Source organism: Eublepharis macularius, chromosome 14 (genome assembly GCF_028583425.1).
Source record: "Eublepharis macularius isolate TG4126 chromosome 14, MPM_Emac_v1.0, whole genome shotgun sequence".
Lineage (NCBI taxonomy): Eukaryota > Metazoa > Chordata > Lepidosauria > Squamata > Eublepharidae > Eublepharis > Eublepharis macularius.
The window spans coordinates 9,310,751-9,454,929 of record NC_072803.1 but is presented as its reverse complement, the minus strand read 5'-3'; the positions used below and the strand labels follow the sequence as shown (position 1 = coordinate 9,454,929).

General features: G+C 42.5%; 2 protein-coding genes and 2 non-coding genes across 5 annotated transcripts; all 4 read left to right on the top strand.

Moving 5' to 3' along the window:
• The first annotated feature begins 52,689 nt into the window (after positions 1-52,689).
• Positions 52,690-124,058, top strand: CLMP (CXADR like membrane protein). Of its 2 annotated transcripts, none has more exons than XM_054998178.1 (7): positions 52,690-53,028; positions 110,163-110,320; positions 113,038-113,242; positions 113,353-113,520; positions 114,297-114,419; positions 115,262-115,403; positions 122,487-124,058. In XM_054998178.1, the coding sequence occupies exons 1-7, from the start codon at positions 53,001-53,003 to the stop codon at positions 122,779-122,781; spliced, it is 1,119 nt and encodes a 372-aa protein (XP_054854153.1). In that variant the 5' UTR covers positions 52,690-53,000; the 3' UTR covers positions 122,782-124,058. The 2 variants fall into 2 exon arrangements, with proteins under 2 accessions (XP_054854153.1, XP_054854154.1); XM_054998179.1 differs by lacking the exon at positions 52,690-53,028 and adding an exon at positions 105,413-105,466.
• Positions 124,059-129,256: 5,198 nt separating this feature from the next.
• HSPA8 (heat shock protein family A (Hsp70) member 8) lies at positions 129,257-135,565 on the top strand. The gene is made up of 9 exons (XM_054998177.1): positions 129,257-129,321; positions 131,113-131,322; positions 131,674-131,879; positions 131,987-132,139; positions 132,239-132,794; positions 133,065-133,267; positions 133,664-133,862; positions 134,237-134,469; positions 135,196-135,565. The coding sequence occupies exons 2-9, from the start codon at positions 131,118-131,120 to the stop codon at positions 135,379-135,381; spliced, it is 1,941 nt and encodes a 646-aa protein (XP_054854152.1). The 5' UTR covers positions 129,257-129,321; positions 131,113-131,117; the 3' UTR covers positions 135,382-135,565.
• LOC129342744 (small nucleolar RNA SNORD14) lies at positions 133,448-133,545 on the top strand. Its single transcript, XR_008598238.1, has one exon. It is a non-coding gene; the product is annotated as a small nucleolar RNA SNORD14 (small nucleolar RNA).
• LOC129342743 (small nucleolar RNA SNORD14) lies at positions 134,674-134,771 on the top strand. The gene has a single exon (XR_008598237.1). It is a non-coding gene; the product is annotated as a small nucleolar RNA SNORD14 (small nucleolar RNA).
• Positions 135,566-144,179: the final 8,614 nt, after the last annotated feature.

Sequence of the window (144,179 nt, the reverse complement as noted above, 5' to 3'; positions counted from 1 at the left end):
CCCCACCCCTCACCCCCATAATCCTCTGTGAGTGTCATTCAGATCCAGCCCAGGAAGCAATATCTCAAGGCAGTCAGCATCTCAGCCTTGCCCCTGTGAACACAGAACGAGGGCTGAACAAAATGCCTTGGCTCCCTCACTTTTTCCAGTTTAATAAAACGCATTGAAAAACAACAGACCTCTGTGTTTGCATGCCTGACTGACATTGCCACTAGCCCCTCTCTCAACTCACTGTCACACATGTCCACTCACACATCCCCACAAATGTATCAAGGGGCACCCCTTCCAGCCTCCCTGTCCCCTTCCTCTCCTCAATGTAACTTCAGGCAGTGGGGTGGGAATTGAAGTGAGGCCCATGAATGTCTGTGGGGGGCGGGAGGCACTGAGGACTTCCATTCTCTGATAGTCTGAGCTGCTGGAATCTGATAAGCCAGGAAGATGGTCACTGTATGTAGAAAACTGTTGCCAGGGGTGGGGGATATGTTTGCGGAAGCAGGGACGGACTTGGCCAATCTGGCATGGGGAGGGCCTGTCAGTCCATGCTAGGGGGGCATCTCCCCAGTACTAGGACATGGCTGTCAAGGTCCAGCCCTTGTTCCCGCATTGTAGTGATGCACTGATGTGTTCAAGTGGTGCTGCAGCAAGTTTGTGTGCGCTTTTCATTTCCCTTGCTTCCAAATGGCCTCCCGGCCTCCCACGTGGTTCCCAATGGGTGTTCCTGTCACTCATTGAACACCCCACTTCCCCCCCCCCCACTTCTCTGGAACCTGGGGACTACTTAGGGTTGCCAGTCTCCAGGAGGTAGCTGGAGATCTCCCAGAATTACAACTGATCTCCAGGCAACAGAGATCAGCTCCCTAATATCTGGCCCTACTCTTCAGGGAGGGGGAACCTATTTCTTGTGGTGGTGGTGGTGGCGGGTATTTGCAGGCGCACCAAGCTGAAGCCACCAGCCTGGCCCTCATTGGAAATGGAGGCTGGATGGGCAAGAGGGTGGGTGTTCGATCTGATGGGGGGGTGCCTATTGGTGGCAGTGGGGATCTCAGCCTCCCCATTGGCTGCGCCACTGCTTGCTCCTTGCCTGGATGTCAGGGGAGGGGTGTGGCCATTGGCTGGTGTGAGCGGGGTTGTCAGGGGAACGGTGGGCAGGCACTCCTGGCAGCGGCTGCACCTCACTTTCTCATGTTTGGGCGCTGGTGGGACTCTCCTGCAAAAGTCCATAGGGAGCCGTGTAGCAGCGCCCCATTTACACTGAGGCACGAGCGACAACGCTGCTTTGGCGGTTAAGATTGGGCTGCCCAAGTCTTCTATATTTGTTCAAAAAGGTTTAATTTCCAAAATCTACAACATTCTATTGGATACCTAAAACCTAAACCTAAAACCTAAACCTAAAACTTTTAGTTATAAAAAAAGGGGCAACGAGATTGTGATACTGAACTAAGTATTGCTCTAAGATTTGGTCATCGTCTCTATTCAATTCTCCAATCAAATCAATTAAAATACAATCTTTCAAGGTAACGAACAGATGGTATCTCACCTCTAAAATACTATCAGTGTTTTCACCATCAATGTCCCCTCTCTGCTGGAAAGATTGTGGTGAAACTGGTATGTTTGCGCATTGCTGGTGGAAATGCAAATTTATTGAAGTATTTTGGTGTGAGGTACTTAGACAAATAAAGGATATAACAGGTTATACAGTTCCTTTGATACCAGAAACTTTATTTTTTGACCAATGGTTGAATATTTCAATCCCCTAATTAGACATGATCTTATAAATATCTTATTAGTGGCAGCTAAAAGTGTAATTGTGTCAAACTGGAAATAAAAAAAATACCAAACACAAACTATTGGTTTCCAAAACTCTGGGATTACTTTATTTTAGATAAAATAAATAACAGAGTATTCCAATCCGAACACTACCCAAATACAACAAATCTTTTCGAAAAATGGTTCCCCTTTATAGAATTTATTACAAATCTCAATATTCAACCTCTTTTGACTTCTTATCAAACAATTTTAAATATGTAAATTTTAATATTCTGTAATACTCCTTCAGTATTTAACACATAGAACACTGATTGGATTTAAAACAAATAGCTAACCCAGTGGTAAGTTGTTTAAAACACTCTGGACTAAAGTAGGAAAACGTAAATCCTTTGAAATTTGTATTGGTTATCAAGCTTTATAAATAAAAAATTAATAAAAAAAAGAAATAAAGTGATCCAGATGAAGGAAAAGGAAGATAAAGTAGAACCAGAGTACAGATACATAATTTAGCAAGTTAGTAATAGGGTTGGAAACAGCTCCTGTTCATTTAGTTAATGTCATATACCAGCACTGCAATGCAAGACCACTTGGTGGCAATATTACTAAAAGTACCAAGTTTAGGGAATGTTGATATGGCATTACTTTACTCTCTCTCTCTCTCTCTCTCTCTCACACACACACACACACACACACACACACACACACAATTTGGACTTCTCACACTACGCTGGATGAAATGTCAAAACACATCCCCTGGTCTAATGCATCCTGGAAGTTCCCACGTGTGCCTGAGCCCAATTTGGATTGGGACTGTGGTGCACAGACTGCAGGTGCTTCAGAACCCTCACCATTTGCCAGGGCCTAAATGGCCATAGGAAAGTTATTTCATTTGTCCCACTACACTAGTTTGGCCTTTGAGGGAGACAAGATCATGGTCTGCTGTTATGTGGAAGTGTGAACGAACTGGGTCTCTGCTGCTCCTGAAAGTAAGGTTTGAATTAGGTTACAAGAGGGTTGGTTTTGGTTGAGCATTAGAGTAGTCTCCTAACAGTGAGAACAGGTTGGCAACTGAAACAATTACCGTGCGGGGCTCTCTATCAATGGGAATCTTCAAGAAGAATCTGGAGAGCCATCAGACAGAAATGCTCTAGCTTATATTTCCTGCATTGAGAAAGGAGTTCTCCGTGACATGTTTTGCATGTACAAAAACACTTGGACAATTGCTCAAGATTTTTTCACTCTCTTAACACTCCCCCAAAACCGTTGCTTTGGTTCTCCTCATTCCTGACAGGAGCGTGAAAAGAACAGCTCTCGTCAATGCTCTTGTTTTCCTTCGTTTGACAGATGTATTGTTAGTTAATGCTTTCACCAACCACCTTCTTTTCAAGCCTCTCAAAAACATTCTGGGTTGCATTTTCATCACAAGGCACAAATTTGTTATTAGTTTAAAGGAATTTACAGTGCAATCTTATACAGTGGTACTACAGTCAAAGCCCACGGAAATGAATGGGTTTAAACTGGAGTATCTCCGCCCAGGATTGCAATGTCAGATAATTAAATAATTTACAGTGCAATCCTAAACAGACTAGAGTAGCTCTGTTTAGGATTACAGTGTGATTTACCCAGGGCTCATTTTGAGGGGAAACGTGCAGGAACGCAGTTCCGGTAGTTCTCCCAAAAGGTCACATGTCAGGTGGCCCCGCCCACCAGAGTTTTGGGCATTTTGGGTCTGTTTCGGCCTGGATTGGGGACAAAACAGCCCAATTTTGGCCCAAAATGGCCAGGATCAGGCAAAAAAACAGTCAGGGTTGGTCCCAAAATGGCCAGAATTGGGCCTCTGATGTGTGGTGGATCACTCTCCTGTTCAGCAGCGGCCCAATCCTGACCATTTTGGGCCCCTTTTTGGCCATTTTCAGCCTCTCTTTGCCAGTCTGGGCCCAATTTCGGCCCTGAATGGCCAGGATTGGGTCCAAAACAGCCAGGATAGGAGATGTCAAGGGGTGTGGCATATGCAAATCAGTTATGTGAATGACACACTTCCGGTGATGGCAAGGGGTGTGGCATATGCAAATGAGTTGTGCTAATAAGTTATGCTAGTAAATTCCTGCAGCTCTTTTTCTACGAAATGGCCCCTGGATTTACCAGATTATAATTATAAGCAAAGACATTCACTTTCTGTTTCTGTGTGTAAAATGAATTTTGCCTGAAAAATGGCACTCTGTATAAGAATCTGATATCAAACAAGGCTTCTCGGGAATCTCAACTTTCTGCTTTCAAGCAAGTTTCTGTCCCTCATGGCTAGGGTTGTTCAATTAAAGGTTAAAGGACCAGAATGCCTAGATTCTAGTAATCCCACAAAATGTTACAAAATAAATATAAAAATGCTTTTTTGTACTGGAGATCTGGATGGTATTGCCACACAGCTATAGTTTTTGCACCAATACAGTAAAATGGGGAGGAGACTGCAATAAAACAATCTGTTTTTGGAAATATCCCAAAGCCTATGAGTGAGCGTCTTCCAGAAGTTCTTGTGAGCTTGAGCTGTCATTTAGTTGTTAAACTGGTATGGGAGGGAGAAGATGCAGAGCACAGATTCTACTTGAATTAGTCTTTGCAGGTTGAACAGCCCCTGTCCTAAGACCCCAATGCCAGTGGCATACTGATGTCCACATGGCACTGGCATTGCTAGTCAGTATCTGATGGCTGTCCTGCAGAGTGGAAATGAATGACACAAACAGCCCTCTGTAATAATAATCACACCAGGGTGCATAGCAACCCTGACAACACCTACCAATCATGGAGCAGCATCCTGCTGATGTCCATGAGCAGCACATATCGATGTGGCCAATTGCCAACTACCAATGTAATCATAGGCCCCTGACATCATGCAGCCGCCAACTGCTGAGCATCAGTAGGCAAGAGAGAAGAGTAGCCAAGAGACTGGTTTGCAAAGCAGCAGGAGCCAGGAGTTAACATACCCCAGCAAGCTCCACAAACATGGGATTAAGACCCATCTGTAACTGAGTTCTCTTTTGTCAGGTGGACATACAAGGGAAGAGACATGGCCAATCCTGGTCCCACGGCTCACTCAGCACAGGCAACCACAATGGACCACTGAAGACTTCTTCCATTAAGGGTTTGGATCCCAGCTAGTGTGAAAGGTGGGAGCACCAGCCCTTTGCCACACACTGGCAATGCAGATACTGGGGCAGCCACAGGGGAACACACAAGAGCACTCTCAATAAAGGCCATCTCAACTCCACCCCTGTTGCTCACTGGGAAGAAGCACCAATATGGAAACTGAAAGGCATGAGACTGATTCCCTGTAAGAGGGCCAGATGGCAAAGCTCACCTTTTGGTCATCAGAAGCCCAAGCAGCAGTGACACAGCCTCGACTAGGAACCATACCTCCCACACTCCAGAGCAGTTCTCTAACCACTCACCTAACTGGATGCCCAGGAATCAGAGACACTCTAGGGCATTATCAAAAAGAGTCCAGTAGCACCTTTAAGACTAACCAACTTTATTGTAGCATAAGCTTTCGAGAATCACAGTTCTCTTCGTCAGATGCATGGAAGGCAAGAAGAAACTGATCAGATATATAGGTGGAGAGGGGAGAGAGGAGTAGATGCAAACAGTAGCTTCTGATATGGAGATCAGTTTGCTTCTGTTAAGGAAGATAATGAGATACTTCTGATAATGAGATAACCATTCATAGTCTCTATTCAATCCCCAATCCCAGGTGCCAGAGATACACCATTTTTCCCTTGGAAAAATATTGTGAACTGTTTATATGATTAAATGATTTATTTTACATTATTGTGGATGTGAACTCTATTGTATAGTAAGTTGTAAAGGGTTATTTATATTGTTAGGTAATATGTAACCAGTTTGGTGTAGTGGTTAAGAGCACGGGGCTCTAATCTAATCTGGAGAGCCGGGTTTGATTCCTCACTCCTCCACTTGAAGCCAGCTGGGTGACCTTGGGCTAGTCACAGCTCTCTGGAGCTCTCTCAGCCCCACCCACCTCACAGGGTGATTATTCTTGTAGGGATAATAATGACATACTTTGTAAACCGCTCTGAGTGGGCATTAAGTTGTCCTGAAGGGCGGTATACTAATCAAATGTTGTTATTATTGTTGTTGTTGTATTTATTAATTAGATAGCACCTTGCACTTTGTGGATTAATGAATGAATATCAATGGTTAATAATTAATTGGTCCGGTGCACTTTAATTACAATTCATTTTCTTCTCTCCACGGAAGGTCTGTTGATCTTTCCTAGTTCTCTCACTGGAGGACTAGCCGCCCTGCTCCATAGTGTGGTGAAAAAAACCAGGTTTAGTCCTACATTGGTTCACATACTACAACATTTTTGTCATAGTTTTAATGAAATTATGAAAAACTGTGAAAAGTTTAGGATTAGGTTTTATGTCAGCAATAACTAGAAATTTTGGTCATTAAAATACAAACACTGAAAAATGAGTTTGGTGCTTACATTTTTGGATTGGCTTCTAGAGCCAAAGAAAATTTATCAAGGCCTGTATTTACTGTTGAACTATCGTCCCCGCATGAGAAGTGACTGAAGAAGGTTTTTGCTTGATCATTTACCAATTAGTCATTAGATGTACTCTGATTAGGAGAGATTCTGAACCACTAACTGACCCCAAATTGGCATTTTCCATGTCTTCAATCTTTGGATCCAGAGTTTCTCCTTATCATCATTTAGAATTAACATCCATGCTGTTTTAATTTTTCTCGGGAGCACAAAAGGGATTTTCTGCTGCCGAAGAGCATCCCGTCTTCCTTCAAGAAGCTTAGAAATTGAAAAGAAGAGCCATTTTCCACTTCATTGTGCAAACCAAAATGCAGAAGGAAGATTCTCCAAATTTTCACTAACATGAAGGACGATTTTTATGTTTCAAAACCCTTTAAATAAACCCAGTAAATAAAATGCTGAGTTTAAATATGGGAGATCATTGCTAACTATATTAGTTAGAGATATTCAGATATTTTTCTGGTGTAGGGTTGGCAACCTGAAAAACAATGTTGGTTTTTCTCAGCCTAAAGTTTATATGTCCAAGAAATAAATACAGTACAGGACATAACAGCAACATCATCATCATCATTATTATTACTAAACTAACTAAACATCTAGGTGATATCGGCATAGACAGGATTACAACTGAGCAGTTGGAACTTGCCACATACTAAGGTAATACTTCAATGTCTCCTAGATTCTTGGATAAAATCCGCATCAGTGAATGACCAAAAATTCCAGCCCAAACATCTGCTAGACTGTGGTAACATCACACAACAGCAACATTAATAACAATAATAATACTTGTGCATTTGTTAAAACTTTGTTTGACTTGGCACCATGAGGTTTTTTTAAAGTATTTTTTTACACCTAGTATGAATTTTCTAACGAATCATAAAGAGGTCCAAGAATTTTCCATTCACATGAATAAGTTAATATCTTAAGTCTTACTCTTAAAAGCCTCCAGGGGGCACTGTGTCCCACACTTTACTACATTTCTTTGAAAGAATCCAGTTAGATCTCTTGTGTGTTTAAACAGCTTTGTGACCTATTGATCCAGAAAAACTGCTCCAGTGTGCACAGCTCACCAATTTGAAAATACAGAGGAGGAGAAGAATCATATCCAGTGAAGTTACTGCACAACATGTACAAAAAGAGTAAGCGTTTTGTTAAGTTTCACTTTGAAAAAAACAAACAAAAGTCACTTTTAAATACAATTGTGAAAATTCCAGACATTTTGAAACCATAGGGAGAAATGGTTTGCATTTAGCCCTTTTAAGCTCTGGGCTGTTTTGCTGTTATTTGTCTAAAAATCACTGTGCTCTACAGATATTCCTAAACAGTGAATGAATATGATATTTTCTTATCAAGTCTAAATTTGTTTTTACTACAACTTATGTAGTAAAAAAAAGAAAGTGAATTGTCAGGATGGGAACAGTCTCACGGAACAGCAGGATAATTAGCAAGGCAGCATGTTAATTGTATAACAGTGAACATGCATAACTCTTCGATACAGTATTATCATACACATTAAAACATACTAATTGTGGAGAAAAATAATCACATTTAAATACTAAACAAAGACCTATGCCCACCCCACTAGGGGTGTATAATAAAATCTCCGTGCCCCCCACCCAACTACAATTCCCAGAATTCTTTGAGAAAAGCTATAACATTTAACTTTCGGCTGATTTATATGCTACAAAAATGGGTTATAGATTTGCTATTTGCCCTGTTGGGGAAACAATGTAGCCATTAGAACATTTATGTTTCCCCAACATCAGTGCAGTGTAGAGAAAAGAGGCTTAACTATCCTCTCCTCACCCACCCCAGTACGGATCTGAATTGGGCCCATTCATCAGAGAATTCCAGAACCAGTCTTTGTAACATGTGAACCAGACCACAAACAGTATGGTAGAAAAAAGCCCTTAAAGTTCCATAAGGCAAAACCGTTTCACCTGCCACCTTTGCCTGACTGACAATTGCACAACTAATAAGGGGAACTCGGTCAGTGCTCACAACATTTCAGCAGTCTTGTTCTGAATCCTTCTCGCTTCTTTAGTTTACATCTGAATTTACATTTGGAAGCAAGAGACATACACTCTGCCACTTAATTTCTCATTAAGTCCTTCTGTTCATAATGTGTGAGTCACATATTCACACTGATACTAACACAAGCACACATAGGCACTCAAAAATGTACAGAAATTAAAAAGTTCTGACACATACACAGACCGAACTTAGAGGCGCTGGAGGCAGAGCAGGAGGTGTAAATTATTCATGCAATAGCATTTTCTTTTCTTTTGTGGCTGTCTCTGAAAACCACGATAATATGCTGCAAGCATCTGCATCATTATCTGTTAAAAACCCTAACTTTAAAGTTGTTCTGCAAAGCTTTTTACTTGTCTTCTAAAGGCTTCTAAAGATATCCCAACAGGATGTGCCTGGCTAGAAGGTTTAGGCAGCTGTGATGTTAATTGACAGGTCTCCAAAGCTCTGCAGAGCAACTTTTGCCTCTGTAAGCACTCCATAAAGCCCACATAATAATAGCCTGGTCAAAAGTTATGAGTTTCAACAGGCCTCTAAAAGGACGTCTGTCACTGAACAGAATGAAAGACAAACCCCTGTTCATATCAGACAAGTATTTGTATCATAAAACAACTGGCTTTGGTTCTTGTAAAGAGAGAAAAGTTTTGATTTTCCTTTTTTAAAAAAATTAAACAATTAAAAAAATTTCTTGTTTGTGTGACAATGGAGAGATGCTTGAAAGAGTATGGAAAAACAAAACAGAATATTGATCTCTTGCAGGTTCTCTTGACCTTTAATTCAGGGCAGCAAAGAATAAAAAAAGGTCCCAAACTTTTGCATATACAAGAAGTGCTTCACTGAACTTGATTGTCTGCCTACCTTGTAATTGGCTAGTAGTAGCAGGTATCTTCAGTCTGAAATTCTAGCATGGCTTACTTCTAAAATTCCCTATCCAATGATACTGTGAGCCTTTTTATCACAGATGCTAATTGTCCTCTTTAGATTCAATATGGAACTACTTTACACAGAGTCAACCCATTGCTTTATCTAGCTTAGTAAGGTCCTACAATGTCAACAAAAGTGCATTGTACCTCTCTTGCATGGGAACTGAACTCATTACTTCCTGCTCCCAAAGTGAAAGCCATGTAGCTGTCCAATGACCCTGATATTGAATTACAGTGTTATGATGGACCCTCTTTCATTTCCCCCACTGGGAGGCAGATTTTTCCGCCAAAATTAAAGTTTGCTCGCTGTGGCTGAGCAGCCTCAAGAAGCATGTCTCTGTTTATAGTTGGAAGTTCTTTTTGTCCCACCCTGATAAGGGGTTATATTTTAAACTTTTTAGCCCAGCCCAGGACTTGATAGGGGGAAAAGCAGGACCCCTCTTCTCCTTGTATATGAAATGGCAATAGAGGCTGAGTAACTCTGAAAAGAAATGGAAACTTTACTGAACAGGCAGGGATGGAATATAGGCAGTCAGGGAATGAAAGGGCTGAGGTAAAACTTGCTGGTGGAAAAGAATTCTTAAAAGTAAAAGGCAAAATAGTACTTGCAACTTAGTTTCAATGTTCTTAGCTCTTATTAGTGAAAGGTACTTTGTTTATTCCTTGGGTTACAGTAACAAAGTTTCTCCACAGAGTTCCCCTTTTAAACTTATGTTGCCAGGTGTTAGTTCAACAGTTTTCCTCTTACACCAGTCCTGAGGTCCTCCACAGAGCCAAATCCCTTTTTCTAGACTGGGCAGGAGTTATTCTTCCTTTCCCAAGAAGAAATAACCCTTTCCTTTGGCTGGAATGGGAGTCTCCACATGCTACCCAATTCCCTCTCAGCCAAAACACACACCCAGTTTTACTGTGGCTGTGTAAATAGGTTTTATGCTGGGATTCTTCTCCCTCAAACAAGGTTGTAACAGTAGGGCAACTGATATCCTTTCCCTCACTTCAGAGGGGTAACTGTCTAACCTCCTTTGTCAGACACTTCCACACACTGTTTTCAAATGCCAACTGCCAAATCCTGTCAGGAACCCTCGCATTCTGAAGGTGGGCTTCTGATCTGCCAATCAGAGGGAAGGGGGAAGCCAGCCAATTCAGTTCTTATTTCAGGATTCTGTCAGCCCCTCCCCTCCAGCCTTCTGAGTGCTGCATGGTGGAATCTTCTCTTTAAATCACAAAGGTCAACTTCAAAACAAAAATAGCAACTAAAACCTATTGAACATCCTTGCCGACCAAGGCAACATTAGAAAGATGCCGGACTAAAGAAGACACGTGTACATGTGCCATCAAGTCACAACTGACTTATGGCAACCCCAGATAGGGGCTTTCAAGCCAAATGACAAGCAGAGGTGGTTTGCCAGTGCCTTCTTCTACAGAGTCTTCCTCGGTTGGTCGTCCGTTCAAGTACCAACCCTGCTTCGCTTCTGAGAACTTATGAAATTGGGCTATGCCATGCCACCTTACATCCAAAGACTATTTTAGCAGACAGTAAAAAACTGAATGCTTAGCATTTGTGTAAAGCACTTTATGGAATTCAAAGCTGCAGACAGATTAAATCCATAAATCAATCCATAATCCATAAAGCAATCTTGCAAGGAGACTAATATCATCCCCATAATTTAGGAATTAAAATAATTAGGGCCCACCTTTCCTCTTGATTCAAGGGAGCTTACAAGTAATAAATAAGACATTATTAATTAAAGCCAATTAAAACAATCTCCCAAATACCTCCTTCCCTCCCTCCCCAAAAGATGCTTACTGTTCAAACCCTGTCAAAAGCCCTGGTAAACCAACAAGCCTGGCAGCGCCTCCTGAAAATCTCCAAGGAAGGATGCAAATTCAGGGATGCTGAGAGTTTATCAGTGCAAAGTTGTGTGTGTTATGTGCCACCAAGTTGCTTCCAACTTATTGGCAACCCTATGAATGAATGCCCTCCACAACATCCTATTATTGACAGCCTTGCTTAGATCTTGCAAACTGAAGGCAGTGGCTTCTTTTACAGAATTCAAGCTATCTCTTTTTGCGTCTTCTTCTTTTCCTACCACCTTCAGCTTTTACTAGCATTATTGTCTTCTCCTGTGAGTCGTCTCTTCTCATGATGTGACCAAAGTAAGATAGCTTCAGTTTTGTCAATTTAGTTTCTAGGGAGAATTCAGGCTCGATTTGATATAGAACCCACTTATTTGTCTTTTTGGCCTTCCATAGTACCTGTAAAAATCTCTTCCAACATCAAATTTCAAATGAATCAATTTTCTTCCTGTCAGTTTTCTTCACTGTCCAATTTTCACATCCATACATAATAATGGAAAATACCATAGTTTGGAGTATCTTGATCATGGTCCCCAGAGAGACATTCTTATCCTCAAGGATCTTTTCTAGTTCCTTCACGGATACCCTTCCAAGTTTCAAACCTTCTGATTTCTTGGTTGCAGTCTCCCTTTTGGTTGATGATTGAGCCAAGGAATAGAAAATCTTTAACAAGTTCAATTTCTTCATTGACAACCTTAAAACTGAGTAATTCCTCAGTAGTTGTTATTTTGTCTTCTTGATGTTTAGCTGTAATCTTGCTTTGGCACTTTCTCCTTTAACCTTCATCAGTAGTGTTTCAGTCTTCGCAATTTTCTGCCAGTAATATGGTGTCAACTACATATCTCAGACTGATTATATTGCCTCCACCAGTTTTCACTCCACTTTCATCTAAATCTAATCCAGCTTTCCTTATGAAATATTCTGCTTACAGTTTGAACAGATATGGATACATCCTTGTCTGATATCTTTGCCAACTGAAAACCATTCAGTTTCTCCATATTTGGTTTCCCCATATTCCATTCTAACAGTAGCCTCTTGTCCAGAGTACAGGTTGATCATCAAAACAATCTAGGGTCCCCAGTCCCCCACTGGGGGCAGGGGATCCCCTGCTCCCACCCCTGCTTACGTGGCCGGCAAGGGAGAAGGACGGAGAATGAGTCTCCTGGATTGTGTTCCCAGGAGGCACGGTTCACTCCCACGCATGGTGGTGGATCAATTAGTGGACCAAATCAGGCCCATTTGGGACCTAAATTGGCCCACTTTAAACCACAGGAGCTTGCCAGGGCCCTCCCAGCAGCTGCAGACTGAATCAGGCCCATTTGGGGCCAAAATCAGCCCACTATGAAGCGCAGGAGCACTCCAGGGCCCATTGCGCTGCCCAGGCAGTGCTCCCGCACTCCTCAGTGGGCCCATTTCAGACCCAAACGGGCCTGATTCAGCCCCATATGGGCCAAAATCAGCCTGCTGTGAAGCGTGAGAGCGCTCCCAGGGGCATCATAAAGCCTGCGCAATGATATCCCTTCCCAGAAGTGACATCATTGCGCAGCCCAGGAGTGCATGCACACAAAGGCATAGCCAGGTCTCCTGCCTCCCATACGAAGGGGACCAGGCAACTCTAAAACAATCAGATGTTTCTTTTAAAACCATCCATAGCTTTTCATGATCCATGCAGTCAAACACTTTGCTGTAATCTATATAAAACAAACTGATTTTCTTCTGCTATTCTCTGGTATGTTCCAGTAACTACCGTAAATTTGCAATATCATCTCTAGTGACTCTTCTATTTCTGAATTCAGCTTACACATCTGGTATTTCTTGTCCCATATATAAAAGTCCTTTTGAGCACAACTTTGGTTGTGTGGGAAATTAATGTGATGGTCCAATAGTTGCTACAGTCTTTGACATCTCTTTTTTTAGGAACTGGAATGTAGATTGAGCATTTCTAGTCTGTGGGCCATTGTTTCGTTTTCCGTATTTGTTGGCATATTATTAAAATGTTGATGGACTCAATTTCTGTAGTTTGAAATAGCTCTATTGGTATCCATCTACACCTGGTGATTTGTTTCTCCCACTTGCTTGGAGTGCAGCTTTCACTTCATTTTTAAAAATTACAGGTTCCTTCATCAAAAATTCATCTTTGAAGAAATCTGCCGTTCTTTCATCTCTTTTGTATAGTTCTTCAGTGTACTGTTTCCATCTTTTCTTTATTTTGTCCTGATCAGATAATATATTTATGCATTAATCTTTCAGCATCCCTAGCCATGGTCTGAATTTTCCTTTAATTTCCTGAATCTTGTGGAACAGATCTCTCAGGGTCAGAACACACGAGACAAACTTCAAGTGAAAAACACTTGATTGGTCCTGCAATCTCTGTTGGGAATGGTAGTCTAACACCCCCTACCCCCACCCCCACCTGGAGCAAAGTAGAATTTCTTGCAAAGATCAGCCGCTCAACTGAAAAGATTGTCTTTCAAAGAGATTCTCTCAAAGACAGATTGATTCTCTTTCAAAAATCCAATCAGCTGGTTTTGCATCAGCTCAGAGTTGGAGATGGGGGGCGGGATCCGAGCTGCGATTCCCTGATTGGGGGGGGGGGATGAAATTCTCTCTTGCTCGCAAAACACCTTTGCTTTTTTTCTGTCTCTTGTTATGTCATTCCCCCATCTCAAGTTCTCAGAGAATTTTTGAGAGACAGAGAGAGAAACTCCCCCGTCCCTTCCCAGCTGAGAATCATGTTGAGCTGATAGTTTTTAAAACTACAATTCCCAGGGATCATTGCAGGATCCAACACTTGCCCGTGAGTATTGTGTGTTTTGACCTTCATTCTGCCTTTTTGGTTGTTCTCTTCTATTTTTTTTGCACTGGTTATTATAAAAGTTCTCTGTCTCCGCAAGCAACTTGCTGAAAAGCTGCATTCAGATTTCTGACTCTATTTCTGTCACCTTTTAAACAGTTACATTTTTCTAAATTCATTGAAATCAGGATTGCATGGCTTGCCTAAAGCCACCTAGTCTGTTTATGCCTTAGGAAAGATAAAAACTGAGAAGATCCTTAGCTTTTATTCTTCACCACTCATCTTTCACTGGGCCCTGGATCACACTCAAACCAAGAGAAAGCCCATCATTTTCTCTTTTTTAATAATTTTTTTAAATGACAGAGGAAGGAGAAGGAAAAAGAAGAAAAGTTACCTTGGAGCTGATTTTGCCACCGAAAGATTGCAGGATAATCAAAGTAATATTGAGGAAAAACTCTTTTTTAATATGGAGATGTATAAGATTAGTAAAGATTGTTTGCTATCAAAGGTTCAGTGTGACAGTAAAGTGGTTAAGTTTTTAGGGATTTATATCCCTAAAGTTAATGGCAACAGGATTAAAATGACTTTTTAATCCAGTGACAGCAGATATTAAAAATAAATTATCTGTTTGGTCAGTTCTGAAACTATCTTTGTCAGGCAGAATAAATGGCATGAAAATGATGGTACAGAAACTACATTATTTATTTCAAAATGTTCTCTTCAGCATACCACATAAGATCTTAAAAGACTGGCAAAAGCTTTAGAATAAATTTATCTGGGAAAGAAAAAGACCAAGATTTGACTAGAAAACTACTCAAGACTAATGGAGAAATGGGGCTTATGTATACCTAGGGTTGCCAGGTTCCTTTAGTCCCCTGGCGGGGGACTTGGAACCTGGCACTCACCCTCCGTGGTGATCAGTGTTCCTTCTCTCTCACACGCTATGCGCGGGTGCACTCCCAGCATACATGATGGCGTCACTTCCAGGAAGTAACATCATCACACGGGTCAAAGGATGGCCTGGCGTGCACTCCTGTGCTTGCCAAAAGGGTTGAATCGCCCCCGCAGGCCTGATTTGGTCCAAAATGGGCCCATTGTGGGGCACGGAGGTATGCCGTGGTGGGGCACAGGGGCACACTGTGCCACCTGGGGGTGTGCCATGCTGCCAGGGGGCGCCGCACCCCACCCTGCTGGGCAGATAAGTGGGTTTGGGGGAGGAGGTGGGAACAGGGAATCCCCCACCACAGGCAGGGGATTGGCAGCCCTATGTATACCAAATGTCAGGTTAGACTATGAGACGGCTTGATTTTTTTTAATGGTTAGAACAAGATGAATAGCTAACCCTAGTTGAGCGACTTTTTTGTTAAAATGTCATAAAATGTGGTTATGGGTAAAAATATCTGAAAGGATAAACTGCTATGCTGATGATAATTTTATTATTGAGAATTAATTAGAAATTTGGGACACAGGAAGTAGTAGGCTATGCCTCCCTCAATACTTCTCCACTGGACCCAGCAGTAAAGGAATCTGTTTCCATAATGGGTTCTCATTCACTTAACGATAGGAAATGAAAAAAACTGTAGATTGGAAAGTTATAACAAAATGGCATCTGGTAATATGGACAGTGATCCTATTTGAAGAGTAGCATCAAGAGGTAATGGTAGTACAGTGTAAGCCTGTAATAGTTCTGTATATGTTAACAGCAATAAGACTACATTTGCAAAAGATCTCAAGATGTTTAATCTATCATGAATTTTATGTGACAAATTGTATGACACAGAGATACTGTGGAGTCATAAAGATATGCTCTGACTTATTGTGATTATATTGAATCTTTATCAGTTGTATCTTACTGTAACATTCTTCTCCTTCATACTTTGATTTAAAAAAGAAATATTTCATCACAGACAATTTAGAACATTCTTATCATACTGACTAACAATTGCAGAAATCCTGTGTTCCATAGGTTTGGGTTCACTGGCAAATTGGGTTCATACCTATCTTGAATTAAAAGAAAAGACAGAGTATATATATTTTTATAAATAAATAAAATGGCTATGTGGACAGTCATGAAATGTGTAATTCACAAATGAAAAAAGTACAAACACATATAAACATTTAAAATACAGTAACAGATTCATAATAAGGGGTCTCATATTGCAGGCTGGGTCTAAAAACATTGAAGACTAATGTCCTATACAACCTTACTCATAAAACTTAGGTCTAAGCCAACCAGATCAGGCCAGTTCAAAAAACCAAGCAACAAAAGTACAATTTTTCTTCTCCTTTAACTATGTCAAGAGCCTCAGTTCCCCGCATCTCAAACCTATAACAGCCCCCTCTCCTGTTTTTTATTAATGGCCTATGTTGCACGGCACAGGGCAATAAAAAGTGAAATGTTGCTGTCTCTCTGCAACAACATAAAAGATTTCCTGTAGCCCGACAGCAAGACCACCCAGTGCTTCTCCGCTGTGCAGAGACTGTGGCAAACGCTTAGGGTTTGTAATGATTTGGAGGGCTTTAGCTCATGTTATCTTCCAGCCATGTTATTTTACTTCTAATCCCAAATGCAAAGATGCTGTGTGCCAGTGAAACATTTTTGCATCTTTTCAAACAAGCCTGGTTAACTTGCAGTTTTTCATCCCCCCCCCCTTTAAAGGTCAGCAGTGAATAATTCAAAAGTCGTAGCAATATGATTCAGTGAAGGAGAAAGATGGCTAGTCACAAACAAAGCAACCATCTACACAATCTACACATGCAAACATACACATACAAGATTTGGCCTGTACACAGACAATCACACTAACTATAATTCTCAGCAAGAAAGGAGGGCTATAAATAAAGTAAATAAATAAATTCAATACATCTAATTCTCAACATGGCCCCATCTGCATATCCGGGTCATGTAGAGACAAGACCGATCTTTCTACAAATCTGAGGAGACACCCAGGTTTGCAGAAAAATCCTAAAAGTTAGAAAAAATGGAGGGAGGGGATAAACTACGCAACCACATAGACCATTCACCTAGAAGCTCCAAGACAAGTTGTAAATGCATTGCCAACAGCTGTCCCCTTTGGCCATGGCTTAAGGAGTGTGTAATTAAAAGCCTTTTTATGTTGAGCTGTTGTAGAATAACAGGCAACACTCAAATGACTATCACTTTACAGTCTGTTTATGGAGATTCTTGTTAATTCTCATGCTAACACATTGTGACAACCTGTTTAAAGATCACTAAAACATTTATAACCAAAAGGAGAGAAAAAAGAGCCGCATCCAACTTCTATCAACAAAAGAGGGCTTGAGTTCTCAGAAATTACCAGCTTTCTTTGTCTGGGGTAGGCAAGCTCCATAGAGAAGGTGGGGGAGATAAGAGAGTTGTCTGCGGAGTGTAGGGTTGGAAGGGGAAGAAAATGGACACTATCCAACCTCTCCATATGTGAAAAGACAGTTTCCCCCACATTCCTCTGCATTGCTTCAACTTTTTCTGACCCCTGGAAAAATCAGTCCTAGAGTTACTGGGCCTGCATGGAAGATGAGCTGCATGAGTAGGGGGGGGGGGAAGGGCTGGCGAGAGGAAGGACAACAGCTGAAATTGCTCCCTCCTTTCTCTTATACAAGCGCAGCTCCACTGAAGGAAAGGGGCAATTTCATCCCCTTGTCCCACCTCACCCTAGTCTGCCAACCAGCGGGGCTGTTCTGAAGCCTCAGCCACAGGAGTTCAAAAGAGCTGCAGCAATGCAGATGGACGTAAGAAAATGCCATATGATTCCCAGGCACGGATGGTAGAACACTGCCTGTTATTTTCACATAATCAGGAAAGCCAAAGAGTGAAGAGATTAATAATAAATATTTTAAAATCAGATTACATGTCCCGCTCTACTAAACCAAAGGATTGGTACGTTGCCAGTACTATACAATACTAGTACGTTGCCAGTTACAGCCTGCTAGATGTAGATGTAGCAGGCTGTAACTATATGTTGCAACTGCCTCTAATTATTGTAACACAATCTTACTTTTTCAAATCCACATACCTTGTTGAGAGAGGTCCACACATGCATGCTGTAATTGTCTGCTTCAGGGCCTTCCTAAATTACCTCTGAACTATATCAGGTGTTCATGAAAACACAGCTAAGGAAATTATGCATTAATGGGATGTGTGGGCTCCAGAAACAGAGACAGCTTACTGTGGACAAGATACATCATTTCCTGCTTTGAATGTCACTCTGAAAGCAACAAAAAAAGAGAGAGAAAATCAACAGTTTCCCTTCTTCCAAAGCAATATCCCAAGTGCCAGTTTGGTGTAGTGGTTAAGAGCGGCAGGACTCTAATCTGGGACACCAGGTTTGATTCCCCACTCCTCCGCTTGAAGCCAGCTGGATGACCTTGGGCCAATCGCAGCTCTCTCAGAGCTCTCTCAGTCCCACCCACCTCACAGGGTGATTGTCATGAGGATAATAATAACACACTTTGTAAACCGCTCTGAGTGGACGTTAAGTTGTCCTGAAGGGTGGTATATACAACAACCACAACAAAGCCTTTATTGGCATATCTCAAAGGGTGGTATATAAATTGAATGTTATTATAATTAAGTGGGAATTATACATCTCCCTCACCGAAAATTATCTAGGCCCCACGAATCTCTATGGGGATGAACTGCTATGTCTTTCACTGCATGTTACATTTGAAGTGCACAAACTAGATATGCAAATCACTCATGCCTCTGCTCTAATTTCTTCAGTGCAGTAGCTGAAGACCTCCTCACTCACAAAATCCTTCCTAACTGCCTGATTTTTAAACTACATACTATAAAGCGTATTCAAGCATGTGTGAAAAAGCACCAAATAGTAATATTTATTATATTATTATTATTTATTAAAAAATCAAAATACAAAATTGATACAGAATATTTCCTTTCAAGGTTTTTACTGGTAATGGGGCAGGAAGTTTTAATCCACTTGGGGAAAAACCCCAAGTCCTTCCAGTTCCTGGCCAGGTGCATTCAAGGACTGAGTAGAATAACAACCATGATATTGTACAGAGCTCAACACCACTGGCCTCAGTGAATCTGTTCTGTTATTTATTGCACTTAACTGCATTCCACAAAGAACTTGACATAAACCACCTGGCATTCTAATGAATATCTCTTCTTTTGCAATGACGGAGCAGTGCAAGGCTCATTCTGCAACTAAAAAACTCCAAATCTACAATTTGACTATACTGTGAAAATGAAACCAATAAATCCATTTAAACATATGGCATTGCCTTATACCAAATCATGTATTTAGTTCATTTAGGCCAGTGTTCTCAGGGATTCTGGGAAGGAAAGGTTTTTTCCCGGCTTTTGCTGCCTGAAACCCTTTAGTTCATTTAACTAACCCTTTAGTTAAATGAACCAAACCTAGGACCTTCTGCAAGCAATGCACATGTTCTGCCTCTGAGTCATGACTCCTGCCCCTCTTACCCAAGTTTCAAGCTAATTTGAAGGCTGCTTACACACGTTATTCCCAAAAACATGTACACCATCATGTGTAGAAATTACATGGCAGCCAGTTTTGCTATGACTACACTTGTCTATAATCCACAACACACTTTGATGTTAGATGCAGAGAAGTTAGCCGTGTTAGTCTGTGGTAGCAAAATCAAAAAGAGTCCAGTAGCACCTTTAAGACTAACCAATTTTATTTTAGCATAAGCTTTCGAGAATCAAGTTCTCTTCGTCAGATGCCTGATACCAGGCATCTGACGAAGAGAACTTGATTCTCGAAAGCTTATGCTAAAATAAAATTGGTTAGTCTTAAAGGTGCTACTGGACTCTTTTTGATTTTACACTTTGATGTTATATCTCAGTTGAAATCAAGTTGTGATTTCCACAGTTTCCAATGTGACCTGTACTGGAGAGGTTCCATTAGACTTTTCCTTGATGTTCCTCAAGGTATTTTCCAATTCTAGGGGTTCTCATTTGCAGGAGACAGAAGCAAATGCAGTATCTCCATCCTCATTTTGCAAAAGAATTGCATAGCAACCATGCTAAACAGCTAAAGCTGCCTTATTCAGAGTCTGGCCCTTGGTATGTCAAAGTTAGGGTTGCCAGCTCCAAGTTGGGAAATTCCTGGAGATCTAGGGGGTGAAACCTGGAGAAACCTGGAGAAAGTGGGGTTTGGGGAGGAACAGGACCTTGGCATGGCATCATTCCATAGAGTCCACCCCACAAAGTAGCCATTTTCTCCAGGTGAGCTCTGTGGCCTGGAGACCAGTTGTAATTCCGGGAGATCTCCAGCCACCACCTGGAGGCTGGCAACCCTAGTCAAGGTTAGGGTTATCTTTACTTTGGTTGGAAGCATGGTCAAGCCACTGTGAAGACAGCAAACCTGGAGAAGGAGTTGGTGGGCTTCTGCTCTGAACACTTATCTCCCTTCCTAGAAAAGCCAAGCTCCTTGGACAAGAATAAAGCTCCTTCTTTGCTTTGCACAAGAAGCTTATAGCAATAGTTGGGCAAACCTAAGGGAAGAACGGAAACACACACTGACTAAGGAAAGCCTGCTGCATATCAGTCTTCCAGATCTGATCCTCCAGTGGTTGCAGCTGCTATGTCAGTCATAGAAAACCCTTTCATTTGAACAAAGACAGCCAATAATAAGCCCTGCCTTGCAATGGCCCCACCCACCTTCTGAAAAGCTCAGCAGGTGCCAGGGAAAGTACTAGCAGGTGCCATGATGCCCGGGGTGCCACGTTGGGAAACCCTGGGTTAGAATTACCATTCACCCCAAGTGTGGGCTCAGGATAAAACCACGCCTGATATTCCACAAATAAGTCTTTCCATTAGCAAGATATCTCTCCCTGTTCCCCTCAAACCTTTTGTGTGGCAAAGCGGTGAAATTTTACTGAACATAATGTAAGCAGTATATACCAGAGATACTCTGCCTTCTCTTAGCTTTCTAAATCAAAACTAAAACTTCTTGGTATTAGAGTCATTTGTATTTCCTGGTCAGTTGTGGTAGTTTAAAATGGCTGATTTCCAGGTTGGAGCCTTCATGTCCCTGCCAACAGATGCCTGTAGATTACATTTAGAAATTTGCAAAAATCTGACACCTGCCACTTTCCATTGAGCTTTGGGTGGAAAATGTCCCTGGACTCTTCCATTTTTAATGTCAAAGTCAGTCTGGCGGAAGAGATCACCTCCAGGTAAAGTCATTCAGAACAGGAGCTCACGACAGCATAGGCCCTCCCTCTTCTCTGCGAATCTGCTCTGCCAGAACAAAAGACCACAGCTTCCACTGTGACTCACTTCAGATGCTCAGCTAAGACCCACTTTTAAAGCAATCTGATGCCATGGGAGATAAGAGGCCACAATGCCTGCTCGCACTTGACCCGTTTATGCCAAATGCCCCCTTGCTCCCATACTCTGACTGTACTTGTTCAGCCAAGGCAGCAGATACAGTAAGTTGCACCCTGACAACAAATTCTGGAATGTAATTTATTTCTCCCTAAAACAGCAAGTAACCTAGCTAGCCAGCACAGTATCTTCCTCTTTCTCATTTTATACTTTAGTATTAGATCTAAGAACCACTGGTGTAAAAAGAGTGCCAGACTTGTATCAGGAAACCCAAGTTTAAATCCACAATCAAAGATGAAGTTTTCTGGGGGAAACTGGGCCACCTGCTCTCAGCCTAGTATATTTTATAGGGTTGTTGGAAGGAAAAAATGGGATTTATGTGTTGGCCTGAAGTCCTTAAATAAAGGGTGGGGCACAAATATGATTTTAAAAGAAAAACTTGTCTGCCATAAAAAAATCTGGTTTCCACTTCTGCTTATGCCTCCCACACATTTCTGGGGCAACTCACAATAGAGACCCATGGGGGTCAATGCAGGAGATTCAGACCTATAACTGACAAGAGAGAGGGAAGCAAAATGCGACCACTTGATGAACAATAGATGCCTGTTGTGGACATGCACATAAACCACACGCTTCCTGTTTATTATAATATGGATCCCTGTAACCTAAGTGTGCCCTTGAGGAAAGATATATGGATTGCATACAATAAATTTCATTATATGAAAACTGATAACACAGAAAGGCTCTAAGAAAACCCCTATAACACAGAGAGTGTTCAGGCAGCTTCACATGCATCTGCCGCTGCTGAGTTGAATGAATTCCTTTAGTGCTGTACAGAGTGTTTGAGCTTCTTCCCCCTCATTTTTTACCCTTTAAATAAGATTTTCAGAAACTTGCTGGGAATGTCCGAGCTGAATATGATAATCAAGATGTTTTAAATGAGAAGGAAATAAAAGCAAAGTGATGTCAGTCTCTTCTCACTAATGTCTTCAAGATACTGATGCTCTTTATTTATTGATGGGAGCTTCCACAGCTTCATGAATATTTTCGGGCGGGTGAGGGGATCCATCCACTAACATCCTCTTACCACTGGGATCCAGGAAGACAGTTCCTATAAAGATACCAAGCCATCTAACATCAGCTGAAAACAATTGCCTGAAAAATGTCTGAAAATGGCATGTACAGAATTGTCTAACCCACAGGCTCTATCTTTTCTAAGGAAAGAGGCTGGCTGTGTTTAAGCCTATCAACAGGGGAGAATAAAAAGACTTGTGTTACCTGTGATGACCGAAAGATTGGGCTTTAGCTCCCATAGCACTGATCTCTGCATGGCTTTGCCAAGAGATTTACAGCTAGCAATTCCAGCCTATAGTCGATTGCCATCTTCCTACCAATTCGCCTAAGTAGGATTTGTGGCATAATCTTTATTCTCCATCTACTACATCAGATTTCAGCAGAAACAATCGTAGACTTTGCCCTAGGAAACCCCCGTTCGAATCCCAATTCAGACAGAGAGTGACAATACTGAGTTGTTAATTCAGTCTCAGAACCACTTAAATAAATTGTGAATAGGAACCTTATTAACAAAATTGGTACAATTGGGAAAAAAGCACTTTGCTTAAAGTGCTTTCATATTTAATTTTGGAAAAAAACCAGTAATTCTTACTGTTATTCTCCCTGCTCCCTCATCTCAAAGCCTGATCTGATACTAAATGAGACATGGAGATTGGGGACATGAAAAGAGTGTCTTCCTATTTTTTATCCCCCAAAATGCTAAACCTTGTTGTGGCCAGAGCAAACAGGGAGAGCCAGTTTGGTGTAGTGGTTAAGAGCAGAGGACTCTAATCTGGAGACCCAAGTTCGATTCCCCACTCCTCCACTTGAAGCCAGCTGGGTGACCTTGGGCTAGTCACAGCTCTTTGGAGCTCTCTCAGCCCCACCCACCTCACAGGGTGTTTTGTTGTGGGGATAATAATGACATACTTTGTAAACCGCTCTGAGTGGGCGTTAAGTTGTCCTGAAGGGTGGTATATAAATTGAATGTTGTTGTTGTTGTTGTTGTTGTTGTTAAATGGTGTTTAAAACTCTAGAAGGAGAAGCTTATTACTTTCCTGGTGTGGACACAGACTAAAATATTTCAAACAAATGTTTCCTCCAGTCTCTTCCTCCTCCTATCAATGCTCTGCAGGTTACAGCATGATACAGTTCAAGCATCTCGTTAAAGAAGATCTTTTGCCTTCAGCTGCCATCATGAAGGCACTGCTTTAAAGTAATCTGCTTTCCACATACCAGCACTTATCTTTTTATGTCGAAGAAGGGATATTTATGTCATTGCCTAGAGCCAAAACTAGGCAGTAAGGCTCTACTTAGCTTTCTACAAAATATTCTCATCTCTCTACTCCTTCCATCAAGTTCTCCATCATGTCATCTAAACAGTTATTCAGTCCTGTTATGCTCAACTCTGTTATGAGGTTACATCACTAGTCCTCCCTTGGTTTGTCCTGTTTATACTAGCAGGGCAATAATATATACCTTGCCCAACCCCCATAATTACTTGTAGCGCAAGGACAGTTTCCCAGTCATCATAACTGGCTCATTCATTTTTGACTTTCTTAAATATTCAGAGGAAGCTTCTGAGCATTTTGCTTTGGTTCATATCTGCACATGTGGACTGATCGTGTCTCATGCATGTACACAAGCACAGAAACTTCTGGGAATCTTCCTTTTAAAACTTTTTAAGAACAACATGATGACAAGTTTTGTTCCATTTGCAATACTCCCCGCACAAGGCATCTGCCATCTTGGAAAGCCAGTGAAGGGTATCTGGAAGGGGCCAGTGGCTCAGTGGTAGAGCATCTGCTTGGCATGCAGGAGGTCTCAGGTTTAATTCCCAGCATCTCTAGTTAAAAGGATCAGGCAGCACGTGATGCGAAGAACCACAACCTGAGACCCTGGAGAGTTGCTGCTAGTCTGAATAGATAATACTGGTCTTGATGGACCAATGTTCTGATCCAGTGTCATGTATTCATGTGAGTAGGACTGGGGAGGCACAGGCTCAAATCTCAACTCAGACATGAAAGTCACTGCATCAACTTGGGATAGTCATTTTCTTTCTACCTATTCTACTTGACAATGTTGTTGTCAGAATAAAAGGAAGGATGAGATAAAAATGTGATAGATACGTTACTGAGATCTGGTTGGGTGAAGAAAAGGATGAAGGTTATTGCACCTCTGTTCACCAAGGTTCTCAACCTAGCAGCAGGCCAGGAGTTTTGTATGTGGAGTTGACTTAATTTATCAGGATCTAATCTCCCTTACCAGGCACTCTGTTCAATGGTCCCCAAATTCTAAGAGTTTGTATCTGGTGCTGAAATATTGAGACAAGGATTCTGTTGGTGTACTATTAGCTCTTCTGCCTAAAGGTATTCAGTAAACATATTTTTTTTTCTTTTAAGGGTAAATGGTGGCAGTGAAAAACAAGGTAATAGATAAGAATACAGAAGGCCCCGGTCTCTTCTTAGCAGCCGTGTGGCCAAGAGGGACTGGATAAGTAAAATGAATAAAAATCAAATCCTGCACAGTCACCAGAGGCCTATTACATTCTAGTCCCAGGCAACAGATGAACCCAGTACGGTTAACCGTGGCCAGTTTGCTAAGTATAGAGTATAAAATTTCTCATATTTGATCTGACAAGACTCCACATTATTTTTAATGTGTTGGAATGAATGTTCCTGAGGTATCCACTTTTCCGGCTCATACTTTTCAATGGATTTAACCTGAGGATGTGGACAGGATACTTGAAGATGTGAAACTATAATAATATAATATTCAATTTATATACTGCCCTTCAAGACAACTTAATGCCCACTCAGAGCAGTTTACAAAGTATGTTATTATTATCCCCACAACAAAACACCCTGTGAGGTGGGTGGGGCTGAGAAAGCTAGAAGCTGTGACTGACCCAAGGTCACCTAGCTGGCTTCAAGTGGAGGACTGAGGAATCAAACCCGGTTCTCCAGATTAGAGTCCCGCGCTCTAGTCTTAACCACTACACCAAACTGGCTCTAGACCTGCCAACTCCTAGTTAAGAAATTCCTGGAGATTAGTGGGATGGAGCCTGGGGAGGGTGAGAAGGGAGGGTCCTCAACAGGATATAATGCTATAAAGTCCACTTTCCAAAGCAGTCATTTTCTCCAGGGGATCTGCTCCCTGTCGTCTGCAAATCATTTGTAATTCCAGGAGATCTCCATGCCCCATTTGGAGGTTGGCAACCCCTCTGTGAAACTTACCACTTACCCATTGGATCTGTGCCCCTCACAGCTTGTGAGATCTTCCAGAGAGAGGGGAGAAATGGTGATAAACAGTTCTGATTTGTTTCACTACAAGAAGCTGTAATACAGCTAGTACTTAAAGATGCCATAGACTCCTTTCAAACAGGATGTTGGCCTGGCTTTGGCATGGAAACCACTTTGGTGGCCCGGTTGGATGGCTGATGCCAGTTGACTAACAGGAAGAGTAAGTCCCTGATAGTCCTCCTGGACCTCTCATCAGCCTTCCATAGTACTGAGTTTGCTATTTTTCTGGGTCACGTGACTCCACACAGGCTTGGCTGCATAGCTGAACAATAGTCCCCATGCCCCACCTTCTAGTATTTACCTTTCAGGAAGCAATGGAACAAATAAAACTCAGAGAGATTTCTTCCTGGAAGGTAAAATACTAGAAGGTGGGGCTTGGGGACTATTGTTCAGCCATGTGGCCCTTAACTACCATGGACCACAGCAGTCTAACTTGTCCCTGATGCTCTCTAACATCTGCATGAAGCTTCTTGGAGAGATCATCGGGACATTTGGAGTAAATCACCATCAGAGTGCTGATGATATACAATGCTGTATCTCCTTTCCATCAATATCTGGGGAGGTGGTAGAAGGGCTAAACTTCTGAAGAACTGGGCTTTCAGACAGGTTTTAATGCCTACTTACTCTAGCAGGATTTAGACTGAGGGGTTGTTATATTGGTCTATGTTAGAAGCCACTGCTGCTTGGAGGGGCGGCTTCTCCTATTTGCTTTAAAGCTTTCTTGTTTTATGCTATTTTGTTTTAAATATCATTGCAAACATCCAGAAATATACTTCTCTTTCGTGCATGATGAGGCAAAAGAGGAAGCGAGAAGAAAGGCAAGGATGTCAAAAGTTCATGAGGTATGAGCCTATTTTCACATTCTTCCCTGCTCCCAGTATAAACATACTTCATTTTTGAGGTTTTTTCCCTTCCTTTTTTAAAGCAGTTTGGCAATTTTCCTCTGTGGTTTTCATTCATTTTCCTTGAATTTGGTGAGGTCAAGTCAGTTTGTTAGGCATTTCTCCCAACAACCCCCCACAGTAAAGTGTTCTTTATTGTTCCCCTGTTTATATTTTGTTCTGGATGCTCCTTTGGGATTATTTTTTTCCCCTGAGGTGTGTCTCATTCTCCCCCACACAGAATTTATGTTTTTTTCTTAAGGATGGCAAACTACCATTCCAGTAATGACCTACCCACCGTTAACATCCTCCACCCCTTAAGTGGAAGAAAATAGGTGCTCAAATTAGCTTCCAGATGTCTAATTCCACCCCCTTTCCTGTTCTTCAGCCACTGGCCTAACTAAAAGCTCTGCTGAATCCAGCTATCATCAAGCATAGGAATCTAAAGCAAGTATATCTACAACTGCTATGGCTAGTTTAAGATTTGTTTTTGTTAAGGCATCACTAGTCCTTGTTTCTTTCCACCTTGCAAAGAATCCCCCTAAGGTAGTCATATCAGACAGCAGTAGGAGATGGAGGGGGCACTGAAGTTGCTTCCACACAGACACCCCATTTTGGCAGAGGAAAGTGTGCAGGAAAATCTCTTGTGAAAGTTCCACTTCTGCATTTGCAGGGGTGATGCAGGCAAAGCACAGAATTCGAAGTCTGTATGAATGAAGCCTGAGAATCAATCCCAGTGTACAGGAATTGGGCCACTAGGAAAGAGGAGGGTCTTAGGACCAGGAGACAAAGGAAAAGATTTTCAGAATTTAAGGGACTTTTCTGGTTCATCGTTTTAATTTTTTTGCCATGAACACACAGTTGTTACTTATCTGAAAGATCCAGATGTCTTTCCTCACAAAAGAGCACGTTGTATTGCGCAGATTTCTCGTTTTCTCAGAAAACCAAAAACCTGACCTGTAACAAATAATGGATTGGACCCAGTCTGCCTTCTCACTGGTGAAAAAAGGAAGACGGGGTCCCCCTTGACTGCCAACATGGCAATACTAGGATTCACAGGACCTACATGGACAAAAGACATGTGAGACAGTGGCCGTAGCAGGCAAGAGAACTGGGTGAGACTGGCTGGGTCCAGCCTAATCCTATATAAGCTACTTGCTTTAGATTCCTATGCTTGATGATAGCTGGATTCAGCACGCAGACTGTTTTTAGAAAGTGGGTGGGGCCAGGGGGGCTTTTGCCAAGCATGGCTTCTAATTGCCACTGGAGATTTGATTGGCTGCGCAGATTCTCAAATACATTGCTTTGGCGTTTCCACAGCACAAGGATCTTCACTGTGTGACTAAAGGTAAGCTGTAGCAGCCATTTTGTGGCTGGCTCCGCCTCCTGCAGCAGCCATTTTGTGGCAGCCATTTTGTGACTGCGCCAATCACACTGTGTCAGAATTTCAAATGTGCTTGTAGGCTCAAAAATGTTGGGGACCCCTGAGCTAAATAGTCTGTAAAAGCAGCTCAACCTCTTTCCTTTCTCCTCCCCTGCATCCATTGCTCCTGTGAGAAGGGGGAGGAGATCAGCAGCCTTTTCCAACGTTCTTCTCTTACAGTTAAAGTAATTCTATCTCTACTTTATATGTGAATGAGGCAGACATGTACCCTTTGTTTAAACATAACATAGTGGAAGAATGTTAGTTCATTCCCTAATACAGGATACTGCTTTTTGTTATACATTATATTAGGTAGTTGTGGGCAACACTGGTTTTTCACTGCTGGTATTTATTTATTATCTAGCAGCAGCAGCAGCAGCAAAAAAATAAAAGAAATAAACACCATACAAGATTATTCAGCATAATGTGATTTGCCCTTAAGGGGAAATCATCTAGTACATTGCCACTGGCTTAGCACTGTGCATTAAATGCCTGGAAAAGTAGTGATATTTTGGCAGCTGCTAATGAAGCTCACGAAGGAATCAAGAAATAGTACTGTTCCACTTTTAATTCTCCCATAAGGAGGATTGCTAGATAAGGCCCCAGGCCAGGGATTGCAGATACCCTCATAAGCACTGTGGCTTGGCATACAAGAGTGCTTGCCACTGGCCCCAAAGGCAGTCTCAAAAATTATTCCGATGATATTTTAAAGTTGGTCTAAATATGGAAATATATTGTTAAGCTGTACAAAAACGCTCCTCTAAAATTAGATGTCATTATGTGCAAGTCCTGCTATTTATTCAAGAGGACCAATCACTCTGCCCCATCCACACAAACCCCAAGCTGCTATTGTTGTTTGTGTTTTGCCTTGGACTACCCTCACCAAAATTGGTTTTATTTCTCAAAAGTGCTTTGTGGCTATTTCATTCTGCTGTTTTATTGATTGTATTTTCATAATTGTTTTAGTGGTTTTACATGTTTTATTGATCCTTTGTTGCAAGCCTTTCCAAGCATATTATTATAGAAAATGCAACAAATGTTGTAAGTGAAATAAAATAATAAAGAGAGGAAGAATCATCTGTAAGATTTGGGATTTAATACTATCTAAACCTGTCCTGGGACTACTGCAGGTTTCTCTCCACAACTCTTTCCCATATCAATGAAGAGCTAGAACAAAAAAGCCAGAACCGGTCTGATCTTAGATAGCTAGTAAACAACATCAGCCAACAACCATATTTATTTATCTAAACATTTATACCATAACTTTCTCTCAGGATTAAAAGCAGTTTACAGAGCAGCACCAAGCTACCAACAATAATAAAATGAATCCTATACTTCGACAAGTATGGGATGGGGGTGTAGCTCAGTGGTAGAATACCTACATATAGAAGATCCCAGGTTTAGTCTCTGGCATTTTAATAATAAAAACAACTGTACTTATATACTGTTCTTTTAGACAGATTAGTCCTTCCTCCCTCAGAGCGGTGAACAAAGTTAGTGTTTTTATTATCCCCATAGTCAGGGCTTTTTTCTGGGAAAAGAGGTGGTGGAACTCAGTGGGTTGCCCTCGGAGAAAATGGTCACATGGCCGGTGGCCCCGCCCCCTGATCTCCAGACAGAGGGGAGTTGAGATTGCCCTCTGTGGCGCGGAGGGCAATCTCAACTCCCCTCTGTTGGGAGATCAGGGGGCGGGGCCACTGGCCATGTGACCATTTTCAAGAGGTTCCGGAACTCCGTTCCACCGCATTCCCACTGAAAAAAAGCCCTGCCCATAGTACAGCTGAGGAGCTGGGGCTGAGAGGAGTGACTTCCACAGGGTCACCGGCTGAGCTCATGGCAGTGGTGGGAGTCAAACCAGTAGAGTGCTAATTTGCAGCCTAACTACTTAACCACTATGCTACAGCAGTTCAACTGAATGGATCAGGGGACAGGCATCAAAATGGCTTGGGAAAAAAAGGTTTAACAAGGCGGCAGAAGTGTCTGTTTATTATTGCATCAAACATATGCCTCTCTGTCAGTGAAATCCTAAGCAGAGTTACTCCAGTCTAAGCTCACTGCCTGGAACAACTCTGCTTAGGATTTCACTGTGTATGTATAAATGCATCTCCTGGTGTGTGCAGAGCAATGTGTAAAAGAACCAGCCTGCATCCCTCCTCCCCAACTGTCACCATGTAAATTAATCCTTGTCACAATAAGTAGTGATGGTGCTTTATCCCCTAAACAACTTAGAATGTCCCAGAACTGTCTGTCTTTCCTTCATGCCGATACAAGTTGTGAAACTTTTGCATTTTTAGACTCTAAAAATGTCAGGCTGTCATTTGGTTATTGCAATGGATAGTTCTTCTGAGAACCAACAGCAGCCATTTCTCTTCTTCTTGAGCAATCTGGGAAATACAATGCCAGACACATTCTCCATTCCAGAGAGATTTGTAAACAACTGGAAAGATGGGGGAACACAAAGCCTCCTTCCCCCAAACAAAGCCAAGACAACCAGCTAATCTTTCTGACAGACATGCTGTAGTACATCTCTCAAAAGCATAACACTTTAACTTCCACAGCCAATCACAGGGGTCTGAATACAGGGCCTACTTTGGAAGTGCATCATGAGCCAGAGAGGCAGAGCCGATAGACATCTTATGTACACATAATTCACATGAATACGTTGGATGTCTGGTCAGAGCAGGCACTCAAGTTGTGATGGTATCTAAGTCTCAGATGGCATTCTATTTTCCACTTTCTGAAAACACTTTAAGGCTTTGTGTCTCCTGTCTTGGCTTAATCCTGAAATGCTGTATGCAGCTGAATATTGCACATGGAATCTCGCAGCAGGGAAAATAGTCACCTCCCCCAGGCTATTTCGACTATGGGAAATGACATGGGAGGGAACCATTTTGGCCTGCAAAGAACTCTAAATAAGCAATTGCATCAATCAGATTATGAGCTCTTTGGGACCTGAAAGGTTGCAGAACAAAAAACGAAAAGTTAATTTGATTTTTAAAAATGTATCTAGGTTATATATCTGTTCCCACAGGGTCAGTGCAGTAACAGTTTGGTATGCCAATGTAATAACACTCCAGTTATTTCATAAAACAAACAGTGCTGAAGTGCAGAGCTCAACCACACAAAAATTTCTTTATAGATTCTTTCCTCCGGCAATCATCTCTTTTTAATTGACCAACTTCATTCAGCCTCCTTAAAATGTTCATTTTGCAGTTTCTCTTCCTGCCACTTTAAATTTTAGGGATTTTGTAAAGGTACCAATAAAGGCAACTCAAGGCCAGACTCTTTAACAATGACTAGACCCTTTTATCTGCTTTTTAAATATATGTACCCTTTATTATTTGCTGGACCTGCTAGAAGAACCTGACAAGAAATTAGAGTCTTCTCCCCAAACTTCTTATATTGAATTCTCACAGGCTGTGACTAAGAATGTGCTGCTATGGCTGAGGAACTTACCACAAAGGAAAGTTAGAATGGAGAATGCTAGGAAGAATAATAATCGACACATTTCTTAAATGCCTCATGTTGTACCTTGCTCAAAAATTCATCCAAGTTTCTCCCACTTTTCATTCCTTTGAAAGCTTAAATGCGGGGTGGGAGAGGGTAGAAACTCTTGAAAGTTTCTGTTGCACACTTGCTGGAGAAAAAGAAAATGAACAGATATGGAGGAACCTGTAAAGCTGGCTAAAATCCATGCCCACATCTTTCCATAGCACAACTTGCCACTCTAACACTTCCTGTCCTGCTTCATTTGTCCCTGGGAAGCACTTTGTACAGTTGTTATTCCTAAACAATTAGTTGGGGAACTGATGCAACATCAAGTTATACACGCAAAGCATGTAAATACACAAGTGAGAAGAATAATCACTGATCCCGTGTCAAAATAATTGGGTAAACATGTGCTCGAGTCAAGTGGTAGAAATGAAATTCTTAGACATCGTAAATGACTGTGCACTGGAGCAACCAAGAACGTGGACTTGGTTCTGAGCAGGGGTTGACACCTGGTGAGAGATGTAGATGTTGTTGCACCAGTTGTGAGCAGTGACCACAATGCTATTAAGTTCAACATTCTTGTCAATGGAATGTTACCCCTGAAGTCCAAAATACTAACATTTGATTTCAAAAGATCAAACTTTACAAAAATGGGGGATTAGTTAAAAGGATGCTGAAAGGGAAATACATGAGAGTCCGATCCCTAGAGGATGCTTGGAAGCTATTTAAAACCACATTAGTTGAAACCCAGATAGAATGCATTCCCTGCATTAAGAAAAGTACTGGCAAGTCTAAAAGGATGCCTGCATGGTTAAAAACCCGAGTCAAGGAAGTCATAAAAAGCAAGGTCTGCTCCAATGAAGTAACAAGAAGGGAGGAACCACAGGGACTGGCAAACAAAATGTGTATGCTAATGGCCTCTGAACTTGCTGAGACTGAGAGGAAAAGAGACCATAGGGGTCACAGCAGATAGGTCAATGAAAGTGTCAACCCAGGGCGCCATAGCAATGAAAAAGGCAAATACTATGCTGGGAATTATTAGGAAAGGGATTGAAAATAAAACAGCCAATATTATAATACCCACTTACAGATGTATGGTGTGGCCTAGTTTAGAATGCTGTTTCTCAAAAAGGACATTGCAGAGCTTGGCAAAGTACAGAAGATGGCAGGGCAACCAAGATAATTAAAGGCCTGGAGCACCTTTCCTATGAAGAAAGGCTGAAGCGTCTGGGACATTACAGTTCAGAAAAGAGACAACTAAGGGGGGTGGGGAGGTAGACGTTTATACAGCTATGTATGGGGTAAAAAGAGTGGTCCGGGAGAACTTTTTCTCCCTCTCCCAATTATGAGAACTCAAGGGCATCCAATGAAATTGATGGGCAGTAGATTCAATGCCTTTCAATCTTAGGCAATTCACACTATCAGATGGAGGTTGTGGAATGAGGAGCCATCAAAGGAGATGAAGGCACAAATGAATCAGCCTCCCAAAGTTTGACTTGCATTATCAGATACACATAGTAAATGTAATTCTCTTCCACTATTCTGCTGCTACCAAGCCTACATAAGTGATTCCCAAGGTGGCACCCATGGGCACCATGGCACAAGCTGATGAGATTTCTGGTACCCATTTACTTCTTCACCAAAGCAAACCAGTTCCTGCTTTCTTCCGCTTCACTGGAGCAAGACATGCTTCATAAGAGCCAGGGGGCAATGTCTTTCTTTCTTTCTTTCTTTCTTTGCAGAAAGCACCTACTGAAAAATATCTGCTTCCATTGTAGACAGTTTCATGTAAGTAGCCACTAGAACAGCCGGATGAGTCCAGTGGAACCTTAGATACCAACACAATTTTCAGGCTATGAGCTTTTGAGAGTTAAAACTCAGATTCAGTATAGGAAGATTCTTATCTGACAACTTCCCAATATTTTATGATTGGCCCTGGCTTCCACAGCAGCCATTTTGTGGTGATGCCACACCCCAGCTTCAAAGCCCTTCATGGCCTAGTACCCATATATCTCCTCCAGTACCAGCTCTTCCGATATGTTCACTTCCACAGTTTCACTCTGACGGCACCAGCCTGCAAATGAATGAAATCAATAGCAGCCTGTACCTGAGCAGTCGTTGTAGAATGGCCCATCTGACAAGGTCAGAAAAGTTTCCACACTTCTATCATTTTGCAGAATGAAATTGTCAGCAGGGCACTTTTATAAAGGAATAGGGTTGTAGTTAATATCTGTGAATTGCTAGACAGTTTTCAGTGCTTTGTTCATGGGAAATTTTCTACTGTTTTTACTGCATTGGTTCTCTAATTTTGTAATCCATTGTTCTTGCATGGTATGTATTGTACTGTTTTATTATACACGTATTGTTCTTGGTGCATTGTTCTCTAATTTTGTAATCCAGTTTTACTGCACTGATGATTATAAATGAAGTCAGTAAATAAAACAGGGTTGTGCATACCTGTAACTATTGTTCATCGAGTGCCTGCACAGAAGAACTCAGTTAACAAGTTACAGGTATGTACAACCCTGGCCATTTCCACACGACTTACCGGCCTCTGGAAAGCTGTGCAAAACACGCAGAAGATAGTGTCTTCTTGCGCGAAATCGTGCCAGGAAGATGCTATCATCTGGGAGTTTTGCACGACATCATGTCTTCCTGGTGCGATTTCGCACAAGAAGACGCTATCTTCTGCATGTTTTGCACAACATTCCAGGGGCCGGTAAGTCATGTGGAAATAACAGGGTTAACATACTTGTAACTTATGTTCATCGAGTTCTTCTGTGCTGACACACATGGGGACTGCGCAGGCGCAGGCCAGCCGCCGGAGAATTTTCTAGAGCTTCCATGGCTCCGAAGGGGCCATTTGTCGCGCGCCTCAGCGACCGTCTTCCCGCCCAAACGGTCACGTGATCCTCCAGTGACCAACGGCCCCTTCCCTCAGTTCTCCTTTGCCGCCGCTTGACCAACACACTTAGCCGTAACACCTTAAAACACATCAGATTCAGTTACAGCCACCACATCTTTGTGCATTGGAGTTCACAGCGGGGTAGGAGGGAGGGTTGTGTGTCAGCACAGAAGAACTCGATGAACATAAGTTACAGGTATGTTAACCCTGTTTTCATCTTTGTTCTTCTGTGCCTCCACACATGGGAGTGTACCAAGCTTCACACAATAAGGAAGGTGGGGTGAAGTCCAACACAATTTTATTGAACAAACAAGACCAACAACAAATAGAGATGCATATATACATATATGTAAACTGTGCAGTGATACATCAGTACTCAATATTTACACATATATACACCCAAATACACATATACACACTCTTTTCACTCAAGGGTACCCGGCAGGTACGCCAAGAAAGTTTTCCCAAGACTCCCTCAGGAAAAAAGGGAGTGTAGGACAGCCCTGGCCACAGATACATCCTGCTCCGCATTGACATCAATGGCGTAATGCCTGACAAAGGTGTCTGCAGAGGACCATGTGGCTGCTTTACAAATGTTAACCAGGGGCACCCCCCTGAGGAGTGCCGAAGAGGATGCTTGGGACCGCGTGGAGTGGGCTCTAATATGAAGCGGGCAAGCTACCCCTGCAAGGGAATAGGCCTTGCTAATGGCCGTCACAATCCACCTAGACAGGGTCTGTGAGGAAGCCCTGTTACCCTTGTCCTTGGCCCCAAAACATACAAACAGGTGAGGACTGGAGCGGAATCCCTTCGTCCTATCCAGGTAATAGGCTAGGGCCCTCTTCAAGTCTAGGGAATGGAGGGCCTTTTTCCCCTTAGAGGAAGGTTGAGGAAAGAATGCAGGCAGTGAGATATCCTGCGAGAGGTGGAAGGCGGACACCACCTTGGGCAGAAACCCGAGGCAGGGACGCAGGACCACCTTGTTGGGATGAAACACAAGAAAGGGAGGGTCAGACCGCAGTGCAGACAGCTCACTGACCCTTCTGGCCGATGTCACGGCCACCAAGAATGCTACCTTGTAGGATAGCATATCCAAGGGGCAGGTAGCCATAGGTTCAAATGGAGGCAACATGAGACGTGAGAGTACCAAGGACAATGACCACTGAGGCACCGGTGCCGACACAGGTGAGTAAAGATTATACATGCCCTTAAGGAACTGGCGGGATTGCGGGTGAGAAAACAGTGTAGCACCCTCAACTCGGGTGTGAGCAGCTGATATCGCTGCCAGGTGGACCTTGAGGGAGGAAACCTTCAAGCCCAGGCCACGCAAGTGGCACAAATACTCGAATACAACCCCTAAGGGGCTGCTGTCAGGCACCACTCCTTTAGCAAGTGCCCAAAGTTCAAACCTGCGCCACTTGGCCGCATAAGCGCACCTAGTGGATGGCCAACGAGCGTTCAGGAGGACCCGCTGTACCTCGTCAGTAAAGCCTACAGGGGAGGAACGATCCGCCAAGCCGTTAGGTGCAGCTTCCTGGGATCGTGGTGGACTAGGCTCCCGTTCAGGAGAAGGTCTTGCCGAGGGGGCAGACTGACATATGTCCGTTGGGACAGCCGCAGGAGCTTCGGGAACCAAACCTGCCGTGGCCAGAAGGGGGCCACCAGGATGCAGTCCGTCCCGTCCTCCTCTATCTTGCACAGAACCCTGGGAATCAAGGGGAATGGAGGAAACATGTAGTGCAAGCCCTGCGTCCACGTAAACTGGAAGGCATCCCCAATAGAGAGGGGGTCGCTCCCTGCCCTGGAACAGAACGTGTGGGCCTTGGTGGTCGCCGCAGTGGCGAACACGTCTATCACTGGATGACCCCACATCTGGAAGATCGGCCCAACGCACTCTACGTTCAGTTCCCACTCGTGGTCCAGCAAAGGGACCCTGCTGAGGGCATCTGCCCGGGCATTGTCTGACCCAGCCACGTGTATAGCACGGAGCGACACGCCGTTCCTGATAGCCCACTGCCAAGTGAGCGTGGCTTCCCGGCACAGGGCCATGTGCCCCCCTGCTGATTCACGTAGTACATGGCAGTCGTGTTGTCCGTCTGCACCAAGACCTGACGATTTCTCAGCAGTGCTGTAAGAGACACAAGTGCGAAACGAATGGCCCTTAGTTCAAGCACATTGATATGGAGGGTCTTTTCCCTCTCAGACCAGACATCTTGCACAGACACATCACCACAGTAAGCCCCCCATCCCAACAGAGAGGCATCAGTGGTAACCGTGACGTCATGGTGCTGATACCCAAAGGATACCCTTTAAACAAGTTGTCATCAGACAGCCACCAGTCCAAGGAGGAGAGGATGACCCTCGGGATAGAGAATTTGAGGGATGGAGGGTGCAGCAGAGCATTGTACCTCCGCACAAACCAGTTCTGGAGCGGGCGCATACGCAGCCTAGCAAAGGGCACCACAGAGGTGGCCGCTGCCATATGCCCTAGTAAGCACTGGATAGTGCGCACAGACTGGAACCGGTTCCTTTTAAACATGGACACCAGACCCCTTAGGGACCGAGCCCTCTCCAAGGGGAGCAGAGCCTTACCCTCCACAGAGTCTAATAGTGCACCAATGTAGGACACCTTACAGTTGGGAACCAGTTTGGATTTCTCAAAGTTCACCAGGAGCCCCAGGCGTTGGCAAGTGCTAAGTACCAAGCCAATGTCCCGCACCAGCCTAGACTCCGATTCAGCCACGATGAGCCAGTCATCGAGGTACGGAAAGATGGTACAGCCTTCTTCCCGCAGGAAGGAAACCACATGGGCCACATATTTCGTGAACACTCGTGGGGCAGTGGATAGGCCAAAGGGGAGCACCTTATACCGGAAAACCCTTTGCCGGTAAACGAAGCTCAGGTATTTCCTGTGCTCCTCCCGTATCCCCACGTGAAAATATGCGTCCTTTAAGTCAAGGACCGCAAACCAATCCCCCTGTTTCAGCAAGGCGATCACAGCCGCCAATGTAACCATTTTGAATTTGGTCACCTTGAGGAAGGCATTAAGGCCCCTCAGATCTAAAATGGGACGTAAGCCCCCATCCTTCTTAGGGACCAGGAAGAACCTAGAGAAGAAACCCTTTACAGAGTCCTCATAGGGCAATTCTTCCACAGCACCCTTGGCCAAGAGCGACACGATCTCTGCATCCAGCTCGGCCATAGTGTTATTGACAGCTGTCAGGGGTGAACTGCATCTAGGCAGCTCAACGAACTCCAGCCCGTATCCCAGTTCAACAATAGTTAAGACCCATGAGTCAGATGTTATTGACTCCCACTCAGAGAGGAGTGGACTCAGTCTGTCCGAAAAGTTCGGGGATACGGCTGGCGTGACCCGTCAGTACTGCCTCCCGGCGCCCTGCTGATCTCTCTGCTGGGCCGGTTGTTGTGCCGGACGAGGCTTGAAGGGCCGACGCCTCCTTTGCTGTTGTGCGGGAGGGTAAGGCCGCTGCTGGTAGGCAGGATACTGTTGGTAGCCCGGCCGCTGCTGTTGGTATCTGCCCTGGTAGTGGTAAGGGCCGGACCGGGGAGCGTACCGTGGCCTGGAGGAGGGCTTGTCCGCAGGAGCCAGACCCAAGGACCGCGCCATTTGCCTGTCCTCCTTCTTCTTTTTCAGGGTCTCGTCGGTGGACTTGGAGAACAGCGAGTCCCCTTCAAAGGGCATGCTCTCCACCCTGGAACGCACCTCCTGAGACAGGGCGGTCGACCGCAACCAGGAATGGCGCCTGAGGACCACCGCCGAAGCCATCCCTCTAGCAGCAGTGTCAGCAGCGTGGCTCCCAGCATTCATTTGCTGTTTAGACAGCCGGACAGCCTCTGTTTGCAGCAGGGACACCACAGCCTTCTGCTCAGGTGGGAGGTCCCGGGTATAGGACGCCAACTTCTCCCAGAGGTACAGCTGGTACCCTGCCATGATGGTCTGGTAGTTGGCAATCCTCAGACCCAGCGAAGCGACGATGTACTGGCGCCTGCCCATGGCATCAAGCTTTCTGCCCTCTTTATCGGCAGGCATCGAGGAGTGACCCGACCGTCGGGGGTTGAATTCCTCCGTGACCAAGGAGGAAGGTGGAGGGTGCTTCACCAATGCCGGCCAGGTGCCCTGCTTGATCTTATAAAGCTGCTCGATCCTCTTAGATGTTGGAGGCTGGTCACAGGGCACCTTCCACACCTTCTCCACGATCTCCTCAATACCCTCGAGCATGGGGAAGCCAATGGACGCCGGGTTGTCACCGTATATCCGCTTGAGCAGCTTGTCTTTGGTCTGTGGGGTCGCCGAGGAGATGTCCATCTCGAGGGCCTGGGCCATCCTCGCCATCTGGTCGGCGTAGATGCGGAGGTCCTCGTACGGGGAGCCCGTAGATGGCACCAGATCATCAGCCGGCGATGGTTCAGACCAGGATTCCGACTGGTACTCGGCCAGGCTCTCCACTTCTCCTTCCTCGGAACCGTGCTGGGAGTCCTCACCCTGGACTGGAGGGGGAAACCACGATCGTCTCGACGTCGATGGACCCGGTTCCGACTCGGAGAAACCAGCAGGTGCCCCTTCCCACTGGCAATGGTATGGTGAGGGAAGGTAGGAGGCTTGACGATGCCGGGACGCAGTGGATCGGGCGGATCGAGTGCTGTCCCCGGACCGACGTCGCTCACGACCGACAGCAGGCGGAGATGGACGGGCAGGAGATGGACGGCTCCGACGAGGAGACGGGCTCGGTTCCAACCTCGGCGACCGAAGGGTAGGCGATGGTCGACTCCGACGGCGCGGGCTCGGCTCCGGCCCAGAAGAGAACTCCGCATGCACAGTCTCAAAGGCCATCGGATCCGGCACCGGCACGGAGAGTTCCTCTGGTTCGGGGGAACCCAGATGAGGGGAAGGCGTGTGAGGAAGCACGATGACTTCTTCCTGGGGAAGAAGTCTTCTTCTTCTTTGCCGGTTCCGAAGAAGACCTCGGAACCGACGCGCTCCTCGCCTTCGAAGGGGACCTCGGTTTCGACCTCTTGGATTTTATAGGGATCGAACCGGTCGTCGGTTCCGACCGGGGACTCGGCACCAGGATCCTCGGTTCCGATGTCGGTCTCGGATCCGACCTGGTGGATGATGCGCTGCGGGGCGGCCGCGCCAGACCCTGCGCTGGGGAGGCCGCTCTCGACGCCGAGGCACTCGGGGGACGCGGTTTCGACCCCGACCTCGCGGAGGCCACAGAGCCAGCTCTTGAGCGCCTTTCGGCAGAGGGGCTAGGGCCGGCCTTAGGTAACGGGGTCCCCTTGGACATGACCGACTGCCACAGTGACGAATTCAGTCGGGCCCTCCGATCCTGCCGGGCCTTGTTGGTGAAGCCCTGGCAGATCTTGCAGGCCGACACGTTGTGGGTCTCCCCCAAACAAAAGAGGCACAGCTCATGGCCATCGGTTTTGGCCATCTTGGTGTGGCATTGGAGACAATGCTTGAAGAGAGCCGTTGAGGCCATCTTCAGGGGCACGCAAAAGAAGGGTCACAAACAGTCCGAGTCAAATTACCGAGTATTTCGTCAAAGTCCAGAGGGAGATCCGATAGAATAGTCGAGGTCCGAAGTCCGAAGTCCAAAAGCCAAGATTAATCAGTCAGAAAAGCACAAAGCACAAGCACAGAGCGTGAAGCTCAAACGTTCTCTCCAAGCGGCGGCAAGAAGAGAACTGAGGGAAGGGGCCGTTGGTCGCTGGAGGATCACGTGACCGTTTGGGCGGGAAGACGGTCGCTGAGGCGTGCGACAAACGGCCCCTTCGGAGCCATGGAAGCTCTAGAAAATTCTCCGGCGGCTGGCCTGCGCCTGCGCAGTCCCCATGTGTGGAGGCACAGAAGAACAAAGATGAAGGCCCCTATTTTATAAATGAAGTCAGTAAATAAATGTTCCCACAGGGTAAAGAAGAGCCAGATGCTTTAAGAGGTTTTGATGGCTCCTATTCTGTGGACTCACAGAGCACTTCTTTCCCAGCACTACCTTCTGAGATACACTGTGCGTCAAACTAGACAATACCAGACTAGATGGACCTATTTTCTGGCTCTCTACAGGGCAGCTTCACATCATCTCCTTAGCATCCTGTCTAATTTTTTCTCTCTTTCACACTATTAGCACAAGGCATATCCACATCTATTGGAAGACAGATTACTGTTACATGAGGGGAAAGCATTTTCTTTCATTCATTTTAAATCTCTTGCCTATTAATTTCAACAAGTGCCTACTAGTTCTAAAGAAAGATCTGTTTTACCCCAGCCAAATATCTTTCCATCTCTCTTTCACACACACTCTGTTCAAAATGCTGAAGACTTTTCACGAGCTGCTCTGGTTCATTTGCTGCCAAGAAGCTAATATACGTTTCATCTTCACCCCCAAAGGACTTAATGGGTGTAGATATTTAAAGGAATTCCCTAGCACTCCTCCCCCACCCCTCATTCTCTGGGGCCTATAATGCTTTTCATAGCTACAATTAGCTGAAGGCCAAGTGCAACCTTTTAAAACACCAGAGCGCTTCATTTCATCAATCATCCTGCAAAGAGAGGGAATTAGGCTGCTAATGTTAATTTCATCAGACAGGGAGTTGATTTCCCCTGGGGTTACAGTATGACTTACTGTGTCAGTACAGGCTAACCCTAAATTGCCCAGATCCGAGTCTTGTGCAATGAGAGTCTAGGGAGATGAAGGTTGCTGGTGGACAGCTAGATTGCTAAGCCACATCTATCTGGGCCATGTTATGTTAATGCACAAGGGCTGAAATTTTTAGTCATGTCTGTTCTCTTCACATGAAAACACACAAGAAGTGTCAGATATGGGATAAGGGATTAATAATGCTGCTGGGCATCAAGAGATGAACTAAAATGTTTTTTTTATTTCTACCTTCTAAAACATGTTCTTAACATTTTTCCAAGTTGAGAAAGGCGATCTCTTTCAGCTACCGCCTTTCCAACTTCTGACACCAACATCACCACACTTCCATAGTGAATCAGATTAGTCTCTAAACTGCTTTATACTTTACAAGGAAAAGGGAATACAGAAGGTGAAAATAACATGTCTCCCAACATGGGTGCAAATTTGACTCCATCCTACTTTCTCCAAACATGCAGACTTATCTATGTGTACCAAGTCAACCAGGAATGATCTCTCTAAAGAGATTAGATTGTAACCACAATCCTTAGAAAGATGTGGCAGCTTTAAAAACGGGGGCTCAGACACTGCTGGACAAACTCTAATACTCCTGTGCTGGTCCTGTTGGCATGATTTAGAATCCCAATCTTTTGTCTTTACTGTGTTCTTGCACAGCTGGTACAAAAATAAGCAGAAGAATAAATTTCTTAATGTGAGAGTGTAAATGGAACCTTAAGTCTCTTCTATTGATATTTCATTCCCCTACATTTATTAATTTATTACATATTTATACCACCTTTCCCTCGAACGAGGCCCGAAGCAATTCCATCCATTTGCCACAGTCTTCCAGGGCCCTTGGATTTGAGCAATTAAGTTTGAGCAATTGGGACTGTTAGGAAAGGTTTCGGCTCTGAAAAGCAACTCATGCAAAATTTCTCTGGGCCTTGAAGACCAAACCACCATAACATCAACAGCCAGGCTGACATTTAAATAAGAGGAGAAAGGACAGATCTTGTAATTGCACATCTTGCCGCACCTTTAAGGCATAACTTTGGATGGAATGATTTGAAACGTGTCGCACAGGACAGGACATAATCCTCAAGTTGGCTGCATCTAACGAAAAAGAGTCAATGTGTACAGACTATGCTCACTGGCAAGCTATGAGAGCTCCAGACTGGGTTTCTAACAAGCAGAGAAATGAACTATAAAATAAATTAAAAGGTCAAACCGAAAATATTTTTCTGAACTTGCTTAATTCTTGCCACTATAATGCCAGCTCTCACATTATTTCCAGAAGATGATCAGGTTCTGGAAATCCTCAAAGAAACAAAGAATATTCTGAAAGTATTTCCGTGCTTATTAACCAAAATATATCAGGGCCACACACAGAGATGTAAGTTTACCTAAAATAAATAGGCTTAAGTGCACCTAACTGTTGGATTTTTGCCATGGTGTATTTTAGTTGATGACCCTCAAGACATTTTTGCAATGTTCTTTTTTCCTGTATTCTTTCTGTGCACATACCACCAAAAATGCAGTGCTGATGAGAGGACTAGTGTTGTCAGCTCTGAACTTCAGGGTTTTTTTTTGCAGCGACAGAATCCAGGCACTCTGCTTCTCAAACAGGTGGCTGAAGCTGTTCAGTAGGGGGACTCTTGCTCACCACAGTTAAGAGGCGTCAGAGCTCCTGTTTCTCAAACTCTTTCTGCCCAGCATCCATTTCCATGCTATTGTAAAGAGTTCATAAACACACACACACCACAAGAGATTTTATGCTCAGTGTAACAGTGGAAAACAAGAAATTTGCCAAATGACTTCGTATGTGCTTTCCTTCTGCTACACTGGACACCTAATGAAATGATCTGGGAAGCACCAGAGTGTGCAAATTCAACTACTGGAGAAGGGAGGAGTACGTGCAACAGTGGAGAGTTACAAGTATTTAGTTTGGTCAATGCATACACCAAGAATTGCCTTGTGTAGTAGTGACACATTAGTATGGAATATCAGTCTTGTTGCCAAAAAAATGACTCTTTCCCAGCCTTTTCCTTGTCTGAGCTATTTTTGAGAGGTTCTAACCAACTCATCCCATGCAAAGAACCTATATTTGATCAGCAGTTTCTAGGCCAATTTCTGTGCCCAGATTTCTGCTACTCTTCCTTTTGAGCAAGATTATGTCTGTGAGTCTCAGTTTTCCACAGTATATAAGGACATCTTATACCAAATGAGGCCTTTGGTCCATCCAGCACAGTGCTTCACACTTGCATCTTCCCAATTTGCTTAAGATCCTTTCAGTAGAGATGCTGGCAACTGCACCTGGCTGTGCTCTACTCTGGGATCCAGGGACCACTGGGGGGGTGGGATCTGATAGCGTATTCCCAGGAAGTCTGCACGTCTCATGTATGGACTGGAGGTGAGCTCCCACACACCCTGGCCCATGTAAAAATGGAATCTCCTCAGGGCAGAGGATGGAGTCAGTTTCCTCCTCTTTTGAAGAGCAGGAGTGCATTGAGCTGCTGCAGTCCACGGTAACTCAGTTTCCAGAATACCCCAGAGCACTAAGCCCAAAATTGTGCTCAGTTGCTGGGAAGCAGTAGCTTATAGCCCTATGAATTCTCATAGGCTGAGTAGGCCTACTGCATTACAGTAGTCAAGCTTCAGAGTTACTGGAGCATGAATCAGCATGGCCAAGTCAACTGGGTCAATACAGGCACTATTTTCCATGCCTAATCCAGACAAAAAATGTACTATGGCTACCGCATTCAGTTGTTCTTTAAACAACTCTTAAACAAGTCTTCTAATGACAAGTTCACTCCATCTATGCCCTGTTTGTTAGCCTTCTGAGGCAACTGGATGGCCATTGTGTGAAAGAAGATGCTGTCCCAGATAGACCGCTTCCTGATCCACCAGGGCACCTTCGATATTCTTATGTCCTCAGCTTTACTAATCAGCATAGCCTCAGTCTTATCTGGATTTAGTTTTAGCTTTTATTTCCTCATGAATATGTCTCTCTCTGCCAGGCACTGGATCAGTGCATAACTATATAGCTTACCTTCCAAGGCCACCTCTGATAACTCTTTGGATTTATTGCCTGTTTTACTCCTGGGACATGCTCTGTGCAAGAACTGAGCCTGGAAGTACATCATGTATTTCCACTACTACAGGGAGCTGTGTGTTACTGGCCACAACAAATGCCAAATGAAGCTAATCCAAATGAGGACAAGACTGGGGGTCTTTCTGGTTTATCAAGCAATAAACATACATTTGTTTACCCTAAAGACCCAGTTCCAAAAGGCCAATGAATCCCAGACTTTACTGAATATGCAGTTTCAGGGTCAGGATTCAGGACCCTCTGAATTTTGCAATGGGTTTCAGATAAGAAAACTTTCCAGGAAAATCCTGGCCTCCTATCTGAAGCATATTCTCTGATGGCCATCAAGGAGTCACACAGTACACCAATACCTTGTTTTCTCTACCCCAAAAACACTTGCTGAAAAATAAAAAAGCTATAATTAACAAATTTCCCTGAACACCAACTTTTAGAATTAACGAGTTAATCATTAATTGGCAATGTTTTAATCTCAAATTGAGCAGCACAAACCGTCTTGTTGTCTCTTTCAGCTATCAGCTCAGTATTAAAGTTTCTCCTCTTCCTTTTAAGGGGTCACATGAGACACCATACTTCTGATGAGCGAAAGCATGAAACGCCCACGACTGCTAACAAACTGGTGGCACCATTAGAGAGTAGTAGATGAGCTGCAGGGAAGTGGAAGTAATGCAGCCTGACTGTTTCCACATAAAAAATGGCTTTTCTCCCCAACCGCACTTGAATAAATGAAAAGTATGAGAAAGTCCATACACTAGCTTGGGATTCAGAGCCATCTATCCCTAGATGGCTATTTCTGAACAACTTCAATGCCACTGCCAGAGGTATTTCCAGTTCACTGCAAAGCATCTATGAATAAGATGTTTTTTTCTTACTTTCTGCGGAAAAGAGGGAGGGGGATCTAAATTATTTCATTTTGACTCAGGGCTAGGGGACAAAAATCCTTGTACGCTTAAAACAAAAACCGTGCTTGCTAACCAAAGCATTTGCACTCCATCAGACATGCTAAGCTATCTGCATGGAGTTGTGGATCTCTAGTTGTTTGTAAGTGTTGAATTCTGCATGTACCTTTGCTAGCCGGAAATGTTTCTGAATATTGCTGCAATCTATGAGTTCAGTATTGAAAAGACATTTAGAAGTCTAGGACTTCTGAATTCAAAGGACAAGAAACTGATAAAGGTATCTACCGCTGAGATCTATTTGTAGTTTAGAACGCCTTTCAGCACATGGGGCTTTAAAAAAAAAAACAGGTAACAAGAGATGGGATCTTAGATTTATCAGCAGACAGGCCAGGCATGGCAATCATGCCATCTGATTTGTCTCAAGGTCTTGCTGCCAACACCATGGGATGAGCAAAAAATAGAAAGTAACCTGTTCAAAACCATCTATGAACCTAAACAAACTGATTCCAACCTTGATATTATTTGATGAAGATGTGGCAATGCAAAGGTGTGCTAACTTGTTCTCTCAAGCTTCTCATTAACTGAATCTCTCCGAATGGGATCGATTTTCCCCTGCACGTTGTGGGAGATACTGCATGTAAAAGTATAGGAGCCCTGCAGAAGGTGGAAGCTGGCAATTCTAGACACCCTAACCTCAGTTTTATTTTCCATTGTTCTCTACTTTATGTCACGAGCCTTCCAAAATACACCTTTATAGCTATGGGAGATAAAGTGGGTCAGCGTACTTTCAGATATCACACAGTACTGCCTAACACTGACCCAGCATGGGAATAGCCAGCTCGTTTGACAAAAGCTGGTCCAGAATAAAGTGAACATATGCATAATAAGATATGCAAATGTTTGATTTCCACAGACATAGAGACACCCAATATAGCACGAGTTTTGCTAAAGTCACCCTGGAAAAAACCCACCATCCGAACACCTGCTTCTGAGAAATACGAATTTCAGTCTGGTATTTCTCTTTTGACTTTGGCCATCCATTTCAGTCCTTCATCTAGTAATGGCTAAAAATTCAGCTGAAGAAGCTCTCAGAAGGAAAGTGGTATTTTGGCACTGCATCCACAGCCATCAGCCCTGGTACCTTCCATCCTTTTCTTATTCCTTTGCACATTGCTAATTTCTATCTAGTATTTGCCTTAGGCGGCATATAATACAGTGCAATGGAGATCTGCAGAAAAATACAGAACCAACAATGAGAAATGCACGTGCAGTAAATTTTCCTTCCCTCTTACGTTTTTCTAAGGTCAGTAGTTTTCAGTGGACACTTGGGCATAAGTGCAGGGGAATGACACTTCTCTGTCTTCTTTCTTGCTGCACTGATTCTATTAAAATGATGAAGCATTTTAGGTAGCATTTATGTCACAGCCTGGGACATCGTCTGTCAGAGTGATAATGTGGAGTGACAAGCTCAGTGCTTCTTGAATCTGGGAGAGAGGGGGAAGGGATGAAATGCACTTTTCTCTATTGATTTGTGTCCTACCCTGAAAAATTAGCAGTGTCCCTGCAGCACTGCTTAGGAACCTGCATCCTGTTCATCCAACCGGGAATAGAAGTTCTGAAACAATCCAAGTTCTTATTCATGGCACAAAAGAGACAGACAGTACCCTCTTTCAGCAATAGCTAAATTTGCCTTCTAATGACGAAGTGCCTTTAATCAACTACTTCTCCAATATGAAGCTTTTCCGCAGCTTCTCTGGGGAAAACTGATAATTGCACAGATAATATTCTTAATTGATATACACAGAAGCTTGGTGAACTTGATGAGGTGAGAAATTCAGCTGAGGAATGCTTCCACTGTTACTGTTAAATGGTGCTCAAGTGTCAGTTACCAAGTATATGTATCTATCTCTGTGCCAAGTGTTTTCAACTTATTTAGTTGTAAATCGAGATCCTGCCCCATCCAGTTTACTTGGGGCTGCTTTTGAAAGAAACTAGAGCCATTTTGTCAACTGTATGCCTCTGAACAGGACTAATAAATAACAACATAATTTATATAGCACTTCAGTGCAGGAAAGAAGCCATATGCAAGTCTGTACAATGGTTGCCTACCTAGCATACCGCAGTTGGTGGGGGGGGGGACTGATTTGAGAAAAAGCAGCTTTCGCATGACCACCAACTGAGTTCATGGCTGAAGCTGTGTCTCTTAGCTAGTCAAGAATGCAACCAAATTGTTGTTATATCATTAGTAGTCGTCGTCGTCGTCGTAGTAGTAGTCCGCCTTTCTCACTGAGTTACAAGGCAGATTACATGCTGCAAGTGAATACAATATAATCAATAGCTAGGACATTCAAAACAAAAATATGATGTGATCAACAGTTGGGACATTCAATGAAAACACATACAATAGGGTACGGTAGCCGCAAATTTGAAAACTTAACTTACAATCCCCTCCCTGTCCCTGTCTCTTTGAGCTATTTGGTAAGACCTCATTTGGAGTACTGTGTACAGTTTTGGGCACCACAGTTTAAGAAGGATGTTGACAACCTGGAATGCATCCGAAGGAGGGCAACAAAGTTGGTGAGGGGTCTGGACTTGGAGACCAAGTCTTATGAGGAAAGGCTGAAGGAGCTCGGTATGTTTAGCCTGTAGAGGAGGCAACTATGAGGTGATACAATAGCCCTCTTCGAGTATTTGAAGGGCTGTCACAGAGAGGGTGGAGCAGAGTTGTTTTCTGTTACCCCAGTGGGTTGGACCAGAAACAATGAGTTAAAATTTAAGCAAAAGAGTTTTTGGCTAAACGTTAGGAAAAACTTCCTGACAGTCAGAGTGGTTCCTTAGTGGAACAGGCTTCTTCGGGAAGTGGCGAGTTTTCTTTCCCTTGAGGTATTTAAGAAGAGGCTAGATGGTCATCTAACAGCTCTGATGATTCTCTGACTTAATATGAATGCACATAGATCAAGAGATTGAGTGCATGAAGGGATGAGCCAGTGCTCGGCTCTCGTGGACCTTTCTTATATGCACAGGATAATGCCCATCACCACTTTGGGGTCAGGAAGGAATTTTCTTCCAGACCAGATTGGCCAGGGATCCTGGAGGTTTTTTGCCTTCCTCTGGGCATAGAGCAGGGGTCACTGAAGGAGGCGAGGAGGGGATATCTGTGAATTTCCTGTGCTGTGCAGCGGGCTGGACTAGATAACCCTTGATGTCCCTTCCAGCTCTATGTTTCTAATGACACAGCCCTATAATCTGAGTAGAGATCCCTCCTGTTTGAGCTTTCCTGTCTTTCTCAGGCAGGCCATTCCACAAGTTGGGGGTTACCACAGAGATATTACCGTGACATGAATCCAGCTGGCCAGAGCAGCCATGTCAAGGTAGGGGGCCATCTTCCATGTTAGTCTAAGTTGGGAGAAGACCTTTTTTGCTACTGAATTTACTTGCGTCTCTAGCAGCTGTGCTATTATGCTACTCCACCTCTATAAATCGGTAATCTTCAACCTTTCCATCCCCTTAACCAAACTTTAACACACACACACCCCATTCCCTTCCTTGGCAACACAAGGAGCCACTGAGCTGCAAGCACATATATCAGAGTCACACCACACGAACAGAAGTCAGTGGCTCCAAACTGGCCTCTGCCAAAAAGGAATTCTCACCATCACTGAGTGACCTCACTTTGCTGTTTTGTGTACAAGGAGATGCAGGAAGGTATGGCACTCTTGGTCTCTCTGTGCGTGTGACATAGCAGCAATTCCTTCCAAAACAGCAAAATGTTGACTGTCCCCTTCCTTTACAGTCTATTTACTAGGGTGAGTGAAGTTCTGGAGCCTACATTAAAAGCCTACATATGTGATTTCTCCCAAACAATTCTCCCAGACCCTTTGTTCCCCCAATGCTTATAGGTATTTTCATATGGGTCTCAAAAGAGGTTCTTGCTTCAGTAAGTTTTGCTACACAAATGTAAAAAACTGCATTGTCCAAAATGCTCAGATGCATGACAAATGTCTCACCCTCTGCATTGACAATCAGACAGCACACTTGAATAGCTGCAACAGAGATTCAGTTACAACTTAGGCCTCTACAAATGACCTCTGATTTACTTCCTGGGAACTATACTTTAATTGCTGAGAGCCTTGTGTGATTGTTTCGTCCGCACCATCTTTGCAGAGGATAAATATCTGTGTGGAATTTATAAGCCACTAGTCTATTAGGAATCCTGTGTTTCCTAGCTAGCTCACCCCAGAAACTAATTGTCCCTTTTTATAAATTTATGAACACTATTGATGATCTTCCTTTGTCTAGTGATCAACAGTTGGGAGTGGTCCCACATCCTTTCTGAAGGCTCACTCCTTTAATGAGATCTTGTTTTTGTCTGTGCTCTGTCTGGCAGCTAAGAAAATCTGGGCTTAAGCTGTGCTTAATGGCTGAGACACCTTCACCTGTATATTAGCACAAAGGCGCTAATGTGTTTTAATTTACTTTTATGAGTTTTTAACATTATAATTTGATTGTTTATTGCTCATGGTTTACTTATGTCCTTTATTTGCTTAATTGTGATGGCATGCAATAAACATTATTCTGATTCTGAAATGTAACGTATATCTTGGAATGCTAGGTCTTCTGACATCTTTTTAAATATCTATCCCTCCCCTTTAATCTGTTTGTACCCTTGTGTATATACATCTCTGCCCACTGAAACAACATCTCACATATCTGACAAAGCTCATGAAAGTTTATGCCGCCAAGGGTTGCCAGGTTGCCACTATGGTAGGAGACCTCCTATACCCTGCTGGCCCTTCCTGCTGCCACTCATAGGGGAATAGGGGGCAGCAGCCTCCTGGTATAATGATGTCATTTCTGGCACAACTGGAAGTGATGTCACTGCATTGCCAGGAATTCTTTTATAAGATAGGATGCACTTATCCTATCAATAGCTTTCATAAAATACCATTCAGCCATCATCCAGGTGACTCTATACTCAATCTTCTTAACCACAGTCAGTCAGTCAACCTTTATTGGCATTAGTCGGCACAGTAAATACCAAGCAAGGTACAGAAACATAAAACATGGACTAGTTCTGAAAACTTTCCTGATGCAATTTTATAGCCATATAAAAAACATTGCTACCCTCTCGGTGATTTGGGGCAAGGAGTCATTCAAAAGGTGATGGAGCTTTAGGGAATCTGGAAGGTCCCTCATATGAACTAATTCTGAGTTTAAATACTTGAGGCGCAAATCTCCATATAGATGGCAATAAAGCAGGATGTGTGGAACTATCTTGATACTGCTATGATTGCAGGAGCAAACTCTATGGGATCTTATTATATCTACCATATAGGATTGCTAATGGCATAGTGTTGAATCTTGCAAGAGATGTGGTGCCCGTAAAGCAGATAAATAGGTAGCCAAGCCACCTGCCTTGAGGGGAATCTCAAAACTTAGAGGGGAACAAGATGTATTAGCTTGTCTAAATAACTTTTGTTGTTTGATATCTAGGATTCTATGTTTGATTAGGTAGGCCTCCAGAAATGAGAGTGGGCATAATGAGTCTATGGCTATGCCTATGGAAGGGTTTTTTTCCCAATGTAGCTGGTTGGACACACAGCTGTCCAACCAGCTATGCAGGTTACCCCCAATATCATGCAGCCAAAATATGCGCCTGGAATAGCTTAGTTAAGGCCAGGAAATAATAAAATAGAGATAGAGATAAAACCGCAGAGCTCCAGATTATGTGTCTGCTCTGACCACCATCTTCCTTAGTTTTTAACCACTGGCAAGACACCCAGTGTCTTTCCAATGGCATCTTCAATTTATCTGTGGCAGCTGTTGTATATCCTTTCACTGTTGTATAATAATATTAAAGCATCTTGCCCCAAAAGATGTTGCAGGCAAACAGAATAGCGGTAGAGCAATCCTGCTGGCTAGCCCCCTGATCCACTGTAGTGCTAATTGTAACTTCCTCAGACTTTCTCTCTCCTCTTGGCAAACTTGCCAAGTCAACCTTTGCTACTACACTCAACCTCTGTAATAGAGCCCCCTTCCCAATACTAAACTGCATACTGGCAGCATGCGGCCAGCACACAGACGATCCTGTAACTGGCATCTTGCATGCACCACTCTGAACATGAGCTTGCTTACCACTGGTGTTCCTTAAGATTCTGACCTAGCCTCATTCCCTCCTTGGATCAATGGAACTAGTCCACCCAAGACAATTACCTAACACAGAAAAGGATAGGTAATATTCCTACACAACCCATCTTCCTTTCTCTCCTCTGCTTACTTTCTCTGAGGTATGCACTGCTCTGTGGGGGTAAACAATAGACTGGTACCAGAATAGTGTACTGGTATTGATGGACAGTGTGGAATTTTGTGCTGAAATGTTCTAGAATATTGCTTGACTGCTTGCCTGTAACCCTGGTTCTCCTCAAACTATCTAGCATTATTTCATGTTCATCTATGATTTTTTTTTAATTTCAATGAGAGACTTCTGAGCTGCAATGTTCATTCCCCTCCATCCAAGCCTGGACTTCAGTCATGTTCCAAAGGACAAAGAAGTTTACTTGTGTTGTCCTAAGCACATCTGGTAATAGCTGCTTCACTTTCATATAAATGATATTGTAGGATTTGGCTGAATGTGGGATGATCTAGTTCACCTTGCCAAATATTGACTGAGCTTCGAAGGAGCTACCAACCTGACCTAGGTACTGTCAGCAGGTGCAGTATCTACACTTCATTGTGGGCAAGAAGACTGCACAATCAGGTAATAGCTCTGTCTATAACCAGCCAGCCATATACTAAAAGGGACAATAAAATTTTTATTTATTTGGAAATAAACTTGTTTTGTTTTGACACTGTCAGACTGATCTCCTTCCTGTACCTTTTTAGAGTGCTGTTTTCAAAGTAATCTGACCATATCTCCAGTGAAGTATCCTACCCACATGGAAAAATGCCAATCTGAAACTCATCCTGTGGTACCTAACCTTCCAATTATATTAGCTCTGGCTCACTCATTTCTTTTTCTTGGCAAGAAGGTGTTGTTGTTGTTGCTGTTGTTGCCATCCACTTAAAAAGACCCACTGAGCAAGGCTGCTGTTCAGTTTACTCACAATGGCCTGGGGACAGAATCTAGCCATAGCCCCAAGAGATGCCCAGATTTTGGGTATCACACCCAAGCCAACAATCTGCTATTTTCTGCACCCACCACTCTCCCCTTTGACCAGGATTAACCAATGGAGATAACTCCGGCACACAGCCTTAATGAGGGGAAATGAACTGATCCTGCCACATCCAAATTCCCAGCGATATCTTTTGGCTTGTCTGCATACAGATGTGTGTATATGTGTCTGTGTATACATATATATGTGTGTATACACAAACACAAAAACGTAGACACACACATACACACTCATAATAATTTGTCTGTCAAAGGTAAGCATTCTTTCAAAGAGAATCTATAGCTGTTCTTTAACTGCACAATGAATATCACTTTCCATATTAACCATTTTGATACAAGCAAAAGCCACTTGCTTTTCCATAGAAGGTAAGGCTTCAGTATTACCAGGAGTAAGCACAGCTCACCCACATGACCAGCCTTGACGGCTAATCCTAGTTGATGGCTGGGAGGGGCAGTTCTGGGAGTCAGCCATGTGGTTAAAATCCTACAGTGTGTATTTCTCCCCCTCTCCCTCTTTTCTCCTTTTCTTTCCAGACATGCAAAATTACTTTGTGCAGCCATAGATGTGCCTCTCAGCTGCACTGCCTCTGCCTTTCCTCTTCCAGATGCTGACAAGCTCTGAATCAGTGGACAGAGAGAAACGGCTCCTCTCCTATCTGCATGGAAACTGGACAGGGGATGAATAGCAGGAGAGAAGAAAGAGTAAAGTTGGTTATTTTTCTGGCACATGGATGCAATTACATGGAGCACATTCCAGAGGCGTTACTTTGAATTTTGAGCAGGTCTGCTTGCCATTCCCAAGCGGAAAGAAGTAAAAAAGGGAAGAAAAGTCTCTCTCACAGAGACGGAATGTCTGCACTTTCTATCCTGCTTCTAGGTAAGTTGGAAAGCTTTTATAAATTAATTCACTAACAAAACTGAAGTTACAAACTTAACAGTATGCAACAAGGGAGGGGCCCTGGGAGGGGGGAAGTTACTTTTAAAAATTACTGGCATCAAAGTCTGTTGAGCATGGAGATGGTCTGCTTTCGTTTAGTTTTCATTTTTTTTATTTTCACAGTCAACAGGAGCAAGCAAAAAGTTAAAACTCACTTCTCCAACCCCTCCCGCCCACCTTATTAGAATTAATCCTACTTAAAGTGTAGGGATTTTTACACTATAAGGTACCAAAGAGTTTTAATAAAAATTTTGAAGAAATAATGTATTATGCTTACAGGGCTTTTCACTTATAGATGTAGTTATTTTTATCATAGAAAACCTTAGATGAGTTTGTGTTTCTCAAATAAATGTGAACAAAAGGATAATTGTTACAGGATGGTGGCCGATCGACAGTGTTTGGTGTGTGTGTGTGGGAGGGGTGTATAGTTTGGTGCTGGAATTTATTTTGATATTTTAAAAGAATCCATTGTTTCCAATTGACACCGTAGACAGCCCAAATTAGAAACAGATGTGTTAAAGTACAAGAGGGAGGGAGGTGCGGGAGAGAGTGACAGAGGGGGGTGGAAGGAGTAAGCGAAGACAGAGAAAATGAGAAAGAAAAAGAACAAAAAAGAGAAAACAGAAAAGGGGCTGGGGGAGACAACGGTCTGAGTGATCAAAGAGGAAAGGAGAATGGAAGACAAGGAAGGAGGAGGGAGACAATAAAGGGGAGTAATGGCTATTTTACACATTAGAGGCAAACAAGGTTTGCAACCAAATCAACAAAAGGGAGATACAATTCATCACAGCTTCCAAGCAAGTGTAGTTCTACCTTGTTGTTGTCTCACTCACATTTTCCACTGAACACATCATTGGGGCACAATTGAAACATATATTGCAAAATTAAGCCAAAGTTCAGCATTTAAAGCCCCACTGATTTCAACAGAATAGAAGATAATCATGCAGTGAAATCTCTAGCATTGACATCAACATTAAAAGGCTTATGGCATCTTAAAGACTTAATAAATTTGCTGTGAACTAAGCACTCAGGAGTTACAGATCACTTCTTCAGATGCACAAAGTGTTGTCCTCCACTCCGGCTCATAAAGGCTTTAAGATGCCTAGACGATCCTTGCTGTTTCAGTAGCAGCAGATTAATACAGCAGCCCCTCGAGAATTGAAGCCAGCGGAACCTCAAAATGTTTCATTGGACTTAATGGCCCAATGGGTAAGGTAGCCCTAAGAAGCCAGAGAGAGAAAGAGAAAGAGAGAGCAACCAGGGAAAACAATAAAGTATGGAGTAGTCATTGTACTAAGATACTATTCATAAAATACTCATTGCAATAAACATCTTCTAAGTGACAGCTGCATATACCATACAAAAACTGGTAACTGTTTACCATGGATGGCAGTAAACAAAGCAGCTGCTTGCTGTGCCATCTTTTTGAAACAGACAAAAAAAGTTAGCACAAATATGTCCCATATAACAGCACCATAAAAAGAAGGAGGTTTTAAAAAAAAAACCCAGAGGAAATGATTAAGAAAGGAAGACGTGAGTAAAATGAGAGGAAGGCTGATCTGCCTTGTGGTGTTAGACGCAGCATCTTTCATCACTTCTCAAGGGATACTGCAATATGGAAACCAAGCTTCTCTTTCAATTTCCACTTACACATTGGACTGACAAGCAGGAAGCTCTGTGAAAAAATCTTGCATCAGGGCCGCATGAGGGCTGTCACATCTTGATCCCTCCTCACCACCCCAGGAGACCTGGAAGTAGATACAGTGACAAAGCCTCCTGACCCTCTTAGGGAAGAAAGCTAAGGGACAAGAAGAAAGCAGATCAGAAAGCCGCTATAGGGAATAAGGAGGCTGGAAGGACGGAGAACGATGGCATGCAAAGTTGTGGTAATGCTTCTGAAAGACAGACTGTGAATGCCAAACAAAAAAGTCTCCAGCCACTGGTGGAAGACTATGAAAGAGGCAGGCAGACGGATCCACCTGAGGAGGGAGTTCCAAAGTTTCAGTGCCATGATGAAGAAGGCCTTTTCTCGGGTTGCCATCCATCTAACCTCAGATGGCAGGAGCACCCAAAGCAGGGCCCCTGAGAGCGGTCAGGAAGGTTCGTATGGGAATAGGTGGTCCTTTGAGTATGCTGGCCCCAAGCCGTATGGGGCTTTAAAGATCAATACCTGAACCTTGAATTAGGCCTGGAAGCAAACTGGGAGCCAGTGTGGATGGACACCTTACTAGCTGTCCCATATATGTCTCCAAGAAAAGTTTTAATTACTGCTTCTCTTAGACTAGCCATCAAGTCCCAAGGAAGAGGGTGGGTTTTCACACCTTTCACATCTCCCATCATTCTGAGATCCATGGTAGTAGTATACACTGCAAAATCACTCCCAACATGGCAAAACTCTATTTCCGTACCTGTTACAATGCAAACGTAGAGTATGGACAGAAAAGGTGATATGCACTGAAAGTGTGTCATTGCAACATTGAAAAAAATCCACCATGATCTGAGAAGAGTAACCATCTCCTAATATAAAAAGAGGCCCATTCACTAAGGACTCAATCTGCAATATGCTGAAACCAGATTTATATGTCTTTACAGAGACAGGCACACCATGTTCACACATTTAAGTTCAGGGCCCAATACCTCACACATCCCATAGCTCTTAACTTTCTATGGTACAACTACCACACACATCTAGGACTACATCTATAACATATAAGCCATATTCAAAAAAGGGACGAGGGCATGGTGGGCATTACAATGATATATTGCAACCAGACAAATGTGAGCAGAGTCTGGAAATGCAAAAGCTGGGTAGCATTAAAAACTGCAGTATGTCACGCATGTATTTCTGAACCACTGATGTTTGTTGAACTGTAGACATTCTGATGACACATATAGTAATGCTTGGTGAAACAATGTGACTAAAAACACAGGTTTCCCAAACAGGAGTCTTGCTACACCTGGAAGACTAAAACAATGTTTATTCTAGCATGAGCCTTCTTGGACTAGCACACACATCATCAGACACATTTCTCACATGCATCTGATAAAGTGTGCTCTACCTGTTGCAAACTTTGGCTGGAATAAAAATTAGTTAGTCTTGAAGGTGCCACAAGACTTCTGCTTCCAACAGCTTATCAACATGAGTACCTCTCTGGAACTGGTCACCATGAAAGGTTTTCCACTTGCCATGTTTGGTTGGGCAAAGGAGAAAACCAATAATGTTTCTAGACATATGGGTTGTGCAACTGATCTTGAAATGCAACTGGAAGAGAATTTATTGGCAATTTTCCTTTTGTCCCCTGTAACATCGAATACCAGGAAGTATATTCTTATCACAAACTGCTTTGGGCACTCCTCAGAGTAGATGGGCAGTATAAATTAATCTAAAATGGAGGCTTGAATTCTACCACTCTGCTAAGTCTGAAGCCTTCTGTGACCCTGTGACAGGACTCAGATTTGGCTGAGAAGAGCAGCTGATACAAGCCTGTAAAAGTTAAAATTTAGGACACACCTCCTAGGGATTTACACCTCCGTAGAATATAAGGGTCCCAATATCCAGTGATGGGATAGTCGGTGAAAAAGGCAATTGTACTTCCAGACAGTTTCAGTGATATCAGTGGGCCTACTCGTAGCTGACGTAGAAAGGGTACAGCCGCTTCCTTAAGGGCACTTCTGAAAGGGATCTTCTGATACTACTAAAGTGACTAGAATAATTATTGGATGCAAATGCTCAGCAGCACCTTATGTGATCAGTGGGGATTTAGTGATGTGGAGTTGAGCTATGCAATCATTAAGAGGATTAATAAGGAATAGCAGGGCATTTAAGTAACCTCATCCCTGAGACCTTATTTACATACATTGGACCCTGGCAGCAGTCCCAGTGTCACCGCACAAGAACGAGGAGCAATCCTGAGACAGTGGGCAGAAAACTGGAAAAAATACCCTAGAGAGAAATAAAAAGCTACAGACATTTTTATTGCTCTAGTATGGCACCATAGAGGCAGTTCTACAGATCCCACAGCAAAGGAAATTTCATAATTTTACTGCCAGGATTGCCAAAGTTGGTAAAAGCAATGAGAGTAAAGTTTAAATGGACTCTGCCACCCAACCCAGCTTCGGAGCTCCACAGAAGATCTGCATTTTAAGAAGAACTGCACTCAGTGGGACTTAGATTTCAGTGAATGGTTTTAGGAATGGGCTGTAAACCATATTTACTCAGGTGGAAAATTGCATTCAGTCTGTAAATTGGATTTCTATATCACCCTTTAGCAAACCATTTAGGTGGCCCTTTGGGTAATATGATAGAATAATTTGCAGAAGATTCCAGGGTTAAAATACTTCTGTTTGTGCAGCCTTAGATAAAATATTTTTACTTTGATTTTTTAAAAGCCTTATTGAGTGGATCTTGATGTTTAATGGGCTCAGAAATATCAGGTATATTAGCCTAACTAAAAGCTGATCTACAATACTGGTTTCATATTATTACTACTACTTGTATTTTTAACCCACTTCCTAGAGGAAATTTTCAAACCAGTTTCTAAAGTCAGTACAATGATATTTTCTGTTGATTCTGATATGTAGAATAAATATCATGAATGCTCCAACACACATTCAGATTACAGAAGTTGAAACCTTTGTACAGAATTTCAGGCACACACACAGAATTGCATTTTGCCCATTTCTATTATTCTATGAAACTTGTAATGTATATATGAAGCCAGAAACTCCTAAGAGGAAAAAAAAAGCTTATTTTATTTGCTCATATTTTCTTCTATGTCCCATTGCTTACACTGCTGATAAATTAGGGTTTGCTCTACAGCCTGCAGTACATGCTTGCAGCCAGTTGACTGCAGGACTGAAGTTTTATTCAATCTTGTAAAACTAAGTAAGGTTAGATAAGATCAAATTTTATATGGAAGACTTGTGGACAAGGAATCAAAACTGCTGTGGGCAGTAGTCAGCACAAAATGTCTTTGTCCTCAATGAAGCCGCTAAGCAAAGGTAGTGCGTCTTTCTTACATATGACATAACACAAAAAAGTGTTGATTAGATTATGTACAGTTATTCTGGCGCTTATTTTTCTCATGGCAGTGGGATGGTTATGTATTTTAGATGGAGAAAAAATAAGTCTAACAAAATATGACACCCTAGTCTAAGCTGAATTTATCCCCACAGATAGAGAATGATACCCCAGTTTTGGAAGACAGTCACATGTACATCCAATTTAAGTAGTGGGTTCTAGGCTGTAAACACAAGAAGGCAATGTTAACAGTCATATCTGATAGAGCCCAAAACGAAGTACATTTTGGTTCACTGAAGAAGTGGTGAAGCACACAAAAGAATCTCACATTCTGTGGCAGCTTCAAGTTTCAGCAAGTTACTCTTGTCGGTTTCTTGCATTTCCCACTTCTGTAAATCCAGTGAAAATGCTCCATTGATTAGAAAGTGCGTTAGATATACAAAGAGTTCTCTTTGCTTATTATCATAAATTACTCCTTCTAAACTAAGAAGAGTTCTTGATTTTATTTCTAAACTATTTCCTCTTCATCATTCTTAAACTCAATGTAAACTGTTAGCGTGTTCTCACATCCTCCATGGAGCAGGCATAATATATTATTATAAGTACAACATAAGCATGTATGCATGGCACCCCTAATCCCAACAGCACCTCCATATAAAACATAAATTAAGCAATGACATCCTTGGTTCTCTTTCCTGGCTGTTCCTTAGGACAAGCATCAGAAGAGGAAAGCGGCACTTTTCCACTATGTGCATATTTATGAGACATGCTCTGGCTGCTTTGTTCGGCTCACTCTGCTGAGACCATTTTTAAAAAGAGCCTTGGTGAAGTATTAAAAGCTATGGAAATGTCTAATATAGAGCAGGGATGCAAAGGAGCACAAGGAAAGGACACAAAAGAACAGCTCAGTTATACCAGAGATACTTCAATGTCAAGCAGAAATTGCAGCCAAATACTCTTTCCTTCCCATTCCTTTGTTCCCCCCAGTTCTTTTTTTTTTTTTAATAGGGTTTCAGCCTTTAAGGCAAATCATTTTCTGACTTCATTGTTTAAATTTAGAGTTTTTTCTTGGGGAGGGGGTAGTTAGACTTCAGGCAAAAGCCTCAGAGCCCGCAAAAGCCTCAGAGCCCAGGGCCTGTCACTTCAGATTACTTCCAGCACCACTTCCAATTATTTCCGATCACCATTCCAGGGACAAGAAGAAACGGAGCCAGATTCTCCAACATCAGGCTTTCCTTTTTTTTATCAAAAAGGTCATTTATCAACATGGTGCTGACAGGAAGTTCTTAGATCTATTGTGGGGTGTACTTGGGACAAGCCCGAGCAAGCCCAAGGAAAACTAAAGTTCATCGTAGTCTAGAATATGACATACACACTCAAAGTATAAAGTCTGATCACTGCTGCACATTGGCAAATTTTGATTCATATTATTTTGAGGAAGCCTTCCTAGGATTTTTAGCCTTCCCCCATTCCTTGGAATCCTACCTCATGGGTTCACAATTCCAACAGTTTAAAATTATCAAACTTCCTTAGTATAGGAAAGTACTAATCAGCTGAAGCTCAGTGTAGTTAGTTTGAAAGTCACTGTTTAGTTAATAAACTAACAACCAAGACCAGTAGCACCTATAAGACCAGTAGCACCTATAAGACTAACAAAAATTTTGGTAGGGTATGAGCTTTTGTGAGTCACAGTTCACTTTTCAGATACCGTTAGAATGCGAATCCATCTGTCCTTATATCTTAGAGAGTGGAGTGATTTCAGAAGCCAAATGACAATAGCCGGTGAATGACAATAGCAAGCATGACTGGATAGGGTGGGGTATGCAGAGGGGTAGTGGGTATGGAGGAATCAGCATTGGTAATGAGACAGAAAGTCTAGATCTTGATTCAATCCAGGTGGATGCATTGTCTTGAGTTTCGTTATCAGTTGCAATTCAGCAGTCTCTCTTTCTAATCCCCCTTTGAACTTCCTATGCATATAACTGCTACTTTTAGGTCTGGAAGGTTAAAATATTCCCCCACAGGTTTTTGAATGTTGTTGTTTCTTATGTCAGATTTATGTCCATTAATTCTTTGTCAAAGTTTGCCCAATGTAGAGGGTGGAAGGGCATTGCTGACACATGACGGTATATCTGTGTCATGAAAGCAGAGATCAACAAAAAAGTAGCTCATGGTCCATTGGTGCATCACCTACCGATTTCTGAGTGCTGCTTAGTTGCTGGGATGTTTGCACAAAATGCTGGACTAGCTATAATTACGTCATCCAGCAAAGCACTTTTTATGTTAATATGTAACAGTGTGTATTCAGTATTACTTAACGCAATTAATATGCCTTAACTGATTAAAACATGCTTAGTATGCAGTTTTGCTTAGTAAATCAAAGCACACTGGTGGACCATAGGAAAGAGTATGGAAGACTGAAGTCAACCCATAAGCCAAATTCTAGAAATATCCATAGCAAGATAAAATACTATGACACCTTACCAACTATCTGGCTTTACTGTAGCATGTTTTCTGGCAAGAACTTATATCATCAAATACACACAAATGTTCCTCATTACACTTACAGCAAGTTTAATATAAGGTTAATTTACAGCATGCTTTGTAAAGTTTGCTTTGCTTTTTCAGTAGTGCCAAAATGTATAGCTAGTTAAAAGTGGCTGTTTGTTTAGTAGGAGATCACTGCCTCTTCTGGCACAATTTCACTGCTTGGCAGTCCTTCCAGTTTATACCCACGTACATGAATGGACTTAGACTGCACAAGATTACATTGTTAAATTCTTCCGGCATAGAAGAAACAATGACCCAGGCTTGGCTCCTCTCAGGTGCTGCAACATGCTGTGTCGGAAGCAAGCTAAACCCTGCCAAGGCAACTGAGAAATCCAAGCAGAGGAAGGCAGGCGGAACTCTATGTATCTGACAGCTCTCTTCTGATACCCTATGCTGGCCCTGTTATTTGCTTCTATAAAATATCGAAGTAATTAAAACAGGCAGAAAGATGCTGCTGTCTATCACACTGTAGCATTATTTTTCAAAATTTAACCCTGATTAGGGATATTTCTTTTGTGAACACCATGCATTAATATTCACACATGGCAGAAACAGCATGAGAGGCTGAAATGTGCTTTCCAGTGCAATATGTGAAAAAGTTCTATTATTCTGAAGTACAGAAAGGATAGCACCTGCATAGTCACCGATTAGTTAAGAAGTTACTACTCATTTTGTGAAGCTAAACTGTTCACACTGTCAATACCTGCCACTTTTTCTGGAGATAGATCAAGATGGGTAGCCGTCTTTGTAGCAGTAGAAAAAAGCAAGAGTCTAGTAACACCTATAAGACTAACAGCTTATAGCTGGTAAGATATGAGCTTTCATGAGTCAGCTCACTCCTTCAGATAGCACAGACCGGCTTCAGGTATCTGAAGAAGTGAGCTGTGACTCATGAAAGCTCATACCCTACCACAAATTTTGTTAGTCTTCTAGGTGCTATTAGACTCTCGATCTTTTCTACTGCCACTTCTTCTGTATTTCATAAATTCATAACAGGTTGAATTGTTTTAAGAGAAATGTTGGGAGTCATTAGATCCGTTTCTGCCTACTGCTGCATACAAGCAAAGATGTACCATTTGACTAATACACAGTTTAAGCTTAAAAGCACAGCTTTAACTGGCCGGTTAAATAAATAAATAAATAGAGGATATTAGCAGCTGCTTAGGGAAAGTCTGTGGCCCAATAGAAGAACATTTGCTTGGCATGCAGAAGGTCCCAACCAAGTTCAATCCACAGAATCTTTAGCTAAAATGGTCAAATGGTAGGTGATATGACAGATCTCTACTTGAGATCCCTAGAGAGCTGCTGCCAGTCTGAACAGACTGTACTGACCTTGATGGATCAACAGCCTGATTTGGTACAAGGCAGTGTCCTGTGTTCATGTGGATTTTGACTAGCTGTCAGTCTCCTATAGCATGAGTAAGGGCTTTGGATAGCAAAAGAACTGATGGAAAGAAAGAAAAAAAACATTGCTGACTGAGTGCTTGAACCATGGAATGCTCACTAAAGGCACTGTCAAGTAAGACAGAAAGACCAGCATTCTAAGCCTAGAACAGCCAGGTGGGAAACTCATAATGAAGTCTTTGTAATCTGGGAAAAGAGCATGGACCAATGTGTAGTACAATAACTTAGTAAAAATCAGTACTAGCAGAGCACATAAAACGCTCAATCCCTGACCAGAAACTGCTGAATGGTACACCCCAAAGCAATTTTCAACAGAAGCAGCAATGTGCTGCCCTTATTCAGTGACATGCCCATCCTTTACACACATTTGGCAATCCAAACTAACCATTTTGTTCACGGGCTCATTACCCCAGCAAATCACCTCCTGTCCGAATGCCTTTTCATTCGGTTTCTATCACTCAGGTCCCCACATGATTATGTTCTGCTGCATATTCTGGGCTGTGAATGGCTAGCATCTGGGATCCTGTGCTCTGTTAGAGCTGCAGGGACGAAGCAGGAGGAGGGGCAAGTCATTTTGCCTCTTCAGTGGAGAGTAATTACAAGCTACAACTTTTTGCTGTAATGACTTTCCACTGCTCAAGGGCTTTGGCCTTAGGGGAACATAGAATCACAACTGAACTGGCTAACCCTCTGCTCCTTGCCAGTCCCCTCCCATTTCTGGCTCACTTAAAGTACCGTTTTCATCAATCAAAGCTGTGACATCGTTACCTCCCTATATAAATTTCATTTACGATATCATGAAGGATTAAACCCTAATCCTATCTACCTCAAGCTATCTTAATTTGAGGATAGGACTGTACCTTTAGGCACAAAAATACCAATTTTATAATCAATTTTTAAAATATCCTAAGAACTCTTTCCAGGCTCCTTTAAACTCAAGTCAATCCCTTTGCCTTGCATCAAATACATGGGAACAAAGGGACATAGATCTTTGCCACATTCCCTCTGCTCTTATAGTCCCTTCCAGCCTCTAGAAACTAGATTCCCTGGATTGGGCAACTCATATGGACTTACTGGTTTGGGGAGACTGTAACGGGAAGGAAGCAAAACTGCAATTTCCAAAAAAAAAATTCAGCACCGCCCTGCTAACAGAAAATGGCAGTAAGGGCAATTTCACTTTCTTCTCTGCCCTCAACCCATGTGGTTGTTATCCATGCAGGTTTTATGACATTGAAGGTCTAGAAATCAGAAGGAAAGGAATTACTGAGTGGATTACAGCAAATATCTGTGCTTCCACTCGTGGCTGTTAAGGTCTAATCCATATTAGACCTTGAGGGAAGGGAAGAAAATAAGCTTCCGCTTTCCAAAGGCAGTTTTTCTCTGTGAAAAAAAGTTTAAGTGAAGTTTTGTTAACCAGAGGTACAGTAAAACAGAGGTTCCAAAATTATGAAGAAAAAAATTTGCCTGAGAGATGGTACAAAGCATGGTAGTTATTGTGGAAACAAAGAGACCTGGTAGGAGAAAGTCAGAGGACTACAAGGTCATTTGCTTTGAAGCTAATGATCCCATAATGAACAGTAATTGTCCTGCTAATTACTTGGACTCCCATTCTCCAATTCAGTAATGCCTAGGGCATATTCCTGCTAGCCTAGGTTGGTGAATAAATATCCATTAGTGACTAAAGCGGCAGAAAAAAACATGGTGCATCAACTGCTTGCTGTAGTGAGCTACCAAGTTTTCCCCGATAGGTTTCTAAGACTTTTAACCATTTGTAGAAAGCAATTTTTAAACATACTACAAAATCCAGAATACAATGCTGGGATTGTAGTGTTATGTAGAATTACTACGTTCTGGAGGATATATCAACTGCTAAGTTGACAGCGCAAAGACAAAGTAGGTTAGCAATGTATGCCAAATATGTTATAATTCTCAGGGCTCTTTGTGCAATGTGGTTAATACTACTAGGAGAGTATGCCAGGGCTGTGTGCTTACATCCCAACTTTTTATTATTTTTTACATGCCAAGCATCTTCTGTTCCAGACTCACATATCGAACAAACCTTACAGAATTACAGCAGGTCATTAACAGTTTCCATCCCACCAAACTGCCAGAAAGCAAAAAAAGTTCTACTCACGGTGAACTTGGGAAGCATTTTAAGGCTTTCTGGTCCTCACTCACTTCTAATGTATTCACTCCTCCATCCTCACTAAGCTCCCCACATTCATACCTGTAAGAATATTAAAGCTTTTTTTCTCAACGGAATTAAGCTAACTGAAGTTGCATTTAATAGTTTCCTTTCCCTCTTTGGATAAACCTCCTGTGGAAAATCTTCAATAGGAGACAAACATGAGAGCAGATAACATTCATGCATGTAGAACAATTTATTTAACTGGCCTGTTAAACAAATTATTTGAGATGCCAATATTGTCTGTCTTCTTTAAACAGTGAGGCACTAAAAGAAGCAACTATTCCCAAAGCTATTCGGACTGTCTATTAAAGGCATAGGAACATTCTTCATGATCAGATCTTGCAGTGGTTGTGTCCACTGCAAATCCACACTAAGACTGGAGACAATGTTTTTTTCTCAGACAGCTGAAGACAGCATTTATTCATCCCCTCAAATTTTTAACCAGCAACTCTTAGTCAAAATTGGTGCTTCCAAAGGGAGAAAAAAGTCTACCACTAAAATAAACAACAGAACAACAGCCATAAAACATATCAACGCAGAAGCTTTAAATCATAAAATAGGGCCCCTCCAGATCTTAATGGAACACCATGCTCAAATAGGAACAAGCAGCCCTGAGTTTTGATAGTAATCACAACAAGCACCTCTAACTATCCCCAGAAGTGCACAGGCAGCTAGAGTTGCCCACTGAAAACAGGGGAGATGATATACCTCTAACCTATGCCAGCTAGCACTAACACAACACTTTCATCTCCATTTAAATTTCCAAAGCTTTTTGCAGTGCTTTAAAACTCCAGAAAGCCTGTTTGAACAAAGACACTAAGGCAAAAGACGTGTATATACACCACACCACATAACAGATCTAGGGCCTAAAAAACATTCTATTTTTACACTCTCAGAAACTGCAGTGAGCATGAAATAGCTAATAACCTTTAAGCAGATATATAAAAACAAGCCCAGTAACACAAGGGGGTAGATCTGGCAAGCCGTAGCCTCAGACTCAATCCAACTCACTCAGCCAACAGCCTCAGCATGCGCCCACTGGATCAACAAATGCTCAGTGTGGTTGCAGTGGTAGAGCCATTATTCGGGGCCAAGTGAAACATTTATGCTCTCTCCATTTCCAAAATGTGGTTTTAAAATATTTTCATAAGGGTGGATAGGGAGCCAGAGACAAGCGTTATGGGGAGACATGGGACAATATCTGGGGTGGAGGCATCAAGGAGGATACAACTTTAAGGAGGGTGTATTCTCACTGTCCTTTTTTCTTAGTATCTTCTTAGGTGGCACTTGTCCTCAATAAATATTCTAGTTTGAGCCCCCAGTTTTCTCCTCAAGCGTCTGTATTTCTAGAATTCAGTTGCATCAGTTCACTGAAAAGAAAAAAGAAACCAATCCCCATTTGTGAAAACCTGGCATGTATTTTCTTGGGTGTGTTCATGTCCTGGAATCTGCAGTGCTGCTATAGTTATGTTTTCAAGTTTTGTATAAAATAACTATGCTGCTTTCCAGTTACTGACGCATAGCATTTTTGCTCTTATTTAGTAGACATGTGCAACAGGAAACAGCCAATAGTATACTATATTCACTAAAGGTCAACTGCAATGTCTCAAAAGCAGATAGGAAACCCTGAAAAGGTTTCAGAATGGAAGGATTAAGATAATTTCACATGACACTAAAGTGCTTCCACCAGCTCACTTCCTGTAATGGGAACATGTGCAGTGTACAACAGATGGGCACTGCCATCCTAAAAAAAAACCCCAACACTGGTACAGCACTAGTGCCATCAGTCAGTATCTCTATGCTCTGTCTGCCAAGAGGAAATAACTGACAGAAACACCCCTCAGCAAGCCACAGGGAGCATAGGGATTCCATCAGTATCCAAAGCAACCCCACTGGCATTCACCCATCACGGAGCAACATGTCACTGATGTGCCTAGGACAAGCACATAAACAGCTCATAAGGGCCTAAGCAGTGACGCCAGGCAGCTGCTGCCCATATGTGGACTACACCAAGGGAGGAAACAAAAGGGACACAGCTCCCTGTCCTGGGAGGAGTACAGTGGTGAAACCAGCCAGGAATGCTGGAGTGAATACATTCCAGGGAACTCTGCTGGCATGAGTTTGAGTCCCCGCTTGCCACCGAGTCTCCTTTTGCCGGGCTGTGATTGGTTGCCTTCACTGTTACACATGAAGGCAGTCTAACTGTACAGTGTGTCTGCACTTGCTATGAGTCCAAGGACTTGTTACTCTGCTTTGGGGGGGGATCCATGGCAATGTGTCTGCTGTATTTGCAAAACAGTAAAGGAAAATGTTTTCTTGAGCCAAGATAAAGAGAACTCCTTTCTTCAACATCCTTGCCAAGGTAACCTTGGGTCAAACTCAGGGTTTTAGGGCTGCCATGACAACCATGGGACTGACTGAGTTATTATAGGAATAAATGCATGCTCTGGGTCATACTCTGGGTCTTTTGCCCAAGTAGATGTCTGGTGATCTAATCAGGGGGTTCAGTTGAGCATCTTGTTATGTACTGATCACATCTTGGTGAAGGCCCAGGTAACTGCACCCAAGTATTGGAGATCAATTTGGAAGGTCTGCCCTGGCCCCTTATGGATCAAAATGATATCCAGAATGCACTAGCAGATTCTGAGAGCTCCCAAGGCAGTTCTGTTGAAGCCCTGATGGATGCCTGGAATATGAAGCTCATCAAGGCGTTAGACAGAATCAGTCACACATGCACAAATGCTTGTAAGAGACCTCAGCTCCTTGGTTTACAACTGAGCTAGGGGAGATAAAGTGACAAAGGGAACCACTGGAGTGACAGCAAATACTCATCTGAATCAGACAAAGCATGCATAACGGCTTAATTAAGTGGTCTCCACAACAGTAAATAAGGTTTTCCTTTCCACCATCGTTCCATCAGCTGAATCACATCCAGCAAAATTACTTAAGGTGATTAGGAATTCAAAATAGAAGAGTCCAGGAGCACCTTTAAGACTAACCAACTTTACTGTAGCATAAGCTTTCGAGAATCACAGTTCTCTTCGCCTTGCATCTGATGAAGGGAACTGTGATTCTCGAAAGCTTATGCTACAGTAAAGTTGGTTAGTCTTAAAGGTGCTACTGGACACTTATCTATTTTGCTACTACAGACTAACGTGGCTAACTCCTCTAGATCTAGGAATTCAAAAGCTCCCAGGTAAGAGTAATTCCCAAAGCAATAGCAGATTGACTCACTTGTGACAATTTTAAACATTCCTTTGCTGATAAAATTGCTCCAACTAGACCCAGCTTGGACTCCAGTTTGTCTACAAACACTCCACCTAAGATGCCGTAAACACTATCTGGTCATATTTTGGTTTTCTGGAGCAATGTTGACAGATCCTTAAAAGGCCACATCCTGTAAGTTAGAGCCTTGTGAAGGCCACATTGTGTAAGCTAGATCCTTGCCCTAGCCAGTCAAAGCACATGGAGAAAAGGTCAGAAGACTGTTTGCAAGACATAATGCCTATTTAGTAGAGGGGTCCCCCTCCAACAGCCACTTAAGGAAGTGGTGATTATTGGAGGAAAATCATCTGCAGATTGAGAAGTTCTGGCTAACCGCAGACTGCTTTCAATCTTACCTTTTCTAGACAAAAAATAGTGGATTATAGGGTTTCTAGCCTCTACACCAATGTGGCGTAGTGGCTAGAGTGACAGACTAGGATCTGGGCAACCCAGGTTTGAATCCCACTCTGCCATGGAAGTTCACTGGGTGACTTTGGGCCAGTCACACCTTCTCAACCTAACCTACCTCACCGAGTTTGTTATGGGGAAAAAAATGGAGCAGATTTATGTTAGCCATTTTGGGTCCCCACTGGGGAGAAAGGTGGGGTATAAATGAAGTAAAATTAAAAATAAATAAAGATGCCCCATTTCAGTCTGGCTTCAGGCTAGGGTTGCCTTGTTGGTGGGAGGGGTGGGGGTCCACCCCCTATTCCTCACCTGTTTTCGTTTTTTCACATATGTGCTTTGTGCATGCACGTTCCCAGGCCTGCATGATGATGTCACTTCCAGATAAGGTTGCCAGCTCCAGGTTGGGAAATTCCTGGAGATGGGGGGGAGAGCCTGGAGAGGGTGGGGTGTGGGGAGGGACTTCAGCAAGGTATAATACCATTGAGTTCCTGGTGTGCTTCACACCAGGCCAATTTTGGCCCCAAACAGGCCTGATTCAGCCTGTTTGGGGCCCAAATGGGCCCCATATGACGCACGGGAGCACTCCCAGGGTGGCATGATAATGTCACTCCCAGGAGTGATGTCATTGCACCCCACCGTGAATACACCCGGGAAGCCTGTTCCCTTGCCTTCCCCGCCAGGAGAATGGCAGCCCTACTTCAGGCCCAGTTATGGGACAGTTTTAGTAGCTCTGGTGAACAATCTCCATTTACAAAAGGGGGCTGTGTCACAGAGCCTGCTTGGTTTTGTGTTGTTTGATACTGTTATTCATGCTATCTGAGACATTTAGAGCTGAAGATGTGAGCGCAAATAGCGGTTCTTGGATGGTTTTGATCTTTCTTAACAGACTTTACATAGAGGGTGACTGCAAATTATACTAAATTGGCTGTATGAGATTTGTCATGTAAAATCCCGTAAGGACCGGTGTTATCCTCAATGCTCTTCAATATATATGAGTAGTTATTCAGTGAGTTCATCTGGAGCTTTGTATTTCTTTAAATAATCCACTAGAACCAGACATTTCCATCCTGGGCCATTACCTTGAGGTGGTGAAATGGCTGAGAGGGAACAAGCTAAAACTGAATACAGACAAGACAGGGCTGATGCTGGTTGGCAAAGCTCATGCTCTGGAAGGGATTGTGCTACCTAGTTTGTGTGGAGTTGGCTTGGTTCTGACCAAGTTGGTAAAGAACTTAGAGATGCTCCTCAATCCATCCATCAATGCTGTTTGAGAAAGCACGTTAATGTGGCTGTAAAGAATACTTTTTCAACTGTATCAGGCAGGTAGATTATCTTCCCTTCTGGGCTTAACTGATCTGACCACACTGATCCAAGCCACTGTAACCCTAAGCTTAGAGTACTGTAGTGCGCTATGTGGAGCTGCACTTGAAAACAATTCAGAAACTTATTCTGTGATAACCCCATTACTATGGAAAAGCCTACAGGAAGAGACCTGATGATTAGCCTCCTTAGCAGAATTTAGGAAGTGATGCAAGATGAAATTTTTTAAATGGCCCTGTGGTAGACAGTGGCCACATTGTATCTCTAAAGAGGAAGGATTGTTGCTTTAATGAAACTATGAACTACCTTCAGTACTGTAAGGGGGAAAGTGTGGTATACAAATGCAGCTAACTTCTTTTTTTTTTGTAATATTTTTTTTAATTTTCAATATCTAACACACAAAACTACTACATACATACATAACCTACAAAACAGTAACTACAAAAGACTACAATAGCACACGGGATGGGAAGGAAGGGGAAAAAAAGGGGGGAGGAAAAGGGGGAGGTAATCTACAAACACTAAACACTACGTTTCATGTTTTCCCTTCATACTGCCATTATTCAAAAGTTAAAGCTTTATATTATATTGATGGAGTGGTTGACCTTACTAAATGCAAATTACAGTTTAATTTCAAATTAAATTTTTCTTCCCCTCCTGGGTCCCGGATGCAATTCTCTCTGAGCAGCTGCAGCCGCAGTGCTCGTTTCCTCCCCCTCCCCCTCAGACTTCTCTTTTTCATCTTCCTTGGTGCACTGGAATTCTGGATTTCTGTCCTCAAAATCCCTTAGTTGATCTTCTGATAATATCTTAAAGGCTTGATCTTTGTGACTGAACCATATTCCTTCCGGGAATAACCATTTGTACTTTATTCCACGTTCTCTCAGAAGAGCTGCGAACTTTTTATACTTAATACGTCTTTTCCGAACTAGAAATGGGACGTCTTTCAATATCTTAACTTTATTACCCAAAAAGTCCAAATCCGCATTGTATGAATTATATAGGATAGTGTCCCGGATCCTCTTAAATGAAAAATCGATGATGATCTCGCGTGGCAACTGACGCTTCATTGCATATTTTGAGGTAGCCCGACGGGCTTCCAAAATGGCGCTTTTTACTTCTTCTTTAGTTGCCCTCGCGGGTGTCGCCAGTAGTTCCGAGACAAGACCCCGTAAATCCTCATTTTCCTCCTCTTTCACATTCTGGAGGCGCAAAATTGTCTGTGTTCGTTCCACTTGTAGCCCGATCAACTGATTCTCCACCAGTTTAAGCTCTTTATTCGTAGCCTTCACGAGTGACGCACTTTCCCGAGCAGACTTCTCTGCCCCCCCCCGCTGCTTCCTTGATGGTTTTCACTTCGCTCTCAATTAAGCCCACTCTTTGATCTGTTTCATTCAGCTTGTCAACAAAGGGTTTTATAGCTTCACCAACCGCCCTCCGTACTACTTCCTCCAGCGATTCTCCCTTTAGGGCAGCCGAAACTGACTTGCCAAGGGCAGGACTTTGTTTTCTTGTTGCCATTTTAGGGGGGGGGGGCGCCAACCGAATTTTGAAACTCAGCAAAGGGGAAGAATAAGCCTTCTTAGCTTCAGATCCCACCTCTCCTTCACGTACGCTTGTAATAACAGAAGGAATTCGCTTACTTGTAGGCTCTCGCCTAATTCTGCTCTTTGCCGTTCTCCATGGCCCGGCAGCACTCGAGGCGCCGCGCACGTCCGCCGGCCTCCGTAGGGACAAATGGGCAATTAACCCCCCGCATTGATTCCGGGGGGCTCTTCCCGCAGCGTCCCGGACCCAGCCTCCCTCACTGGGAGTTTTGGGGGCTAATCTTCGCAGATCAGCCGCCCGGACAGGGTGCTCGGGCGCTTCCTCTCGAGCCAGCGAAGAGGAGCGTCCGACATGGCTGAGAAAACGAAACCGAATCCAAATGCAGCTAACTTCTAATTTCAAAGAGGCGGACTTTAAGCACACAGCTGGGCTCCTGTACCTTTGGAGCTGGGCTCCTGTAAAGTGGTCCAGGAAATCCTATGAGAAAGAATGTTTTACCTTGTTTCTATTATACAGTTCATCATCTCTTATTCTGTCCCTTATTCTTTGTAGATCAAATAGAGCAAGAGTAACGTAATTATGCAGTGTAACAGGGTTACATTTCCCAGCACTAACCAGGGATACTAATTTACATCTCCAACTAAATATCTCCTCAAATTAACACATTTTATGCAAGTGAGCTTTGAAGTGAAAATGAATGTAACATTCAGCACAGCTCAACCTCAACAGGGGTGCCATTTGGGGGGAGGGGTCCAACTACATGTCATTATTACTCCAGAACATGTAGATCTCTGAGTATTCTAGGGTATAAAAATAACCACCAAAATGCTCTTAAAATAAACTGGGGTCAATATGTGTGTTTTGCAGTTTAATCTTGAATGCATCCAAGAGCTGTTCTTTGAAACTTACTGCAAATTTTCACCCCACAAATACATATACACTACTGAAAACTCTTTGCTCCCCTAAACTTCCTTATAAGCCCTTATTCCTCATTTTCACCATTTGTTAAGGGGCTAATTATTAAGTAAAAAGGAAGCCCTCAAAAAAGTAGCCTAGTTCAGATCTGAAGGAACTGCAACAAATACAGGCAAGCTCTCTGTATTAGCTGCACATTCCTGATGTTGAAGGGAAAGACCTCCTTGTTGCTTTAAATCACTCCCAGTTTTATTTTTGTGTCATCCCTGCCAGTGCCTATAAGCCTCAAACAAAAGAGGCCATCCTGCCCTACCAAGTGGGTGGGGGGTTGAAAGTGAGGCATCCCCTTCAGCAAGGATGTGGCAAAAAACCTCATATGTTGAAATGGGGAGGGGGGGAGAGATAGATGGAATCCTGTGATGAAGTGCATAAAACTAGGCCCAAATTGTGAAGTCTGCAGCATCACACTTAAAAGTTTTGCTTGAAAAGAGCACTCAAGAATCCCACGTTGGCTGTCTTTTCTGCTAAATTTTGTTTTAAGCTATTTTGCACATTTAAGGGTCACTGGTGCATAAATCCCACCATGTGACGGATTTCCCAGTGAACGTGCAACAGCTCCGGTATGTCCATTGTTACTGAATTTTTCATTTGGAAGTTTTTTAAGTTCATCAACACTCTGAGCCTCAATTACAATTCTGCCCTAAATTACTATTACAGGGGAAAAATTCCAAGATCTTAGTACAAGGTCTTTCCTCATACAGACATTTTTATTTATTTATTTATTTTACTTCATTTATACCCAACCTTTCTTTCCAATGGGGACCCAAAATGGTTTACATCATTCTCCTCTCCTCCATATTTTCCTCACAACAAACCCGGTGAGGTACATCAGGCTAAGAGCCAAGCTACAAGTGACGCCTGGCACAGGTTGGACTCTTGTCAGCTTCCCTCAAGTTCTGATGGGAAATGTAGGCGTCCTGGTCTTGAAGCCTGGTTCTCCATTACAGCTGCAAGACCAGGATGCCTACATTTCCCATTAAAACTTGAGGGAAGCTGACAAGTGTCCAACCTGTGCCAGGCGTCACTTGTAGCTTGGCTCTAAGAGTTTGCAACTGGCCCAAGGTCACCCAGCAAACTTCCATGGCAGAGCAGGGAACTGAGCCTGCATCTCCCAGATCAGAGTCCATCACTCTAGCTACTATAATACACTGACTATCTAGGGAACAGTAAGTTATGACCTTCTGTAATGGTGCAGGTAATTAATATGCATGTATTATAAGCATTGCTCCTGGTAATTTTCATGGTTGCTGTGCTCTGGGACATTACATAACTAATAATGTAAAAGGTGACGTTTCCTTCTACATGCATTACAAAATATTTGTAAAGGACTGTATAGAGGAATAATAGAATATTTATAAAGCTAATGTTACAATGTTCTGCTACATTTAGTTCCATCTAGTTTCTATTAAAAATCAACGTTTAAAAAAACTGTACATAGCCCAATGAATGTTATTCCAAAGTTAGTTTTCTTCAAAAAAAAATCTACCAATCTTAGCCAAGTAATTGTTGGCATTTCTGAAAATTTATGCAACATATATTTGTTCATCTTTCCATCTATTTCCAAATCCCCAAGAAACAGAAGCCAGATGTTAAAATCTGGAATAAAATATTATTTTGAGTGAAACTGCCTGAATAGCAACACCAATTTAAAAAAAACAAACAAACACAAAACTGGCAGTTTATGGATTAAAAGAAACTGAAAGTGTCCTGGCACAGTGTCAAGTGTAGAGAGCAATGCAAATGACTTCGCAATAAACTAAACATGGCATGCCAAACAAAGCAAGATTTATGGCAAGTATCTCCTATTCTATAGCTTTTTTATAAAAATCTTTTTTTAAAAAAAAGATTTAAAAAGACAGTCTGGTAACTAATGAAGATTATATGAAAATAACACTCTGAAGGCAATTTCCCTTCTCTCCTTGAGCTTTTCAACATGGGCATTCAAGAAGTATTACAAAAAGAAAATCAAAGGTGCTACTAGATTATGAAATGACACTTCCAGAAAATCCACAGAACATCACAACTTCATGAGGTCACTTATACGGAAGTTGCATAAGTAACTCTGTGCACATCTGGTAATTTTGAAGCTGTATCCCAAACACTTTGGACAGAGCCAAGATTTTTTTCCCCACTGCAGAAAATTATAGAGCTATAGCATTTGTAATTACAGAGAAGAAGGCCTAATCCAAAACTGATGGAGAGGTTTGGATAAGAACCTTCCTTCTCTTATTATAAACAGTAGAGTGGGCCAACTAACTAAAAACCTTTAATTAATAGTTTGCCTTTAACTAATTCATTGAAATTAAGATTATTGGCAAAGCTTCAAGATAAATACTGAAAGAGTTTACAATTTAATAAACAAGAGCTGCTATAAACTGTTAGATCACCTTTACAATTTGATTTTCCAATCCCTGTAGCAAAATGGGGGGGGGGGGGTTGAAAAAATGAAATGTTGTGTTCCTACCAATTACTCCACCCAAAACTTTAGTAGACTCATCTCCTGAATTATAATGGTGGTGTTAAATCATTTTAGACTCTGGATTTAATGGTCTTAAACGGCCCCCATATACTTTAAATGTAAAGCTAAAGCCTCCTTTTGTGGCTCTCTTCTGCCTCAAAGTGCAGCCTTGACAACACCAGTGACTGATTAAACATGTCAGGGATTAAATCATGTCTGTGCAAGCAACCCTAATAAATGGGTTTGTAATTCTGTAAGGAATAGTAACATAAGAGCATTTCTTATTTTGACAGACTTTGCAACATCTTGGATATGCGAACAAATGTACACAGAGAGCCATGATTCACATGCAACAATTATTTGCTGTTACAAAAAACAAGATTGGCCTTCCATGCTCTCTCCCTCTTCCTTAATACACAGCTTGGGAACTTTTCACTTCTGCTTTCTCAGTGAACCACAATTTGTCGCTCGTCCGAATCATAAACTATGGTTCTACTTCCCTCCAAGACAGGAGTTCATGGAATTATGGTATGGATGGGTTGAACAACCCATAGTTTGTGGCTCAGATGAAATGATAACAGATGGTTTGCTGTGAAAGCAGAAGCACTGAATTTATGAGCTACATGTGAGGGAGAGGTAAGATATGAACTCAAGGATTTCCAGTTTGTTTTGTAATGGCAAATCATGAAGGCTTATCATGAGGCACCTTTCTGGTGCACAGGGCTACATATCATTCTCTTCCATCATAAATCCGTAACAGGCTGCACTATTAAGATGATTAGCACCAGTATGATACAAATATGGGAATCGCATTAGTTTCTTAGAGTTTGGGTTTCCCTTTAGATTTGGATTTTTGCAGTGCTCTTTTCTACAAAGTACTCAACTAACTTACATAGTTTCAAACATTTCCTGATCTCCTAGACTGAAAATGACGGGGCAGCCAATGTTTAGATAGCCTTCTGATTCTCTCACTCATCACAGGTTTTCAGATACAATACACTGAACCATGCCAGCCATTTTAAACTAATTGGTTCAAAGTCATTTAGGGCCTTTTTAAAATTCCCATATATCTTTAACTCTATGTTGTGAATCTTTTGATACCTATTTCTCAAATCAAGAAATCATCTTTGTGAATTCCAGAGCAGCTTGTTTGGTCTTTCAGACCAAATGGACTGTGCAGTCCCATGCAGCACTCCACTCTAAATCCACTGACTTCAACAGACTGGAGCAGCTCTATGCAGGATCACACTGTGAATGACACGCCCTTCCAAATCTTGCACACAGAAAGAGAAGCCAATTACTGCAGACACAACAGGACATCACTGGCAACTGCTTTAGGGTTTAGACTTATAAGAATGGAGAGCCAAATAAGCAGCATAATCCTGAAGCACCATTGTTCAGGGCACAAAGCAATGAAAAATGGCAGTATTTGCAGCAGAATGCAAAAGGAGCAGAAAAATTACAGGTTTGATTCTATACATGTGTGGCTTGATTCTACACATGCTTCTTCAAAAGTAACTCTAGTGAACTCAATAGTTCTTTCTCCGAAATAAGCATGCATACAATTATATCTCCTCACTTCCATATACATGTATCTCTGTTCTCTTGAACTGGCAAAGATGTGGCAGCCTCAGTTATTGGGCCATTTATTATTATTTTTAAAACATATATTTCGCCTCTTCCCCAGAAAGCATTCAAGGCAGTTCACAACAGACTTATCTTATTTGAGAAAATTTGTATCCCATTTCTCATGTAAAATACACAAAGCAGCTCATAATAAAACAGAAAATGCAAAACTCAAAACTCATTCAATCATAAATTAGATTGAAATTTAAGCAGACTGTTTGGCAATATCAACCATGATGGTAAGCCCCCCAGCATAAACAGGCCTGCATAGTATCAGATGGACAGTTGGGAAAGAGAATTCCACAGTCTAGGGGCAGCTGCTGAGGAGGTAACAAAACAATTAAAAACAACACATAAAATGGATACAATCATTAGATAATAACAAAAACACCAAACTATAACATTGGCCAATGAAATCAACCTGTCATACATCTGGCATCTTTATATCTAACATGCTGCAGAACATATCAAAAATCCCCACAAGGGGACCACATACAAATAGCTGTTTCAAATTCAAAGTTTTAAAAAAAAAATTCCAGAGAAACCAGGCAATTCAAGCAACCCCACCCTGACTAAGATCTTGCAGGATTCTGATTGGAATAGTAAGCGGGCATTTTTAAAAGGTTATCTAAGGAAAGGAAGAGAAGGCAGCAACAGGTAGACTGGAGGAGGCAATGGAGAAAGCAGAAGGGGTGGGGGAAAGGAGCAGGGCAGCAACTGATGTTGGATGGAGAAGGAGGTAGCATGGACTGAGGTGTGGAAGAAAAGGAGAAAACAGAGATGTGGATGCATCAGCGGCAACAGTGTGGGAGGAGAGGAAGTGGAGGCCAGTAAGAGAAACTTGGAGCCATGACTTAGCAGTAGAGCATCTGCTTGACATGCCAAAGGTCCCAGGTTCAATCCATGGCACCTCCAATTAAAAGGATCACATGGAAGGTGATGTGAAAGACCTCTGCCTGAGACCCTGGAGAGCTGCTGACAGTCTGAGTAGACAGTACTGACCTTGACTCAATACTTGACTCAAGATTCTGAACTGGTATACGGCAGCTTAATGAGGGCTGAGGCTCAGTGGAAGGGCATGCAGAAAGTCTCAGGTTCAACCCCTGGAATCTTCAGTGAAAAGGACCAGGCAGGAGGTGATATGGAAGTACTCCACCTGAGACCTGGGAGAATTGCTGCCTGAGTAGACAGAGCCGACCTTGATGGACTAGCGGTCTGATTCGGTACGAGACAGCTCCACCTAAAACCCAGGAGAGCTGCTACCAGTCCAAGTAGACAACACTGACCTTGATGGACCAATAAGACAGAGAGCCAGTTTGATGTAGTGGTTATGAGCGCAGGACTCTAATCTGGAGAACCGGGTTTGATTCCAGCTGGGTGACCTTGGGCTAGTCACAGTTCCCTGGAGCTCTCTCAGCCCCACCCACCTCACAGGGTGTTTTGTTGTGGGGATAATAATGGCATACTTTGTAAACCACTCTGAGTGGGTATTAAGTTGGCCTGAAGGGCAGTATATAAATCGAATGTTATTGTTCTTGTTATTCCTCTGTGTGTTCATGACTAGAAAGCAAGAAGGATGGCTTTTCTTCTCCAAGCCCTCCTCTGACATCACCTGGTGATGAAAATGCATTTCCTACTTTCGGCTCCAATCCCCTGCTCAGCTCTAAATTGCAAGCCCCTCCCATCTGCTAGGGCTTTGTTTTGAAATTAGCATTTGACTCTACAGACTAGCATGATTTAGTACACAGGACAACAGAATGTAGCAAGCATTTTAGTCAGATGGGTATATGGAACAGATAAACTTTTTTATGATCTGCTTCTGGTCTGGTCTGTTTTATGGATTTTTTTATTATCCTCAGTTGTGATGCTTTTATGCCCCTGGCATAAAATTTTAATTTCTTGTTTGCTTTTTATATTGATAATTTATTATTTTACAAATTATTTAATAGTATTGTTTTTACTCATAAGCCACCTCAAGTAGGACTGTGAAGGTGGCATATAAATTCCCCAAATAAATAAAATAGCGAACGCCATAATACTTTTAACAGAGAAACAGAAAACAGGACCATCCAATGCGACAGCCCAAGTATGTTTTTTAAATCCCGTGTTGTGCTAATGAGGTTCAATTTTTGCTGCCATTCTAAGCATTACAGAGATGGGTGCAAAACCCTCTACTTTTTGTTGCACATTTTTGTATCTGTCTATAGTAGTTTTTCCCCAATCTGCTGCTGCTTTGCGGAAGAGGAACATATCCCTACTGTCAAAGAAACCAACCAACTCTCCCTTGCAGTGGAAAGTAATGCACAGCAGAAGAACATAATCTGTGCTAAGATGCATATCCAATGGGAAAGTTGTTTCTCAATTGGCCTTGCTACTTCACTGGGATGAATGTCCAGACATTCCAACACAAAGGAAGATTGGCTCAGTTACCCCAGTGACAGAGGCTGGTTTGGTCTTCTTTACCTGCCCCCAATACTTGCCCCTTGTAAAGTTTCACAACGTTTCATGAAGGGACATAAAAAATGCCCAAAAGGGGTGCTGATTTCACAGATGGAAAATGCCCCAAAACATGTCTTCTCCTCTTCCCTGCTTCAGTTTGTGTTGTGTGTTATGTGCTGTCAAGTTGCCTCTGACCTATGGCAACTCTATGAAGGAAAGACCTCCAAAACATTCTATCGTTTACAGACTTGCTCAGATCCTGCAAACTGGAAGACGTGGCTTCTTTTATTGAGTCAAGGCATCTCGTTTTAGGACTTCCTCTTTTCCTACTGCCTTCTACTTTTCCCAGCATTATTGACTTTTCCAGAGATTCTTGTCTTCTTATGATGTGATCAAAGTACGAAAGCCTCAGTTTTGTTATTTTAGCTTCTAGGGAGAATTCAGGCTTGATTTGATTTAATACCCACTTACTTGTCTTTTTGGTTGTCCATGGTATCCGCAAAACTCTCCTCCAGCAACACATTTCAAATGAATCCATTTTCTTCCTGTCTGCTTTCTTCACTGTCCAACTTTCACATCCATACATAGTAATAGGGAATACCATAGTTTGGATTATCTTGATCTTGGTTCCCAAAGAGACATCTTTGAGGATCTTATCTAGCTCCCACACAGCTGCTCTTCCAAGTCTCAATCTTCTGATTTTTTCATTGCAGTCTCCTTTTTGGTTGATGATTGAGCCAAGGAATAGAAAATCTTGAACAATTTCAATTTCCTCATTGTCAACTTTAAAATTGTGTAATTCCTCAGCAGTTATTACTTTTGTCTTCATGATATTCAGCTGTACACATTTCTAAAACTGTCCTTTTTGTCACACTAGTTCCGTATCACAACATGAGATGGACTGTGAGATCACAGCCTAAGTTTTTTCAAGTGATTTATGATTTCTGAGTAGCATTCTGATTGGCTGAGTTCTTCTGTCTCCCTGGAGTCCGGTCAATTTAATAAGCTCCTCCTAGCTGTCTCATAATGCAAAAATGTGTAAACAAGTAGAGGCTGGCGTGTGGCGTTTTGCTTGGGAGCCTTGTGCCTGAAGAGTGCTGAGGTTAAGAAAAGAGGTCCCTGCATTAAAACATTGGCATGGATTTCTTTCCAGCTTGTTTAAACAAGACGGCTGTGTGGAGTTTAGCTTGGGGGAAAAGAATGTGAACTGTTTGGGACTGGAGGTTTCTCTGGGCTATGGTAGCTGTCAGATGTATATATACAAGCTATGTCAGCACGAGATGCCTTATTTCTCTTGGCAGTTATGCCTATTTCACCTGATTACCATTTATAGTAAATGTTTTTTAATGAGCACTGATGGGCCTGGGCCTGTGCTGATGCAAAGGCAAGATGGGAATTGCCCAAGATCGCAAGATCCTGGACAGGATTCTGATTTTTTTGAAAAATTACACACAGCTTGGAAAATGATGGGGGCTCCTCTTCTTCCTCCTCAAAGTTCTGAATGAACCACACATCCTGATAACCACTGACAGCTGTGGCTTTGTTCATGATGTAACTTGCCCCCTCCTAAGAGGCGATGGAGTCTGAGATTAGGATATTCCCTGCCACTGGCAGAAGAGTTCCAAAAAAGGTCAGCTCAGCTTAATGTACAAAGAAGTCCATATCCTGATTTATATGCTTGCGGGACAAAACAACATAAGACCAGCCCTGCTGGATCAAGACAGTGGTCTATCTAGTCGAGGATGGTGTTTCACAAAATGGCCAACCAGTTTCCCTGAGCAGAAAGGCCAAGATCTTCCCTGATGTTGTCTCTTAGGACTGGTATTCAAAGTCTTACTGCTTCTGGATGGGGTGGCTCCCTTAATGGACCTATCATCTGTGAACCTAACCCCTTTTTAAAGCTCTATATGCCTTTTCACCCACTGAATGTCGTTATGTGACGTCCTCCATGGGTCAGTAATGACTCGGTGCTTGCACAGGGGACTACCCTTCTTTACCTTTTACCTATGCCTTAAGAAAGCATACAAACTTTTTTTCATTCACGTGAATTCCACATTTAATTACTTGTTGAGTAAAGAAGTATTTCCTTTTGTCTGTCCTGAATCTAGTGTTCAGCAACTTCACTGGGTGCTCCTACGTTCTGTGAACTACAACTACAGGAGTCAGGAACTCAGCTGGGGTGGGCCCAGGAAGCTGGGGAAGGGCTGGCAGGAGCCCTCTGCCCTATACCAACCAGCAACATCCTCACAGGGTGGTGGCTACTGTAGACAGCCAGACAGCCAAAGGGAGCTCTCCTCACATTCCTGGCAGGAGGGCTAGATTAGCAGATGAAAATAGGGAGGAGTAAACAGAGGCCTGCACAAGGGGGGCTCCTGGAACAAGACAAGAAGGAAGCTGGGTGTGGCTCTGCAATCTGAAAGACCACAAAACCAAAGCTAAAGGATGATCAAGGTGATGAAACCTATTCTGAGGCATGGGGAAGCCTTCTTGGTAAACCGCAACGATGATCAAGGGTTGTCAGGTGGAGTTGGAAAGGGAAGAAGAAGCCTCACATTTATCAAGCCCATTCTAAAGGACTCTGAGAAAGGAATACCATCAATCTTTCTTGGATCAGTTTCCCTGGATATGCACCAGGTGAAGAGAGCCTGACAAATGACAGAGTGATATATATATCCTATTTGTGGATCATTTATGTGAAGACAAGATAATTAATGTAAGACTGCCATAACCTAGTCCTAGGAACTGCTGCTGCTCAGCTTCCAAGCAATCAGTTGTTGGCTGCACTACTGGACACTGGAGTAGTAAATCCTAGTATAGAGGAAGACATCACAGTGGCCATGATTATGGGTGTGTAATCTGGATCCACGATTTGGGGGGGGGGGAGCCAATTTTTTGCCGATCTGGCTAAATCCAGCTTTCCTGAATCCGTCAGAGAATCCAGGAGAATCTGGGATCTGAACTGGGAACTCAGATCCAGGTCCCTGGATAAATATGGATAAATATGGGAGATGTGGCTTCAGCCTCTGGCTGGCTCCTTCCTGGGCTTCTCCTGCTTTTTTTCCAAGAGAGGAGGAGATAGGTGGGAGCGAGGGTGAGTGAGGCGGGGTGGGGGATGAGTGGCCAGTTCGTGCAGGAGCTCTCCCCATCTGCCTGGATTCTTTAGTGACACTGGTTCAGTTGAGCTAAGTTGCAACAGTATCCCTTGCTTCAGTTTAGTTTGTGTGGAATTCTCTGTTTTGACATGATTCTCTTGGTTTGATGTTGGTCCCCTTGATGCTCTTCGGTTCTGGAGGGATTCCACCCATTCCCTTGCTTCAGTTTGGTTCTGTTGGAATTCCTCTTGCATTTGGGAGTGTGCCTTTGGCCACTGGCAGCCTTGCCTCTGTGTGTTTCTGCCTGACAGCCTGCTTGGAAATGTTTCCCCCATAGGAAACAATAGAGAGTGGTTGGGGGCATCTTCTTCAGGGGCCCATAGTACTGGACCCTTTGGTCCAATCTTGCTGAAATTTGGGGAGCCTTCAGAGGAAAGTCATCAGTAGTTTCCCTGCAAATTTGACGGAGTTTGGTTGAAATATAGTTTCCCACATAGGAAATAATGGCCAAATAAATCTAGGAATTTCTTATCTGTCTTAAATGGATCAAAGAATCTTTCCCAGATTTCAGGAATCCCAGATTCTTTGGGGATCCCTGAAACCTGGATTTGGATTTCCCAGATTTTTTGGAGGGAGGGGGGTGCAGACCTCTAGTTGTGATGACCACTTCAGGAGATCAGAGAATCATGGTCTCCTTGGCCAGTATGCAGTTATCAGAATGATTTCAGACCTTTGCTCCATCAACTTCTGCTTCAACTTTGCAATCAACTTGATGGGTGAAAAGGCATACATCAGTACTCTTGGCCTCGTTTGGGTGTGTGAAGGTACCTGAAATGAAAGAAGAACCTGGTCACTTGATGATTCTTCAGTACTGCAAGTAGATTAACACTGGCCATTCCAGTATGGCTGAAGATTATAGGATATGCTAAACTAAATCACTGGCATGTTCATGGTTCTTGCCATATGTCCCATGTTTTACAAACATCCATATGCTCTTCTGCCCAGGTTAGTTTTGAGGCTTCAGCATTAAGGGGCCTTGGTCTTGTCCATGCAGGGTCAGCATCAGCATACCCTGAGATGGAGACACTAAACCTCTGGTGGGGCCCACTACTGCTGACCCCACCCACGTACTTCCCCTGCTACCTATCTGCATGCATGCCCTTCCACATCTGTTTACTGAAGCGCTCCTCCGCCCATGCTTCCGGCTGCCCAGCATCATTGTGGAAGGGCATGTGAGTGGTGCTCAGTGGCAGCCATGACAGCTTTACTCCCAGCTGCATTCACCAGCCAGTGCCGTTGCGGAACAGGGGTGCAGGTGACGCCAGCAAGTGAGCTTGGGCAGTGAGAGGGCTTCAGAGTGGGAGAAGACCCGCACAGGCAGGTATGGGCAGGCAGACAGGGAGTAAAAAAGGAGGCATGAGGTGTAAGCATGAGGCAGATAGAGTCCCTGGCACTGTCTGTGTGGGTCCCACCAAAATCTGAGACTGGCCCTCTGTTCTCATATCCCTTTGCTGACATATGGCTGTTAAATCAGCATAAGTCTAACAGCCCATAGGCCATACACTATAAAAAAAAATTAAAAATCACAGTAAAACAAAAGTTTGCCATGTCCACAATGTAGCTTTTGCAAAGGCTACTCAGAAGTAATCTTAATCTCGAAGAGCCAGAGATGGCCGAGTGCTTCAGTAGCCATCTCCTAAGATCTCTCTCTCTGGCTGTTGCGCTTTTGTGACTGCCCCTTGGCAGCGGTTGATTCATTGTCCCAAACTTTTTTTCTCCTTTCCAAAGCATGCAACAGCCAAAGCAGTATGTCATATCTGTACGGGCTGCAGAAATGCAAGCGGTGCCAGTCTTATGGCTCAAAGTTCCAGGTTCTTAGACCCTGCAACCAATTCATACAATGCTACTACGTCTTGACAATGAGGAGACTGCAATCTATCACAGCTAGAAGGCATACAGAAACTGAATTAAGGTCATCAAGTGCCCATGGAGTTACCTAGTAGTTTTCTGATGAGATCTCAAATCTTCCATTGCCTTTCTTCAGAAAGGCACATTTTGTCATTTTGCCTCCACTCAATATGGTTTACTGTGTAAGAAATGCGCACCAGTTCTTTGTTTGCCACTCACATATACAACAAACCTCAACACTGTGCTTTTAAAAAATACGGAGAGAAAGAATGCTTTTCTATAGCACTCAAACCTCAATTTTGCAACTTAGAGTCAAGCTACAAGTGACGCCTTACACAGGTTGGACACTTGTCAGCTTACTTCAAGTTTTGATGGGAAATGTAGGCGTCGTGGTTTTACAGCTTGGCTCTCCATTACAGCTGCAAGACCAGGATGCCTACATTTCCCATCAAAACTTGAGGGAAGCTGACAAGTGTCCAACCTGTGTCAGGCGTCACTTGTAGCTTGGCTCTCAGAAAATACAATCGGCACTGCAGGCTTCCATTGACAGTAATGCAACACCTCCCTATCCCATATTGGAACCCTATTGCAAACCTAAAGTTTTAACCTTATCTGTAGCTGTAGGCTACGTGCTCTCTGTTGTATTAATCCAGCATAGGAACACTGATCTAGCCATTGTCTCTTTAAATGCAACGAACATATAAAAGGCTTGTTGTTCTTCCTAACCCACACATTTAAACCACTGCTCTGTCATGTTCTCTACATCTTCTTTCTATTAGAGAAATCCCACTGAAATTTCACTGAAGTCAATGGGACTAAAGTAAAGCAGCTTGTGGACAGTTCCTTCACACCCTTAATCCAGTAACAAATCATTTTTCAGCAGGCAGCAATCAGATCCCATTGCTTTGAACAGCCAATACCTACAAAATACAACCAAATGCACAGATCAAGAGGCCTTTAACAGCAGAGTTCTGTCAGTCAAAATTACAGGCTTCTCCAGAACTTTATCCCCCACTTTTAAGTTAAGCAGAATTTATTGCCAGCAAGACAGCATTGCTGTTATCAGCAAACAGAAGGCGGTGACATTAAAAGTAATTGACATTAAGATGCTATGACATTAAAATTAATCATTTTTGATAGTCGCTTGAGATGGCATCTAAACGCTCCAGGGTTCAAGCTTCAGCACATTCTGACATTCATTTCTCCCCTCACTTCATGCCTCTCTTATGCAATGTATCTCCTCACTCCATTCTCTCAGACCACATGCTTTGTCAGGCTGTGGATGGGCTAAATATTTGTGCGTGTCTGCACTTACAAAAGAAAGTGCACACAGCAAGGCTATTTCAAAAGGCATCTTTTAAAATTTGGTTTAAGAAAGAGAGCAAGCTCGATTGCTGGAACACCAGCTTACAATGCATTTAAATTAAAAATATTGAGGGAATGACTTTCTGTTTCACTGATGTCACAGGAACTGCTGTAGCATAATGTCTAAGAAACGATATGTGATTTGGGACGTTTCCAGTTCAAATCTTGCCTCTGGTAGTATTAGGTAAAACCACTCTCAGCCTCAGTGCCCACCTGTCCCCAGCAATACACTGGCCTATTTTAGTGGAAAGTGCCATCAAGTCACAACCAATTTGTGGCGACCCATGCTGAGGTTTTCAAGGTAAGAGACTAACAGAGGAGGTTTGCCATTGCCTGACTCTGCATAGAGACCCTGATCTTCCTTAGAGGTCTCCCATCCAATTACTCATGAAGGCCGACCTTGCACCTTGCTTAGCCTCCGAGATCCGATGAGATTGGGCTTGCCTGGGCTATCCAGGTCAGGGCTGGCCTATTTTACAGAAAAACAAGAATTAAAACATTATTACTGTGGTGGGTACAACCTAGTTTTCCAGAGAAAAGGATCATGAACACCCCCATGATAGCCACTTAGTGGTATTGCTCACTACCCTCTCAAAATTCCAAAAGTGCCCACAAGCTCAACAAGGTTGGGGATTCTATGAAATTAAGACAGCTCAACATTGCTAGAGATTTCAGCTTTACTTAAGAAGCCCATTGTGATTCATAATATAGATGATCTTCCATTAACCTGCAGTTATACATTAAGAAACAGCCACTGTAAACAAATGACAATATAGTTTTAAAACAACCCCCCCACTACCACCATTGTGAATGATTCTACAGAGTATGCTTCATTTCTCAATTTCTCTACTAAAAATACATTCTCTCTTGTAAACAAAAGACTTTTTTTGTATTATACATTATAAATATACAGAATCTTAATAATCACTTGGCAAGATTCTTTGAACTCTCAGAGGAAAATCAAAATGATAAGGGTGCTAAGCAATATTGATGGCACTAATACTCCCTATTCTAGGCCGATGAAGACACAACTGAGCCAGTTTGTTTTTTGTTTCTCCACTATTTTCACTGTGACCTTATAAAAGAATTTGCACCTAATACTGCCAATTTGTGACACCCTCAAATTTTCATGCTCCCAAATTTTCATGGGTATAATAAAAAAATATTATAATAATGAGTATAATAACATTTGTGCTTCATGTTGTCAAATGTCAGCCCTAGAATTGCATATGTTCTGTTTCAGCATTTCTTCAACTCTGTATTGGATTCTTACTAAAGCTATGTCTTTGTAAAATTGTGTTTATTTATCCTATGGCACTGTTTATGGAAATGTCCTTGAAATTGTCTGTACTAATCTCACACTGAGTAATCTGCCTTGAGTCTCAGTGAGAAAGGTAGACTATAAATGACATAAATAAAATAAATAAAACTCAGTAAGTACAAAAGCCAGTTTAGTGCAGTGGTTAGAGTTTCAGATTAAGGTCGGGAGACCCAGGTCTGAATCTCCACTCTGCCATGGATGTTTGCTGGGTGGCCTTGGGCCAATCACACATTCACAGCTTAACCTACCTCAGAGGGTTGTGGTGGGGTTAAAATGCAGGAGAGGAGAATGATATAAGCTATAAGTTTATAATCAATACGCTTATAACCTATAAACTATATAAGAAAAGGTGGGGTATAAACAAAGGGAAAGGGAAAATAAAATAATCGCAGTCTCACTTAATTATTCTATTTGATTATCCTTCCAAGCCAGTCACTGTCACTCTTCTACCATTCTGAAAATTGAAGAAGTTCTCCCTTAAAAAGAATGCTTCAGACTACAAGTATTTTAGGTAATTTGCAATCAATTATCATTCCAAATTCTACACAAAACCGCAACCAGGGAGTCAATTCTCTTTTATATGTATTCAGTAACCATAGTGTAAAATACTTGCTTAGATGGCAAGTTTTATTAACTAAGCCAAGAACTGTTTTATTTCCAGTGTAGTGTTCTTTTTGTGTTTGTGTTTGGCTCTCTGGGGAAGATGTGGATTCTGTTAAAAGGAAATGATGCATCTGAAAAGAATCCATATCAACCTACAGTTAGAGCTAGTTTAACTTTCTGGGTAGTTTTGGTATCTTAAGAAACTAGGAAATTTTGTCCTCCTTCCTGGAATGGACTGTATTTAAAACCCTACTCAAAAACGGCCTTTTGCAATCTTGTTTTCCTAGATGGGATACAGTAGGGCTTTACGACTGTTCAGGGCTGTGATCACAACATGGCACCTGTGAGTGATCATTGATGGTTCCCCCTGGTGCCCCCCCCTTGCTTCTTCCCTAAAGTGCTTCTTCTGCAAAGAGCCAACCCTGACTTTCTTGCACCTCTGCTAGAAGGGGGTGCTTCAGGGGAGTCCGGGAGAGACATCACCTTCAGGTCTGCAAGGAGTTCCCAGTCTAAAACAGCAGCCCCTATCACAGACAGTGGCTTGGCTTGAAACCTCCCGACGTTAGTGGCTGCCCTGATGGCATCAGTTTTGTGACTGGCCCTGCCTGCCACGGCATCTGTTTAGTGGCGGCTTCCACGAACCCTTTCTCAAAACTCCAAAAGTGCTCACAGTCTCAAGAAGACTGAGGTACTCCTGCTTTAGAAGGACACGGGAAAATCTAAAATGCAAATGGCCATTATTTTATAAGCAGTAAGATCAAAGTACTAAAGAGTTTGCCAGTAAGCATTCGTGAGGTTCATACAATATTTGTTTCAGAAGTTCAACTGGCACATTTAAAAGGCAGCCTAACCCAATTCAACATTTTATTTATTTACTTCATTTATACCCTGCCTTTCTCCCACTGGGGATGCAAAGCAGTTTACATTATCCACCACTTTGCCATGTTATCCTCAATATTTGTTTGCGTATTTAAACAAAAAAATCAAAAAAATCACAGGGACCACAATCCAACAATGAAGTTTTATGTTCAGAAGTACAGAACTAAATTTCACACCGCACAGTGAAGAATAAAACAATTTTGGCCGGTGAGTCAAAAATTTTTTAACTGTAAGCTCCCGGCTGGAGGTGGCAACGGGCTTGCCAGCTCCAGAATATCCCGTTTCGCACCCGTGTGCTTCTTCTAAAGCCACTATATCGAGGTTAAGTCATCCACAATTTTCCAGTCACATTTAGTATGGTCTGTCTCCAAAGTATTTTTTCACTTGGTCACTTGACTTAACCTCGATATAGTAGCTTTAGAAGAAGCACACGGGTGCGAAACAGGATATTCTGAAGCTGGCAAGCCCGTTGCCACCTCCAGACGGGAGCTTACAGTTAAAAATTTTTTTGACTTACCGGCCAAAATTGTTTTATTCTTCACTGTGCGGTGTGAAATTTAGTTCTGTACTTCTGAACATAAAACTTCATTGTTGGATTGTGGTCCCTGTGATTTTTTTGGTTTTCATTGCATATTTAAACAGACAATACAATCCAAGAAATGGATTAACTGTTCCTTCAGACCTTATACAAACCACACTGGCCAGCCCACGGAGGCACAATGCTCAAACTACATTTTTCTTGTTTGAAGAGCCTGTAACAATGCAGGTTTGTCCAGTCCACCAGGAGAGGTTATCTGGAAACTGACAAATATCATTTCTACCTTTAGAGAAAACTGTAGGAACTAGTCTACATATCACTGGACAGTATTTACACAGTCAATTTGCATTGCTTTGATGAAGAATTTTTTTTTCTAGTAAAAGCATTATGTATGAAGCTAAACATGTGATGTAATCATGTTCTCAGTCACAGGTTCACTGTGGTTTGTGCTTGAGACCCGTAGTGTGCATCCATTCTTGCAAAAATGAAAGAAAGAAGTGACCTGCTTGGTTATACCAGAGATTCACCTAGGCAAGTACCATGTCTGATAAAGGAAGCAATGAGCTGCTTCCAGGAAGCCCACGAAGTTAGTTCCTCCCAGCATGAAGGCAGTTCCTCCTAGCAACTGGTATTCATTGGCAATCTGTTTCTGAACCCAGAGGTTCTATTTTTCATCATGATCAAGAACCATCGATAGGACTGACCTCCACCAATCTGTTCAACCACAAATCTGTTCAACCTTCTTTTCAAGCTTAGACAGTGGCTATCACATCTTGTTATAGTGAATTCTATTACTTATACGTTATGAGAGCCAGTTTGGTGTAGCAGTTAAGAGCACAGGACTCTAATCTGGAGAACCGGGTTTGATTCCTCACTCCTCCACTTGAAGCCAGCTGGGTGACCTTGGGCTAGTCACAGCTTCTAGGAGCTCTCTCAGCCCTACCCACCTCACAGGGTGTTTTGTTGTGAGGATAATAATGACATACTTTGTAAACTGCTCTGAGTGGGTGTTAAGTCATCCTGAAGGGCGGTATATAAATCGAATGTTATTATTAATCGAGACAGGTAGGTTTTTTAACATGTCCTGACCTTACTGCCAATTTTGTTGGGTGGTTCTACATTCTAGAGTTATGAGGGTTCTCTACCCACCCTCCACACTGTCATTTTGTAACACTCTCATCTTCCACTTTAGTTACTTTTTTATAAACTAAAACTAGCTTATTTTCTGGCAAAGGAGGTGTCTTTGTGTAACTGTATACTGTTCGCAATTTTTATGCAATTGAACACCAGGGTTATTTCAGGTTAGGAAAGTGGCATGTGGAGGGAGCCTCAAGCCTCTTCTCCCCTTGCACCATGGTCCTTGTCAAGGAGTTCCAGACCCCTGGGGCCCAGCCCAGCTCAGGGGAAGGGACACAGGCTGCCTGGAAGGTCCTGTTGCAAATAGCAAACCAAGTAAGCTGCCACCAGCTCCCCAGTCTATCCGTAGGCTAAGGAGTTAGGGAGCAAAGCTCCAGAGCCTATTAGGGAATTTAGCCAAAGCAAAGTCTACCTTGCAAGGATAAACTTACAGGCAGAGTTCACAGCAAAAGAATAGTTGTTTGGTAGGTGGATCTCAAGCACACATAGGGTGAGTTCAACAAAGGTTTTATAGCAGTGAGGCTTCAGAGTCTTAATAACCCACACAAGATAAAAATATAAAGGTTTATTAATTCCAGGTGCAGGGTTATCACACACGAGACAAAAAGTGAGTACAAACAAACAAAAACCTACAGCAGTAAGCTCTACATACCACAGTAAATTCTTAGGAGGCAAAGCAAGTTGGTTTCTCAGTTGTAGCAAGCAAAAGTCCCACAAAACAGCAAGGCAAAAGATGGAGCTTCAGTCCTTCTCAACAAATAGAGCCAGAAACAAAGCAAAAGAGCATAGGCAGAGGTCTAAGGTAGACACTCAACATAAGCTTCTCCATGTTGGTTAACAGCCGGTTTATATTGGTTCAAGCTGGAACCAAAGTGAGACAGGCCTAACCACACCCGCTCCCAACCTGACCACATCACCTGACAAGTACGCAAAGGGACGTGTGGAAGGTCTGCAGCTCTTGGCACACAACCCCAAACTACAGGTGTGAAGTTAATTACCAATTAGCTAGTAAGAACAGCTTATCTTGACTCAAGGACAGAGCATACATAACTTACTGCTAGCAAAAGTGAAAAGCCTCTCCAAAAGGGGGGAGGGAATTTCTCCAGCCAAGGAAGCCTCCAACCTAGCTCTCAAAAGGGCTTCCTATACTCTTAAACATTTTTTTTTACAGTCCTAATCCAAATTGGGTCTTGCTTACTTAGGAAACAAGTTCCCTCACCCGACATCCATCACAGCCAAAGTCAGAGAGACATCACTCTGCAGATATAGCCAATGGCAGCTTTTGAATACCAGAAGCTCAAGTTCTGCATGACCCTGGTCTTTTTGATTTCTAAGAGCAGCTTTGAAAACTTTTTCAGGTCTTTCCCACCTCTACCTAGGAGCTATTAGCCAAAACTGAAGTTTCTTACTGTCTCCAGTGCAAAGTCGCTTCCAATCAAAGGATAAGATTGGACAGAATCTTGGTCAGGGTCTTTCCAGTTTTAGCCTGATAGAATCAGCTTCCCTCTGAGATCTTGTAGGCCATATAAAGACAGCTTCACTTGTAGCTATAGTGTTTTGAATATTTGAGAAGATAAAAACACCATGAGGCATACAGGGCTTGCAACATGCACATTCGGAAAGAAGTCGTCGCTGTGTCATATATGCCTGCAAGAGATGAGGAGGTCTGAATTTTATAAAAAATCAAAACAAGGGCCCTCAGTTTGCTAAAGTTTTAAAATAAATGATATAAAAAACGAATAGCAGAATAAAGGCTCAAATAAGCTGCATATTATCACAAGCGAGAACTTTTTCTGGCATAGGCACATTTCCTCAATGCCTCAGAATACTTTCAAGTTCACATTTGTTTTTGCTTTAACCAGAACAAGAAACACCACCATGATCTATCTAGTCAGTCACCAACAAACAACAACTCTCATCTTATTAAAAAATGTGACAGTAAAATCCCAATTGTTACTGCATTTAGAATGTTTCCCAAATTTAAATTACTTTTCTGCAACTTTTTAAAAGTACTCTTTGTCCTCCACAGAGAAGAAAGGAGAACAGTTTCCTTAAAACAATTTAATCGTTTATACACAATAAAACGAGGAAGTACTGCCAATGAAGCAAAATTAATATAATTGACATTGAACAGTTGAAGACGGGTGACAGAAAACGCACGATTTCAAAAATACCCTAAACCCCACCTCCCCAACATTTACTTAAGATTTCAACATGGGCACGTGTCCTTTGCAAAAATGTTTCTTAGAAATGCTGCATTCTCCATTGCATTGGTGTCACATACAAGTTTAAGTTTTTAGATGATTTCAAAATTAAGATAACTTTTTCACCAAATCAAGTACTTCTGTTTTCAGCTAACTTTGAAAGTAGCAGCAGTGGTCTGCAGATAGCTAATCTTAGAACAAGGGCCTCCTATGCAGAAACACAGAGACAGCCTAATAGCGCCATGCCACAGAGCTCTCCTAGGGTTCCCATCATTTCCAACTCACTAGGATGCTATTTGTGTGCATCTGAGCTCTGGAAAAAAAATATTGCTTCTACATAAAAATGTGGCCCACAGGCCATCAGCAGCTAAAGAGCTGATGATTTTCCTAGTCACCAATTAAAACTTCTGCTTTCTAGTCTAAGCCCTCTGACCTTTAAGAGTGTGTTTCTTGATAACATAACTGGCCTTTTCGCTTTTAATTAGTAGATATGCACAGTAGCTGTCCAAATGAAGCAGCATTTGTTCAGGTCCAGCCTATTAGAAACATTGTGTTCACTCACCAGAGCTCCATGACATCACATAGCTCTCAGCCGCAGCATCCTTCTGTTCAGGTCACTGATATCAAGATAGCTGTGCAAAGACCTCTACAGCTTTAGCCAAACCTAAGGCATCCTCCACCCTGAAACTGGAACAAGTGCCCAATGAAAGCTAGTCTATTTCTTCATGCAAAGGTCACACAATGCTTGTTAGGCAAATTGCATCTATGCACTCCTCTTCAAGGCTTCCCTGAAAAACAGCTTTAGGCTTCTGTAATATTTGCTAGGGAGAAAACACATCCAAACCATGTGCGTTTAAGGCAGAGCAGGAAAAGAAAAATGAGGAAGGGCCATAGCTCAGAGGCAAAGCCTCTGCTTTGGATGCTGAAGGTCTGAGGTTCAGTCTCAGGCATCTCCAATTAACAAGAATCAGGTAATAGATGATGTGAAAGACTTCTGCTCAGAACCTGGCCAGAGCAGACAATACTATTATAGTCCAATGGTCTGGTCCAGTATAAAGCAGTTTCATGTGGCTTAAAATGGATTGTGGAAAATGCCATGGAATGATCCAATAAGCCCTGATCATGAGTCGTCCAGGACTTCAAAATGCCCCACAGCCACCCCGGGTCTCCACCCAGCAGTGTACAACCTTCCTGAGCTTCTCTTGCTCCTGGAGGGGTACTTGCCTTCCCCCTGGATGTTCCTGCTGCTACCAACTGATATAAGAGTAATTGTCTACTAATAGGAGTAGTACACTTAGCAATCACTATGGTCTAGCAAAAAGCCGTTGATCCTCTTCCCTTGGTAACATGGTTTGAGTAGAGTTTTCTCGAGGTGACAGAAAACAAACTTCTGGCAATTAAAACAAATATAAAAACATAAAGAGGTTTTAATCAAAAGGTACAATGCTCATATGCTCCCCATGTTAGCAAGTGGTTGAACAAGGATACAAAGAAATGGTGCATACAGGTAGATTTCTGTCCCTCAACTCTAGATTTACTCTAACTGATATATTCTTAGGGCAGACAGTTTACTTTTGCAGTTCCAGTATTCAAAAGTCCTTCATTACCTTAGAACCTTTGTCCAGGCTGCCTGCTCATCGCTACCTCCATGTAATAATGGCTGACATCAAGATGGAATCCCAGTGTAAGAGCTTCTTGATGAAAGATGTCCCAAGACGGAGTGAGTAGGAATCTCCCTCTGCCACATGTTCAAGGAATTAATCTGCTGTTTCCTCACCCCACGTGGGTCAGATCTTTTTTTCCTGTTCTCCCCCAGGAATAGATATTATCTGGCATCTGGTGTCTCTTGTGTCTGTCCCACACAACTGAGACATTTCAGCCAAGATGGTGGCTGGTAGGCCTTCTGTCCTCTGCTGGCTAGGTCTATTATGGCCAAACTAGATGTACAGGTTTTTAAAAGGTTGTGTCTGGGTTCCCCAACACAGGCCTAATTCAGGTTCCTTCCAGCCACCCTGCAGCTACAGGGAATGGCTATTAAAAAATAAAGGAGAGCCCTTTGGGCTGAGAATGCCACCACAGTAGAAGAGGGGCTCCTGCCTCCTCCCAAGCCATTTCTCCATGCCAAAATAGTTCTGGGGGGGGGAGGTGCTTCCTTGTTTTTGCTGCTTCATGGAGTATTCTGTAACCCCCCAACACTATTTTGGTGCAGGGAAACAGCCTCACCCCCATGGCAGCATTCCAAGCCTAAGGAAGCTCTCTTCTATTTAGCAAACCTTAAGCACTTGAGTGCAGGATACCTGTGATACCCGCATGGCTCCTTCTCCTAGTTTTGAGTTTGCCAGGCTCTTGCTATGAGAAAGATTTTTCAGATCCTTTTTGGATAATGTTTCAGGTGGGTAGTTGTGCTGGTCTGTACTGGAAGAGCAAAATTCAGTTCCAATAGTGCCTTTAAAACCAACTAGATTTCCAGAGTATGAATTTTCAGAAGCTCATACTCTGGAAATCTAATTGGTCTTTAAGATGCTACTGGACATGAATCTTGCTCTTTTGGAGAATTTGTGGGGTAGAGCTCCAAACCTTGAAATATTTTAGGGTGAATTCTAAGGTGGAGGGCATCTCTCCACAGAAAGAAAAAAGAAGTAGCAGAACTTGTATTACATAATTAGAAAACAATGCAAGCAAAAAATATTGTCTGAGGCATGAGATACCATAAATAATGCAGAAAGCGGATTATAAAGGCAGAAGAAAATTCAGTAAAAGCAATACTATAAGTACAATAAACATTGCAATAGACTATAATCCTATTCCTTTATAAAAAGTTCCCTCCCAAACTGGTCCATTGTACTAAAGTTCTAATCCCTTTATAAAAATGCCTTCCTAAAATTTCTGCTTTGCACATTCTGAGGAATGAAAGTAGCGGGGGAGCCTCCCTGACTTCCTAAGGCAAGCCACTCCCCAAGGCAAGGGCCACAACAGAAAATGCAGTTGACATTCTTACCTGTTGCAGGACTGGTATGAACAGTCATGTCCTATACAAAGACATGGCTGACTTTTTTGTATGTGTCTTGGTAAAATTCCGCCATGCGTCCACTCTGTCCTCTCTCAACTTAATCTATATTTCAAAAGTTTTGGGGACACGTTAGAGCTACATGTCAGTGTATCCCCAAATTCAGGCAGAAGCCATTATCACCAGAAAATGGGGGCCTCCTCACATATAAAATTAATGTAAATCAGTTCATATAAGAGTGGAAGAAAATGTGTGAATTCACACACACACACAGAGTAGGATTTCATTTGAGAACTCTTGATTAGCATTTTTAAGATAATAGTTTACTGGTACTGCTCTCACGGAAAAACTGTTGACACAGAACATCTGCTGCATGAAAAAAACCTAGGCAAAAATCCCCCTCGAGGCATGTTAATACTTCCGCAGTAGTCCTCATTGTGATGAGCATCTTCCACTTGGTGTGCAGGTACACTAGACTTTGGCTAATCAGTGAATACAAGTCATTTGCATGCAAGATATCCAGACTGGGTAGGTTAGGAAGGAATTACAGAAGCTCCAGAAAGGTTCTGTCAGAGCCCCCAAACTGTTTTTCTGCTGGAAGGTGATTTTATTTCATATGAAGCCGTTTGCATGAGTAGGATGGATATGCAACCCCGGGAACGGAAAGAAATACTATACAGACCCATGTTACTGAAATGATACCTCATAGAAACCCTTGAATGGTAAAGACTCATTCTCTGAACAATCAGGAAGAAAGGGAGGAGATGTTGCTGCCATTTATCTTTTTGCTGTGTATGCATGTAAGTGGGAATATGAAAAGTCACACAGAACTAATGGACCAGATATTCATTTATGTCTCATATTGGCACTGCTTGTAGTGCATAAGTGAAATGTCTTGTTATGCAGAATTATTGGAACATAACCCAGCACTTCACTGGGATGACATGAAAACGGCTAACATAGAATGATGCTGGTACCTGAAAGGCACATTAGCTCTCACTTATTGCGATGGCCAGCAACACATGCAATACAGAACAGAACAATTTTATTGCATGTGGCTAAAGGCCATCACAACCAAGCTAACTAAACAGATAAGTAAAACATGAACAATAAAACTATAACATTAAAAGCACGTAAAAATACGTTAAAACACATTAGCACCTTCCTTATACACAGGTGAAGGAGTCTCACCATTAAGCACAACTCGAGTCCAGATTTTCTTAGATGCAAGAGTGAACTGTGCTACTCTGTAAGAAACATACAGATTGGAAAGAAAGAGGGTCAGTTTTTTCACCACAGGGGAAAAATCAATGTCTTAAGGTTTCTCCAAGAAATTTATTTCTGGGCTCTGTATACAAAGGGCAGAACAAAAGAAAATGGGTTTTGTGAGATGTGACAAAATCCTGGGCAACCCTAGTTATTATCTAAACTTAGGTCTCCATACTGTTAGCATAATCAACCACATATATTGGTTAGGATGTAAAGAAACTCTATCAAAACTCTTCTCAATTTTTACAATTTCCCTATCTGTGCCCAATCAGTTAATCTTCCTACACATTAGGATTTATCATCTTCTATCCTAAATGGTCTAAATTACAATAACACTTCAGCATATTTTGTAGATGAAATCCTGTTTTTATTAAAGGCATTTTGCCATCCACCAAGCATTAGTCCTCATCTCCGACAGTAATTCCAATATTTTAAAAAATGCATTCTGTTCCTTCAAAATGTACTCATTACTGATCTTATGTACAGTACAGTAACTTGTAAAGGAGCCAGGAAAATAACGGTCAGTCCCCCACCTACATGCCTGTTCATAGTCATCCATGTTTCAACTAGCAGTACATCATCCATCAGATTCTGTATTTCTTTTTTCTTCTAACTAGCTTTTAAAATCATTCAAATTATTCTATTTTACTTCATTCTTATTAATTCCTTTATCGTTCAGATTCCAAACAACCCATATTGCCATTTCAAAGAGCAAATACATTCACATTTGTTTTATCTTTGTGCAAGAGGGCCTTTTGAAAACTCAAGTCCAAGCACATGTGGTTCAAATTAGGCAGGGCCTCTGAAGCAGGCACTACATTTCTACTGACGGGCTCTGCTGACCTCTTTGTTTTGAGTACAGCTAGCTGTTCCCTGTGGGAATTAACAGCAGTATAATATTTTTTATTCCAGACACTTCAGCTCACAACCAAATTCCTCCAACCACAGAGCAGCCTAGGAGGGCAGGCTCCAGGCATCATGCACACAGGGCTGGGTCTCACTAATCTGAGCACTCACACTCTTGGGAGAAGGTGACCTATAGCCTCTATTCCTCTGCTAGCCAAAGAATACAGGCATCAGATGTCACAGCATCTACATATCCTGACCATAACTGTCCGATTATCCCACAGCATGTTCCAACCAGTCCCCACTTTTTTCCGTTTCTTATTAGAATACTACGTAAAAAGACACCATGTTCAAATTGCCCTGACTTGCAATGTTGTAGAGGGCACCTAAATTAAAGTGTTGAAAGATAGAGGGTTTAAAAAAAACATGCAAAACAAAACAGTTTTGTTTTCTGTTGGTGACAAATACAGGCCTATGAGTTTCATAGAACTCTTCAGTGGGAAAATTCTTCTGTATAACTTAAAAGTCTGCAGTCTGGGGCAGTGCAGTAGCCATTATCTTATCCCTACCCTAACCATTTCTTCATGATAAATTTCCATTCTATGCAGTAATAACCAAAAAACATTCACTATATGATAAAATCAAAAAGAGTCCAGCAGCACCTTTAAGACTAACCAATTTTATTGTAGCATAAGCTTTCGAGAATCACAGTTCTCTTCGTCAGATGCATGGTGGACTCTTTTTGATTTTGCTACTACAGACTAACACGGCAAACTCCTTTGAACCTTTACACAAGCAAACTGATCCCCACATCAAAAGGAGCTGTTTGCATCTCCATATCAAAGGAGTTGTTTACATCCCTCCTCTCCTCCTCCCCTCCCCTCTCCTCCTCTATATTTGACCAGTTTCTTTCTGCCCTCCATGCATCTGACGAAGAGAACTGTGATTCTCGAAAGCTTATGCTACAATAAAATTGGTTAGTCTTAAAGGTGCTGCTGGACTCTTTTTGATTTTGCTACTACAGACTAACACGGCTAACTCCTCTGGAACTATATGCTAAGGCATCATCACATTGAAAATTTTCTCTCTTTTCAGTAGCCACTACTGAGGTAGAGCAGGAAACAAGTAAATATACAAGATTTTTTGTAGAAGTTACAGCATGAAGATAGAAAGTTGCCATGAGGAAATGGTTGTGGAGTGGGGTAAGCCAGCATCTGCACCAGCCAAGAAAATAACTAATCTAACAAAAAAACATTTTATAATATCAGGATCAACACAGCAACTATGACACTCGACCAAGCTAAAGTAATTTAATAAAGGCAGAATGTTCCAGCAGACTAGGAGCCAGAACTCAATTTTTGCTTTGGATGTCTTCCAGCCTATCCATGGGCCACTTTATTAATCTTCTATACTATTCAGAAAAAAAGGGTAACCAGAAGGTAACCATATTTCTTCCCATCCCACCTCCGCCAAAGTTGCAGTTTTCCACATTTTAATATCTACATAAATTCTGCATTAAAAACAAAAAGTGCTTCGTGACAAGAAGGGGGAGTATTTGTTTCTTTTGACACACTTTGTCAAATTCAGCTTTAAGCAAAGGCAGATAAGCAACACAGGACATCAACCTGCCTATACTAGAACTACGTTAAAATATAGTGGATGTTTCTTTCTCCATAAAAGGCAATCTTAAGTAATTTTACATAGGATTTTATGGGATTAAACTCCCTACAGATGAGAAGAATTGTCAAAATGCCTAGCTTTCAAAGGTGAATACAAAATACATGACAGAATGTTAGTAGTCCTTCACAATTTGTTTTAACCGTTAGCCTTCTGCTTGCAAGCTCACCTTTGGCACAAGCTGTACATTCAATTGATCAAGATAAATAGAGCCTTCTCTAGGATGATGACGGTGTAACTTTCAGCCCCCATGTCTAGCTCTGTTCCAAGCACTGCCAATCTTTAGTCAAAAGGGCTCGAACCCTTTCTCCGGCTTCTGCAGAACCACCACTAGTGACTGTTCTCCATCATTTTGAACATAGAAAATTTTAAATCCAATCCATTTTCAGCACTCAAACTAGGCAGTCCTCATCAATACCAAATATTAAAATACAAGTTAGATTTCTCCACACCATGAGTACCTTACAAATAAAGGGAATCTTACACAGAGAGATACGGTGGACATTTTGAGTTTTATTATTATTAAGCCAAGGGACAGAACACCTAGCGATTCCTCAGTGGTCTGTCACATTCTAATACTCTGGGTGGGTCAATGGAAGTAATTGGTTGGAGTGATGCAGAAAGGGGTAAGCTCACAGTACAATCCTACTCTTGAAAGAAAAGCATAACTCTGTTCCATACGGCACGGGTTAGTGGCGATAAAAAAACCACAATACAGGGCATAATTGCGGAAGATCCTTCCTACATGGATAAAAAAAGGGACTTGTAATATGATGCTTTCTCTGTCCCTAACTCATCACTATAATAGGCATTTCACCAATTAAAAAGTAAGCTTTGTTTTCTTAACTTTTCAACCATCTCAGCTTATTTAATCTGCACTTAAAACACTTTTGCTGGTAAACATTTTTTTATGAATTTAAGGCAGAATTGCTTTTTTTGCCAACTTAAATTTTAGTACTTCCCGAATTTCAGCAATTTTTCAACAGGAACTTTTTTTTAAGTAAAGAAGTACAGGAACAACCAGATCTTAACTACAGTAACTGAAACTTGAGGGAAATAAACGGAAGCCTTTCCCATCTGTCCTTCGGGTGCCCTCTTGTGGTATACTTCTAGTTTGAAAAAAAATTCACGCTTGGGAAGAGATTGCATGCTGACATCAGTTAACTTTTTTGAGGCTTATTTTTTCCCCGCATGAAAAGAATCAATATCAACTCAGGGCTGCCATATTTACCCTGAGGAGCTGCATTTCACTTTATGATATACTTAGAATATAAAAGATATACAAGCACTTTCAGGAGAGGAAAAGGTTAAAACTACATATATTGTGGTAAAAATAGGCACAATTAATGTAAAGCTTGTCATTCTCCCAGAAGATGGCAATGCAAAGTGCCGTCAAGTTGCAGCAGACTTATGGCAACGCTAGAGTTTTCAAGGCAAGAGATATTCAGAGGCAGTTTGCCTGCCTACAGCACATAGCATTAAACAGCATGAGAGAGACCTGTACCATGTGAGGTCTGCACATCCAAATTGGTTCAAAGCTGTTAATTTATTACAAGATTGATATTGATGTATGCTTCTATATCATTTATCTCTTCGTTAGGAAAATATAGTAGAGCTGAGCACATGACCCAGGAGCCTCTACTGCTGTTTAACCAACAGTCAGCCATTCTTTAGTTGCTACAAGTATGCCTCTGAGGCTAGGATTTGTCCTCCAGAGAAGGTGAATTAATATAAGGAGAGGAAAATAACCCGTATTTGTAATTCTCATTATTATTTTTGTTTCTTTAAAACAAAGGAAAGGAAAGGCAAAGGCAGAAAGCCTTTCAACCTTTACAAATACAAATCAATCAATCAATCAATCAGATTTATTTACAGTTAATAACCAGTACTTGTAAAAAGACTTGTAAAAAATCAATTAATTTATTGTATACATAGCAACCTTAAAGAACTGGCTTATTACTATTTTACTCTTTGGTCTTTTCAATTCCCCACCTGTTCTTAAAAACCATGAATTAAAAGCAAAATTAAAATAAGAAGTCACTGTTAGGGAAGGTCTTCTTTGAAGAAGTGACCTTGCTGCAAAAGTTAGTACAAATTAAATTTCACATTCACATCAAGAGTCCCTCTAGTGGTTAGTGCCTGAAGCACAAACATACATATATTCAAACCTGGAAATTTTACTGTTTAATTACAATATAAATATTATTCATGATATGCAGTTTTATCATCTGATTAGTTTGTTTCTTTTTTTAAAACACAAAACAACCCACCTCACAGGGTATTTTGTTGTGGGGATAATAATAGCATATTGCGAGGCCCACTGGAGCCGCGGTGCTCCACTCTCTGTGGACCCAGAGTGAGGGGCGCAAGCAATGTGCCTGCTGCCCTGCGAGGCCCACTGGAGCTGCGGCACGCCACTCTCCACGGAGCAGGGGCAACGGGAGGAGAGTGACGCGCCCCCCACCATGGGAGCCCTGCTGGAGCCGGGGATATGGCAGGAAGAGTGAGCCCGCCTGCCAGCCGTCCCCACACACCCCTTGCCCCCCCACCTGCCAGCCGTCCCCAGCCCCCTCCTGCCTCTCCACCCTCCCTAAACCCCCACTGCCTCCTTACCTGCCATCCCTCCCCAGACCCCTCCTGCTTCTCACCTCTCCCCAGCCCCCCCTTGCCCCCACCTGCCAGCCCTCCCCAGCCCCAGCTTTCTAGAACCCATTGTATTTATTTGCACAACGGGCTCTGTTTCTAGTAGCTATAATAATAATAATAATAATAATAATAATAATAATAATAATAATAATAATAATAATAAAAAAGCATTAAATTTATATACTGCCCTTCAGGATGACTTAACACACAGTCAGAGCGGTTTACAAAGTATGCCATTACTATCCCCACAATCACCCTGGGAGGTGGGTGGGGCTGAGAGGGCTCTTAGAAGCTGTGACTGACCCAAAATCACCCAGCTGGCTACAAGTGAAGGAGTGGGGAATCAAACCTGGTTCTCCAGACTGGAGTCCTGCGCTCTTAACCACTACACCAAACTGGCTAGGACTAACACAGTAAGAACCCAAAATAGGCCCAAAGCAACTCACTGTTCATGAGTAGCAAGTTAAGTAAGATTGCATCAGAATCCCCTAAAACATGTTCAAATGCTCACTATAGATATCTTTTAAGTTCAGCAGAACGTCAACTTTTCAGAGGTAAATGACACAGAACTGTTCTGCCCTGCTATAAAATTCAATAGTTAAAAGAACTGTATTTCTGTCACTGATTTTTACCATTGTGAATGTAACTTTTTTAAAGCATTTAAATAACCTGTGGGTGAGCAGTAAATAAGAGCTAATGATCTCCTATCTGACCCTGTTCTGACAGCTACCAATTAGCTTCTAATATTCCTAGGAAAGCAACTAATTACCAAGCTTTCCCCTTTCATGGCTGAGGCTACAGATGCCCATGGCTGCCTGCAACACTAAATCTGCAAACCAAAAATACAAGCCCTCTAACATTCCAGGAAGACACAAATGCATGAATCTCATATAGGACTGTGCAAATCGTACCACACTTGGTGGTATGGCACTGACCAAGTCATCTGCACTGCCCATTTCTAACACAGGAAGAATAATACTTGTTTTAAATATTTATATGCTGCTTTGCTTGATCAGTTCCAGACAGTCAGATCACAAAATGTAATGAAGTTCAACGTATCAATAAAAATGGTAATAAAACATACAGAAAATGAGAAGATTATAAATAAACTTTAATATAAAATCAAAGCAGCGCAGAAATCAAAATACCAAGAAAACTTAGTGAAACAGACAAGACTTGCAACTTGGCCTTCAAGATCCAGCATTGGCAAACTTGCACCAGGAAGCCACTGAGGAAAGATACTTGCTAAAAATACCTTACGACAGTTCACTTTCCAGTTTTGCTTCCAGGATGTAATCTCCAGAAAGCTTTTGCTGCAAAGCACAACATATTGGGAGGCAGGACACTCTTTAAAGTATGGTGAGCCCAGCACCAGAAGCCAGCATCTTAGGAAGATCAAAAAGAGTCCAGTAGCACCTTTAAGACTAACCAATTTTATTGTAGCATAAGCTTTCGAGAATCACAGTTCTCTTCGTCAGATGCATGGAGGGCAAAAAGAAACTGGTCAGATATAGAGGAGGAGAGGGGAGGGCGGAGTAGATGCAAACAGCTCCTCCATAACAGAAGGAGCTGTTTTTTAGGAAGAGTATAGACATCAAATGCCTGTTTCACTGAGATAAGCACAGTGTTGTGTTAGTTTTTACAGGCATTCTCTACCAGCACCAGAGCTGGAAAGAGGAAGGAAAATATTCAGTGCTATAGGTGTAGAGAAAAATGCTTAACTTTCTTTTGTATTTAGCCTTTCTGAGGTAGAATGGCTGCTTAAAACTTTGGTCAAGAGGCCTTGCTATTCTAAGACATTTTCTAGCCCACAAACTCCCCCTTTTCTGCTTCTAGCCGTTTCTCTTGAGAACGGAGATGCCTCTCGCTTCTCGAACACTCTGACCTTGCAGATTAGATAAGACACTCAGAGCGAGAGAACCTCCATGGCCAGACAGTAAACCAATTAACATTCTTGCTTCATGAAACTAATTGCACCTGCAAGATGGGAGGGGGTGTCTTGGACTGCAGCCATACACCTAACTCCTTTTTTGCACACAGTCACTTTTGACTATGAGATCACACTCTTGCTAGCCGATTGGTGGACCGGCCCTCCCTTCTCGGGTGGCAAGATTGACATAAAAAACCCATTACCAATAATGGACCTCAGATTCTGTCTGGGTTGCAGTAACCACTATTGTAATTCGGTCAGTTTCTCAAACTGGCTCTGTCTGGGGATGGACGTTCCTGAACCCATCCATTTTGCTGTGCTATGAAGCCTGACTGATTTTGCCTCTGTGACCAGAGATTTTGCCTTTTGCCTTCTTGACAACTTTTGACAATCTACTTCTACTATGATATTGGTATGTATAAGTTAGAGCAAATAAAGCTATAGGTATTTTTGTTTTATTCCTCACAGTCTGTCTTGTACCATTGTATGTGACCTTGCATCTTAATAAATAATTATATTATATTTTGTGTTTGGGTGTGTGACTTTGGGGTCTCAAAACTCAAGGTACTTTGCCGAACCCATTTTTGCTCATTCTCGTGAACCACCTACCTAATAACATTTTGCTGTGCACTCTACCTGCAAGCACAACCTTGCTAGGTAGACTTTGCTCCTTTTAGCTCCCTAATAGGCTTGGAGGGTGTCCCTCTCCTCCTAAAGCTTTTGGGAACCCTGAGGGACTGGTGGCAGAATTGAGGGCATTTGAGGGACTTTCCTTCTCTTGCCAATTTGCTAATTTTGTTTAGCCCGGCTGATAGACCTTTGCTGGCTCTTCCCCTAAGCTGGGTCGAGGCACTGAGGGCCTGTAGCCGTGACATGGTGGCATTGCGGTGTTGATTTAGTCTAATTACTGGCCTGGGGTCAGAGTTGGACTCTTTTGAGACTTTGAAGTAACTGCCTATTTTGTTTGTGCAACGGTCACTTTGAGATTTTCTGTGAGAGTTTTTTGTTTTGTCAGAAGCAGTTAGGCTTTTATGATGGCTGCTGGAGGGAAAAATACTAACCCCTTCCGTGGACCTGTTGATGAGTCGTTATACACCATTGATTCTGTTGGAGAGCCAGATGATCGGGAGGAAGACTTGCAGACTACTCCCCCTGTGCGCCCCAAGACACGGGCTACTGAGCAATCTACTCCTGCAGATTTGCAGCCTTGGCAAGATGACCAGAGAACAGACGACCGACCTGTTCCGCCTCCACGTGCTAAGATTCAATTTACTACTCCTGTGGACTATCTTGAGGATGCTGTGCCCTCAAAAAGCCGTTCCCGGCATTTTGCTGGAACTAAAGGACAAGCAATTTTGGAGGATGAGAGCTGTAGTGATTCAGAGACTGAGCTGGAGAATGAATTTTGGCGGCGGCGTAGGCGACGGCCCAATGTGAATTTATGGTCTGAGGAGGATGTGGAAGAGAGAGCTGTGAGTCCCCGAGACAGGACCCGCCAAGATGTTTCCTTGCCCAGACCTTCTAGAAGACGTATGCCAGATGTGCATTTTTGGTCAGCAGACGACGAGGAGGAGGAAGAGTCTACGAGGCCGAGGAGACCTGCTGACAGAGACATCTCCCCCGTCCGACCTGCTCGACCTCCACCGCTTTCGCCGTGGGCTTTTGACCGGCGCCTGTTTCCAACTTTTAAAGACGGCCAAGATCCTCTTGGATTTTTTTCGCTCTATGAACAGACTTGTAAGGACTTGGGTGTGCCTAATCGTTACTATATGCTGATTCTAAGATCTCAAGTTACTGGAGTCCTTGCTGACTTGCTGGGGAATTTGCCTGCTCAAGCTGCTGGAAGCTACCCCCAGTTTAAGACTTTGGCTTTGCAAAGATTTGCCTTGTCTTCAGAGAACTACCGGCGGGCCTTTAGGAGAGTGGAGCGTAGCCAGGAGAACTACTATCTAACTGCTGCCAAACTCTCCCAGAATTTGGACCGCTGGCTTGCTGCAGAAGGTGTCCACTCGTTCCTGCAATTAAAAGAGCTTATGCTGAAAGAGCAATTCTACAGAGTGTTGCCTGAAGACCTTACTGCCTTGGTCCAGGATTGGGACCCTCAAACTCTAGAGCAAGCAGCTGAATTGGCCCAGAAGATGAAACTGCATAGGCAGAGATTTGGTGGAAAACCTGCGTGGGAAGTGGAGGGACTATTCGTCCAGCTGCTGAAGTTTCAAAGCCAGCTAAAGCCTCTGAGACTGGCAGCGCCTCTTCAGCAAAGAAGATCACCTCCCCCACTGTGGCTGTGAGACCACGTTTGGAACCACGATCGGGTCTGTGTTTCTATTGCAAGGAAAAAGGACATAATGTTGTGGACTGTCCTGTCCTGAAAGCCAAAGGACAACAGAAGACTAGTACACCTGCTTCCACTACTCGTGTTCGAACTGTGCAAGCAGCTCCTGCTGCCTCTCAGCCTGAAAATTGGGAAGATGATGCTACGGTACCTGTCCAGCAAGCTGCGGCTGCTGTTCAGCCAGCCCAGCCTACACAGCCTCCTTCGGCTCCTGTTACAGCTTCTGTTTCTGCTGCTGCGCCCAGTGCCAGCCAACCTGTTGCTATGTCTTTCATTGACCCACAACAAATAAATTGGGCTCAAATGGAATTTAGTCATGAACTGAGGATTAACTTTGTTCAAGTTTCTGGCTTAAGAGATTCTGGGAGCGACGTCTCATCTGTTCAACGTCAACTTGTGCAACCTGACCAGTTTTTGCAAGGTAAAACCTTAACAGTTACTCCTTATTCTAGCCAGCCTATTCAGAAGGAGTTGGCAAATGTGCATGTTGAATATAAGTTCTATAATGGATCACTGACTGTGCTAGTTCATGATACAGCTACTCCTGCATTTTTGATTGGAAATGACTTAGCTTATAAATCCTTTTGCTGCATGCCTGCTGAACTTAAACAACAGCAAAAGCCTGAACTTTGTGAAGTTAGTGTGTCAGCCCAGCCTGTTGCTGTAGCAACTGCTCCTCCTTCGGCTGACCGGCCAGCGTGCCCCGAACCTTCTGACTCTGCTGTTGTAAATTCTCAAGTCTTTGCTGATGAGCAACTGTTTATTCAAGCCCAGAAGGCTGATGTCTCTTTGAAATCGTGTTGGGAAGCTGTGGAAAAATCTCCTAGATGCTTTGACCAACCTAGAGTGAAATTCCTTGTGGAAAATGGATTGCTTTACAGAGAATATGTTGCTAAGAAACTTGATACTCCCATCAAACAACTTGTCGTTCCTCAGCCGTTCCGGGAGAAAGTTTTGCAGCTAGCTCATGAAAATTTGCTTTCTGGCCATTTTGGAGTTAAACGGACTTTGGAGAAAGTTAGCCGCTCATTTTATTGGCCTGAAGTGTGCCAAGCTGTTACTGCTTTTGTCAAGACTTGTGATGTCTGTCAACGTGAAGGATTTTCTGCAGACCACCCTCGTGCCCCTCTGCAACCGGCACCTATAGTGGAGGAAGTTTTTGCCAAATGGGGGATTGATATTATTGGACCTCTTGCTAAACCGTCCAGGAGTGGAAAGAAGTTTCTCCTGACTGTTATTGATTTTTCCTCGCATTATCTGGATGTGACCCCCCTGGCCAACATCACTGCTCCTGCTGTAGCGCGTGCCCTGCTTGTTGTGGCTTCCAGATGGGGTCTGCCTAAGACCATCCGATCAGATATGGGACCTTCTTTGGTGAGTGGCTTAATGAAAAAAGTTTTTGAGCTTGCTAAGATTGAACATCAAGTCACCATCCCTTATGCTCATTGGGAGAATGGCTTGACTGAACGTGTTAATCGTACAGTGGGCCAGATGCTGAGAAAATATGTACTGGACTTTGGCCCTGACTGGGAAAAATCTTTGCCTTTTATGATTGGGGCTTATAATGACACTTTGCAAGAGAGCTTGGGCTTTTCTCCTAATCAGATTGTTTTTGGCCGCTCTCTGAATACTCCTTTGACTATGCTTCGCCAGCAATGGGAAGGCGTGTCTGAATTGAAGCCTATGTCTGTTGTGACTTATTTCCACCAGCTGAAAGAGACTTTGGCTGCTATTTGGGAATCTGCAAAACTTCATTTGACCAAAGCCCAGACGTTACAGAAGCGGGCTTATGATAGAAAAGCTGTGCCTCGAGAATATTTCCCTAAGGATAAGGTCCTAGTCCTCAGCCCGGTTAAACCGCATAAAATGGCTGTGATGTGGACTGGTCCTGCTGAAATCGTCAAAAAAGAGAGTGCTGTGCATTATTTGGTTGCCTTTCCTGAGGCTCACCCTCAGCCTAAGCTATATCATGTGAACTCTTTGAAAAAATACCATGAGAGATTGCCTGGCATGTTTGCTCTGAAGTGTACTGAAGATGTGCCTGATCAACCCCTTGATTTGCTCGCTGAGAGTAAAGACCCTGGGGGCATTGACAGCATTATTTTTGATTCTGCTTTGTCATCTGAGCAAACTGCTCAACTTTATGCTGTTCTGGAAAAGTTTGCTGATGTCTTCACTAGCCGTCCAGGAAGAACCTCTTTGCTAACACATACCATCAATACGCAAGATGCTTTGCCTGTTGCTAGCCATCCTTACCGTGTTAGTGGCCAGCATGCTAAAGATATTGCTTTGGAAATCCAGGAAATGTTGGATCTGAATGTTATCAAGCCCTCTCAATCAGCTTGGGCTGCTCCTGTTGTGCTCGTCCCTAAGAAGGATGGAGGGATTCGTTTCTGTGTGGATTACAGGAAGTTGAATGCTGTTACAGTTTCTGATCAGTTTCCTCTGCCTCGTATTGATGAACTTATTGAGAGGCTTGGCAGAGCTAAGTACATTTCTGTTTTGGACATGAACAAAGGCTACTGGCAAGTCTGTTTGGATGAAGATGCTTCTATCAAATCTGCATTTGTCACTCATCTGGGACTTTATCAATTTATTACTATGCCTTTCGGCCTGAAGAACGCGCCCATGACCTTTCAGAGGTTAATTAATACCATGCTTCAGGGCCTCTCTGAGTACTCTTGTGCCTATTTAGATGATGTGGCAATTTTTTCTGATACCTGGTCTGATCATATGTACCATTTGTCTCAAGTTTTGACTCGTGTAAGAGATGTTGGGCTTACTATTAAGGTCTCCAAATGTCAGTTCGCTTTAGCAGAAGTTTCTTATCTAGGCCATAGAGTTGGTGGTGGTACTATTAAGCCTTTAGAGGTTAAAGTGCAAAGTATTTTGGACTGGCCTGTACCTAAAACTAAGCGAGAAGTTCAGTCCTTTTTGGGCCTCATTGGCTATTACAGGAGATTTATTAATCATTTCTCTACCCTTGCTACACCACTCACTGATCTGTGCAAAAAACGTCAGCCTCTTAAAGTGGTTTGGACTGCTCAGTGTCAGTCTGCCTTTGAGTCTTTGAAGGCTTGTTTGATGCAGTCCCCTGTAATGATTGCTCCTGATCCTGCTCAACCCTCTTTTGTGCAAACAGATGCAAGCCAAACTGGAGTTGGAGCCGTCCTTTGTCAAAAGGGGCCTGATGGAACTTTACATCCTGTTGTCTTTTTGAGTAAGAAATTGCTGCCCAGAGAATGTAACTTGTCTACTATTGAAAAAGAGTGTTTTGGAATTGTCTGGGCTCTGACTAAACTAAGATCCTATTTGTGGGGACAAAAATTTACACTTCAAACAGATCACTCCCCACTTTGCTGGTTAGACAGAGTTAAAAACTCTAACCAGAAACTGTTAAGATGGAGCCTTGCTTTGCAAGATTTTGATTTCACTGTGCAACATATCAAGGGTTCTGAAAACATTGTGGCTGACAGATTGTCCAGAATTTACTGTGATGTTGCTGGTTAAATTGTTTAACCTTGATTGCTTTCTGTAACTGCTCTTATTACCTGAATTACAGTATATTTTGCTTTGCTTCCAAATGTAAAACACTGCCTTTAAATTTTTTCTTCCTCTTGCATTCACAGTGGCTGCTAATTTCTCAAGTTACCTCATTTTACTGTTTTTATGTGTTTTTACCCATCCTTTTGTGTTTTATTTATGCCTTTTGGAAATACGGGTCTTTTAATATTGCACATTTTTTACTACTAGCATTTTTCTTTTAGTTTTTTAGATGAAATTTGAGTAAACCCAGTAATTTCATCTCCTGAAGGGGGAAGATGTAGAGAAAAATGCTTAACTTTCTTTTGTATTTAGCCTTTCTGAGGTAGAATGGCTGCTTAAAACTTTGGTCAAGAGGCCTTGCTATTCTAAGACATTTTCTAGCCCACAAACTCCCCCTTTTCTGCTTCTAGCCGTTTCTCTTGAGAACGGAGATGCCTCTCGCTTCTCGAACACTCTGACCTTGCAGATTAGATAAGACACTCAGAGCGAGAGAACCTCCATGGCCAGACAGTAAACCAATTAACATTCTTGCTTCATGAAACTAATTGCACCTGCAAGATGGGAGGGGGTGTCTTGGACTGCAGCCATACACCTAACTCCTTTTTTGCACACAGTCACTTTTGACTATGAGATCACACTCTTGCTAGCCGATTGGTGGACCGGCCCTCCCTTCTCGGGTGGCAAGATTGACATAAAAAACCCATTACCAATAATGGACCTCAGATTCTGTCTGGGTTGCAGTAACCACTATTGTAATTCGGTCAGTTTCTCAAACTGGCTCTGTCTGGGGATGGACGTTCCTGAACCCATCCATTTTGCTGTGCTATGAAGCCTGACTGATTTTGCCTCTGTGACCAGAGATTTTGCCTTTTGCCTTCTTGACAACTTTTGACAATCTACTTCTACTATGATATTGGTATGTATAAGTTAGAGCAAATAAAGCTATAGGTATTTTTGTTTTATTCCTCACAGTCTGTCTTGTACCATTGTATGTGACCTTGCATCTTAATAAATAATTATATTATATTTTGTGTTTGGGTGTGTGACTTTGGGGTCTCAAAACTCAAGGTACTTTGCCGAACCCATTTTTGCTCATTCTCGTGAACCACCTACCTAATAACATTTTGCTGTGCACTCTACCTGCAAGCACAACCTTGCTAGGTAGACTTTGCTCCTTTTAGCTCCCTAATAGGCTTGGAGGGTGTCCCTCTCCTCCTAAAGCTTTTGGGAACCCTGAGGGACTGGTGGCAGAATTGAGGGCATTTGAGGGACTTTCCTTCTCTTGCCAATTTGCTAATTTTGTTTAGCCCGGCTGATAGACCTTTGCTGGCTCTTCCCCTAAGCTGGGTCGAGGCACTGAGGGCCTGTAGCCGTGACAATAGGTAAATATAACAATATGCCATTTTGAGGACAAGGGAAAAGTAGAAGAGGCTGTGGATGGAAAACAGAAGAGTTAAAGGATGGAACTCATGAACCTTCAGCTGACCCATACTGTAACATGATAGGCAAATGCTAAGGCAGGTATTTATGGGGTACAGTTCACTGGCAACATGTGATGTTTTGTCTTTCAGCTACCTGTTCCACTTGGATGACACAAGCTCAGACAGAATTTAAGAGGGTGGCTGGAGCAAACCTTACTCTACCCTGTCACCATCGGCTGCACCTCTTGAACCAAACAAGCCTGGACATAGAATGGCTGCTACAGAATTCTGAAGCTGACCCCAAAGTGGTATGTCAGACATCTATTGTTTTACTGGAAAAGCCACGCAACTTTCAGCCGGAATTACTTAGACCATGGTAGAAAATTAGGCAGTGAAACAGGAGGTGTCTCATCCATGGTATCCTTAATCAATCACATAGCTCCACAAGTGTCATAGGCAGAATATAAGGAAACTCTGATTTCTTTCCTGAGCTTTCTAATAGTCTTGGCATTTAAGAACAAATGGGAAAAACACACAATCATTTTGGCAACCTGGCCACAAGAGCATTTGTGGCTGCTGCTGCACAGTGAAACAGGATGAAAAATCTACCCTTCTTGTGATTGAGCAGAGATTGTTTTTCTGCAATAAGAGAGATAACTGATGAGGTGGTTTAGGTGTTTACATGGTTATGTGGTTCTGGTAATCTACAGGATCCTTGCAGGCTACTAGACTTTGCTGAAGACCCTAATGTCAATGAAAAGCTGCTGAACAGAATAATCATGCATGAATGCCTGCTGCGAGCCATCTACAATTGTAGAAATCTGTAATGGTTTGGTTGGATTAGTGTACAACAGTGTAAATCTCTGAGGCTTGGCTGAAAGAATTCCAAACACACTTCACTGTTTCTTGATTCCTTATATTTCAGGTCCAGGATGGCTCTCAAATCTCCCATCCTCTAGGCTACAGCAAAGAAGGTTAAGATACCCTGAGTATGGGACTAATTCTCCTTCCTTGAACAGTTAAAACATTGTGAAATGGCTGATTCCACTCTCTGTCAACTCCATGGGAAAGCTGAAAGAAAACCACCTGCCCTAGTATCCATTCTTAATCTTAAGAAGTAAATAGAGTAATGGACTAATAGCCATGGGGATCAGGGACTAGCAGAGCAATCCTAAACAGAGTTATACCAGTCTAAGCCCATTGAAATCTTAGACTGAAGTAACTCTACTTAGGATTGTACTGTAAATCACTCTCTCCTCCCTTTTCCATCAGCAGAGCTGTGCTGACAGAAGAGGTATAGATTTCATCCCCTTCCATTCCTCATTGTAATACCCTGATCTGTGCAGTCATCAGTATATACCAGAACCACAATCCCAGGAGTCAACTTTCCAAGAATCAGAAAGGATTTCTAGGCAGAAAGGAAAAGAAAAAGATAAGCATCCATCAGTGCCTTCCACAGATAGACTGCTGCATCCAATCACCCCTCTACTCCCTGGTTTGGAACCTGAACCTTCATTCTTCTCCTAAACCAAAAAAATTTGATCCCAGAAAGGAAAATCATGGCATAATAAGAGAGGAGGGAGCCTCGAAAGCTTTGCCTTTCTTGAGAAGTACAACAGTAGTCCTGTGCTCTATAAATACAAGACTAAAATAACCCCCTTCATTACAAGCCCTGCTGAATGCCAAAAGGCATTTTCAAATTTTTCAGCAATGGATTAACTTTGAAGGGACTTTAAAAAAAAACTGTCACACTGTTGTGGCCATACAATTGTGCAAACAAACAAAAAACCCTGACTGAAATAAACTTTACACTTGCTGTAGTTCTCATTCTTCTGAGACCCTCCACACTAGATAAATAGGGCTGTTGCCATATAGAGGTTTTGCTCCAGTTTGGTTTCTAACCAAACCAAGCGTGTTTTGAGCATCCAACCCAATTGTTCACTGTCCACATGTCCCTCTGCTTTGCTGTGATCTTTCCCAAACCTGGTTTGCTATGCTCATTTTGGAAAGGTTACAGGTAAGGCATGCATGCCCCACCCAAATCAGCATATTCGCTTTGCCTCAGCCCCTCTTCAGCTGTCATCCCTTTTCTTGCCACCAGAGAGCATTTTAAAAATTGGGAGTTGACATATCACTATAGCATTCTAACAATTTACCTACTGATTCCTCCATATTACCAGTTTTTATCTTTAAAAAATGCAAGTCCTTAGCCCTTTTTGTTGTTACATGGAGATTCATCGCTGAATGGAAGCACCCTACCTTGAGTACTGCAGTACAGGTTGCTCCTCCAAATTTTGGGTAGGCAGAGAATTTTTTTCTGAAGGGTAGACATTCCTCCAAGAATGTGTACTTCACCAACCATCCAAACACTCATAACTCAGCATTAGTTCAACAAAAGTATTAAACAAGTATTTTGAAATAACTTTATCAATATACAACAGATTTTCACAAAAAGATTTAGGGCAAGATCCATGAAACATTTGTAAACTTTAGACAGAATGAAATTGAGAAAAGATATAAAAGCTACATGATGGATATACAAACAACAGATTGCAAAGTACTGCAGCTTCAAGATCATGGCCAATTTTTAAAATGTCTATAACTTACTCATTTTTCACGGTTTTTCTAAAATTTGGTCAGATTGCACCGCTCTCTAGGAGGATTCATTGAGCCAAATTTCAGACGGATGAGACAAATCATCTTGATTGTATGTTGAATAGATTTTTCATGCATTATAATGGTAAAAATTTAACTATACAGCCACAGAAGCAACAGCATAGTACAAGTGAGCCACTATAACATGCATCACCACCAAGGATGAATATCTGTGCAGCACCTCAACTTCTGATTATATTTTGTGTGGCACATGAAACAATAATTAGTAGGTTTCCAATTTTGTTAAATGTCAAAAGTTTCAACAAACCCCATCTCTCATCATTGGTAGGCCTTTAGTTCATTTTGTTTTGCTAAATAACTGCAAGATGAGAAATGGAGTAACTGACGGGTTGCTTTTTCTACCTCTCAGGTGATCACTTATGGAGGAGGCCATATCTACTACCCTGACTTAAATGAAGAACAAAAGGGCCGTGTTTCATTTGCCTCTAACTTCCGGAATGGAGATGCCTCCTTGGAGATTTCTTTTCTGCAGCCAAGCGATGCTGGGGCGTATATATGCAAAGTTAAAAATGCTGGGAACTATGAGTGGACTCATATTACTCTGAAGGTTCTGGGTAAGAGTGCTATGAAGTTATTCAAAAAGAATGACTTAACTCTTCTGCTGAACACAAAATGTGGTTTCCAATTATCTCACCAATTTCATCTGCATTTCCCTCCTCCCCAGAGAAACCTTCCAAACCTAAATGCTGGAAAGAAGGAGAGTTGTCCGAAGGAAAAGAAATCATTTTACAATGCAATTCTGTCTCAGGCACGAAGCCCATAATTTATACATGGCAACGTATTATTGATGAGGAGGGGAAAGCTGGATCCTTTCCTCCCATGACACGAATCAGTAAGTCACTTCTATTTCAAATCCATCATATTAACTAGAGAATCACCCTCGGCAAAGGTTCTCTTGCAGCTGTTCTTTCTAGAGGCCATCAGGAGCGAACTGAGCAGGGAAAGATGCTTGCACGGGGCTGATCCTTGCTTGAACGGAGGAGGGAAGGGTTCTCCATTTCTCTTCAGAGCACTAACACTGTGGCTTGCATATGCACAGTGCCAGACACAGGAGCCCAAGATGATAACTGTTAACTTCCTTCCCACATCCACTCCTCCCAGAGCATATAGTACTTCACACCAGTCCTCACAACTAAACTGATATACCAAGATGCACAGTGAATAAAACCATGCTACAGTTGGGTAGGTGGTGAAATAGTTGTCTGATTTTTTTTACTATATATTGTAGTTTACTACCCTACCTGTAGGATGACAGAGGAAGGGCTGCATTTTCCATTATGTATCAACATCTGCAAAGCCCCAGTTACAATGTAAATCCATTCCCCCCTCAAATCTTGGCACATCAGTTTCCTTTTAAGAATCAGATCAAATAGGCAGAATATTCGAAAACATTTAAAACACAGCTTCACAATACAATGAATGGTAGAAGTCAACAGAAACACATCACGAACCCATTTAAATTGTATATACAAATCCTCAGTGGAATTCGAAGAATTTTATCAGTTACAACATGATGCTTTACAATTGCTCTGCAATTTATTCCTTAATGTACATCAAGATAATTACACTATCCAATTATTAATTAAATCATGTTCAATAATGTTCTAGACTTTTCCAATCCAGCACAAATTATAATGAAGAATCTCACAAGACTGGCTTCGGGGTCATACCAGTGCACTGCCACCAACGAAGCAGGAAAGGACAGCTGTGTTGTGCAGGTGTCTGTGCAATGTAAGTAGGCAGTATTTAATACTAGGGTAATTTCAATAGCAGCTGTATCTCTAAGCAGTTTTCTCCAGCTTTCATTAGTGAGCTATTTCTCTGCAACAAAGACCACACCTCTGACCATGCACCTGAGTAATTTTAAGATGAAGGACAAACATAGCAGATCTGTGATCAGTCTCTTGGCATTTTAACATTAAAAGCAGCTGCCAGGGAGGGAATAATTTGTATTACAATTGCAGAGCTAGAGGACAAAGGGCTATCCCCTCCTCCCTACAGCATGTCATTTCCCCAATCATTACCTAAACTGCTCTGCTACAGAGCAGGGGGAAGAAAAGTACCTGTATTGTGCCCTGGAAAGCAATTTTGTTTGGGGAAATGGTGCAGGCTGACCGTTAAATTCACTTTTTCCCAGTGCCACAGCCTTTATCCAAATCACTCTCATGCACAAAACTACATTTTAATAAGAAAGAAGACTATCATGAATCTGCCATGTAACATGGTTGGGATGTCACCCTCAATATTTACTTAACAGTCAGTGATTAATGAGTTCCCTTTTAATCTTATCCTTCCCATGACACTAAACACCATATAGACAAATCCATCTGTATAACTATGCTGATCAGATACTTATTTTAACAACCCAGATAAATAAATAAATAAATATTTGAATCATATATGCCACACTAGGCATAAGATGTCTGTTCTTGGAACAAGCAGTTTGTGATTATATGATAATAATTACTGACAGTGACACATGGATAACATGATGGCTAGAGAGAGATCAAAATCTCTAACCTGCCATATTACATGGCAAATATATAAAAGGGTATGCATTTGTGAATTAATAGATGCACGAAATTTTGGCTTAATTGCTGGAGCAGCCTGTGGAGCGATTGGGGTCCTCTTCCTAATTTTCCTGACGGTGTGGCTGACTATCAGGAGGAACCAGAAGAAGAAATATGAAGAAGAAGAGTCCCCAAATGAAATCAGGTAATTTCCCCTTATAGCCCCTGTACTTGAATCATTACAAATATACACATATCAAACAACTTTTCTTTGGTCAAAAAAAACAAAACAAAGGGAAGAGGTGTACTTCAGTGATAAAGAATGTGGTTTGTATGCTTTATTTTCCATTTTCAACTTTTATTTTTTCTTAACACTCAGGTGGCAAAAATTAAAGATGTATGTGCTATGGTACCACAGTGTGCTGCAGTTTGCAAAATTTTATTATTGGGTAAACTTACAGTTTTTCTTAAAGAAAGCAAAAGACATTTATTCTTTAAATTCCATAAATGGTACAATTTTATACACTAACAGTGCAATCCTAAGCAGAGTTACTCCAGTCTAAGCCCACTGAAATCAATGGGCTTAGATCAGAGTAATGCTGCTTAGGATTGCACTGCAAATTATAAATGTTACAAATGATGCATGTGTATGTTGTTAAATCAGTATAAAAAGTTTAGGTTATAGAGGAAGCTAAGTACTGTATATATTTCAATTTCCCAGTATTTCCATTTTGCCCAAAGTGTCCTGTTCCAAAACAGAAGGAATTTTTCCCCCAGCATTAAAATTTCCAGACATTTTACATCTCTAGCTCTTGCCCACAGTAAGCATTATGAAGAAAATAATTTATATGCAAACATGGAGGGAGGGGACAAGCAGGGTGCCTCAGGGCTCTGTTTTGGGCCCAGGGCTGTTTAACATCTTTATAAGAAGAGGGAGTACAGAACATGCTCATCAAATTTGTACGACGCTAAACTGGATGGGGTAGTTAATACCTTGGGAGATAAAAATATGATGCAGCTAGACTTGGATTGGATGGAGGATTGAGTCCAGGCAAAGACAATGAAGTTTAATAGTGACATTTCTGAAGTGTTGCACTTAGGTGATAAAAATCTGTTATATAAATATTGGATGGGTGAAACATGCCTGGGTAGTACCACCTCTGAAAAGGATTTGGAGGTTCTAGAAGACCATAAGCTTAACATGAGCAGCAGAGAGATGCAACGGTAAAAAAGACTAATGTAATTTTGTCTGCATTCGCAGAAGTGTAGTACTGAGGTCACATGAGGTACTGGTGCAGCTGTACACTGCTTTGGGTAGGCCTCACCTGGAGTATTGTGTTCAGTTTTGGGCATCACAGTTCAGGAAGGATGTCGACAAGCTGGAATGAGTTCAGTGTATGTCAATGAAACTGGTGGGGCATTTGTACATCATGTCGTATGAAAGGTGGAAGAAGTTGGGAATCTCTGCATTGGAGAAGAGCTGCTTATAACGTGATATGATTGCCTTCTTCCAATACCTAAAGGGTTGCCCTAACGAGAATGAGGTGGATACTCTCTCAGTTATGTTGGATGACAGAACTCATACTCATGGATATAAACTACAGCAAAGGAAGTTTCTATTAAATTTGAAGATGAATTTCCTGATTGTGCGGTGTGTCGGACACTGGAATAGTCTCCCTCATGAGATGGTAGATTCTTCATCATTGGAAGTTTTTAAGTATCACCTGGATACCTGTTTGCTGAGGATATTACAGCTGTAATTCCTGAACTGCCTAGAGTTTGGCCTAGGAGATCCTTGTGTCTTTTCCAACTCTGAAATAAAATAAATCTTCATTTTTCAGAGCTAAATTTTAATTTCCTTCAAAATTCTGAAGAATTCATTTTTCAACAAGTCTCCATCTGGATTCCTACGAGGCTTGTTGTCACTAGTTTGCTACAAGATGACAACTCTTCATGTATATAATTCTACAGCTCCCTCTTTTCTAGAACAGCTGCTCTGATCCTTTAGAGTAGGGAGTTTCCAGGAAGTCTCTGAAGGCATGACTCAGCAGACAACACACGTGTGAAGAAAAAACTAAACCTGTTTGCTTTCATTCTACTTAAAAGCTACCAGCTCACACTTGACATATAACTTCACTCTCTGAATTATCCAATAAAGAAGACGATCTCTTTACTTACCCTTTACAGGTCATTAACAATTCTCTGCTGAAGTAAATCACTTCTTCTGCTTTACTATGTGTCACTCGCCTGTACCTTTTCTTGACCCTTGCTTTCTATTTTCTGTTTCTCATTCCTGCCCAGCTTCAGCATCTTTGGCAATGTTCCTTTTGCTCCACTACCGGTTTTTGTGCCTGAAAGCCACAACACAGGGCAACAAGATTACCAGTCTAGGAAGATAACTGATTTAGGGGTGGAGGGGGAAGAAAGGCAGGATGCAATTAAGAATGTGAACAACTGAAGGAGAGAGAATGGGTATCTCTCAAAACAGAAGGTTCTGGATTGATTTAAACAAGACCCATGAAATAAAACAGCTTACCTAAATGACTTTACATATACCCAGCATCTTTTATGAATTGGCCTGCCACCATGCAAAGCAGCTAACGATAGCATGGATGGGTGTAGCACTGTCATACAACAGCTGCATGTGTACCTGCTTTGCACAGGCAGTGGCCCAGTTTAAATGAGACTTGCAAAGTCGCACGAGCAAATTCTTCTATCCTAGCAGCAGCATCATGTTTAAATCAGACTTGAGCATACGGCAATGGCTAAAACATTAGATATGGATGTGGAAAACCAAGGTTCAAAGTCATACTCATCTACGAATTATACCTTGGGCAGACCAATTGCTCATAGCCAGGGCTTTTTTTCAGCTGGAACGCGGTGGAATGGAGTTCTGGAACCTCTTGAAAATGGTCACATGGCTGGTGGCCCCGCCCCCTGATCTCCAGACAGAGGGGAGTTGAGATTGCCCTCCACGCCAGTGGCCAGCAGGGCCACCAGCCATGTGACCATTTTCACTGAGGTTGATTTAAACTTTTAAAAACTTCCCTCTTGTTCCAGCTGACCCAAGTGACGTCATTGGCCCTGGGAGCATGTGTGCACTTTGCGCGCGCACATGTGGTACCAGGGGCACCACCTCCCGCCAAGAGTTGCCCCCTGTGCTGGCAACCCACTGAGTTCCACCACCTCTTTACCCAGAAAAAAAGACCTGCTCATAGCCAACATATCACTCACCCTGATGTGCTCAGGAGGTACAAATATAACAAGTGCCAGATAATCAAATTCAATCAGCAACAAAGTTGCGCAAATATGGAGCGCACTGATGCCTACAGGTGCTGTAAGCACTGAACACATTCTGGGACTAGGTTGCAGCTCCAGAACTAGTTTAAGTTCCAGTGCTGACTCTGCTGAACAAACAAGTATTGCCTCACACACCAAAGCATGACAGGCTCCCTCCATCAGAACTATGTGCCTGTGTTGCAATACCAGATCCAGAATGTTTTTTTTCTTCAGAAATAGAACAAAAGTCCCACAAACTGGTGATCACAGAGCCTAAAAATATGAGGTCATTTAGAACTGTGTAAAACGCTTTCAGCAGACACCAAGTAACCACTGTTCAATGGGCTTTTAACTAGGCTACTGCAAATGAAATTATTTTAACAATGATAAAATTCAAGGAGAACGTATCTGTCCATCAGTTGCCATTAACATAACCAGAGACTGCAACCATGTTATTAAGGACGTCCTAACCTTCTGGGTGCTGAAAGCAAATGTAGAACTATATTATTCCAGAAGCTTCCAAACTTCTCAACTTAACCTGAAACTTTTAACATTAGCTATACTGGTAGACAAGATTATGAGCTCAATAAAACACGAATCTGACTCAGTGCACTGGTTTGTACAGCATTGTTTTCTTGGATCAGGCCGCTGTTACAAAACATAAAACTATAAAATAACCACAGACTCCTAGCAGATAATTATTTTCATTGAATATGCATCTAGAAATTGCATGGTGTTCACCTAGTACAACTGGCTGTTTAAGAACATGAGATGGCCTGTTGGATTAGACAAGTGGTCCATCCACCTAGCCATCATCCTGTCTCACACAGCGGCCAATCAGCCACTCTGGAGGGCCAACAACAAGGAACAGAGGCCGAAGACTTCCCTGATGTTGCTTCCGGGCACTAGTATTCAGAGGTTTACTGTGTCTAAAGGTGGAGGTTCCCTGCAGTCACCATGCCTAGTAACTATTGATATCCTCCATTAGTCTGTCTAATCCCCTTTTAAAGCCATCTATGCATGTGACTATCACTACATCCTCTGTCAGGATAGTCAACATTTTAAGAACAGTAATTTCTTTTGTCTGCCCTGAATCTACTGCCCATCATCTTAACTGGGTGCCCCCAACGTCTAGTATTTTGGGAAGGGGAGAAGAAATTATCTCTGTCCGCACTTCCTACCCCATGTGTAATTTTTAAAACATCTATTATGCCTTCCCCAAGTTGTATCTTTTCTGAACTGAAAGGTCCCAGACTCTTCAGTCTTTCCTCATAGGAAAGTTGTTCCAATCCATTAATCATCTTGGTTGTTCTATTCTGTACTTTTTCCAGCTCTGCAATGTCCTTTTTGATATACAGTGATCAGAAATGCACACAGGATTCCAAATGAGGTAACAATATAGATGTATGAAGGGGCATTATAATATTGTAATAATATTGGCTGTTTTATTTTCAATCCCTTTCCTAATAATCCCCAGCATAGTCAACATGGATAGTAGCCATAATTCTCTACAAATCTAATTCCCTTTTAAAGCCATCTATACTAGTAGCCATCACTACATCCACCGAATTCCAGTTTGCTGAATCATTAAGTACTTCTTTTTGTACATCCTGAACTTAATGTCCATCAGCTTCTCTAGGTGCTCCCAATTTCTAGTATGATGGGTGAGGCAGAAGTTCTCTCTCCATTGTCTCCATCTCATCTATTAATCTGTATTTATCATGTACCAACGTAGTCATCTTTGTTCCAAGTGTCAATTTATACTGGCTTTGTCGGAACCTCTGATCCTTTCTGTTCACCTCATTCAGCCAAACCTTCCACTTTTTAAAGCAAGCCATTTGTCTTTTATAGCATCCATAACCTGGGTTGTTAACCTCACTATCATCCGTTTAGACTAGGTACATATCCTCACCTGTATGCTTTCCTCAATTAAGGTGGTTTTAAAGAGATCTGGGGAGAGAAGGTGGCCTAGTATACCTTGTTTTCATCAGATCTTGGCAGCCAGGCAGGGACAGCTCCAGTCACAACTTAGATGGGAAACCAGTGAAGGAGGCTAGGATTGCTCTGCAGAGGAATGCAATGGCAAGTCACTTTTACTCCTCACTTGTCTTGAAAGCCACTTGTTGGGGTCACCGTGAGTCAGCACGTGACAGCACATGCACACACAAAGGGATCTGACTGCGAGTTCTCCCTTTCAGCTTCATTCTGACTAGTCCTTATTTTTGTAATGTTCCCTCTTTCAAAATCAAATGTGCTCATTTTAGCCTTTTAGGGCAACTTTCGATTGACATAAATGCTGAACTTAATAGTATTGTAGTCACTGTTGCCAATTAGTGCTACTACATCTCACACAAAGTCTCGAGCTCCAATTGGAACCAAGTCCAAGGTCACTACTGCTCTAGCTGGCTCCATGACCAACTGTTCCAATGCACAATCATATGTGATACCCAGAAACTTTCTCATGATGGTATTGACTTGAGCACATATTTACCTAATCAGTCTGACGGTACCTGAAATTACCCATTATCACGTTTTTAATGGTCTTAATGGCCTGAATTGTGAAATGTGTTTTTAAGCTTTGTTGTGATCCGCCCTGAGCGTGCTGGTGTGGGGAGGGAGGAGTATAAATTGAATATAAATTTAAATAAACATTTTCTGCTTTAGTAACCTGCTTTATTTCCTTCTCCATCCTGAGATCACTCTCATGATTTTGGTCAATTAGGTTATCACCCATATTTCTAAGTTACCTGGTATCTCCATCCATAGTGATTCCATCGGAATATTCCCTTTATGTTTTGTAGCTTATTTGACTCAATGCCCTTTGATAAACAGAACCCCACAATGCATCCTTCCCTAGCCTATCTATAGTGTTTTTAGCAAGGGATATCCATATCCCAAACTTTCCCATCATTTCCACAAAATCTTGGACATGCCCACTCTGTCTACGTTGTCATTCAGCACTGAGCGTCCCAGCTCCCCTGTCTTGGCGGAGAATTCTAGCAATGGCATACAGATACTCACACATTTTTTCCTCTCCAAGGATCCTCACCCTCTGTGACCCTTTGGTCTCCTCACATGGCCACTGTTTGCTACATTACTCTCATTCTAGAAAGCCAGTGCGATGTAGTACATAAGAGTGACAGACTAGAATCTGGGAGACTGAGGTTCAGTTCCCTGCTCTCCCATGAAAGTTTGCTGGGTGACCTTGAAGTAGGTTAGACCTCTCAGTCTAACCTACTTCACATGGTTGTTGTGAGAGAGAAAAATGGAAGCGAATTATGTAAGCTGCTTTGGGTTCTCAATGGGGAGAAAGGTGAAGTATAAGTAATACAAAATAATATAAAATAATAATAAATTCTTAAGTTCTTGCTTGCTTTCACAAACATCATCTTGAACATTTACTAAACCATTCCTTAGAAACGAGTCATCTCAAATGGGAGGCTCCCCTGCTCCCATTTGTTCTTAATTAAGGCATCCTCCATAGCAAAACAGGTCACGTGATCCAAATTACCACATACTATAGGGGAACAAGGTAACACGGTTAAGGGGATAATACTGATATTAACCACTATACTGTGGTCCCAAGAATTAATGGCAAAAAGTTATATACTGCTGATATGATTTGGGCCCTGTGGTTGCATTAACCCTTAAGACTTAAATATGTAAACTGTTAGTCCTGTGAAAGACTTCTGTGATGTTTACTCATACAATCTTTCTGGTCAGCGAGTACTTTTATTTTTAATGTCCTGGATTTAACAATGCTGCATTCCTTCCAACAACTTCAGACTCCTTATTAAAAATGGAAACCAATACCCTTTGTGTTGTGATATATGTAAACCATTTCATGTATCATGGATGATGTAGAGTTATGTAATGAATTACTGAATATTTGACAAACAATCCAGAACCGTTATAAGCTTCTAAAAAGTACCAAAAAAATATATGATGCACAAATGTTTCTGGTTCTCACAATTTATTAGTTTAATTGCATTGCCTTTCTTGATTACAGAGAAGATGCAGAGGCTCCAAAAGCCCGATTAGTCAAGCCTGGCTCCTCTTCTTCTGGTTCCAGAAGCTCACATTCGGGTTCCTCCTCCACAAGATCAACGGCAAACAGTGCCTCCCGCAGCCAACAGACATTGTCAACAGAGGCTACCCCTCATATAACTCCAACGCAACACAGCCAGGTGGATACAGATGGCAGGGAAATTGAGCCAAAGAAAATTAATCACACCAACTTGGTGAAAATAGAAGCCACATCAGCCATGGTGCCTGCACAGAGTAGGGCTTTCCAGACAGTTTGATTGCTCCTTATCTGTTCATATGGCCAGAACACACACAAAACACCAGCCATATACCACTAGTTTAGTTTATCTAAAAGCAACTTTTCCCTTACATTCACTCACTAAACACACAACAAAACCCGTCACTCAGTATTTTTCTCAGTATATTCCTGTTCTGACTACAACTACAGAATTGAAAAGAGAATTCACATTGAATAATTTTGCTTCCTTTTTGGCTATCGATTCTTAAAAGGAATGTTTATTTTTTAAAAGCTGGAATAAAACATTCTGGTGTTTGGAACCTTTTTTTTTTAAAGAAACAAAACTCGCAATATTCTAACTGAATTCTGAAGGGGACAGAATAATGAAGGGGACAGAATTTGTGCTGTTCTACATGGAATACGCTCATGAGTCACTATCTTCTCAGCCGTGGCACCAGCTTCACTGGTTAAATTATTTTGATCAGCTTCAAAAGAACCTGACAGTAATGTAGCCTTTTGCTGAATTACATACAGGAGGATGTCACAGCATCAAGACAGAGATTACTAAACTGAAAGAATACTAAGAAGCAGCAAAAAAGTTTTGCACTCAAGTTTTTCTGTTCATGGGGAAGACCTCCTTTGAACATGTCAGTATGTTAGTATGTCAGAATATTAGAAGATATGTATGACTAAATAAAAAACACAAACATGTCCTTTGCCTCTACACTTGGTATTAGATTAACGAGCCAGACCTACCATTTTAAACACTACTACTTAAGAAAGCATTCTATGACAAAAATTAACTAAATTTCACAGATATTAGGAGAAAGAAAGTGTTATACTTGAAGAGTGGCAGAGATTATTTCAAGACACCAAAAATTCACTTTCCAAAGGAATTTAAGTGCAATGACTTTTGAAATTAATGTTACTGAAGGCTAGTTCAGAACAGAAACTCATCCCAAACTTTTTGTAAAATATTGTATTTAAAACATTTAATGTTATCTTGTATACTAATTACTATTTAGTGTGGTTGCATACATCTTCTGTTTTTTAGTTCTTTTTGAGCAAAGTTACAATGCCATCCTAAGCAAAGTTTGACTGCAAGGGAACTACAAAGGTGTATCTCTGCTTAGGATAGTACTGTAAGTTTACTCCTCTTCTATCTGCTATTATTGTTGTACTTGTGCTCACAAAGAGCAACACAAAAGGGAAGCAAATATTTATTATAGATTCCTTCGAATCAACAATTTAGTAAGACTGTTTTGTTGTTGTTTTTAAATAAAGACACTGCTGTGCAAAAGCTGCAGTTTAAAGAAATCCAGAATAGTGTCTTAATTTTTCTATGTAAGTAGAATTTCCTAGCTAAACACCTACACTGTAAATTTTTGTCCTTGCCCCTCAGTGATCCCAACTTCTCCAAGCCCCATTAAATTAATGTTTCCATGTTAATGTCAGGGTCTAATGAATTTGTTTCAGTTGGTAGAAACTACCTCTATTAAGCTTGCGAGCCATTCAGAAACTTTGATTGTGAGTGGTTTGGTGTATGGGAAGGGGGGGAGGTGTTCCATCTCCTGGCTGTTATAGAGGGAAGATCTTGGAAATTTATATAGTACTTTTAAAAAAAAAGAGCAAACACTTTAAAAAATCACAATTTCATTCTGTCATAACTGTTTGTAGAATAAGGCCGATTTTATCAGATTATTCTCTGTTGCCAGATTATACATAATATTTGGGTACAGGGGGGGGATTTGTTCAGTATGGTCAACAACTAGGAACTGAAAAGAGTAACAGCAGTACATTTGTGACATTTTTTTGCAAAAACTAATTGCATCATTTATGTAAACCACTCACATCAGCATCTCTGGTACTGTACTACTATATATGGCAGCAACAGTATGCTTTCAACATTCTTAAGCCACTTAGAAACAATGACAATAAACAAAAGCTACAACAAAATGAAGATTGCAAGCTACTGGACATATCTCCAAGGAATTCTATAGATTCTATACACAACAAAAAACAATTCTGCTAGGGGAAAACAGCTGTAAGAAATAAATCCCATAAGGCCTTATTAGCAGCTATAAATAAATTCCACCTGATGTAGTTTAAATAACAAATAAAATGCTTATGAATCAACAACAGATATGCTCCTAAAACAAAAAAAACCTGTACGGACAAAACTTCCTATGGCAATCATGAAAAGATCCCTCCGTGCCAAGAAAAGAAATGAGTTTCATCATCTCATAAGGAGTCCACATGAAGAAAAATGAAAAGTTTGTGTGGTACACAGAAGGGACTCACAAATGAATTATACCCTTACATAAATGGCAAATGACCATAAGAAGTGGAACACCCAGACCACAAGCTATTAATGTGGAAGCAGCACAGTAAAGAAAGACGGTATTTTCTTTCACTAGTTGCCAAGTTTGTGATGAAAAAAACTATGACATCTCTCAAACCCCAATATGAATATCGTAAAAAAGAGAGAAAAAACAGGAAGCCCTGAAGATGTTTCTTGCAACAGCTTTTATATAAGATCAATGAGGGAAAGCATAGCTTCCATTTTACCCATTATCTATAAAAGAACGACTGCAAAAGTGTATGATGCCAACACTGTACAACTAGCTATGTTCCAATATACCCTAATTTCTTACTCCTCCTCCCTGAAATGTATATATCAGGTCCTTTCGCTAGAGGAAAGTTGTATTTAATCAAAACATGTGGAGTGGGGAATTCCAAGTTAAACAAAACCTCACAGGAGTGGTAAAAAGCAAGACAGAAATTGAATGTAGTGAAAACATGTAGTTCAAAATGTAGAAATATAAAATTGCCTGCAGTGATGAAAGCACAAAATGTTATTATTTTCTGTAGGAGAAAAACTTTGTTGAAAACATTATCCACTATATCTTTTCAATACTAAACTTTTTATTCCCACTGCACTTCTTCAATATCAGAGATGTGCCCAGAAACTACTAAAAGATAGGGAAAGATTATTTTAGAAAGCAACTGAGACTTCTATGCACAAGTTTCTTTCCCCTTCCTTCACCCCCAATAATCTTAACAAGGGGGGGTTCCATTATTTTTTACATTAGGCAAAGGACAGCAAGAAAGTCCCTCAACATGTCAGGAAAAATCTAGAGCCTTCCCTGCAGAACTGGTTTTAATCACCTGGCATACTCCCTGGAAAATGTGAATGAAGATAATTTGCAATTCTGAAAGGTAGTCAGCACATATCTGGATTGTGGGAAAAGTTGTCAAAGGTCAAAACCAGTAACTCCCAGGCAGGGCTGAACCCTTGAACTTATCATCTTATCACTAGCTTACGTGTATTTTTTATGCAAATATAAAAACAGAACTTTTAAGGTTGTCAGCTCTGAGTAGGCAAGTATCTGGAGATTTGGGGAGTAGAGCCTGGAGAGGGCTGGGTTTGGGGAGGGGCTGCAGCTCAGCAGGTTACAATGCCATAGAATTCACCCTCCAAAGCAGCCATTTTCTCCAGAGGAACTGATCTCAGGAGATCAGTTGCAATTCTGGGAAATCCCCACCTGGAGGCTAGCAACCTTAAGGAACGCAGAGCCAAGAGCTTCCCTTAAAAATTGCCTTTTATGAAGGAAGCCTTTGAACATGTACAGAGCAACTTTCTCCAACATAACTCAATGAGAAATGGGGGAGGGCAAGGAAAGGTTCAGCTTTAAACGAGGTCTGCTGCTGTTTTCAAAAGTCACAGGCGTTTAACTAGGGCAACAACACTCAAGAGAACAGCTTGAGTGGTACAGGGGTATCCTGTTTGGCTGGAAGAATACAGCTTCACTTGATGGAATGACTTTCAGCCAGTCATTTTCAGTATTTTGAGTCCAGTAGCAGATACAAGATGGGATGGGTGTTACAAATAACACCTATATAACATCTATATTACGCCAGCTGCATTGGCTACCAGTTGAGTACCAGGTCCACTTCAAGGTTTTGGTGTTGACCTATAAAGCTCTATGCGGACTCAGCCTAGCATATCTGTGGGACCACCTCTCCCTATATGTACCCGGAGGAAACTTCATTCTACAAATAAAAAACTTTTGGTGGTCCCTGGCCCAAGGGAGGCTTGCCTGGCCTCGACCAGAGCCAGGGCCTTTTCGGTACTCGCACCGGCCTGGTGGAACTCTCTGTCTGATGAAACCAGGGCTCGGCGGGATTTCCACCAGGCCTGTAAGACAGAGATGTTCACCACCCTCTAGATAGACATATGGGCTATGCCTGAAATGCAGTATTTTACTGTCGCCATCTTGAGGATTAGTTTTATTGTATATAGTTGTTTTAATTTTACTGTAATGTTTTATCTGTTTTAAAGTGTTATTTATGTAAACTGGACTGTTGTACTCCGCCCTGAGCCAGCCTGTGGGAAAGGCAGACTAAAAAAAACTAATATAATTAATTAAGAAAAATGGAACACTCCACCCTGCGCCCCTGAGTTGAATCCAGCCTGGGCCTGTTATCCACCTTGAGCCTGCTTGTACGGGGAAGGCAGAATATAAATCGAAAATATAAATAAAAATAGACATTTTATCTCACTACAGGCATCTTATCTGGAAGATACAAAGAGGCATCTTATCTGGGTTTGGGGAGGGGCTGTATCTTAACTAGAAGATACTAAGAGGCATCTTATCTCACCATAAATGCTAATTTGTGCTCTAATCAAGCTGCATTGTACCACTGTACCTTTACATCCTGACATCTTCACTAAATCTCTCCCATCAAACTGTACCTCTGTATCCTGATGCCCTCCCTTATAACACCCAACCCCTTTGGCTGGGATGTAAGGGTTCAACCCTACTTCTATGCAGGGTTGCCAACTCCAAGCTGGGATATTCCTAAAGATTTGGGGGCTGGAACCTGGGGAAAGTGAGGTTTGGGGAGGGAAGTGACCTAAGTGAGATATGCCTTCGAGTACACCCTCCAAAGTAGTCATTTTCTCCAGAAGTGATCCCTGTAGTCTGGAAATTAGTTAGATCAAAATGGGTAGCCGTGTCTGTCTGTAGCAGTAGAAAAGAGCAAGAGTCCCATAGCACCTGTAAGTCCAACAAAATTAGTGATGGGATATGAGTTTTCGTGAGTCACAGCTCACTTCTTCAGATAGCAGTGAGCTGTGACCCATGGAAGCTGATACCCTACCACAAGCTTTGTTAGTCTTATAGGTGCTAATGGACTCTATTTAGGGTTGCCAGCTCCAAGCTGGGAAATTCCTGGAGATCTGGGGAGTGAAACCTGGAGAAAGTGGGGTTTAACGAGGGAAAGGACTTTGGCATAGCATAATTCCATGGAGTCCACCCCCCGAAGTAGCCATTTTCTCCAGGTGAACTTATCTCTGTGGGCTGGAGACCAGTTGTAATTCCGGGAGCTCTCCAGCCACTACCTGGAGGCTGGCAACCCTAACTCTATTCCTTTTCTTCAGGAGACTGGCAACCATTTGAAGAAAGTGTGACTCGTGAAAGCGTATATCCTGAAAACCTCGTCCGTTTCTAAGGAGCCACTGGACTCAAACCCTGTTCTACTGCAAACCTACACAGCTACACGTTTAAAACGGCTAGTCACCCACACGCTCTTGGGCTGGCCTACCTCACAGGGGTGTTGCCAAGATAAAACAGGTAAGTCCCACAGGCCCAACGTGAACTTCTCAGAGAAGGGCCGGCATAAAGAGGAAGCGACTAATAATTTGGAGAGGAGAGTGGATTCATTTCCTCTACTACCAGGCCTAGAATTCGGCTTTTATTCCTGCGTGAACTCCACGTCCTTGTTTAACCTTGGCACTCAGCCAACGCCCTGCGGCATCCCAACTCTCTCCGCCGCCATTTTGTGGCCGCCTCACTTCATTCTTTCCTCACGGCGCCCTCAAGAAAGCGGCAATCATCCCCTCCCCACCGCCTTCCCGCTGAGGTAACCAAAAACTTGATTGGTCAGTTCCACCCGCGCGTACAAATATTCCTCAATCTGATTGGTCAATTTTTTTTCACTTCACTATTCCCGCTCGCGCCCCCGTTGTTGCTCTCCCCTCCCTCTTGACGGTTATGTACATTTCGAGCCGAGTTTTATGATACGATTGGCTCCGCCTCAGGCTCTCTCCCACCCACTCTTCTATTCCTTCAGAGCCCCCTTCCCAATCCGATCTCGCTATGCAAATAGCCAGCGGCCAAAGGCATCTCATTGGCTGGCAGCCGGTCTTCTTCCTACCCACGCTCGCTCTCGCTGCGGGAAAATTCTAGAAGAAAGGAGGAAGACGAGCGAGGAAACGAAGCCGGCCGGCCGGCTCGTTGACTCATTCGCCCTTCCCCGCCCACTTTAGCTTTCGTTTATTGCGTCACACAAGCCGCGCGCGCAACCTCTTCGCTCATTGGCAGGCGGCGACGAGAGGGCGGGAAAAAGGACAGGAGGAGGCGCGTTCAGATTGGTCCAGGGGCCGGAAAGAGGCGTGGCTTTTCTGGAAGGTTCTCAAGGGTTATATAAGGCCTCTGGGTAGCCGGGGGAAGTCGCTTTTGCACAGCGGTCCTCGTGGTAGGCATTTCTTCTTGGTGGCTTTGCGGCGTGTGAGCAGGTAATCGCCTCTGGGGAGCTTTGTTATCCCGTTCTCCTCTTTAATACTTTGCTCGTCTGTCTAGAAAGTCAGTTTTTAAGTTCTTCATTGCTACGATTTAATGGGGGAGGCGTTCGTAATGGCAAAACTTTGCTTATTTTTCTCTTTGTTTAAATTGGCCTTAATGTTCAAGCAAGGGAGTTAAAAGTTAACGTGCTGTATTGCTGTTCAACCTGTATAAACCTCATTTTTAGGCCATAAACCTGACTGTAATAAATACTAATTTAAGCTTTTTTAAACAATATCTTGTCTACTATTCTGAGTCAAAAACAATATCTACAAGCGGGCGAAGAGAACTTAATTTTTACCCTCGATTTGGGAAAGAGGTTGTAATTTAGTAGGTGATTTAACGCGATCCAGTTCGGGTCTGCTGGCAAAGAAGCCCCGCTGTTCTTAATGGCTGTGTCGTTGTAGTCTTAACCCCCCCCCCCGCTCCTTTCTAGTCGGCTTCCTCATTGTTCTCCCAGAAATGGTGGGCGGAAGCGAGGTTTTGCAATTTCGGATTGGGAAATTCCTGGAGACTTGAGGGTGGAGCTTGGGGAGGGACCTCAGCAGTGTTTCATGGCACAGAGACCCTCTCCAAGACCGCCATTTTCTGCAGGGAACCTGATCTTTCGTAATCCGTGGAAATCCTGGGAGCTCTCTAGGCCCCATCTGGAGGGTGGCAACGCTAGTTGGGAGGGGAGTAAGGCGAGCCGGGGTAATTCAGGGCTTCGGGGGCAGAGAGAAAATTGTGTGCGGTCAACATTTGGTGGGGGGACGTGAGGAGCAAGGCTCTCTGAACACAATGAATGCTAGAAAAAGGCGGATCGAGGTCTATATTTCCCCCTGTATTGACCTGAGCCTGGCATGGGGAGGCGGCGTATTCTAAACAGGCCATAAAAACGTTGCTAGACGCCAAGTGTAGGTTGCCATTTGCCGCTTCTCTTTCTCTGCCGGTGTTGCAAGAAGCTTCCTCGGCCTCCCCTGTCTCTTTCTCCTTCCCCCACGTGCTCCGCAGCGCGCCCTGCCGGTTCCGGGCGGCACCGCATCACGTGGCCCCCGCTGGCTCCGCCCCCTTGCGGCCCTTTCCTCCCCCGCCTTGCAGAGCGTCGCGTGGCATGCCGGGAGCGTTCATTCAATCTCGCCCCCACGTGGCTCGGCTTCCGGTCGGGCCACGTGGTGTGACGAAGGTCGCTTTGATCTTCGGTCCTGGCCACGTGGCTTCTGCAAAGCCAGCAAAGGAAGCCAAAGGAGGTGAAAGGGTCTTAAATGACGTTATGCAATTGTTAGTGCAATTTTTATAAAAGATGGTTCTTTCATATCAATATTTTAAAGGTGCCTTGAGCAGTAGACCTTACTAAGGTCCCAGATTCTCCCTTCTACTATTTTTGGCAGCCTCTTACAGTATATTCAAAAGAACTATATGGTATTATGCAGTGATGTGCAAAGTTTTAGAGATGCCCCTTTCAGAGCAAAAGCTAAAAAAGTACCTTGGGCATTAAGCATCTTATTGGTGCTGGTCCTCCCTATCTATTTTTGGCAGCCTTGTATAGCACTATACATTCTGACACTTGATGCTCACTGAAAGTTTTTAAGTCATTATCAAAAATACAGAGGCATACAAGTGAGGACTCACCTTCACAATATGCGTTTTAAAACTATTTAGTGTTCTGGATTCTACTAGGCTGTCACAGCCAGCCCAACTTTTGTACTTAATACAGTTGTAAACATGCTACTATTTGCTAATCTGTGTATCTTGTGTGTTTGCAGCTACAATGTCTAAGGGACCATCTGTTGGGATTGATCTTGGCACCACGTATTCCTGTGTTGGTGTCTTCCAACATGGCAAAGTGGAAATCATTGCCAATGACCAGGGCAACAGGACCACTCCAAGCTACGTTGCGTTCACAGATACAGAAAGGCTTATCGGTGATGCTGCAAAGAACCAAGTGGCAATGAACCCCACTAACACAGTTTTTGGTAAGAGAACTTGAGATTTTCAGCAATATAATGTGTGAATTTCTGTGATTCTGGATTTGTTTGCACAATTATATGTTCAACTGGAGTGAAACTGTCCAGTTGTAAATGGAGCTGCTCAATGAAACCTTGTACATAAGTTCTTGCCAACATGGGGTATAATGTTGTATGTCTACTAAAAACAAGTAGGTGTCTTTTATCACTTTAAAGTCTAATGGATTTATATAAGCTTTCATGAATGCCCTTGTGTATTTCTGGAAGTCCCCCCTTTCAAAGCCTCTAGGGTAGTGTTGTCATGATAATATTAGAATGGAAATGACTGTTGTGTAATTAATCTTTGAACTCTCTTTACAGATGCAAAGCGCCTGATTGGCCGCAGATTTGATGATGCTGTTGTCCAATCTGATATGAAGCACTGGCCTTTTACTGTAGTGAATGATGCAGGCAGGCCAAAAGTGCAGGTGGAGTACAAAGGAGAGACAAAAAGCTTTTACCCAGAAGAAATATCTTCCATGGTGCTGACCAAAATGAAGGAAATCGCTGAGGCATACCTGGGAAAGGTGAGGCGTTGAACATCCCAGTGAAACAAAGTTCCTGCTGTTAAAACTAAAATGAACACCCTGTAAAGTCATGCATGGTTCTCAATTTCTCCTTGCTTTCCTTGTAGACTGTTACAAATGCTGTGGTCACAGTCCCAGCTTACTTCAATGACTCTCAACGCCAGGCTACAAAAGATGCTGGAACCATTGCTGGTCTCAATGTGCTCCGGATCATTAATGAGCCAACTGCAGCTGCTATTGCTTATGGCTTGGACAAAAAAGTGAGTGGTGGAAAAACAACACAATCCAAGGGGAGGGTTTGGGCACCTTAATTTGCATGATGTACTTTTTACATACTACCTTTTAATACCCTTTTCTAGGTTGGTGCTGAAAGAAACGTCTTGATCTTTGACCTCGGAGGTGGCACTTTTGATGTGTCTATCCTCACCATTGAGGATGGCATCTTTGAAGTAAAATCCACTGCAGGTGATACCCACCTGGGTGGTGAGGACTTTGATAACCGAATGGTCAATCATTTCATTGCTGAGTTCAAGCGCAAACACAAGAAAGACATCAGCGAGAACAAGCGAGCCGTTCGCCGACTCCGCACTGCCTGTGAGCGTGCAAAACGCACACTTTCCTCCAGCACTCAAGCCAGTATTGAGATTGATTCCCTGTATGAGGGCATTGACTTCTATACCTCGATCACAAGAGCTCGTTTTGAAGAGCTGAATGCTGACCTGTTCCGTGGCACTCTGGATCCCGTGGAAAAGGCCCTGCGGGATGCCAAGCTAGACAAATCTCAGGTGCATGATATTGTACTGGTTGGCGGGTCCACCCGAATCCCTAAGATCCAGAAACTCCTGCAGGATTTCTTCAATGGCAAGGAACTGAACAAGAGCATCAACCCTGATGAAGCTGTAGCGTATGGTGCAGGTAATTTGGAAACGTTTAAGCTTTTAACAAATGTAAACCTGTTGTAAATTACCGAAATGTTGCTCTCAAGCTTCGGCAGGTAGTGACAAAAACGTATCGAAACCAGTACTTTCTACAGAACAAAATTTAAGTCTTCCTGTTAACTTGGTTTCTAAAGCTGTTTGTTCTTTTACCTGAATTGGCCAGAACTTAGAATGTCTGAGAGGATAGAACTAGTTAACCTATACTAATGATGAATTAATTTCTCAAATCATCTTTTTTTTGCTCTAGCTGTTCAAGCTGCAATTCTGTCTGGAGACAAATCAGAGAATGTTCAAGACCTGCTGCTGTTAGACGTCACTCCTCTGTCACTCGGTATTGAAACAGCTGGTGGAGTCATGACAGTACTAATCAAACGCAATACCACAATCCCTACCAAGCAGACTCAGACGTTTACAACATACTCTGATAATCAGCCAGGTGTACTGATACAGGTATGAACGTCCCCATTCTGTTTAGAGCATGTAACTAAACTTGGAATTAAAGTTCCATGTATTTTCAATCTTGTTGCAATAGTCTATGAAGCTTTGGAGAGGTCACGTGCCTGGCAGCATGAGTTGTGCTGCTAAAAGCTGTTTAAAGGAACTTGAAAAACTAGACAAATCAGTCTCTGGTCGCAATGATGAAAGTGATTCCAAAACCATTCGTAGTTTCCACCAGAGGTTGAAAGACCTGTGTTGGCCTAAAGAACCTTCCTTGGATGTCTGAGCGACTTGTCTAGTATTCTGTTGTCCCATTTTATTAAGCTAGTTAGAAAATGCATTCTAGCAAGATACATGTCCCTCCAAAACACTTTTCAAAAGCTAACATAATGTCTCTTTTAACTTCAGGTTTACGAAGGGGAAAGAGCAATGACCAAGGACAATAACTTGCTGGGCAAGTTTGAATTGACTGGCATCCCTCCAGCCCCAAGGGGTGTACCTCAGATTGAAGTGACATTTGATATTGATGCCAATGGTATCCTCAATGTGTCCGCTGTGGATAAGAGCACCGGCAAGGAGAATAAGATCACAATTACTAATGACAAAGGTAAACATAGACTAAGGTCCTGTCCTAAACTAGGAAATGCTATGGGTGGCTACTGATCAAAATACTAAGAACTCAAAACACCCGTGACTTGTGGGCACAAAAGTTATGTTAGCTTTAATTTATAGTAAGGTGAGCTCATGGCATGGGTGCTATCAGAGCTTTTGTTTGGGAAAAGAGGTGGTGGAACTCGGTGGGTTGCCCTCAAAGAGGTTCCGGAACTCCGTTCCACTGCGTTCCAGCTGGAAAAAAGCCCTGGGTGCTGTTACTTTTAAGTTCTAATATTAGTAAGCGGCCATATCTAGTGTGTGTATCAGCAACGTTGGTTAGTATTAACAGTTTTGCACTAGACTAAACACTGTTTATCTTTTATGTAGGTCGTCTTAGCAAGGAAGATATTGAGCGCATGGTGCAGGAAGCGGAAAAATACAAAGCTGAAGACGAAAAGCAGCGTGATAAAGTGTCATCCAAGAACTCCCTAGAATCCTATGCTTTCAATATGAAAGCAACAGTTGAAGATGAGAAACTTCAAGGGAAAATCAGCGATGAAGACAAGCAGAAGATCTTGGACAAATGCAACGAAATAATCAACTGGCTGGATAAGAATCAGGTATGTGTCTTGGCGGGTGTGAAGATGGAAGGGAATAATTTTCAGTATTCTAGTGTAATTGCAGAGAGGTGAACTTGGCTGCTTCAACCAAAAGCGTTAATGGCTGTTGGGCAGATGGCAGCAGCAGCATAAAAGAAATACAGATCTGGCTTTTGTCTGGAAGGCTGTGGCTTAACAGTAAGCAGGTTTGTGCTCGGGGCATGGTCGCAATGATGAAGATGATTCCAAAACCATTCGTAGTTTCCACCAGAGGTCGAAAGACCTATGTTGGCTCAAAGTACCTTCCTTGGATGTCTGAGCGACCATTCGCCATATAATGCTGACCTTGTACTTGGTGATAGTCCTGTTTGCCAAATGGTAAGCAAGGGTTCTCAAAATCTGCCACATTTATTTTATTCTGCTCTTGTCCTCAGGAGGACCCAAAGCAGGTTACGACACAAAAAAATTACTGAGAACAGCATACACAAAGCCAGACAGAAGAATTTAGGGGAGGCAGTAAAATTTAGTCAATACAAGCTGGTGGGCCTGTGCACTTGCAAATCATACAAGAACACGAGTGTTAAGGGAAAGCATATTTTGTTGTTGGTTCTTAGGCAGTATCTTCTAGAAGAGGGTCCGCAGAAGAACTTCAGCTTGTCATACTTGTGTGATATTTTAGCTCTAGAGTTTGAGAAGTCCTGGCTTCTATTACTCAACATGTAACATTCCTCCATCCCTGTATTTTAGACGGCTGAGAAGGAAGAATTCGAGCACCAACAGAAAGAACTGGAGAAAGTTTGCAATCCCATCATAACCAAGCTGTACCAGAGTGCAGGGGGCATGCCCGGAGGCATGCCTGGTGGCTTCCCTGGTGGAGGAGCACCCCCATCTGGTGGAGCATCTTCAGGACCAACCATCGAGGAGGTGGATTAAGCTCTAGAAATGGCATTCCGTAGAGCACCTTCAAGACTGAAGGACTCATACAAGGGCATTCTTCATACCTTGAACACGTGCACAGGGAGGGGAAGGCAAATAACTTTGCACTTTACCAGTACTGTAAACAAAAGTGAAAATGCAACTTGAGTCTTAATAAACCTATTTAATTGGCAACTTTAAAGATTGGTGGTTTTGACATTCTCTTACTTGCAACCTTCATCAGCTCCAGCAGTCCAAGCTGACCTCTGGCTTATGTGCAAACCAGCTAGCACAAAATAACAGATTTATACCAAAGGCTTCAGTGTTCAGGGGAGAGCTAGTACTACTTGAGAATGAATACAAAATAGCATGCTGGGCTTAAGGTCACATTCTCTTACAAGCTAAAGAACACATTCTGCAGGGTGCAAGGAGGGTAAGAGCAGATATTTAGCCAATATTGGAGTTCTGCACAACTAAACATGCTCATGGCTGTGGGTGAAAAAAAATAGGCTGGGTTAGCTCTTACTAGTACTCTTTAAAGTAGAGTGCTATAATAGTTGAAGGAAACACCCCTGGCTGGAAAGCTGAGCTCTTTAATATGCTTTCTGATGTCATGACATTCAGTAGAACACTTACAAGAGATGACGGCTGCCCCCCAAAAACTGCTGCAAACATGCTCTTAAGCAGCTTAATAGCAGGTTTAAGGGGAAGAATTTTAAGTATGGACTAGTTCTTTACTACTCTAGTAACCACAGTAGGTTGTGCAGAATAACACCTCAATGCAATTGTTTTTGGGAAGGGGGGAAACCATTTCTGTTAGCATGCATGTTCAGTGGGGCCCAACTTGGAACTAATCCGGGCTTCATTTTCCTTGATACTGAACTGATCACCTAAGCAAAACATTCAGTGCCTTGATAATAGGGCAATGGAGTTTGGGGTTTTGTGTAAGTCTCGAGTTTTTTCCCTTTCGACTAGGTATTTGGTGCCTTGGAACTTTTTTAAGTTTCAAAGCCAGCTCCCTCAGGAGTGGAGACTTTCATTGCTTAAAAAATGCCATTAACCCTGCCCTTCCACTGTAGGACTGTTTGGAATGGCAAAGTTTAGGCCAAATCGAAATGCCCTGTGGTACCCAGTGGTAAGCTGCAGTACTGCAGCCCAAGCTCTGCTCATGATGGATCCTGGCAGAAGCCGGGTTCAGGTACCTGGCTCAAGGTTGACTCAGCCTTCTATCCTTCCAGGGTCGGTAAAATGCGTACCCAGTTTCCTCGGGGTAAAGGGTAGATGACTGGGGAAGGCAATGGCAGTAATGACTCAGTGCTTGCACAAGGGACATTTGCCTTTTACCCGTAGGACTGTTTGGAATTGCAAAATGTAGGCCAGATCGAAATGTATAAAACATTTGCTTAGACCAGGTAAGTTCTGCAGATGGCTGTTTGCGCAAGACTACCAAAGGGGTTGGAAATTCTATTTAGTCTTGCCTCCCATATTCATAATATTGGTGAAGGGAGTATAAACCCCCAGTTACTGTCCTTGCTATAGGTGAAGGGTGCAGTGCTGCAACACAATTGACAGCACAAGCCTTCCCCCTTAGCAAGAGGCAAGAGCACCGCTTCATTCCTTGAAAATGCTTATGGGTCAGAGGGAAGTCATAAAGATCCCCTCTGTTTCTTCAGACGCTCCCCTTTCAGCATGCTTCTGGAAAATGGCAACCACAGTCAAGGATTGGCTGCTACAATACTTGGTTTCCAGATGGTACGAAATGCATTTTTGCATTGACCATTCTTGGGTCTGTAAAATCACTTAAAACCCTTAAAAGGACTTCAACGTGGCTGATAAGTGGGTTTGTAGTCTTAACATGAGCCTTAATGTCATTTCTCTGCTGGCACGAAAGCACCAGGGATCAAATGAGCTGCGTTGCTCTTTTCAGCATCCCCAAAGCCCATTTGCAGACTCTGCTGTCAGTACAAGCTTCCTCATAAATATGTTCTAGGGGAGTTGATGGTGTAACGGTACCACAGGCATACTGCATTTTGAGGGGAGGGTGGAAATGAAAGTGCCCTTAAAGGTGCTTTTTTCAGGCCCCCACCTTGCAGCAAGACGGATGTTATAGTTAAACATACCACCTGAAGAGACACTGCAACGCAGGCTGGCAAGATACATGAGTTAGCTGAGGGGAAGGTGCCTTGGACTATAAACATTTTCTTTTTAAATGTAAAATACGGTTCAGGAGAAAATGTAGATTATATGAACGGTTCTAGGCCTATCCTTGAAATAAAATCTTTACTGATGGTAATTAGATACGTAGCAACAAGCTTGCGATGTTATCAGTGTCATTTTTGGATAGCAAAGATTGTGCCTTTGGCTTACGTGTGTCACGTGCTTAAAACAATTGGGCTTATATCCAGTGAAAGAGGAAAACAGTTGCTTCCTGTTGAATAAACTGCCATGTGCTTCAGTAAGTCTAGTTTGAAGCAGCAGTTAAAAGCCCAAATGCTTGTTTTGTCCACCAGATGTCAGCAGCTGTTAACTTTATAAAAAGGAATCTCTCTTAGATAAGATTAAAGGAGTCATCTGTCCTTCGCAGCTTGTCTTTAGCCAGGGAAATACAGTTGGCTTTTGTGTGTCCTGATCTTTTTGGGAAGCTTTGGAGTGTTGCAGTAATCTAGAGGGACATAAAGTGGTGGATGAAAGCCTACATGCAAATGGTTTTCTACTTTTGCCATGAACTGATTTTGTCACTTGTGCAGCCTCGGTTTCCCACTAAAATGGGAATAATAGTATCCTACCTTGCACGTCTCTGGGACAAAGCAAATAAAGATTGCAAGGCGCTTGGAAGATGAAAAATGCCTTCATGCATGGTAAAGCTTTAGTGGCCCCTTGTCTAGTAGCAAAAATGCTTTTAGCCATCGGATGTAAAGTGTATACAATTTATTAGCCGTGCCAGAACTGAGCAGAGAAGGTCTGCAATCGGCAGCACAAAGGGTCTGTTCGTTTATTGCGTATTTTAGGTATAAAGGGAAGTGTTTTTAAGTTCTCAATCAAAATTTAAAGTGTGAATATAAACAAGATTTACAATCTTGTGTAGTGGAAGGCCAGGATTGATCCCTGTTTTCACTGCAGTGGTGCATCTTTTCAGGTTGCAAGCGGGACTCACATCGCTGAATGTCTCTATAGGGAACAGGATTTTAATTTATACAGATTTGGGGGATAAAGTTGGTCTACGACCTTTCTCTCTGAGGTCTAGTTTTCTGTGTGCAGGGATTTATTTAGGCTATGGAGAAACCTTCAATTGGTTGAGCTGTCATACAGAGTGGGTGCTACTCAAGCATGGGTATGCCCCCTCTTGGAAAATGTGTTTAAAATATTTGTTACCTTTTCATAAATATGACCAAGGCCATTTTCAGCACACACAGAAAAAAAACCCACAAAAAATTACAACCCAGCAGAATTAAGCCAGCAGCCATAAAATCATCGTACTTCAATCCTTAAGTAAAAAGATCATTTTTATCTGCAGGCAATAAAAATGTCAGGAGGGTAACTGTGGAGGGTTTTCCACAAACTGGGCCCTAACCAGGGAGTTCTCCTACGAGCAGATGCTTGGTGGCAGGTCTGTGTTTGCTGCCTTGTGAAGGTTGTGTTCACAAAGCACAATATGCGATGTGAGTGAGTCTGAAGTCCTCAGTCTTGTGTGCTTTGTCTCTCGTGTTTCCAGGTGATACTGAATGTTTCCTAATTCAAATTTTCAGTCTTGCCACAATTGATTGTAACATCAAAATTAGGCAACATATTTGCGCTTAGAATCCTGGTTTGTGAATTCAGACAGCACATTGGTTTGGAGTCTATGAACTACTTTCATGTGCTTTTGCTGTGGAGCATGCTGCCTCTTGCTCTAGCTTTTGTGTAAACAGAAGTGTTAGTGGGAAAGGAAGTACACCTCCAGTATGCATGGAACTGTTTACAGGATCCAAGCTATTATGGTTAGGTTGAAGACATCCTCGATACGGAAAACTTCAGTCTCCGCTCTTGGCGCAAGGAGAAGAGAGTGGGCATGCCCAAGGATTTCGGACTGGCTGTGCCATAAACAAATTGTGGTTTGTTCATGATATCTGAAGGCAGTCAATGCCATGTTTGGAGTTTGTTTTCAAAGGGATCTGCAGCCCTCAAGGTCCACCTAATGCCAGTTCCCCCATGAACTGATTAAGCCTATGGAACTGCCCTATACTATATCAAACCTTGGACCATCCAGCTCTCTACTGATGATATCTGAAGGCAGTCAATGTGTGAAACAGTCTTGAGGGGGGAAAAGATCAGGCGTAATCTGGGAGATACAGCTCACCCCCAGTCTTCCTCTTCGAACCAACAAATCCCTCCCTTCCTTACTTGTTAAGCCAAAGCAGTTTGCCCTTTATATCCCAGGCTTCAATTACTGCCTGATTGGAGAGATCAAGAAGCCAATTCCTTGTTTATTGGAAGGTCGAGAAGCTATCTGACCACATGTCTCTAGAAACTGACTCTGATCTTCACATTCGTGTCAGTTCCTTTACACAAGGATAATATCAGCAGGATTCCTGGAAGATAAGTGCACCCAAAGCCATTTAGACCCCTTTTGTTGCATAATAATAATAAAACTCTGAAGAACGTACAAACTGACTGACCCTTTCACTTCTGTGTTTTTCAACCACTTTGGAGCAGCCTCCCGAACTGCCTCTCATTGCAACCTGGCATCCCCTCCCTCACCACCATCACCTCCCAACTTCAGATTATAGCCATTAGTTTTAGATTAAAGGCAGAACAACATCCAACTGGGTAGCTCAGTGGACGACAAGAACGGGAGTGGGGGGTGGTATTTGAGTTGAATCTGACCAGCAATTATATAGTGATTAAAACCAGTGTGGTATAGTGGTTAGAGTGTCAGACTAGGATCTGGGACAACCGGGTTTTAATCTTCTATGGAACCTTACTGGGTGACCCTCGGCAAGTCGCACACTTTCACACACCTTGTCTACCTAAATAAATAAATGTACAATTAAAGCTTAATGCATCTTTAAAGATCAATCTTAAATGCAAGGCAGTAAAAAACACCTCTGGTTTATTCCTTCGTTTTTTTCTTTTTAAAGATATTCTAGTCCCTGTCGAGCATTCATCTAACAAACAGGGGGAAAAAAAATACTTAAAAGCTGGTCAGAGGTTTTTTCCCTGTTTGGAAAGCAAGATTCAGGTCCAGCGCTCCCATTGTCAGATACCAAATATTTTTCCAGGTAACTGAATTCGGTGCCTTCCATAAAGATAGTTTCAGGTGGGTAGCCGTGTTGGTCTGTACTCTGTAGTAGTAGAGCAATATTGGGGTCCAGTAGAACTTTAAAGACCAACTAGATTTCCAGGGTGTGAGCTTTTGAGAGTCAGAATCTGGTAAAGGGAGCTCTCGGAATCTCATACCCTGGAAATCTAGTTGGTCTTTAAGATACTACTGGACCCCAGTCTTGTTCTACTACAAACCAACCCAGCTACCCACCTGAAACTTTGTTTGGAGTTTGTTTTCAAAGCAATCTGCAGCCCTCAAGGTCCACCTAATGCCAGTTCCCCCATGAACTGATTAAGCCTATGGAACTGCCCTATACTATATCAAACCTTGGACCATCCAGCTCTCTATTGTGTACTCTGACTGGCAGCCACTCTGCTGGGTCTCAGGTGCAGAATGCTCCTTCCGAACACCTGCTGCTTTATCCGAGAGCCCATAACCAGAGATTCCTGAAGTCTGGACCTTGGCCCTTCCACCTGCTATCAGGTTGGGTAAAGCCTCAGTTTCTTCTTTTCATAAAATGGGGAATTATCCTGTTTGAAAACAAGAGGACTAGAAACTATTTTTACACCATCCATACCTTTTCAAAGTTGCTGCATAAATGGACTTTGGTTCATCTTCACAGAGAAGCGCTTGGAGGTTTGGGAGCATCTCAAACAAGTCAAAATACAACCGCATCAGAAGCCACAGTGACATCTGGTCCCAGAAAAGTCTACCCAGAATAAGAAGGTTATCACCTGGGCTGTTTCCACACTACTCACCTTCATCCGGAATGCTTCTCGTGCGAGAAGATGCTATCTTCCACGTTTTTTTCGCGATGTTCCACAGCGTTCCGGATGAAGGTGAATAGTGTGGAAACGGCCCTAGTGGTGGAAGCAGAGGAGAAAAATAGGTCAGTGGGTGCCTATAAGCTCTACAGGGTAGGTTCACTCTGAAAAATGCCCCACATGCTCCCCAGAACTTTGTCACTTCTGAAAAGGAAACAACTGTAAGTATACTTTGATCTAAGGGACGGGGAGAATGTATTGAAGCTGTTCCCCAACCTATGGCAAGGGATTATACTGAAAAGCTCTGAAAAGGAATACCTGAAAACTTTGCCAGACAATGCTATCAGGGTAATGTATGAAGTGTAATAAAAATCTATACAGATGTGCCTAATTTGAATTTTCATTGCAAATGTTCAGCTATGGAAAGCTGTAGAATCTATGGCGGGAACCAATAAAATACTTTTGTAAATGCAAGCAAGAGGTTGTGATTTTAACCTATTTTTTAAAAATTGCTTTTAAATTCCCTAGATTGAATACTGCAGATGTGTTCCGTCAGTGGAGGCAGTTTCCCCTGGCCGAAGGGTCCTTCTCCACATGGAAGACAACCATCTTTTGACAAGATCCAGAGGAATTACCCATGTTAGCCTGTAGTTGCAAAATAGTAAAGAATCCAGTAAGCCCTTTTAAGACTAACCAACTTTACTGTAGCATAAGCTTTCAAAAATCACGGCTCTCTTCATCAGATGCATGTGATGAAGAGAGCTGTGGTTCTCGAAAGCTTATGCTACAATAAAGTTGGTTAGTCTTCAAGGTGCTACTGGACTTTTTACATCTTTTGACAGGGAAAGGCTTCTCCCAACCAGAGGGAAGCACCACTGATAGTGGGACAGATCTGTGGGATTCAACTCCCTGTTATATTTGCACAGGATTTAACCCCTCAGTTCAAGCCTCTGGGGTATCTTAGCCAGCTGGCAAGAGTGATGTCTGAATTGCCACTGCCAGCAGCTCTCTTTAATTATGTTAGGGAAATAATGCAGTCCTGCAACACAGCAAGAGAGTAACCAAGCCATCAAGGCCGTCTTTAGCATGAACTGTGGCTGCCAACCTTGATACTTCTTTAGAAAACACTTCCTTCAAGGTTTTGGGGTGAGATCCATGAAGCTATCCTGTTTTTTCGCTTGACAACAACCTTGTGAAGGTGAGTTAGATGTGGAGGGCAAGAGCCTCAAGGCTGCGCGGGGATGCAGAACCCTCGGCCGTGACTCAAGGGAACTCAAACAACATCCCAACGGCACCTTAAAGACTAGCAACACTTATTCCAGCAAGAGCTTTCATGAGTCAGAGCTCACTTCTTCAGATAGTATGGGGGGAGAGGAATCAAACAGCTCTAATCCCAGTTCTATACCACGCCATCTCTATTTTGACTAAGTAAATTTGTTATAAAGCTGGAACAGAGTATAAAAATAGCCAACTAAAGAAAAACACAAGCCATTCACGGTGTGAGGCAGACCGCTTCAAACCAAGGAAATGGTACAAAACATTTATCTCCTGTAAGCGTTGCTTTCCTCTGCTGGCTGCTCAAATGGAATCTGATTGCTGTAAAATGTCAACAGTCGCGTCAAATCGCATCAAACATTTTCCTGTTAATAACTGCTGTTCTTTGTGCTGCAACAAAGACTGATCCAAAAGGATTTCTGAAGTCCAGAAGCTCTTGTTGGGTGGAGTTTAGGGCTGTGCTGAGGAAATGGGGGGGGCTCCAAGCTCCCCCCAAGAACCTTTCAGACCAAACTCAAGTTGGCTGTCTCAGCATCTATGAATGCAATTTTTTTTTAATTTGCAGAGAAAGGAAAAATTTTGTCCCAATAACAGTCACCAGGAGGAAACATGAAAACAAACAATTGTAAAATGAATATGGTCATTGTTGCGGAATTTGAAGATTTCAGACCCAATCATGCAATATCCTACCATTTCATGGAGACTATCAAAGGTGTGCTGTTAATATTCAAGATGTTTGTACTGGTTGTAATTTTTTTGATGATGGATTGACTTTTCCTTACCCCAGAGAGAGGCTAGAGGTTGATTTCTAATTTCTGCTGCTTAAGTATGATTTATTAATAATAAGGCCTTTAATTAGCAGACAAATGGGTACTCCAAATACATACATATAGATATATGTCACTAACTTTCCAAACACTCATCCTTGATTGATTTCCCAACAATACCTAATTCTATTATTCAAAATGATTTCCCCACGGGTGCTAGTTTATTTCTGTCATCAAATATCTGATGAAATCTTTAGACATGAAATATTAAGCCCGCTAGCAACAAATCGCATATCGAGCTAACATGTCACAAGCTACCCAGAGTTGGCGTTAGAGTGTAATTTGAAAGCGAGTGAAGTGATAATGCCATGCGCACGGCTTTTGTGAGCGTGCATTAATGTGTCTTTGACTCGGCTGCCCATTGACAGCAAATTGACTTGTACTAATAGCATGCAGGAGGGGAGGTGAAGCTTGGGGGGGCTGAGCGGGGATGGATTGATGCAGCAAATAAAGAATATTGACTGGCAAACTGCAGCGCCTTGGTAGACTTTAATCTACGATTGCCCTCAATGGGAATGTTTTAATGCAACTTTAGCATCAATTGCATTTAAAGGCCTTTGGCCTGCCCGCTGTGGAGCACGGCGCAAACGGCAGAGCTCGGCGTGTGCAGTTGCTTCAGAGCTCATGGTTATCGATCGCTCGGGGCTC

Coding starts and splice junctions, on each gene's coding strand:
- CLMP (XM_054998178.1), top strand. CDS start 53,001: ATGTCTGCACTTTCTATCCTGCTTCTAG. Junction 53,029..110,162: donor ACTTTCTATCCTGCTTCTAG/GTAAGTTGGAAA, acceptor TTTGTCTTTCAG/CTACCTGTTCCACTTGGATG. Junction 115,404..122,486: donor GAGTCCCCAAATGAAATCAG/GTAATTTCCCCT, acceptor TCTTGATTACAG/AGAAGATGCAGAGGCTCCAA.
- HSPA8 (XM_054998177.1), top strand. CDS start 131,118: ATGTCTAAGGGACCATCTGTTGGGATTGATCTTGGCACCACGTATTCC. Junction 131,880..131,986: donor CTGAGGCATACCTGGGAAAG/GTGAGGCGTTGA, acceptor CTTTCCTTGTAG/ACTGTTACAAATGCTGTGGT. Junction 132,795..133,064: donor AGCTGTAGCGTATGGTGCAG/GTAATTTGGAAA, acceptor TTTTTGCTCTAG/CTGTTCAAGCTGCAATTCTG.